General features: G+C 43.4%; 4 protein-coding genes across 8 annotated transcripts in view; 2 read left to right on the top strand and 2 right to left on the bottom strand.

Annotated features, from left to right (window-relative positions):
* Positions 1-10,561: 10,561 nt before the first annotated feature.
* STX12 (syntaxin 12) lies at positions 10,562-42,640 on the bottom strand. The gene is made up of 9 exons (XM_043996287.1): positions 42,335-42,640; positions 31,808-31,877; positions 24,887-24,986; positions 19,030-19,167; positions 18,461-18,504; positions 17,089-17,194; positions 15,994-16,066; positions 15,156-15,238; positions 10,562-12,137 (listed from the first exon to the last, which is right to left on the bottom strand). Exons 1-9 carry the CDS (start codon positions 42,459-42,461, stop codon positions 12,045-12,047), a joined length of 834 nt encoding a protein of 277 aa, XP_043852222.1. The 5' UTR covers positions 42,462-42,640; the 3' UTR covers positions 10,562-12,044.
* An 8,955-nt stretch (positions 42,641-51,595) lies between these two features.
* FAM76A (family with sequence similarity 76 member A) lies at positions 51,596-73,779 on the bottom strand. 3 transcript variants are annotated; one of them, XM_043996715.1, is made up of 10 exons: positions 73,634-73,779; positions 71,650-71,714; positions 67,956-68,010; positions 66,616-66,768; positions 64,530-64,687; positions 61,773-61,859; positions 61,101-61,232; positions 56,688-56,823; positions 54,702-54,803; positions 51,596-54,012 (listed from the first exon to the last, which is right to left on the bottom strand). In XM_043996715.1, the coding sequence occupies exons 1-10, from the start codon at positions 73,712-73,714 to the stop codon at positions 53,926-53,928; spliced, it is 1,056 nt and encodes a 351-aa protein (XP_043852650.1). In that variant the 5' UTR covers positions 73,715-73,779; the 3' UTR covers positions 51,596-53,925. The 3 variants fall into 3 exon arrangements, with proteins under 3 accessions (XP_043852650.1, XP_043852647.1, XP_043852651.1); XM_043996712.1 differs by having other exon boundaries at positions 56,688-56,826; XM_043996716.1 differs by lacking the exon at positions 61,101-61,232.
* Positions 73,780-85,182: 11,403 nt separating this feature from the next.
* Positions 85,183-96,459, top strand: IFI6 (interferon alpha inducible protein 6). Its single transcript, XM_043995533.1, has 5 exons — positions 85,183-85,400; positions 86,738-86,829; positions 91,606-91,683; positions 95,687-95,836; positions 96,246-96,459. Exons 2-5 carry the CDS (start codon positions 86,763-86,765, stop codon positions 96,344-96,346), a joined length of 396 nt encoding a protein of 131 aa, XP_043851468.1. The 5' UTR covers positions 85,183-85,400; positions 86,738-86,762; the 3' UTR covers positions 96,347-96,459.
* Positions 96,460-136,024: 39,565 nt separating this feature from the next.
* FGR (FGR proto-oncogene, Src family tyrosine kinase) overlaps positions 136,025-144,179 on the top strand; it is a 21,266-nt gene continuing 13,111 nt past the window's right edge. The window contains exons 1-2 of one of the 3 annotated variants that reach the window (XM_043998256.1): positions 136,026-136,057; positions 142,742-142,806. The gene's annotated coding sequence lies outside the window, so the exon portion shown is untranslated. Of the gene's footprint in view, positions 136,058-141,118; positions 141,166-142,741; positions 142,807-144,179 lie in introns of those variants that run through there. The other 2 variants (XM_043998257.1, XM_043998258.1) reach the window with 2 other exon arrangements.

The raw sequence follows: 144,179 nt of genomic DNA on the forward strand, positions 1-144,179 counted from the left end.
GGGTGGTGTGCTCCAGCCTCACGTGCCTCAGCACAGGCTATCCAGGATCTTTCGGATAGCTCTGCTCAGGTCGGAGGGAGCTGGGGGCTTTGTTTCCCCCAGCTGTCTGACCTGGCATCTTGTACAGCCCACGGGGCTTTCTGGCTCAGCTGAAGCAGAGGGGGAGGGGCACCAGCCCCTCCCACACAGAAGAGACCCTGAGGGCCTAAGGCTTTCCCATCTCAGCCCAAAGGTAGGGTCCCCAAATCAAAATAAATTTCCATATGGAGAAGGAAATGGCAAACCACTCCAGTATCTTTTCCAAGAAAACCCAAAATGGGGTCACGAAGGTTCGCTATGACTGAACAAGAACAACAGCAAAACTTTGATAGTAAGTTCTAAGGTACCTCCCAGCTCTAACATTATATATGCAGTGTTCTAGAGGTCTATGTATTAAGACTCTTCCCAAGTCTGACATTGTGTTTTATGGTCCAGCTCAGTTGTTGACATTCTATATTTTACAGTTGCTCCCGGCCCTGATAGTCTGTGTTCTAAGTTCTCATCTACCTCTCACATTCTGTATTCTAAGGGTCCTCCCAGAACAGATTATTCTGTGATCTAATATTCAAAGGGATTATGATGTCCCAAGTTCCCCTCTTGCTCTGGAGCCTATGATTCATATACTTACCACCTTCATTCCTTTCCCCAAGCTCAGAACAGGGAATCCTGTTAACTAAATTGTAACTGAAAAGCATGTAGGATAGTCCCATGACTGATTTCTACCTCATCCCATTCCCGTAGCTTTGTCTCTTTTGTGATAAAAATTACCAGAAATTTCTACCTTACAGAACTTTCACATAAACCTTCCTTCAAGAGACCTCATCTCCCACTGATTTCTGCAATGAACTTTAATTGTATTGTACAGGGTGGGCCAAAAGTCATGAAGGGGTTTCAATATTTAATAACTCCTGTATTTTTTTGTTTTTAATTTATAATAACATAGCACCATATACAGTATATGTAGGAAATGAATTTATATTATGTGTGAAAAAACAAAGCTTGCAAAAATGGCAAAAAATAAAGAAAAAGAATTTTCAAAAAGCTATATTAAGGGGCGGCTAGGTGGCTCAGTGGATAAAGCATTGGCCCTGGATTCAGGAGTACCTGAGTTCAAATCTGGCCTCAGACACTTGACACTTACTAGCTGTGTGACCCTGGGCAAGTCACTTAACCCCCATTGCCCCGCAAAAAAAAAAAAAAAAAAAAAGCTATATTAAAACCATGATTTTTGGCCTACCCTGTAGTATTTTGCATTCAAACTAACTGAAAAAAGGGACTAGGTAGAGGTTTAAGAGGGTTATAACATATTATCAGACATGAGCTGTGATGAATGATATATATATATGTGTGTGTGTGTGTGTGTGTGCATATATACACATATGGTAAAATTATTAGAATTGGCTGACTCATTTGGGAGGGGCCATATCTGGCCCACCCTGAAGTTACGTATGCTACTGAGGTCAGAAGGAGAAACCTCTTTCCACAGGCAGTTTTTGAAGGACCTCCCCTTTTGGGGGAGGAAAATTAGATGCTCACTGAGGGGAGTCTGAGTCTCTTCCTGAGCACTCTCTCTCTCTCTCTTCCCTCTTCCTCCCTTCCAGTGGCACGAGCAGGAGGAACAGCAGCAGTCATTCAAGCCTGATTGTAAATTGTGCTTTACATTGAAGCTACAAGCTCCAGGTGGTAAGGTACTCTGTTCTTTGTTTAGAGCTAGGAGGATTATCCGTATTTCTTTTTCCCTATTTCCTTGTCTTTGATTTTATTAATGTCACCTTTGCTGTTTATTCTCCCTAATAAAACATCTGTGGAACAGAGGCTGTAAGGCTCCTTTCTTATTGGCCTGGGAGAAATATCTAAAAAAGCAGTTTCTGAGGGGAGGGAGCTTTAAACCTAGAGGTCCCTATTATCTCTGGGACCCCAATATTTAGGTGAGCCACCCAATTAACTCTTCATATATTAAATTTGGCCCCCCCATATGTCTGTGTATATATGTATATGTGTGTATGTATATGTATATGTGTGTGTATATATATATACACACACACACAGAGAAATGGGTTTTGGAACCAGCTGAGGGAATTGATTGGATTAAGATTGATTGAATTGATTGACTTCGCTGATTAACTCACTTAAAGTTAATTCAATTAAAACCACACCTACCTGCCTGGCCCTCAAGAGGGTATGAACTCTGATTTAAACATGGGACCACCCTCAAGTCCAGTGAACCAATGGATTTCGGTGATGCTAACCAATTAGCTTGAAGCAGTATGTAAGGACCACCTCTCCTCCAGACCCATACAAAGCTTTCATACTCAGTTATTGGGGAGTTAGACTCTCTTGGATGTGCTCTTGGTGGCAGAGGACTTGGAAGAAGAAGCAGGCCAGGCTGAGATCTATTTTTCCTCTAGGCTAGAAGGCCAGGCTGAGCTCTATTCTCTCCTCTAGGCTAGATAGGCCTTTTCTTAACTTTCAGAGACATGTGCGCTCTCTTTACTAATATTAATATACTTTATTAAATGCTTAATGGCCCCAAACTGGTGCTAAAACTTCTAATTTATAAGTAACAAATATATTTAGAAACCCCAGCTAATCTTCCTCAAACTTGGGACAGAAATAAGGCGACCACATGTAATTTTACTTGCCTATATTGTGTGTGTGTGTGTGTATACACACACACACATACATATATATATATATATATATATAATGCAGGAAAAAAGTAGACTAAGCACATAACAAACAAATGATGACTTACAAGTCCAAAATTTTAGACTGATATCCATGAAATATGTAAAAGGTCCAGAGAAAGGCCTCTAGTACCTAAGTTAAATAGGAGTTATGGAATGACATGGATAAGATGTATATAGGATGAAAAAGCAAGGATTCTGAAGATGCGTCACATTGCATCAGTGAGATCCCAGAAGCACTGATGCATCAATAGTATTCCTGAAATGGAAAACAGAGAAAAGCTTTTTCTGGAGTGGCTCAATGAAGGGACAGAGGAAAGGAGACTGGAAGTCTATTCTTTTTCCACTACTGATGATTCTCAAGGAAACCTACTCTGTCTATCCTTTCCCAAAGCTATGCCATACTAGAAGGTGCTGGACTTAAGACACATTCCTCAAAACCCCGATTGGTTCTGGGAAAGGCAGCAGCTACAGAGAGAGAGGAAGAATTAAGGAATAGCCTTACACAAAATAGCCAAAATAAACCAAAATAAAAGTCCAGGGCTCCTAATTAGTCAATGTAATTTGTGAGAACCTGATAAACTTACATAGTGTCTTATAACAAAGTTGAAATGGTAGCAAAAGAGGTGGTCCTTTCTCCCTAGTTTGACCATTGGCCAAAGTATCCAGTTGTGTTGGCCAAAGACAAGTCCATCAGCAAGGCCTCCAGTTGTGCCTGTTATCTTTGCTCTCATGTTGTGTTCTCTTCCTTTTCTTTTTATTGGATGGGGGGTAGAGAGTGTTAGGGAGTACAGCCCCCCCCCCCCCAGAATCTTTTCCCCAAAGAAAAATTCTTGGATCCAGAAACAAGCATTTATTAAGTACCTACTATGTGCCAGGCTTTACAAATATTATTGCATTTGATCCTTTTAGCAACCCTGGGACACAGGTACTATCATCACCACCCACTTTGTACAGTTGAGGAAACTGAAATAGAGATTATGTGACTTGCCTCGGTTCACACAGATACTAAGTGTCTGAGGCTGGAATTTGAACTCAGGTTTTCCTGATTCCAAGCCCAGAATTCTTATCTACTGAGCCACCTAGCTGCCTCTAGGCAGAGATAAAATGACCTCAGCAAAAGAACCACACACTCCAATACAAATCAAGGTAATTGATGGTTCCCCACAAGGTTCAAGAGCCCTTACCATAAGTTGCATACTTGTAAACCACAGAGGTGAAAGAAACCTCCAGAGGTCTGTAAATTGTATCCCAACACGGATACAAGCCCAAATTGTATCCCAACACGGTTCCCCCTCTATAGCATCCCTGGACAAGTGGCCATCCAGCGGCCAAATGAAGACTGAGAGTACTGGGAACCACTCCCCAAAACATCCCATTCAATTTTTGGACTGCTCAAATTCTTCTGGGTAGAATCTGTATTCTACCAGAAATACCTCAGCCAGCCCAGAAGACTGGGCAAAGAGCAGATCCCCTTTGTGTATTTCAGTGAGATCTGACATCTCAAACCAGCTGAGCAAACAGCTGGTGAGAAGCTCACAGCCCAACATAGGAAATTTAGTTTGGATTTAAGAAATCCTGGATTCTTGGAGAAGAGGTTAGCTCAGGACATTTGGAGGATCACCCCTTCCCAGACCTATTTCCTGTCTAGAAAGAGGTTGCACTTTTGTCTAGCTCCAAGAGCATCATGCTAAGGAGACAGAAATGGGCTAGAACGCTGTTCTTCAGTTATTACCTTGACATTGTGAAAGTGTATAAAATAGGTTCTAGACAGGAACGCTGGATCCCACCCTGCATTCTTTCTTTCCGGTCAGTTTTGTGACTTCTGGCTTAGGAAGACGGGAATTATCTACACACCTTTTCGGGGAGTGATCTTTGAGAAACAACTCTATGTTTTTAAAATGTTTTAAGCAACAAATGAGACCAAGGTTCGCTCACTAATTTCCAGGGGTTATGGGGACCTTTAAAACTTTTCTGTCCTTCTGATCCACACTTAAGTAGTGGTAACTTTTGGTCAATAGTAGGTCTGGTGTAGTGGGAAAAGCTCTGCACTTAGAGGCACAGGACCCGGGCTGAAAACCCAACTCTGCTTCTTACTCCCTTGTGGGACCAGGAGCAAATGAATGAATCTTTCTGGGCCTCAGTTTCCTTATCTATCAAAAAAAAGAGTTAAACAAGATGGCCTCTAAGCTCTTGTTGGCCACTCTGTCATGACCCCAGATGAAGCCTTTTTGGCCTATCCATTTCTTAGCATTTAATACACTCAGGTGTACTTTCCCCCCAAATCTAATAGTATCTATAGTCCAAGAAGCCTCAAATGCCTTTCTTACCCCTATAATCCTTTCTGTTCTAGCCATGTTCCCTCTGTTTCCAGCACAGTGGATGCAAACACAGCCCTTTTGGTACCGAGGAGGGGGGGCAGCTTACACTACCTAACCCTCTTATAATGCAAAAAAACCCTCTTTGTTTGAATACCTGCATCATCAGTGATGTCAGGACAGGCTTGCAGACTGGGAGGCAGCCATCTAAGTCCTCAACATTGTGATCTGGAGAGCATGGGAAGTTATCTTTGGCTTTTGATGGATCCCCCTGGGACTGGTAGAAAAGGAGAATTGACCTAAAGCCTGAAAATGAGTTCCTAGATGAGAAAGCAGAAGATATCAGAGGCACATTTGGAATCTGAAAATTCACTTGGATTACCAGTTGGATTACAGTAGTTGAAGGCAGCATGGCAATACAAGAGCCAAGGGGACCTGCATTCAAACCCTCTCACACTCATTTGCTAGTGTGATTTAAAAAATCTAATGTGTATCCTTACCTGCCCCCTCCTCAGTTTTGGGGGGAAACTAGCTAGGATTTACTGATAAATTCAGCAAGAGTTTAGGCTTAAATATTTATTTTTTATTTTATTTTTTATTTTTTGCAGGGCAAAGGGGGTTAAGGGACTTGCCCAGCTAGTAAGTGTCAAGTGTCTGAGTCCGGAATTGAACTCAGGCACTCCTGAATCCAGGGCCGGTGCTTTATCCACTGCGCCACCTAGCTGCCCCTTAAGTATTTATTAAAGAGTAAAGACAACACATGGAGTACAGTAATGCAAGAAAATCCTATCTACTTTCCTCTCTCTCTCTCTCTCTCTCTCTCTCTCTCTCTCTCTCTCTCTGTCTCCACCACCACCAACCTGAAGTCCCGGCACAAAAAGGGCTAATCCAGGGTGCCAGCATCACCTTCCTACTTCCTGTCTCCCTCCCCAGAAGGGGAGGTCCTTCAAGCTGATTAGTTGAGAGTGGTCTGTTGATGTGTAGTCCACAGCCTCTGAGAACAACACCCCACTCAGGGCCAGTCAGGTGTGGTCTCAATTTAATCAATATTAAGTAGGTTCTCAGTCTCTCAATCTCACCCAATTCAATCAATTCCAAATCAGTTGTCAGATGGGGGCCGGCCCCTATACATCTGCCAAATCCCATTATTTTATCACACTAGGATTGTGGTAAGTCCCTTGATTTTTCTTAATCTAGAAAATGGAGATGAAAGTCTACTACATTGCTTTGTAGAGCTTAAGGTTCCATATAAAGGTGTTATTCCCCTATCAGAGTGTCTAATAACAAAAAAGGAAAATGTTGGAATGTTGGAGACTATGTGAGAAAGCTCAGATGCTAATCCACTGTTCGTGTTGTGAACAGATCCAACCATTCTGGAGAGCAATTGGGAACTATGCCCAAAGGGCTATAAAACAGTGCATACCCTTTGATCCAGCAATACCACTGCTAGGTTTATATTCCAAAGACATCCCAAAAAAGAGGAGAACTATTTGTACCAAAATATTTATAGTAGCTCTTTTTGTGATGGCTAAGAATTGGAAATCAAGGGAATGCCCATCAATTGGAGAATGGCTAAACAAGCAGAGGTATATGATGGTGATGGAATACTATTGTGCTATAAGAAATGACAAGCAGGATGATTTCAGAAAGGCCTGGAAAGACTTATATAAACTGATGTATAGTGAGGTGAGCAGAACCAAGAGAACATTGTACACAGTGATAACAACATTATTCCATGAAGAATTGTGAATGACAAAAGAAAAAAAATTGTGAATGACTTAACTATTCTCAGCAATACAATGATCCAAGACAATGCCAAAGGACTAATGATGAAGCAAACTATCCACCTCCAAAGAAAAAACTGATATAGATTAAACATAGACTGAAGCCTGCTATTTTAAATTACTAATATGGTAATGTTTTACATAATTGCACATGTATAGTCTGTATCTGTTTATTGCCTCTGGGAGGGAGATGAGGAGGGAGGGAAGGGGGGATAGAACTCAAAATTTTAAATAAAAATGTTTATTTTATTTTATTAAAATAATTTTTAACTTTTTTTTTTTTGCAGGGTAGTAAGGATTAAGTGATTTGCCCAGGGTCACACAGCTAGTAAGTGTCAAGTGTCTGAGGCTGGATTTGAACTCAGGTTCTCCTGAATCCATGGCTGGTGCTTTATCCACTGCCCCACCTAGCTGCCCCTATTTTTTTAAAAAAAATATATTTCCATGATTGGAATGTATAGCCTATATCAAATTGCTTACTGGCTTAGGGAGTGGGGAGGGAAGGGAAGGTGGGAGAAAAATTTGGAACTCAAAAAATATTTTTACATGCAATTGAGAAAAATCAAAATAAATAAATAAATGTATTTTTAAAAGGTGTTATTTCTAGTCAAATTTCACTTTGGGGAAAAGTATAGCAGTTCTCCCCCCCACCACACAAATTGATAAAGCAATCTGAAGCAAAACCTGGATTAGGATTTAAAGCCCACCTAAGATGGAACCTCTCATTCAGTAGCTTTCTAGTGAGGTATCAAGGCAGAATGGCTAAAGCCCCAGACTTTGAATCAGGAAGAGCTGGGTTCTGGCCCTGCCTCGGATCTTCATTGACCCTGGGCCAATCCCTTCATCTCTCTAATCCTGTTTCATCTCTAAAATGGTGGCACCCACTTCATAGGTGTAAATCACTTTACAAACCTTAAAGTATCATAGATGATAGTGTCAAGATGAAGAACAGGCTCATGAGACATCCATCTGGCATTCCTTTGGACAGATAAACCAAATCTCCTGGAGCATTAGTACAGAGTGAGAATCCTAGGATTTTAGGAAACCTTTTCTAGAATCATCTTCCAGGCCAACACAGATCTAGCCCCAGGAAGGCTGCGCTAGAGAAAGAGACCTCTAGAGCTGTTGAATCAGCTGTAGCACCAGCATCTTTTGGAACTAAGCTCATGGTCTGGTGAGAGGGCTGAGCAGTTGGCTGGGGGGAGATTACAGGGGGTTTTGCTGGCACTGAGGCAGAACTCAGTTGTTTTACCCATGCTGGGAACCAGGAAGCAGCCTTGAGTGGCAGCCATCCAGGTGGGGGAGGGGTGCAGGCTCACCAGAACTATCAACCTAGCAAAAAAATTTTTTTTTGCTTTCTGGTTGAAGAGCAAGTAGTCTTGGTGCTATTTACAGACCAGAGAACAGGCCAGGCAGGTGAAGAAGTTGACACTGCTTAAATCATACCACCTTGAACCCCCTGAAGCTTGGGACAGTGCAGCCAGGAAGCAGTGCCCCACTTTAAGGAGTTAAAAGTTAAGAAATAGGCAGACAAAATGAGCAGATAAAGAAAGATGTGGACCATAGAAAGTTTCTTTGGTGACAAGGAAAATCAAAATACACCCTCAGAAGAGGATAGCAACATCAGAGTTCCTATATCCAAAGCTTCCAAAAATAATATGAATTGATCTCAGGCCATAGAAGTGCTCAAAAAGGACTTTGAAGATGAAGTAAGAGAGATAGAGGGAAAAAATGAGAGTGATTCAGGAAAGTCATGAAAAAAAAGTCAACAGCTTGAAAAGCCAAATGGAAAAGCTCTCCAATGAAAATAATTGCCTGAAGGGGCAGCTAGGTGGCGCAGTGGATAGAGCACCAGCCCTGGAGTCAGGAGTACATGAGTTCAAATCTGGCCTCAGACACTTAAACACTTACTAGCTCTGTGACCCTGGGCAAGTCACTTAACCCCAATTGCCTCACTGAAAAAAAAAATTGCCTGAGAATTAGGATTGAACAAATGAAAGCTAATGACTTTATGAGAAACCAAGACACAATAAAGCAAATCCAAATGAATAAAAAATAGAGGGCAATGTGGATTATCTCCTCGGAAAAACAGTTGACCTGGAAAACAGATCCAGGAGAGATAATTTGAAAATTATTGGACTACCTGAAAACCATGATGAAGGAAAGAGCTTAGATATCATCTTCCAAGAGATTGTCAGGGAAAATTGCCCTCATGTTCTAGAAGCAGAAGGTAAAATAGAAATTGAAAGAATCCACCAATAATGTCCTGAAAGAGATCTCCAAATGAAAACTTCCAGGAATATTACAGCCAAATTGCAGAGCTCCAAGATCAAGGAGAAAATATTACAAGAAGCCAAAAAGAAACAATTCAAGTACTGTGGAGCCACAGTCAGGCTTAGCAGCTTCTACATTAAAGGATTGGAGGGTTTGGAATATGATAATCTGGAGAGCAAAGGAATTGGAATTACAACCAAGAATCACCTACTCAACAAAACTGAATATAATCTTTCAGGGGGAAAAAATGGGACTTCTATGAAAAGGCGGACTTTCAGGTATTCAGGATGAAAAGACCTAAACTAAATAGAAAATTTGACTTTCAAATACAAGACCCTGGAGAAGCATAAAAAGGTAAATAGGAAAAAGAAATCAAGAGGGATGTTAAAAGGTTAAACTATTTACATTCCTACATGGGACGATGATACTTCTAACTCATAAGAACCATCTCAATATTAGGACAGATGATAGGAATAAATTTAGACAGAAGACACAGTGAATTGATTATGAAGGGATGATATCTGTAAAGCATTTATTTTTTTGTTTATCTTTTTTTTTTGTGGGATGGTCAGGGTTGGGTGGCATACCCAGGGTTGCGCAGTGGGTGTCTTGGGTCCTCCTGGGTCCAGGGTGGGTGCTTTGTCCATTGTGCACCTAGCTGCCCCATGATGACATCTTTAGGGTAAAATTGAGGGGTGAGAGGATTGTACTGGGGAAGGGGAAAAGGGAGAGTTAGATTAGGGTGAAATCCCACATGAAAGAAGCAGAACAGGGTTTATGGAGTGGGAGGAGAGATGGGGGAGGACCAGGGCATTGAACAAGCCTTACACTCATCAGAATTGGCTCAAAGATCTTAATGTCATCAGAGTTGGCTCAAGGAGGGAATAACATGCACACTCAATTGGATGGAGTAATCTATCTAACCCTGAAGGAAAGGTAGGAGGGGAAGGGGATAGGGAGGGAGGGGTGAAAGAAAGGAGGGCACATTGGGGGAGGGGGTAGTCAGAAGCAAAACACTTTTGAGGAGGGATAAGGTGAAAGAAGACAGAATCATCCTCCAGCCAAGGCATGGTGGTAATCCCAAAGGTAGTCCCAGTAGATCACAAACTGTGGCCAGTCCTCCAAAGCTAGAAAGGCGCCAAGTACAGACATGGCGACAGACTGACACTGTATGTCTGCTCCCTAGGGATCAGTGGAGCTGAGCTCAAAGATGCTCATTACTATGTCTTGTATTTTCTCAGTCAGACCAATCTTATGGGACAGACTATTTTCCAAGTCACAGAGGGGCTTGCCTGGTATCTGTGCCCATACTATCCCCAGAAGTATTAAAGAAAGAAGGGATCTATTAAGTACATGACCTTACCCCTAGAACTTGCCAGGTACCACCACCCTTGTTCCTGGGGGGCAGCTGAGTGTAGATTCCTCACTCATTATATCAGGACAATGATCCACATAAATGTACTCAAAAAGCTTTTAAAAATGTTTATTGATATTCATTGGATGGAATGGTGATGCGATAGTGCAAAGAAATGGGTGCAATTCTGGGGCCTTGTTTTTCCTAATTTTCACAGTTGGATGAGTCAAAGAGGAGTAAACGAACACCAAGGGAGGCTGAGGGAGGGTGGATGACATTGATCTGCTTGGACTGGCCACGCTAGCTAGCTTATCCCCAGGTGGCTTGGTTCACATTGAGCTCACTCCATTTGCTTCAGGCTGACAGGTGGGGGACGTAGGCCACATCTTAGTGGCATGAGGGCGGGTTTATTTCAAACATTTTCAGTCAGTCTAAACTATGCGCACAGAGCTGAGTCTCCTATTCATAAATTAGTTTCAAGGGTTAGCATTACTGTTCCAAACTAGCATTATTTACAAAATGATCCTTTTACCCACCCTAGCCTCAGGTCCATGGGACAAGTTATTAAAGAAAACTTCTGGCTAATTTTTAAAAGTTCTCTTCCATTCAACACCCCCGAGACTTTTGAGGGGCAAGGGCTGGGGGGTTCAGTTTTGTGACAGCAACAATCGCCATTCACCAGGAACTCATAATCACAAACTAAATGAAAGTAAATTGAAGTCACTGCAAATTGTCTGCTCTCATTTAGCCTGTTATAAGAACGCCACTTTTAAACGGGAGTGGTTGCTCAATCATCCTCTTTCTACAGACATATGAGAGAAGGGCCCCAGTGAGTGCTAATAAATATATAGGTTAACAATAACAAGCTCCTTTGAAAACCAAAAAAAGTGCCGCCAGAACACAACTGAAATGGGGCGAGGCCACCATGGACTGACTGACCTCAGTGGTGGTGGCGGAAAACTAAAGGATGAAACATGAAGTCAGATGAGAGGTGTGCCCTGAATTAAGACTGACCAGTTCGCACTTCCAGCTGAAAACACAGGCTGAAATCTTCCAACGCAGATGGAGAATATTTTTCTTGGAAATCTCAAATCAAAATGGCAAGTAAGAAAAATTGCTGGCTTATAAAAAGGTTCCTGATGGCCTCCATTCCTCTGGCTGCCAGAAAATCCTTCTGTTCCAGTTGCTGGTAAAAGGCTGTTCCAGCACACACACAGAAAAAGACAATAGCACAAGAATGTAGTGTGTTACCTGTCAAACAAGAACTTCAAGAACGGAATCTCCAAGGACTCACTCATCCGCGGACATTCAGGACAGAGAGCAATCAGAATACGAGAGAAAGCAAAAACCCACATAAATTAATTCCTAATTTGCAAAACTGATACAATTTGTACATAAACTGATAAAGACTGTCTCCGCGGTTCACCAATCCCAAGTTCTAGTCACCAGCGGTTAGTTTCTACCTAGATTGCTAACAGGGAGCTTGGGGATGCTCTCTTAAGGGGACCAGTTTTCTCTGGAGACGCCAACACACTCTTGCTTGGAAGAAGCTGTTCAGCAGGAGCGGACTCTGAGGGAAGTGGCTGCTTCATTTGGATAACCACACGATAATGAATATCAAGATTCCTATAGCCACAGCTAGCACAAGCACCAGGATGCAGATCTTCTTCCGGGATTTTTTCTAAGGAGAAGAACAGTTAAAAAAAACACTGTTAAGAAAACAGCTTCCCAGGGGCAGCTAGGTGGCACAGTGAATAAAGCACTGGCCTTGGATTCAGGAGGACCTGAGTTCAAATCCAGCCTTGGATACTTGACACTTACTAGCTGTGTGACCCTGGGCAAGTCACTTAACCCTCATTGCCCTGCCAAAAAATCCCCACAACAAACAAACAAAAAAGCCAAAACTCAGAAAACAGCTTCCTGGGCTTTACAATTCAAGATGCCCAAATCCACCTTCAAAAGGCTTTACACATCTGCTTTCTCCTAGTACTTCTGAATAACAACCACTGTCATAGAAAGGGATTCATGGCCACCTGCTCACAGTAGCCAACTTTGCTGGAACAGACGACACTAAACTTATGACCCGATTCCAACTGGCCTAGTTTAAGTACTGGCTAATGGAATTAAAATTAAATTCAGTTGCAGGCCCCCAAACCTAATAATGAGAAGAAAAAGAATTTGGAGGTAGTGGCACAAGTTGGAGGTGGGGGTGATAGGGGACCTCTGATACTGGCCAGTGCTCCCAATAGTGTGCCTCAAGCCCAATCAGGTGGTTCAGTGTGAGTTCCCAGGAGGCTCTACCTGCATCTTTCCCGTCCGCTCTTCCTCCTGACTCTGTTCTTTTGGTCAGTCATGTCTCCATTCACTCTTGCCAACATGCAGAACATGGGTTGTTATAGCAGATTCTCCCTTCTCCTTCTCTGCTCATGTCCAGTGAATTGTCAGGTGCATCAGTTTCCCCCGGGGAAGCACCTCTTGCCTTTGTGCTGTGCTCTCTGTTCCCGTATCACCGTGAGAATCCAGGGATTTACTAACATCTATTGGGACAACTGCACTTGCCTCTTGAGGTCTCTAAGAACTGACTACATGACTTAGGAGATGCTGGCAAAGGGCCGTCCATCATGGCATGCCCAAATCAGAGAAGGCACTGTGTTCTATGAGCAAAGCAGAAGTGCAGTAGCTCAAAAGAAAGGGGAGATGGGCAGATTTAGAGAATCTACCCCAAAGGTTCACATGGACTGTCTGTGCCCGCAGGAACCTCTTGAGCTCGTACTAGTCTGATCAGCCACAGTCAGACACACCTCGCCTGGCTCCAGACACAGCAGTGTCATTTGGGTCCTCTTTGAGAGCAGAGGACAACAGCTTCTCAACAGTTGTTCTTCCACTTCAGCCTCTCAGTGGCTCTACAGTCCTACCAGACTCATTTTCCTCATCTGGAGTTTTGGTCATGTCACTTGCTCTGCCCCAAAACCTTTCGTGCCCGTGCCATCCTAACAAGGGCAGCAATCGATCATTAAGGCTCCTTCCGGCTTTGCCATTTTATGATTTAAATCCCCTTCAAGCTTTGAAATAAGTGCCAGCCCTGACCCTGGAAGATGAGTCTTCCTGAGTTCAAATCTGGCCTCATTCACACTTAGCTGTGTGACCCTGGACAAGTCAATTCACCCTGTTTATCTCAGTTTCCTCATCTGTAAAATGAGCTGGAGAAGAAAATGGCAAACCATTCTAAGATCTCCGTCAAGAAAACCCCAAATGGGGTCACAAAGAGTGGGACACGACTGAATTGACTGCACAAGTCAGCCTAACAAGCAACCTCAAATCCCCGTGGTGGCATTCGAGGCCCACCTTTCCAGCTTCATCTCATCCTACTCACATTGCAAGAGAGAATTCTATATTCAAGCCATGCTGGACAAGGAGATGCGTCTCCCCCCCCCCCCCCCCCCCCCCGCAGCTTCCATGCTTTTGCTCAAGTCTTTTCTTCTCCCTAGAAAGTCCTTTTTCTTCTTTGCATATTGAACTCCTATCCACAGTTTATGTCTTAATTCAATACTGTTCTCCTTTCCATAGTTTCCACTTATCTCTGCCCCAGCTAGTAACAAATTTTTCAAGTTTCCCATAAGAGGCTAGGGGAAGTAAGAGATAGAGACCTGCCCTCTGAGGCAGGAAGACCTAAGTTCAAGTCTTGCCTTTGACACATCCTGGTTGTATTACCCCTCTGAGCAAGTCAGCTCTTGGTGCCACCAGGCAACTGAGACCCTAACCTGCAGAGAAGATGCTAGTTTGAATGGATGGAGAATTAATTCCTAGGAGCTCCCTACACCAATGAAATCACAGATCCCGGAAAAAAAGTTATCCATGTATGTGTCATGCCCCTCACAAAGACTAAGCTCTACTACTCGCAGGGTCTCTGATCCTTGGTTTCCTCGTCTCATCTAAAAATGGGGAGAATCTAACTTCTGTTATATACCTGACAGATGTGCTGTGGACATCCAAGTGAGATTAGATACTTGAGGACAACTCCACAGCACAACATCCCATCTAAACTTTTGTACTGCCTCCAGTGGGCATGGCCAGAAGGCACTTGAGGGGAACAAAGCAGCCAGAGAATGTTGCTGCTCCAGTCTCTGGGGGAACAAAGAAGCAGCCTAACCTTGGGAAGCCCGGACTGACCAAGGCTGGGTGTGACCCTCCATCAGACCTGCCTGCAAGAGCTAGAATGGGCTGGCCCACTCCCCAGGCCTCGAAGAAGCCCTCTCACACTGACCTCCATCTTTTGTTTGCAGAGCTTGATTCAGCCAAAGGCTGATTCTGCACAGAGCCCCTCAATCCTGCTTTCTCTCACTCTAGTCAACATAGACACAAAAGCTCTTTTTTTTTCAGCATCGTGCATGACTCTAGGACACAAAGTGGCCGAAGAGCAAGAGGCCTTGGCTTTGCCCCCTTCCTTTCCTGAGCCTCCCTCTCTCCTCTGTAAGCTGGAGATCATGGGTAGGGAGCACGTTTCACCACCTACTGGAGAGTTCTCTTGTTTCTAACTATAAAGTATGATATAAATAGAGACTGTTGTTATTCACCCAAATTTCCAACACTGCCTACAGAAGTGAGCGAGCAAGACCCAAGGCCGAGCACAGCTGCTTGTTTCCAGCATAAGCTCAAAAACTGTGGTTGTCCTCTGGCACAGACTGCCCTCGACAGTTACCTGATAGTAGGCAGCTCGCTGCAGCTGGTCTGTGGCTCTTTCAACGTGCACTTCAGAGCTCTCCACATTGGCCTCTATGCTATCTGGAAAAGCAAGAGATGTTGGCAGTTAATAGACAGAGACATACGCAGATGCAGTCTCACACACACACACACACACACACACACACACACACACACACACACACACACACACACACACACACACACACACCTCTTACCCCTGCTCCCAAAGGAATGAACTTGGAGCCCTCCCTGCAGTCCCTCTGCTCTCTCTGCTGCCTGGGGCTGCTGTCATCATCGTCTCAGTGCTTGTACATACTGACAGTGCAGAGGAGTTAGGACACACTGATGCTACATTTGTGTGGTTTGGGGAGCTGAACACTAGGCACAACAACCTTGGCAAAAACAGCCTGGCAGACACTTAGGTGACAAAGTTAAGACAGAAATAAGCACACGGAGTTTGGAATGTGTGAAAGTGCACTATGATTCTTTTAAAAAGAGAGGCTATTCACTATGGGAATCTTTTTCAATATGGCCAACAATACACTCAAGTCTCCTACACACTGTCTAACTTTATTCTTTTTTTTTTTCCCCAGGGCAATGAGGGTTAAGCAACTTGCCCAGGGTCACACAGCTAGTAAGTGTCAAGTGTCTGAGGCCAGATTTGAACTCAGGTACTCCTGAATCCAGGGCCGGTGCTTTATCCACTGCGCCACCTAGCTACCCCCTGTATTCTTTTTCAACACAAATGAAAACACACAGTGAGGCATTATCAGCCCTCCCTCCCTCCCTTCCCCCACCCCCACCTTTTTGGCTAAATCAACAACAGTACATACCAATCAAATCTCCCTGATCATGGATCATCATGGCCAAATCTTTAAATATCTGATTGACGTCCAAAATGTCAGCCTGTAGAACATAATGATCGTAAGCAATGTTTTGATTCATTTTCTCTGTTTCTTCCTCAGGCTTGCCCCATGCTTCAATCGTTAACATGAGAGGAATGTATATGTTTGCTAAGGTTTATAAACTTAACCTTAGGTGCTCAGGACTATGTCCCCACAAATTCTGAGTAAAGAGGATGACATTATTTAATGATGGTCAAACAGTTGAATGATAAGGTCTGAAAGGCAGAGGTTTAGAAGGAAGTGAGAGGACAGGAAGTAAAAGACCCGGTAGATGGCTTTCTCAAGGGGTTTAGACATGAAAGAGAGATGTAGGATGATAGCAAGGACAGTCTGGTTGGGTCAAATGATTATTTTTTTAAAGGAAAGAGGAGATGTACATCTGTAGTCAGCAGGGAAGCAGCTAGCATGAGAGTAGGGATGACAGAGGCAGCACTATGATGGAGAAGACAGGATGCAATGGGACCAAGAGGGTTTTGTTCTTATAGAGGACAGCTGCTCCTTGCCACAATTCCCCCAAACACACACTTATAGAGGACAATCAATTCTGCTAAAAAGCGCAGTGAATTTGTGCCATCCAGACTGATGGATTAGGGAACAATATGAATGTGCAACTTCACCTGCAAGAAACAGTGAGACTAAAGAAACCCCAACCTAGCTGAACCAAGTCATTGAAGAATACACAAAATGCAACCACTTCAAACAAGTCCCAGCTACCTCAGTTCACACATACATTATCATATATGGCTGTGTTTTGCTACTCTTCTGCATGTGTGAACTTTTCTATATAAAAAACATTCATTCAACATCTTAAGTTGAATGAGGCTCGGACTTAGTCCACTCAGGCCACCCCTTCACCTGTATCCACTGACTTGGCCAGCCTGGGCCCCATGGGAACTGGGTGGCGGGCTGAGGATCTAGGGCTCTATTTCATAAAATCATGTGTTTTCTGAGAGCTACTCCTGAAGGAGTCCATGACAGTGTCATGGACAGTGCAAAATGCAAAGGGAGGGATCCTCCTCTTACCTCCAGCTGCCTGATCGCAGTTTCTCGTTCCTTAATGAGTTCGAGGTCTTGCTCTGTAATGGCCAGCTCATCTTCCTGTGACTGCATCTGATTCCACTCTTCATTGCTAAGGGAGTAACAGATGGGGCCACTGAAGGTCCAGAGCTTCAGAGCAGAAGCAGCATACAACATACAATGTGCATGGATATCTGGATTACCAGACAACCAAGGCTGGCTACCAGGCCTTCTCTGGGGAATTATTGTTATCAAGAGGAAAACAAGTATGGCATTTCGATGGGATTGCAAAGTTGAGAATGGAGTAGGAAATGAGAAATTAGAGAGGAATTTTCTTGAGAAAGTTCTAGTCTCAAATTCTTCTATAAAAAATAACAGCACAGTACAGAGACTATTGGATTTGTGGTTGGAGAACCACAAAAAAGCTGGAATCCTGGTTCTGCTCCATATTATCTGTAGGCTATGGAGTAAGTCATTCAGCTCTCCTGACCTCAATTTTCTTTAGCTATAAATGGAAGGGCTGGATGAGATCAGAGGTCATCTCTAAGATTCCTCTTGGCTCTAAATCTATGATGTGCATAACCTGCTTAGAGTCTGGGCTTGCTCTTCCTTTCTCTCTTCAAATACAGTGTCCCAAAAGTCTTTGTGCTGTTTTATGCTTAAATAGCTTAATGTACGCTTAAACTTTAATATAATAGCTTTAATAGCTTCAAACTGCACTTGAACTTTTGGGACACTCTGTATCTAACAAAAGATCTCTCTCAAGCAAGCCCATCTTTCAACAGACATTTCCTATTAACCTAATACTAACAGAGAAAAGTTGGTGCAAAATCAAAGGACACAGTGGATTTATTTTTAGATGTCAAAGGTGAGAAAGAAAGAGGCACATTCTATTTTCCACTAGATAGGTTACATTAAAAACCTAGCCATGGGGGAAAAAAAAAAGAAAAAAACCCTAGCCCTGGCCATTTTCTGTTTCAAGCATTGCTCTTCATTTAGTTCATATTATTCTGAATGTTTCTTGGAAGAGGAGTTGCATACATCTTAGAGATGAGATGACACTGGTAAAACCAACCAACCAACAAACAAAAGCTCAGGGAAAGGGCTGCCACCTGGTATAAAAACAAGCACATAGAAATTCCTGATGGCTAAACCTGATGACTGTTGTTGGCTCCAGTGCATCAGGGTGACAGCTGCAAAGATGCAGCTTCCTTTTGGAAATGTCTACCTTCCCTGAACTTGGTTCCTCCATAAGACAATAATCTTGATTCTGCCCTTCACTGCTGTATTTTGCATAGATCTGTATTTTTTTAAAGATTAAAACACAGTTAAATTCCATTTCCAAACAAGTAACAAGATGGGAAGATAATTACTTTACCTGTCAAATGAGACAAGCTGCTCCTCTCTCTGCCTCTCCTCTGCCTAGGAAAGAGGAGGGATTATTGCTGCTGGTATCCAGAAACACACCAGAGACACACAGCACACTTGATAGCACATGCTTAACTAAGAAAGGAAGAGACATCTCAGCCATGACAGCGTCTGGAGAGGAATATAGGGCTCTGGCAAGAGTGAGGGGCTGGGTGTAAAGTGGTCAAAGAGAAATTTATACTATGGTCTAGGCCTTAGGAAGGAACACTGATTGAATGGTACCAAAGAGAAAGTGGATGTGATTGTAGAAACTTGATTCTAAAGAGCCACAGTCTGCCAGGCTAGAGGGGAAAGGCTCGAGACTTACAGGAACACAAAATGTCAGTGAGACAAGTTTTAGAAGGATGGATATCAATACTACTTGAGGAATTGGGTTTGCACAAGACAGAGCAACTTCAAAACCATCCCGACATTTTCAGAGGACTCTGTGTGTGCTTAAGAGCAAGGAAAACAAAAGTTAAAAAGCCTAGAGGGGAAAGTAGTTAAATTGAAAAACTTTCCTCTTGGGAGCAAACTTACAGAGAGCCGGGATCCCGCCCGTGCTCGGGCAACAGACTCCTTCTCCTTCTCCGACACTTTTCTCTGAACAGCCTGAAAGCTATTTAAGGCTACAGAGAAGTCATTCATCAAACGCTCCTTCTGAAGTTTCTGCTGGCGCTAAAGAGATAAAATGGAATATCAAATTAGAATTTGAACTTGTTTTAGTATTCGATTCCCACTAAGGCCAAAACTACATGCACACCTGGGTAGCTGAAAACAAAAAAAGTGACTAGAAAGTAGATTATTCCTCTTTTCATAGCCCATAGTCCTTGGGAAGCCCAATCTGGTCACTTTCTCTAGGCCAAATTGGCTGGTTCCTTCTTTTCAGCTAACCAACCTCATCATTTCGCACTGATTATTCAGAGACTCAAAAGGGAATTCCAAGTCTTTATTACTCACAAAAGAATGTGATAAGGAAAAAATGCTTCTAAACATAGATGTTTTTCTTCAAAAAAAAAAAAAAAACAAACCACTAGTATTTATAAACCTAGACCAGGGCTTCTTAAAACTTTTTCCACTCACAACCCCTTTTTGCCAGAGAAATTTTTACATGACCTTGGATATACAGGTACATAAAATAGTTATATCCTTAACCTTTTACTGTTGCCAAATTTTTTTCAACCCTTGTTAGTGACCCACAGTTTAAGACACTTTGACCTAGACCACACCTACGGCTACCTCCAAACTCCTAGAAGCACCTTCATTGTAACATTCAAGTGCTGGATCCTGGTGACATTAAAAGCCATTGTCCAGCTTTGGCACTTGTCATACGCTACTGCCCTCATCAACAACCATTTACTTCCTCCTGAATTAGAATGTGACCTTGTTTAAATCAAGGCAATTTCCACTCTAAGCAAAATTACACTCTTGGGTTGTTGGAAACAACAAGAAAGTGACTACAAAATAGTCTCCTCATTCCATAGACCTAATCCTTGGGAACCCAAATCTCTTTATTTTCTGGGCCATGTATTATGTGCCTGCCATATGTCAAATATTGTACAAGGTGTTGAGGGCTTGGTACCAAAGGGAAAGAGACAGGTACTAGAGACGTTATAGAGTGACATAAAATGTAACATATTGTGCATCTACTATGTGCAAAGCCCGGCCTTTGAGAAGTTTGCAACCTAATCAGAGACATCAAGTGCTATATGCTAAGCACCAAATGACAATAAGAAAGTGCAGGACAGTGCAGAGAAGGTACACAAAGGTCTGCAGGGGGCTTCAGGATCCCTGAGTGTGGGGAAAAGATAACAGCTGGGGTCCTGAAAATTGTAGGAAGAGATGAATGAGGTCACATTTGATCAATCAAAAATGATATACACACTTTCTCCCTTCTTTCTCTCTCACACGCACACGAAATGAACACAACACATTCATTCATTCATTCATTCATTTTGCAGGGAAGATCCCAGCAGCTATGGGAGATGGGGAAAGGCTCTAGGTGTCCCATAAGCAGTGTCCCAAAGGAAACAGGATTCTAGGAGATGATGGCGAAGCAGAAGTGCATTCCAGACATAAGGGTAGTCAGTGAAAAGGTGTGGAGTTGGGAAATGGAATGTCTTGGGTGAGGAAGAAGGCAGGCCAGTGTGGCTGTACCACAGAGCGAGGGAAAGGGGAGTAGAAAGGTTGGAAAGGCAGGTTGGTGCCATGCTCTGAAGGGATTAAAAAATTGAACAGGGGGCAGCTAGGTGGTGCAGTGGATAAAGCACTGGCCCTGGATTCAGGAGGACCTGAGTTCAATTCCGGCCTCGGAAACTTAACACTTACTAACTGTGCGACCCTGGGCAAGTCACTTAACCCCAATTGCCTCACAAAACAAACAAACAAACAAACAAAAGGGGCAGCTAGGTGGCACAGTGGATAGAGCACTGGCCCTGGAGTCAGGAATACCTGAGTTCAAGTCCGGCCTCAGACACTTAACACTTACTAGCTGTGTGACCCTGGGCAAGTCACTTAACCCCAACTGCCTCACCAAAAAAAAAAACTGAACAAAGGAGGTACTTCTGTGATCATAGACCTCTACTGTTTGTTCTCTATAGCTGATCTGCAACTATTCCAGCTAAGAGGGATAGCAAAACACAATGAAAAGGCCATGGGATGTGGAATAAGAACACTTGAGCTTGTATTCCACCACTCTCAGTTTGTATGACCCTGAGCAAGTCACTTAACTTGGCTCCCTCAGTTTCCTCATCTGTAAAAACACGATTAATAACAGTACCTTCCTCCCAACATTTTTTATGAGAATCAAATGAGATGATAAATGTCAAGCACTTTGTAAACCTTAAAATGTTTTATTAAAGTTAGCTATTATTCCCTCATCTGTAAAATGAGGGGGCTGGACTCGTGATCCCTTTTCAGACCCTTTCGGCTCTAAGTCTGTGAGCCTGTGAGAGGAAAATGATGGCACAGATAATCCAAAAGTAATTGTTATTTGGCTTAGGAACATATTACATGACTATTGTGGGTAACAAATGTAACAGATTCTATTTTGCTTAGGCTTTTAAAGTTAGTTTGTAATCCCTGACCACATACTAATTGGGCAACAAGTGTAGACAAGCTAGAAATGTATTTGTGTGGTATGGGGAAGTTGGTCTAGGAGTAAAAATTTTATGATGAATGATCCCAAAAGCTGATAACCTATACATAAATATAGTCAACTCTTGATTATAGAGAAAAAACTTTCTTTTATCATCACTATCGTGGAGGAAGATGAAGACTTCAGACTGTTAGGCCCCTCATGACTCACAGAATTTAGCTGCTAAAGGGGATGGTACAACTATAGTTAGTGAAAAATGTGCTTCAGTTTGGCCCTTCCTGCAGGTAAATGAGACAACCCTGAGAAAGACTGGCTGCCTCCAATGCTGAACCTCTACCCAAATATTGACAACATACCTGTCTATAAAGTAACTATCATGTGGGCAACAAAAGAATTTGTCTTGATTGATTATGCTTGAATATGTGATAAAGGTTTTGTTTTTCTTTTTTTCAAAAGGTGGTAGAGATGGGAAGGAAAGGAAGGATTTTTCTTAGTTGAAAAAAACCATTTTAATTAAAAAATAGTTTCTTGAGCTAACCCCCTTCAACTCTTTGCTGACAGCTACAATCTTTCCTACAGAACTATCTTGACAAATAAGCTGACAATTTATTTTCTCTTTTTTTTTTCTTTTTAAGCTGACAGTTTAATAAAAGATATCCTTCAGTGTCTGCTTGCAGCCTATAGGATAAAGATTCACAGTTCCCTGGAACATTTTATTTGTTTTGTTTTGTTTTGGTTTGATTTTTTTGGTTGGGCAATGAGGGTTAAGTGACTTGCCCAAGGTCACACAGCTAGTAAATGTCAAGTGGCCGAGGCCGGATTTGAACTCAGGGCCTCCTGACTCCAGGGCCGGTGCTCTATCCACTGCACCACCTAGCTGCCCCCCGGAACATTTTGCATGGAATTTTATTAATAAATAATAATTAATTTATATTTATTTTTAAAAATTAAAAATAAAGTAAACAATGTCACTAGATTTCTCCACAGCTCAGCTTTTCTATGAAGCCTTCCCTAATCAATCCCTGAAGTGGGAAGTAATTGCTCTCTCAATCTCAGAGGGCATTCTCTCACAATCATAGTGCATATTCATAGTTGATCTTAGAATATAGTTACATTTTTATACTTTGTATAAGACTCACAAGGGCAGAGGCTGGCATTTAAACACCTCCAAACCTGAATCCCCTCAACCTTTCTGGTTACACAATTTATGTATGAATCCTATGTAGCAACTAAACTATTCTGTTCACTGTCTCCCTTCTAGTTCTTCCCTCTCCCATCTCTTTACTTCCACTGCTCCTTGGCATGGATTTACCTTCCTCATCTCTTCTATTGAAATATCTTCCCTTCAAGCCCCAACTTAAATGCCATCTTCTCCTTGAATGTCTTCCCTTATCTCTTCAATAGAAAGCAAACCTTGTCAGAAAACTTCTCAAAACACTCTGTCTGGACTTATGTAATTATGTTTGTGCACTTCTTATCTCCACTACTTGATGGTAAACTATTTGACAACAGGGGAGGGTATGTAATCTGATCCTTAGATTTTTCTTCTTTTTTTTTTGAGGGACATTGAGGGTTAAGTGACTAGCCCAGGGTCACATAGCTAGTAAGTGTCAAGTGTCTGAGGCCAGATTTGAACTCAGGTCTTCCTGAATTCAGGGCTGGTGCTTTATCCACTGCACCACCTAGCTGCCCGATCCTTAGATTTCTAGAATCTAGCATCATGTTTTTATACATATAGGTGCTTAATCACTGAATTATAGTTTGAGAGCTAGGAGAGGCCTTAGAGATCACCTAGTCCAACCTTCTCATTTTATTGAGGAGGAAAGTGAGTTGTGCAAGGGATCACCCAGGTGAATGGCAGACCCAAGAATCATTTGCTAAATTAATCACCTTTGTATCCTGTGTGTGCAATACTTATTGGACTAAGTTTTTCTATTTAAGATAGATGGAAACTGATCTGTTGGAAAATAATTATTAATAATTGATTTCTTGGAGGACCCAGAGATCACTTTCTCAAGTCCACCCCCCACCCCACCCCCTGCCGAAAGTCCAGTTCTCTTTGAGAAACTTCATCAAATCTCATCTGGGATAAACCCAAGGGAACAAAAGGAATGGTCTAGATGGGTGAAGGACTGTTGGGATTAAACCACACCTGGATAATGGACTTTACCTTGAGCAACTTCAGTGAGGGTCTTTTGCATTCTTTTCCTTGATGCCATCAGAAAAGTTTCATTTTAATGTAGACCACCTTCATGTCATGTCAACCAATAGAGTTGAATGATGCCAACCAATTACATTTGTTTGATGTATAATGACCCAATTAGCTTTTACCGATGTATAATGAATGACCCACCTCTATCAAAAAAGTATAAAAACCCTTGGTAAACACCATGCCAGGGCTTCTGGGGCATCTTCTGAGCTTCTCTCTTGGTTCTCTGGGAGACAGCATGGGCCTTCTGGGGCTTTTCTACTGCTCATACTAACTGACATGCGGAAGCTCTCTCCCTGCCTTCTCTACCACATGGCCTGAGATCATGAGAAGTTAGGGAGGCACGTGGTCAATCCTTTTCTGGTATAATATCAATAAACTAATATATGCTTACTCCAAGCAGGTGTCTATAGAAATTATTTTCAAAAACACATATTCCGATTCAATCACAGTATCAACAAACATTTAATGAACACCTATTACTTCTTGACTCCAAGGAGTCTATGCTCTTTTCAAAAAAAAAAATATATATATATATACACATTCTAAAATAATAATGATGATGATTCAATGGAAGATATGGTTAAATGTCATATGAGAAGTACACAAGAGGGCTTGTGGGTCATGGGCATTAAAGAAGACTTGGTGGACAAGGTAGAGTTTAAGCTGGGCCTTGAAGAGCAAAGCAGGATTTTAAGTGGGATGAATGAGCAAATCCAGGACAGGTGAATATTGTGAACCAAGGCACAAAAGCAGAAAAGCACACAGTCCATGTGCCAGGCAATAAGCCTCAATAAGCTATTTTGTGGAAAGTCTTAAAAGACCTCAAAAAAAAAAAGGTATATCTGAAAGAGTAATCCCCTTTCCTTATTTACCGTCGTCCACTGGGCTGTCCAGAGAACAATGACTCCTTCGGGGTAGGGAAGGAAGGAGAAGGGGGATACTATGTAAAGAATGCTATCTTGGAGAATAAATCTGACCTTGCTCTGCAAATAGACAACCGTTAAACATTCACCAGAGGATTTAGCAAGATTTTCTTCCATCTAAAATCCTTCAGAATAATCTTTCCTCTAAATGGGGAAAACACCAACCTGTTCAGAAGCAGACAGAGGGAGCGGCAATGATCCCAGCTCTTTCAAGCATTCATTTGTCTCCTTAGCAAGCTGATTTGTGGAATGTTGCAGTTGTTGTCTAAGAGAGAAAGGACACTTTTAAAAATGTCATTATTTCCCAGAGGGCTTTTAGAGACTGGATCATTTTATTCCACAACTGAGGGAAAGGACACTTGAAGGGCAAGGATGAGAATGAGCTTCTGGTCTTCGACAGAATGGAAGCAATGTTGCCAAGGTAATTTTCCTTCCAAGTACACGGCAAAGCAGCATCTGAAGAGTAGTAGGGACCTAATTCGATGAGGCTTTCGGGAGAGACTACAAACTAAAATGTTAACTATTTTAGCAGAAAGATACACAAAAACATGAGTGAATACTGAACAGAGAACAGCTATTCTTTGTCATTCTAGAATGTGGCTGTCTGTTTTGACAGGTGCGGGAGAAGAGCAATTTATGCTCCTTCTAAAATCTGATCAGCTGAGCTATTCTCAAAGCTTTTGAGTAGGACATACACAAAGTTCTGCATGCCTGGTATTGGTCACAGTCCGCTGACTACAGGCAGAATCTCAGGCAGATACTTGAATAAAATGTGAAATAGATAGCACAGTTCTCTTACCCTTAAAGACCTCTTTCTAGAATCATGCCTTGCCCTTTTTTGCGTATTTCTGGCTTCGGCCTTGGCTCCATACTTGCTTCTGGTTCTGGGTTGGTTCAACCTGAGGCTCCATATCCATTTCTACTTCCAATCCTGCCTAGCTCTTCTTCCCTCCTAACTAACACAAGATATCCCATGTAGTTGGGGTGGGGAGGGGCAGAACTTTCAAGGGGGTGGGGAATGGAATGAACGAAAGAGTAAAGGAAAGGTGATCTGTGAGATGAGATTGGACCAACTATGGTAGGGGAGGAAGAGGAAACAGGAGATAAATTCCTTTTCTTTATGGTCTCCTTTCTGCCCTCTTTTTAGAGATTTCTACAAGAATGGTAGGCCCATGTATTTCCTTTTATGTTTTAGTTTTAACTTAATTATTTTTTCAATTAACAAGCATTTATTTTTTTCTCCCTCCCCCTTCACCACAACTGAACAACAACAACAAAAAAAAGAAGAAAATCCTTGTAGCAAATATGTAGAGTCAAGTAAAGCTAATTCCCATATTGGCCCATGTGATTCCAATTTATTACATGTTGTCACTAAAAGGAGGCTTCCAGACCAGAGGAATTAACTGAAAGGGAACTGACAAGTCCCAGTTTCCTAAAAGTGGTCCATCACATAGCTATTTAGTGACTTCTGCAAGGAAGTTCAAATACATCAAAAGCATTTTCTCATGTTCTGAATAAAATGAGAGGAAGTATGAAAAATATTTTAGAGATGGGAAAATTGCGGTTCCAAAAGCAGAAATGGAGTCAAAACAAAGTGATTAAAAGAACCCAGGAATTCACCATGCCAAACCACTGTTCTTTCTTTTGTCTGTTTTTTTCTTTTAGAAATTGATGCCTTTTGTTTTTGTTTTACACCGCAGTTATTTCCCAATATAATTCTTTACTCCCCACTGATCTTTCCTTCAAAGAAACAAAGAAATACAGTTAGGCATAACCCAGTAATCATCAAACAAAGCAACTAAGTCTGTTTTTGTTTTTGTTTTTTTGAGAGGCAATAGGGCTTATGTGACTTGCCCAGGGTCACACAGCTAATAAGTGTTAAGTGTCTGAGGCCGGCTTTGAACTCAGGTACTCCTGAATCCAGGGCCGGTGCTTTCCCCACTGCGCCACCAAGCTGCCCCCTTGTTTTTTTTTTTGTTTTTTCAAAGCAACTGTGAAGGGCTAAAATTCTAGCTAGTCTGTCTAAAATGTCTAATGAGTGGTCGCCAATAAATTATAAGCTTTAGCAAGAGTTAGGCTTTTAAGCATTTATTAAGGAGAATAAGAATTTGGTAAAGAGAGAGAGAAAGGCCTAGATTCCTATCTATTAAAGGGAGAGCACATTTCTAGCTCCCTTCTCCACCAGAGTCCAGAGGAAAGAGCCCGAGAGCGAGTGCCAGTCTCTTCCTTCCTCCTCCCACTAGCCTGCGTCACTTCCTGACGCCAAAGAAAAGACTCCTGGTCTTGCCCTCAAAGACCTTCGCTTCATGGGCGGAACTCTTCTACAGTAAGTCTCCAGCAGGTGGTGTCATTCCAATCGTTACACAACTAAGTCTGACAACATATGCTATATGGTATTCTCTCTACCAAGAAAAGGGGAATGGGTATATTACATACTCTGTTCTCTGGAATACAATTTGTTTACTGAAATTGAACTACAGTCAACTGTCTTTTAGTGATGTACTCTGTATTACTGTGGTCATTCCACTTTTGTTTCCCACTACATCTATTCTAGTACCTTTATATCATTTCAGTTATTTTGATGGATTGTGATCTCATTGATGTGGCTTTTGATTACAAGACAGATGGTCATCCATCCACACTTTCTCACCCTGATCAACTCACACCCTCATCTTCCTAGAAATCCTCCACGTAGCGTACAGGAGGACTTTGTATCCTATATACCTTTCAGTCAACTAACTCCATGCCAGTAAAGATGTGGTCTGCTACAGACTATCATTTGTGAAAGACACCCTGTTCCTTTAAAAAAAATAAATAAATAAAAACAGGGGGCAGCTAAGTGGTGAAGTGGATAAAGCACCGGCCCTGAATTCAAATCCAGCCTCAGACACTTGACACTTACTAGCTGTGTGACCCTGGGCAAGTCACTTATTGCCCTGCAAATAAACAAATAAATAAATGGATGAATGAATGAAAAGTAAATAAATGAAAAATAAAAACAGCACTTGATGTGTGTGTATATTACTCCAAGATTTTGTAGAGATTGGAAAGTAGGCACACAGATCAGCAATTAGCAATGACTTATCGGTTGCCTCTTTTTGGTAATGTCAGATATTTTTCCTAATCCTTTGGTATCTTCCTTCTTTCAACTATCTCAAGACTCAATCCTTCAAACTTGTATCACTTCCAGCATGGACCTCCTCTGTGCAGACTTGATCCCTTCAATTTTAGTGCTAGTTCATGTTTAACATGATTCTAATGTATAACCTATATCAAACTGCTTACTGGCTTTGGGAGTAGGGAGTGAAAGGAACGTGGGAGAAAAATTTGGAACTCAAAAAACATCTTTTCATGTAATTGAGAAAAATCAAAATAAATTCAAAACTATTTTAGTGCTATTTCTACTTCAATCAATCACTCGACTTACATGATTAAGCACCATACCGGGGATATCCCCCCCAAAAACAAAGAAAAAGCAGTCCTCATGGGGCACATCAAGGACTGTCATGTTTCAAGTCCAAAAGCGGTGGTTCTATTACCACTTATGGAAAAAAAAAAAGGATTTCTGATAGAATTGTTGACACTCCCGCACCCCCTTTTTTCAACTGATCACTGTCTTCCTTCCAGTTCCATCCTTAAATGCTCTTGGAATGATATGGCTTGGTTTGGTTCTTTACCAAGCTTTCTGTAAGCTTGTTTGTCCCTCCACTGCTTCACAAGGAAATACTGCTTGGGATTTTCCATCCTCCTCTAATGTAAGATGTTGAAAACAAGTTTACATTCAGTTTTGCCCTTGACTGCCATATCTCTTCTTTTGGCAAAGAGATCAAATGTTTGCTGGCTGAGAGGCTATTTCTAGGTTCTTGGTTCCTCTATTGTGACAGATTTATACTGGTTACACTATACCAACTAGTCTGTCCATTTTCCATGTTCAGAGCTGACACCTTGTTTAAATAAGAAGGAATGGTCTCAATTGTGTGTTATAACTACTTTTTTTTCTTTCTCCTAATTTAAGGGATTGATTTTGATCTTTGTTCTAATAAATTGACGACCTAACTGTACACAAGCGACTCCCACAAAGGTAAACTGGTGATTTGTCAACCATTAAAATATAAGCCATTTTGTTCTCTGTGATTTGGCATTCATCATTCCACTTCCCAACTGCAGTTTCAATTCCAAAGAACAAAGAGGCCCCCTCTCTGCTAAAACCACTTCTAATCTCATCACCAGGCTGTGCTTCCCTCAGCTTCCTCTCCCCTTGGGTTGCGCTTCTGGAGGGTGAAGGACCAGATTCATCTCAAAGCCTTCCTTTATAGAGGGCAGAAATTGGAATTCTAGCTCCTTCCATTTCCCATCTATAGCTGTGCCTGGTTTCAACTCTGTGGAATAAGAAGCTGAATGCCAATGCCCCTTCCCCTTGTTTCCTACAGGGAACGCCTGGTGTCCTGACCTGCCTTGATCTTTCCAGCTTCCTTTGGTGCATTATCTTCCCCCACTGGAAGACCCTTGAAGGCAGGGACTATCTTTCTTTTTCTTATTTACATCCCCAGGGCTTAGCACAGTGCTTGGCACAAAGTGGGTACATAATAAATGTTTATTGAATCAAAAATTGAATTGAATTGCATCCTGACTCTTCTAGAAGAAGGTATTCACAGTATAGAGGTGAGAAGCTTCTACAAGGCAATCCAAATGTCTTAATGCAAATTCTTTTTTTTTTTTTTAAGGTAGTCGGGGTTAAGTGACTTGCCCAGGGTCACACAGCTAGTAGTAAGTATCAAGTGTGTGAGACTGGATTTGAACTCAGGTCCTCCTGAATCCAGGGCTGGTGCTTTATCCACTGTGCCACCTAGCTGTCCCCCAGTTTTAAGTTCTTAAGATTTTTGGGACACCCTGTATATAATTTGGCCTCTCCCTTTCTAGTTCTTGTACCATGTTTTCCAACATGTTTTTTCTTCCTTATGCTCACCTCCACATGGAAGGCAGTGAGTTGTTTTTTGTTTTGTTTTGTTTTGTTTTGCAGGGCAATGGGGGTTAAGTGACTTGCCCAGGGTCACATAGCTAGTAAGTGTAAAGTGTCTGAGGCCAGATTTGAACTCAGGTCCTCCTGAATCCAGGGCTGGTGCTTTATCCACTGTGCCACCTAGCTGCCCCTAGGCAGCAAGTTTTAAAGTATACGAAGATTTAATCAATATGGTCTCATTGAGTTCTTCATAGATATCTTTCTATCTCTTTGTTCTCTGAAGCTGATGCTGAAGCATTGTTGTTGTTCAGTGATTTCAGTCATATCCTACTCTTTGTGACCCTATTGGGGGTTTTCTTGGCAAAGATCCTGGAGTGGTTTGTCATTTCTTCTTCCAGCTCATTTTACAGATGAGAAAACTGAGGTAAACAGGGTGAAGTGATTTGCCTAGGGTCACACAGCTATGACGTGTCTGAAGCCAGATTTGAATTCAGGAAGATGTGTCTTCCAGAGTCCAGGCGCACTGCTCCCTTTATTACTGTACAACCTAACTGCCCCACATTGCAGCATAAACTATTCTATTGATGGTCCTTTTGCAAATTCTATACAAGATGACCAAATGTCTCATGAAATATTTCCACAATGACAATTCTCTCTCTCTCTCTCTCTCTTTTTTTTTTTGGTGGAGCAATGAGGGTTAAATGTCTTGCCCAGGGTCACACAGATAGTAAGTGTCAAGTGTCTGAGACCGCATTTGAACTCAGGTCCTCCTGAATCCAGGGCTTTATCCACTGTGCCACCTAGCTGCCCCAACAATTATCTCTTACAGCAATCATGTACTCTTAACCCTCAACAACTCTTGCATAAGCTGTTACAACTAAGGCCAGCCTTGTCTCCCTGTTTTGAGTTTCACCCCTCTCTGATCCATCCTCCACGTAGCTACCACCAAACAGATAGTCCTAAAACAGTGCTAAATAATCCCATTCCTTATCTTTGCAAAAATCTTCTGTGACTCTAGTCTAACTAGCAAAATTCTCAGTTTGGCCTTTAGAATCCTTCACAATCTACCTTTCCAGGATGATTTCATATTACTCCCCTTCATATTTAGAGATCCTGCAGCTACATTAAGTTTTACAGATGGCCTAGAAAATGTGGCCCTTACTTAAAAGAAATAAATATTGTGATAATATTAGGAAATAGATTGTTTGGAATTGGTTTCCCATTATAGACTTTCATGAACGCTAACTACCAGTGAGATTCATTTCAATAAAGATCCTAACCTAATTACAATTTTGGGAGGGATGAGGCAATGGGAATTAAGTGACCTGCCCACAGTCACCCAACCAGTAAATATCTGAGCTCTATTCACTAAACCTAATTACCATTTGGGAATGCTAGGAAATCCCTTTCTGGCTTCCCCTAAAAGCTATGCTCAAGTGCTTCAAGAAGAAGGCAAGCTGGGGCAGCTAGGTGGCGCAGTGGATAGAGCACCGTCCCTGGAGTCAGGAGGACCTGAGTTCGAATTTGGCCTCAGACACTTAACACTTACTAGCTGTGTGACCCTGGGCAAGTCACTTAACCCCAATTGCCTCACTTAAAAAAAAAAAAGAAGAAGAAGAAGAAGAAGGCAAGCCAGATACTTGGGATTTTAGCCTTAGGGAAAGTTTATGACCTTCCACTGAAGTCCTACTCTATCACCATGGAAGTGACTTAAGATTCTTGAAGGCTGCTGGGGGATGATGAGAGAAGAGAAACTATAGCAAGTGCTATCAAGTTGGAAAGGCTTCAGTTTGGAGCCTATTGATGTATGTCTTGGACTAGGTACAAAGAGACCTGGCTATTAGGTGACTCGTCGGGGCAATTCACAAAGACAGTATTTATATAGTACTGAAGGTTTCTGGGTCTCCATCAATGGGATAAGTACCCACTACAGTGAAAATCACAGATCCTTGAAGTATAAAGCTCATGATAAACTAGCTTTAAGTTCTGCTGTTTTCTATACCAGATCCAGCTGTGAACTTAACCTTCCACAAGCTTTAATCCTGACCTCAAGAGCCTTGAGTTTCAATAAGCCCTGAAGGACCAAGGGGCCTCAGAAGCCTTAGTCTTCTTCTATAGCTACTCACATATTTTCCTGCAGTTTGCTGGAATCTTGCTTAGTTCCCAGTTGGCTCATCAAATTCTTGATCTGAACAGCTGGGAAAAAAGAAAAAGAGAAATATTTTTAATGAGATGATGGGTAAAGGAAGAAACTGCATTCATCACAGATGCCCTATACTTCTCTTACTTATCTCTTCATACCTTCCCAATACTTACCTATGAGGAAGCATGTTGGGATCAAAACCTGGGAAAATCTATTCTATCCCAAAGTAACGACAAGGTAGCATATATTGTTGGACTATTTTTTTTCTGGAGTCCAACAGCACAAAACTGGTGGAACCCTTCCACGCTTCATCGTGGTGTCATGGTGTTTTTGCATTCTCCAAGGTTCTGTAAGTGAAGGATAAACCATGGCAGGCCCCACTCAAACTAAAATGGCTTTTTGGCTTTCCACTACAGGCCCATTTGACAGGCTGCTTGTCTGTCATCCAAGGACCAGTGCAGCTAACTTCAGGAGAGGCTCATCACTCAGTTGGCAACAGGATAATGAAATTTTTGCCACAGTAACTCTCAAAGACAATTTCCTGAGTTGTAGAGAGGTTGTAATCTGACAGATGGTACGGGAGTATCCATACCAACAAAAGCACGGATTCTGAAAAATGGCAGCATCTTAAAGTATAATATAGTGACGGCTGGCCAAGATATGAGAACAGTTGGAAAGAAAAATTTCTGCTCAGATCAATCACATTTATCTTCATGCTACGATACAACTCTAGATCATTGTTAAAAATTTGACTCAACTCCAGGTGGCTTAAAGGGCGATTTGTGGGAGTGGTTGGAGGAAAGCAGAATTGAATGCAACAAATTGAGCTATGTAGCACAATGGATAGTGCTGGTGGACCTAGAGTCAGGAAGGTTCAAATCCTGCCTCTGACACTTATTACCTATGTGACCCTGGGAAAGTCACTTATTCTGTCTGCCTTAATTTCCTCATTTGTAAAATTGGGATACTGATAGCATCTACCTACTAGAGCTGTTGTGAAGATCAAATAAGATAATACTTTAAAGTGCTTTGCTAACCTTAAATATAAATGCCATGAATATAAATATATGTATATATAAATGTATGAATTAAATTCAAAATGCTGCTGTTACAAATTCATTTTATAGTTCAATACCCTTCAAATTTATAGAATTTGGGGTCACCGTGCCACTGATTATGCCTGATGCTGTCATTGAGCTGAAGTGCCCAGATCCCTTCTGCCACCAAAACCAGGCTAATAAATATATATTAACAAACTATACTTTTCTATGGTCAAAGAAAATGTTACTTAGAAGAGTAACAACAGCTCCCTCTACAAAGTTCTACTTTGGAGGCCATGCTAGTAGTGCATGCAAGCTCTGACAGTTTCTATAATAAGCTGAAAAGTCTTTGAAGATGATCCCGTGGCCCAAGACCAAGACAGGCAAAAACAAGAACGATCATCACCACCAGCAGGCTAACCACCACCGATGAATTATTTGGCCGTTGTAACTCATGAAATAGGCAAAGGATAAAAAATGACTCTTGGTTCTGTGTGGCTTTTTTCCATTTCTGCAGTCAAGATGACAGAAAAGAACCAGTTGTTTTAAAGAGTCCATGATATTTCACTGCTGATGCTCAATGTTGAAATGTTTGTCCAATGACTGATTCCTTACTGGAGGAGTTCCCATGATCACATTGCCATCCTTGCTCTCAATGAAAGAATAAGGCTTACAGAAGCAAAGAGCAAGGACAGGGGCCAGAAAAAGGAGCTGATGAGATTGCTTTCATTGTGCTCCCAAAGGCATGAAGAACCAGACTTTCACAGGTCATTTGTTCATCACAGGTAGTACCCAGGATGAAGGAGAGAAACTAATAGAAGTTTGACAAGATATAAAGCAACATATACTTTGGTACTTGGTAAATTCAACTGAAGGAAGTAGTGGAAAATACTGTTCAAAATTAAGAAATGAAAGTGGTTTAGTAACTGATAATGCTACCTAAATGCAAATATAAACAAAACGGTACAGAAGATTCTTTATATAACCCTCTTTCCTTCCTTACCCAGTGAGCCATCCCTTGTAATAAAGATTAAAAGAGAAAGAAAAAAAAAATCAGTTTAGCAAAACTAGCCAACCTCAACCACAGCTTCCAGTAGATGCAAATTCTACCCATAGCCCCCCACTTCCACAACAAAAAGAGAGAGATACATTTTCTTAACTCTGGAGCCACACTGAGTTATCATAATCTCATTTGTTTCTTTTTGTTCTTTCCATCTACATTGTTGTAGAAATTGTGTATAGTTTTTTTTGGGGGGGGGCAATGGGGGTTAAGTGACTTGCCCAGGGTCACACAGCTACTAAGTGTCAAGTGTCTGAGGCCACATTTGAACTCAGGTCTTCCTGAATCCAGGGCTGGTGCTTTATCCACTGCGCCACCTAGCTTTCCCCATGTGTATACAGTTTCTTGGGTTCTGTTTGTTTCTTGAAAAATCAGTAATACGTCTTTTATGGCTTCTCTGAATTCTCCCTATTTATTATGTGGAGCAATTTTTCATATTGTTGATAGTTAACAATTCTTTTTTTTTTTTTTTTTAGTGAGGCAATTGGGGTTAAGTGACTTGCCCAGGGTCACATAGCTAGTAAGTGTTAAGTGTCTGAGGCCGGATTTGAACTCAGGAACTCCTGACTCCAGGTCCTGTGTTCTATCCACTGCGCCACCTAGCTGCCCCCACAATTCTTTTTAAAGTTGTTCGTATCCCAGGGGCTAGCTGTGTGACCCTGGGCAAGTCACTTAACCCCAATTGCCTCACCCCCCCAAAAAAAAGTTGTTCGTATCCCTTCACTAATTACATATTGGGAAATGGTTCGTAAGATTTTATTGAAATGAGACAGAGTAGACATACAGGTTGGTAGTTGTGAACATCTTTCTCAATCAACTTTTTTTTGGTAACAGTATCACCCATGATCACTAATAATATCTCCAATGACCCATTTAAGAGGGAATCTTCTCTTTGAGATATATTGAAAATTAATATATGAATAGGAATTAATTATAAATTAATAATAGGAGCAGTTGAACAAATGTGATAAAAATGTAATGAAATATTACTTTATCATAAGAAACAATGAATATGAAAGAGATTGGAAGATTTGTACAAACTGATAAACAGTGAAGTAAGGAGAACAAAGAAAATAATGCATATAATGACTACAATAAAGTCAATGAGATGAAGACAAAATTGAATACTATGTAATTGTATTGACTAATACTAGTCCCATGGAATGGATGAGGAAATGCACCTTTCTTCTTCTTCCAACCCTGCCTATAGGCAGCACCTGACCTGGAGTCAGGAAGACCTGAGTTCAATGGGACTTCAGATACTTATTAGCTGTGTAATTCTGGAAAAGCCACTTCACCTCTATGTGCCTCGTTTCCTCAACTATAAAATGGGAATAATAACAGTATTTACCTTCTAGGGCTGTTGGGAGGACTGAACGAGATACTATTTGTAAAACACTAGGCAAATTGCCAGGTACAGAGTAGAGCTTAACAAATGAATGTTTCCTTCCCTTCGCTAAAGAGTTGAAAGACTATGGGTCTGGTCACTGCTGTTTGTTGGTTTGGCTTAACTGCTTTTCTTTGCTACAAGGGAAGACTCCTAATTGGGGGTGTGAAGGGATACAGAGAGGAAGGAGTATACTTGGAAATGAATAGGATTAAAAATGTTTTTTTTAAAAAAGAGAAATAAATGACTGATTACACGTGACCAAAAACCAAAATCTCAAACTATGAGAATGGTCTATCCAGTGTAACGGTATCCTTGATGAAATCATAAGAAAGGTAAAATCATTTTTACCACAGAACACACCTTCAAAATCTCAGGTGATAGAGAAGTACAGAAAACATGATACCTAATGCTTTTTATTATTTGTTGGTTATGAAAAAGCAATGGACTTAAACAAAAAGCAGTCTCAAAGGCTCTCTTCCTCTAAGTGTCTTCTGTGACAGGTACAACCATGAAAATATAGAGGTCAATAAAGTGACCATTGAATGAGACATAAAATAGGACAGAGGCTCATCAAAGGGGTTCACTAGTACAATGGAGAATAATCTGGTCAGAATCCAAATAGGAGGGGGGTTTCTATAGATGGCAAGATTCTCTTGGTGTTCTTGTTTGACAACAACATTGTGCTGACTGACGGAAACCCTTTTCCATATCATGGGGCTTCTTCAATGAGGTCTATGGTCACTTTAAGGAGATCAGCCTAGCAATTTACACAGGAAAAAACCAAGTGAATGATGAATATAAATTGCCCAGATTATGATACCAAGTGGATAGGAAGCTCATTAGTACATAGAGCCTGGGCAGGCACTAGTGGAAAACAATTAGCCCCAAAATTGAATAGGAAAACCAGAATCAGCGGGAGCCCATATGAGAAACCGTGTAGTGCTTACAGTGAAACTGATATATGGCTTCAAGTTATTGAACACAACATGATTTTAGAAGAATCAAAATTACAGGTGTCGTAAAATGGTAATGGAAAGATTCATGGTGGGTGTATCATCAGCAATGACCTATATGCCAGAAGTGGCAAAAAGCATGTCAAGAACATTTTGTTTTGTTGTTCTGTCGTTTCAATCGTTTACACCTCTCCATGATCTCATTTGGGGTTTTCTTGGCAGAGATACTGGACTAGTTTGCCATTTCCTTCCCCAGCTCATTTTACAGATGAAGAAACTGAGGCAACCAGAGTTAAAGGACTTGCCCAGAGTCATATAGCTAGCGTCTGACTCTGAATCTAAACTTGGATCTTCCAGGCTCCAGACCCAATGTTCTATCCACTGTACCACCTAGCTGCCCACATTAAGAACATACATAACTCTAAAAAAGGAGGCATGTGCTCAATATAGCAAGGGATTTCAGACCAACAGCCCAAGTGCGGCTCTGATATCTGCAAAGTATTAAAGAAACAAAAGAGGGCTTCCAAAACACTGGACAAGAAAATCTGTTTAGTACTGATGGAAAGGTACAATCATCTCTAGAGTATGGAAAAGTGAAGAATGGTTACAAGCAGCACAGACAAGGGAGAAGTTATTCCACCCAGAGATAGCCACTGCTGCAGTCAAGCAAAGAGTGGCTGACCTTTCAATCAAAATCTTGAGATTTACAAAGTGCTTTCCTTGCAATTTCCCTCTGAGGTGTGTGAGGTTGTCCCCATTTTATAGATGGGGAGACTGGCAGTAGACTGAAGTCTGGACTTGGCATCAGGAAGATTAGGTTCAAATTCCACCCCTGACATATTCACTCCATTTGTCTGAACCACAGCTTCCTCATCAATAATAATGAGTAGGAGTTACACTTCACATGGTTGAATCTTCCCATCAAGAAAGCAGGCTTTCTTCAGAGACCAAGGAAGACATGTGACTAGGTCCACATGGTTTATAATAACTTAACATGTTGAGTACACTGGGATGCATGACTTTATTGTTTGGAGATTCTATAGAACTGGGAGAAGATGAAAACAATATTTAGCAACTCTGCATGTTCTCAGTAAGAACATCTGGGTATAGAGTTCTTTTTCATCTTGGGTTTTTCTAGATTCCTTTCTTGAAACTAGGGTAGGTTTAGATGATTTTGCTGTTCATTCAACGTTTTTAAATGCCTATCTGTACAAAGGATAATGCTAGGGTCTTTATGTAGAGAAGAATGCAGAGGATCCCTAACTAGTTGGGATGAAAGAACTCATCCTCCTTTGACATACATCATCCATCCATCCAACATTTATTAAGTGCCTACTATGTGCCAGAAGAGCAGAAAAGGAAGAGGTAGCTAGGTCAGGAAGGGTTTGAATGCCAGAGTATTTTGTATTTGCTCCTGAAGACAACAGGGACTCACTGCTATTTACTGAGTAGGGAGTTGACACAATCAGACTCTTGAGAAATAGCTAGAGTAAATACTTGCCCATATTAAGCCCCAAGAATGGACAAGACTTGATCAGAACCCAACTACTTAGAACCTTCAGTTGAGCGTGTCTCTTGCTATCTTTTCAGTTCTGACACATCTATGGTCCAGGCTTAACTGCTGTTTCTCACCCATGGAGCTCCATCTACCCTCTGCCATTCACAATGCCAGTAATGCTCTCCCATCTCACTTCTGCCTCTTAGAATCTCCGGCTCAGCTCAAGGGGTCCTCTTCTGTGAGAGGCCTTTCCTGTGTCCCCAGAAGCTAGTGACTCCCCTTCTAATGTGCATACATCTTGTAAACACCTATATATGTAGATGTTGCCTTGCCCATCAGAATGCAAGCTCTTTTAGGGAAAGAGTTGTTTCTGCTATTTTTAAAAATTTGCTAATTTTTTACGCTTTAATTTTTTTATTTAATTTTAATTTTGCTTTGGTACAGTGCTTAGCTTATAGTAAGCCCTAATAAAATGCTTGTTGATTGATTAATCTGCAGTAAATCAGAAAATTTTAAAAGTTACAAATATTCTCCACCCAACTGAAAGCCTTGGGCAGGATGTTTTACACTGGATTTACTTATTACAAGCTAATGGTCAGGACTTCCTGTTTAAAAAAAAAAAAAAGACAAACCTCCGATTATCAGAAATCAGATGATCCCAAACAATCCTGTGACAGGATTTCCTATTTTAAAAAAGCCCTGATAATCAGAAACCAGATGGTCCAAACCAAGTTCCTCAGTTGTGCTGCATTCCTTTTAGAGACATTTATGTGTATTTTGGGGATGAGGACATCTTAACTTCCTCTATCACCAACATCTCATTCAAAGCAAGAACTGGCTAAAATTTTTTGAAAGACTATAAGAATAAAATCACTAGGCAGTCTAACAACAGATTGATATATCAGTTTCATCATCTGTAAAATGAGATTAGATGATCTCTGAGAACATTTTCAGTTCTAACACCCTATGATTCCAACGAGGAGCTGTTCTAAAATGAATATATTTCCTATAATTCAACATCAGGGCTTCAGAGGATAACAGTCTCCAAATGAACTCTGATCCTTCCAAAACACAAAGTTCATTGATATGAAAGATAATGACATCAGGAGAGGAAAAACAGCTCTCCAGCATCTGAACCACCAGATGACTCAGTATCTTAAGAAAAAATTGAAGTACATTAGTCAGACTATGGAGACAAGAACATATGCGGTAATTATGACCCTGCAATTTCCCAAATATATGAGCATGGAAATTAAAATTGCATTTTCAGCTTCAAAAAACCTGCAATTAAAATTACTAGAAATAAAATTACCAGAAAAAAAAAAGATTTAACAATGTTACAACAACTGTAAACACCTTAAATGTGGATGTTGTCTGGCTTAAACGAAACTAGAAATGGGCAACATAGGCACAACGCTTCTGTTGATCCCGTTAAATGCAAAGGACAAGAAAAGAAATTTTGAGCATCATGGTTCGCAGAAGCATAATGCAGCGAGGGTTGTGGGACAGGGAAGCTTGGAAAGGTTTGGGATGTGTGAACTTAGCCGGGTGACAAATGAGCAAACAGCTATGGTATTCTTCATCTCCTAAGACATCTTACATTCTCTACAAGCTGCAAGAGAGGACAGGCACTTCAGCTAGAACTGCTGAAGGTGAAAAGTCAGAACAAGAGAAAAGTTGTTGTTGTTGTTTGTCCTTCATTCTCAAAGAAGGTCATGATATCAGGGTGATGTCATGACTTGCAATGAAATGGATTCAAGTGAGGGAGGGCTGTGCAAAGTTACCAGCCTCATTCTCCTCAGATCCATCTGGGTCCAGTGGCAAGATATATCACGACAACTGGAGATGGCCCCGGATATTTTAAGGCAATTGGAGGTAAGTGACTTGGCCAGGGTCACCCAGTCAATAATTGTCTTAGGTGAGATTTTAATCAGATCCTCCCAACTTCAGAGCCAGTGCTCTATGCATTGTGCCACCTAGCTGTCCCTCACAAGAGAAAAGTAGAAGGATCCTGGGATGGTAGTTGGTAAGATGCTGGGGGGAAAAAAGAGTTCCCCATCCTCAAGTTTGTCTTAAGTGAGGAAAAATAAGTTCCACTCATTTGTCTGATTATTATAATATTAATAACAATACTGTTATTACTATAACATTTCTAGGCCTCTAATAGTGCTCATTAAGAAATGATAATGTTACTATCTGCCCACCTTCCCCAGTGAAAAGTAACTCTGGGTAATGTTTAAAATGGACTTTAGTCTAATAATTATACCTGCACAACTTGGTTTTACTATACTTTTAACCAAATACTGCCACTCTCAAGAAATTAAATATATAGTATCCAAATGAGCAAGGGATTTAAAAGTCAGAAGACCTAAGTTTGAGCCCCAGGTCTTTCACTTATTAGCTCTCTGATGTTGGCCAGTCCCTTAACCAAGCTGGGCCTCAATGTCAACATCTGTAAAATGGGGATATTTGTAATATACACTTCACACTGTAAAGCACTATATAAATAAGAGTTAGTAGTAGTTTATCATAACATCCTGTCCCTAAAGTCATCTTCCAGTGTCTCTCATCATGGGAAGGAGGTAATCCTGAGTTTTAAAATGCTAGGCTAGTAGAATACAAGCTCGGGGAAGTCTCTCTCTCTCTCTCTCTCTCTCTCTCTCTCTTTTTTTTTGGCAGGGCCACACAGCTAGTACGTGTCAAGTGTCTGAGGCCGTATTTGAACTCAGGTCCTCCTGAATCCAGGGCTGGTGTTTTATTCAATGTGCCACCTAGCTGCCCCAGGAAGTCTCTTAAATAAAAAAGTTTCAAGCAGAAACCCAAAAGTCATATGTTTGTTGTCCAAGGACCACTCCAAAGTTGTTTGGAGAGGTTTATTGCCCATGAACATGGATTTTTCTGTTACAGTAACTCCTGAGGACTATCTACTGAGTTGGGAGAGAGCTGTACTTCAATACTTTGTATTGAAATATACAAATCCCACAACAGGGCTGGGAAGTTAACTTGTATTAATTACAGCCATCTCTAAATACAAGTGCGAAAATCAACTACTGAGTTTAGCTGCTTTAGTCTTATTTGATTCACATAATTTCTATCCACCACATATTGCTTCTCGTTGTCTAAACATTAATTAAATGCAAAGCCAAGTTTGACACAGTTCTTTAAGCCTCAGCATGAGGTAGTAGAAACGGCACTGATCTCAGGATCAGAAGACTCAGGTTTGAGTCCAGGTTCCAGCATATACAAAGTGGAGATAATGCTCTATTTCCTCATGAGATTGTTGTGAGGAAAGTATGTTGCAAATCTTAAAGCATTATAAACATGTTGTTAATATTAAGATCAATTACTACTAACAAGGAATGAGGAATATAGCTCCAATCACTAAAACACATAAAAGTAATGAACCAACCTTTATGTACACAGATGATGCTACTTGACCTGGTGTCAGTAAGGTGTGTACTTTTAAGCTGTTTTGGTTTGGTTTTTTTGGTGGTTTTTCCCCCCACAAAGGGGGATAGGTTACATAATGAGGAAGTAAGACAGGCCACAAACAGGACACCTCTAGCATGACATATGATTTGGAGTTATTCACTAAACTTCTCTGTAAATGAAATTCATTTCAGCTAGTAAGACTGATCAAAATCAAATACTAACTGCTGCTGTCTAAAAGCTAGATTGATTAAGAAGAAATCTCTGAATCTTAAGCCAACAAGGCAGATTAATAAGGCAAGCTGTGCTCCTTGAATCTTAGGCTGCCAAGGGAAATTAATGAGACATGTTCAGCACCCTTCAGAAATAAACGAAAAACAAATCCATCACCTCCATAGGCTACCAGTTCTATGACTGTGAAATTCACTGAGTATTTGAAGTCATACAACCTTCACTTCACCTTAATTGACATGTAAGTTGGATTCCAACTGGTTCAGTACCATAGAGAATACAGAATTTAAAGCTAAACTATAACACTGAATCTGAACCGAACAGACCGTGAAGCAGAAGTAGGGTGGCTGTAGGGACAAAAACTAGGTGACGGATAACAGTAGGCAGCCCCCAGGACCAGACTCCAAGTCATGGCATCTAGGGACCCAGGAAAACAGCTTGTGGTGGCCAGAACCCTGGATTCGGAGTGGGAAAACCTGTCCTCCAAGTCCTGGCTGCTTCTGACACTGGGGGGGGGGGGGAGAAACTTTGGCCTCGCCCCTTCCCTGCTCCTGGGCCTCAGTTTCCCCACCTGTTAAATGAGGAGCTTGACCTGCCGATCAGTGAGGGGCGGTCGGCTCTAAAGGTAGAGAGATCAATCATTTAGTCCAGCCGGGAGGGAAAGCCTCCTCCAGGATTTCCTCAAGGGGGTACTCGGGGAAGGGGGGAGGGAGAAGGTAGAGAAGAAGGGGGCTTGGGGCGGCGCCTCCCCTGCAGGCAGGCTGGGCCCGGAGCTGATCACCCGGGCTCGGCCTTCAGCCCTTTCACGGCCACACCCATCGTAGTGGGGGCGCGGACAGGGGCCCAGGCCCGCCCCCATCCCCGGCCGCCCTCGGGGACCCGGCCTGGCAGCCTTCGGCCCCTACTCACTGGCGTGGCTGATTCTCTGGATATGGCCGCAGCAGGTATGGAAGATGCTGTCAAAGTCCCGGGGCTGGGGGCCCTGCGGGCCTGAGGGCCCCGCCGCCCGGTACATATCTAGGGGCCCGTACGACATGGCGAGGGCTGCCTGGCCGGGCCGGGGACGATCTGCACCGATCTCCAGCCGGATGGGGTCCCGCCGACCAGTGACAGAGAGGAGGAGGAGTAGGAGAAGGAGGGTAGATCTGGAGGGGACAGAGGGGGGAAGAGGAGGAGGAGGAGGAGGGCACTGTTGCGTGCGCACCCGAGCCTTGCGCTGCGCGCATGCGCCTACTGCGCTCCGCCCTCTCCGCCAGCCCACATGACGTGACGTAAGAACGTGTGTTGGGAGTGGATGCTGGGAGAGGTTTAGATTCTTCGTCTGTGGGGTTGTTGGGGACCCCGATTTTACTTTGCATCAGACAGAATTCCACAGAAAGGGTCCGTAGCATCCATCCAATCCTGTACCCCCTATCCCAGAGAGCCCCGTGTGGGTAGCACCCGCCCGATCCCCTCCCAGATGTAAACATCTGGTTTCCACTCCAGAAGTGATGACCTCATGTCCTCGGGGAGGGGCCCGGCATTCCTGTGGCACTGGGCGGGGAGGAAGCCCGGGGCTGAAGCGGCCAAGGGCGGCATTGTGAGTGGGAAGGAGCCGAATGGCTGAGGACCAGTCATCCCCTTGGCACTACAGTCAGGCAGGCGGAAATCCCTCCTCGGATGCCTGCTCAGTGTGTGACAGCGGGGCAGAGCACACTCCACCCCCACCTCAAGTTGTTCAGTCGTGGCCGACTCTCCGTGACCCCATTTGGGGTTTTCTCGGCAAAGATATTGGAGTGGTTTGCCATCTCCTCCAGCTCATTTCACAGATGAAGAAACTGAGGCAAATAGGGTGAAGTGACTTGGCCAGGGCCACACTAGCTGCTCCATAGACCCAGAATTGGACTCAGGAAGATGTCTTCTTGACTTCAGGCCCAGGATTCTGGGGACTCTACCACCTTGCTGCCCCCATAAACATACCTTATTAAATGATGGCCTCAGACGTATTGGCAGCCAAAGCAGCAGGCTTTGGCTAGCAGTTATAGATATGCTGTTCTTGATTATCATACGGTTTTCTTTCCTTCAACCAAGACCAAGCCATTCACATTATGGATAAAAAAGGCAACCACCTTGGTAGCCAAGGACTCGAATTCTACACGTGGATTAGGGATGGCATTGTTCCTTGGTGCTGCAACATGGGGAATGGGGAGGTCAGGTCCTGCAGCTTTAGCAAACAGGACTAAAGTCAGCATAGTCTAGCAGAAAGTGCTAGATTTGAAATCACAAGTCACCAACCTCTCTGAGCCTGTTTTCACGTATGTAAAATGGAGAGGTTGGATTAAGTGACCTTTAAGATTCCTTCAGTTCCAAATCTGTATTCAATGTACAGACTTACAGACCTTTGATGCTAGTGGGGAAGTTTGCTTCCCCGCCTTTGTTTGCCCTGTTCCAGATGCCTCAGATACACTAGCAAATTTGGATTTCAAAACTGGAAAGAAACTTAGAGGTCATCTAATCCCAGCAATTTTATCAAAAAATTTAGAGTATTTTTTTCTATTTTAAAGGAGTACATTTAACTCACAAGAGTAGAAATGACTTGCCCAAGGTCACAAAGTGCATTAATACCAAAGCTAGGACTAAAACCCAGATCACTTAATTCATTTATTATTCTGCCATGTTAATGGAACCAAGTATGCACTTTGAAAGAACCTGATATTAGAACAGGTTAACTATGAATATTGCAGGCCTCCCTGCCTTAAAATATATTCAAATGTATGCAAATGAGCTTACATAAGGTGATTTAGGAATGTTAATTAAGTTCACATTAAACTAGAAGTCCAAAGCCACAATGCCCATTTTACTCTGATATAATAATAGCTAGCATCTTTATACTTCATTTTAACATTTAAATTTTGTATTCCATAAAGCACCAGCCCTGGATTCAGGAGGACTTGTGTTCAAATGTGACCTCAGACACTTGACACTTACTAACTGTGCGACCCTGGGCAAGTCACTTAATTGCCTCACCACTCCTCCCCCAAAATTTGAGTTCCAAATTCCCTCCTTCCAGCCTTCCTCCACCCATTGAGAAGGCAAGTAATATGACATCAATTATACACATTAAGTCTTGCAAAACATTTCCACATTGCCAAGGTGCAAAAAACAAGAAGAAAAAGTAAGTGAAAAAATATGCATCAATCTGCACTCAGTTCACTTCTCTCACTAGAGGTGGATAGCATCTTTCATCATGAATCCTTTGGCATTCTCTCGGATCATTGGCTTGATTAGAGTAGCTAAGTCATTCATGGTTGATCATTGTTACAATATCCCTGTTATGGTGTACAGTGTTTTCCTGGTTCTTCTCACTTCACTTTAATAGCCAGCATTTACATGGCACTTTAGCGAAACACTTTATAGGTTTGTGAAATACTTTATAAGTATTCAATTATTTTATCCTTACAATGACCCTGGGAGGCAGGTGCTATTATTATCCTCATTTTACAGATGAGAAAATATCAGCGGCTGGATCTGAATTCAAGACTTCCTGATTCCAAGTACAACGCTATCTAATTTGGCACCCAACTAGATATAAGGAGAGAGGAGTAGGTATTAAGTCTCTCCCAGGGAAGGCCTCTCTCTTGTTTCTTCCCCTATTCACATTCTGTGTCTGGGCTCTCTGAATGCCTAAGAATCTTTGCAGAGCAGAAATAGTGATCCCAGTTTGCTGAGGTCTCATCTTCTACCCCAGGCCCAAGCAAACTCCATTCAACATTTACTAAGCTACTACAGTCCTATGAACTGTGCACTATGTAGAGCTAAGAAATAATCTAAAATCATGTGCATTCTGGACTATATTAAAGATAGGACCAATTTAAAGGTAAAGAAGACTGTCCTACATCCCCCAAAAGAGAAAAAAGACCTATTTGTACAAAAAAAAATATTTATAGGAGTGCTTTTTGTGGTTGCTAAGAATTGGAAATCAAAGGAATAGAATGGTATATGATAGTGATGGAATATTATTGTGCTATAAGAAATGACAAGTAGGATGATTTCAGGAAGGCCTGGAAAGACTTGTATGAACTGATGTATAGTGAAGTGAGCAGAACCAAGAGAACATTGTGCAGAGACAACAATACTGTTTGATGAACAACTGTGAATAACTTAACTATTCTCAGCAATACAATGATCCAAGACAATCCCAAAGGACTAATGATGAAGCAAGCATACTATCTACCTCCAAAGAAAGAACTGATATTGATTAAACACCAACTGAAGCACACTATTTTTCACTTTCACTTTTTTCTTTTATTTGTTTTCTTTATTTTAATTGACATTTTCTCAAACAAAATGGCTAATATGGTAATATTTTACATAATTGCATATGTATAACCCACATCTGATTGCTTACCACCTCAAGGAAGGGGAGGGGAGATAAGGAAGGAGGGATAAAATTTGGAACTCAAAACTATAAATAAAAATGTTTATTATTTAAAAACAAATAAATGAAAGGGAAAGCAAGAGTAGTAAAAAAAAAAGGATCATCAATATTCCAATGGAGGAAAAAAAGAAGACTGTCCTAATGGCAAGATAAAAGAGCATATTAGGAAAGATTTTTTTACAGTCTCACCAATGTATAACAATCTTTTTACTCATTTCTGATTGTTCCTCACAATGGTTTTTTCAAACCTCTCTCCTCTTATCAAATGGCATGGTCTCCTACTTTACTGAAGAGATTGAGGTCATTCATCCTAAGGTCTTACATTTCTCTCCTCCAAACCTAGAAGTATGGAGGAAAAATTCTTGTCTTCAAATCTGCTCCAGTATGACATAATTAAACAGTCCTTCATGCCAACACTAATTAATATGATCATATAGTCAGTGCAGAAAGAGACCTTAGAAGATGATCGAGGCCCACCCCCTCATTTTATAAATGAGTAAACTGAGGCTGAGGTTAAATGACTTATCTAGGGTCATATAACTATGATCTGAGGCAGGATTCAAACTCAGATCTTCCTGATTCCAGGTCTGTGCTACCCAGCTTCCTTAATTCACTCTTGTTAATAACTCTCAGCTCTCAGAGCCTTGCCCCACTGATCATCCCTCTTCTCATCTTCATTCTCTCCGTCTATTGGCAACCTCCCCACTACCTTAAAAAACAAACAAAACACCTTCTCTTGACCCTGCCAACCCATCAAGCTATCATCTTGTCTTTTCCCTTTCATGTTAAACTCCTAGAAAGTAGATTGCACGACATCTCTTAACCCCTTACAATCTGGCTTATAACCCATTAGTCTAATGTAATGGCTTTTTTTTTTTTTTTTGGCAGTGCAACGAGGGTTAAGTGACTTGCCCAGGGTCACACAGCTAGTGTCAAGTGTCTGAGGTTGGATTTGAACTCAAGTCCTCCTGAATCTAGGGCCAGTGCTCTATCCACTTCGCCACTTAGCTGCCCCCTGTAATGGCTCTTTAAAAAGTAAAAAATGACCTCTTAATATTCAGACATTTCAAACCGGATGTCCAGTAGACATCTTAAACTCAGTATGTCCAATACCAAATTCATTGTCTTTCCCTCTAAACTGTCTCCCCTTCCTGATTTCCCTATTACTATTATGTCAAGATAATTGTCATGGGGATAATGGGGTAGGGGGTTTGGGGTAGGGGCTGGGGTCCTTAGGAAATCCTCTTTAAAGAATTACATCCTCTTGCCCACAAAAGCAGTTAGAATAAAATGGTAGTTTATTTAGGGGCAAGGGAAGGGAGGGGAAGGGAAACCATGAAAGAAATCCCCAGACTTTTCATGGGGAGAGAGGCATGGCACAAAGCATGTGGCTTTGAGATACCAATCTCCTCGAGCAGGAGACTGGCAGGTACTTTTATAGGGAACTGATGGGGGTGACCATCTCACCACAGTGGAAAGTTCCTTTAGTGAGGGAGGGCCATCCCCCACTGGTGGTGGCTGGAGGAGTTGGGTGAGGGGTGGCTGCTGATCTCTCATGCCATCTCCTCAGAACACAAAAGAAGTAGCCGCACCTAATCTTATCGCCCCAGGGTTGAGGGAGACTAGAATGAAGGGTGGGGGTCCCCGAGCTAGCTCAGTTTGAACTGGTTCTGCTTATCTCTCTAGGTGTATCTGTCCTCTGGTTTAGTTTCTCAAGGAGAAGATTCTTTGATGTGCCCCAGAGAACTTCTGGGGTACTCTGGGCCCCATAACATAATGGAATGTGATAGATGAGATTTAGCAGATACTCAGGGGCCCACCTGGAGATTAATTTAAACTGATTGGATTGCATAAGGCGACTGACTTGAATGGATTACTGGCTGACTTCTAGTTAAGCACATCTGGCTGGTACTTAAGGGTACTTAAGAAAGCAAGGTTCTCAGAAGCTGAAAAAACTTTGAACTTTGAATTTGAATGACACTAGCCAATCAGCTTGAAGAACCTCCCATTTCTGGGAGGGGAACATGAAGCAGGAAGAAGACACTGGCCAGGCTGTTCACTCTCCTTTGGCTGGGAGACTTCCGTGTCGTGCCGGGGAATTTGAGAAGTGGGAGATTAGGAAGGCTAGGATTGCCAGGTTATAGGAAAACTGTTCTCAATCTTTCTCTTTCTTTTACTATTTTTCAATAAACCCTTAAAAAAACTAAACTCGTTTATCAGTGATTTTAGTCAGTTTTCCCCCAAAACTGGGGGGGGGGCAGATTAGAACCCACATTTAGAAATTTAAATTGTACACTATAGAGGGCAACACCATCCTCCTGTCCCAGAGGCTCACAACCTAAGAGTCATTGCCTTTACCCTCTCTCACCATCCCCCATATCCAAACTACTACCAAGTCCTTTTGATTTCATTTCTCCAATGAACCCCTTTCTTTCCTCTGACACTGCCCCCCCATCCCCCTCCCCCCAACTCGGGTGCAGACCTTTGTCACCTCATGCCTGGACTACTGAGATAACCTGCTGGTGGGTCTGCCTCCCTCCTTTCTCCCTACTCCAATCCATCCTCTGTTCAGCCACCAAAATTTTTATAAAGTAATAATATATAAGTATTTATGTACAATATAAATAATAACATCTAAGTAATTCTTATAAAGCACAGGTCTGATCATGTCACCTCCCCACTCGATAAACTGTAGAGGCTCCCTCTTGCCTCCAGGACCAAATACAAAACCCTGTTTGGCATTCAAAGCCCTTCCTAGCTTGGCCTCCTCCTACCTTACATCACATACACACCACACTCACATACACTATTTACTCTTTACTGCAGTTAACATGGACCTTCTGACTGTTCCACAATTAAGCCACTACATCTCTTGGCTCCAGACATTTTCTCCAGCTGTCCCACAGGCCTGCATTGTTCCTTCATCCCTGTGCACTGGCTTCTCTAGCTTCCTCTAAGTTATGATTTTTCCTCTTCTTCTGCTATAAATACAGGATTATGAGGGGCAGCTAGGTGGTGCAGTGGATAGAGTACTGGCCCTGGAGTCAGGAGTACCTGAGTTCAAATCCGGCCTTAGACACTTAACACTTACTAGCTGTGTGACGCTGGGCAAGTCACTTAACACCAACTGCCTCACTAAAAAACAAAAACAAAAACAAATACAGCCTCAGACACTTGACACATACTAGCTGTGTGACCCTGGGCAAGTTACTTAACCCCAATTGCCTCAACAAAAACAAACGAATGAATGAATGAATGAATGAATGAATAAATAAAGGCAGGATTATGTTCTTTAAATTCTTTTCATCTTTTTAAAAAGGTGGCTCAGGTGGGGCAGCTAGGTGGCACAGTGGATAGAGCACTGGCCCTGGATTCAGGAGGACCTGAGTTCAAATCTGGCCTCAGACACTTGACACTTAACTAGCTGTGTGATCTTGGGCAAGTCACTTAACCCCAACTGCCTCACCAAAAAACAAAAACAAAAACAAAACAAAAAAGGTGGCTCAGGGGCAGCTAGGTGGCACAGTGGATAGAGCACTGGCCCTGGATTCAGGAGGACCTGAGTTCAAATCCGACCTCAGACACTTAACACTTACTAGCTGTGTGACCCTGGGCAAGTCACTTAACCCCAATTGCACCTCACCAAAAAAAAAAAGAGTGTAAAAAGGTGGCTCTATTCCCACAACTCTCTTCCCCATGCCCAATTCCCTCTTCTCGTCTGTTACTGTCTCTTTGGGGTTTTGTTTATTTGTTCCACTTTTTTCTGATTTTACCCAGTTATGATTATGTATTTCTTCCCTCTCTTTTCTCCTCTCAGTTAATCAAGTTATCATCCTGTGGTCTCCTCCCCTTCAGCTAGTCCACTTCATTAGGTTTTGTTGTTGTTTTTTCATTTTTTGTGTGCCCTTTTCCAGAAAGGATTTCTCTCACTTCATTATCCAGCTCCACTTTCTGTTTAGTCTAGACCCTCATTACCTAATTCATGACCCCTGTAATCAAACTACTCTCTCTTTTCTTTGTATTCTTCATACAATCAAAGCTTCCCAGGTATCCATTCTAGGCTTAGATCTCTAGGCACTTTCTGCTTCTGCCAGGTTCCCTTTTCCCATTGCACCTCACTTTCAGAATGACAGTTATTGCAGGTGTCAGAGAAGACACTGCCTCATAGTAGTGTTCCTCCCCATTCCCAACTAATCTATACCCTTCTCTTGTTGACCTTCTCTCTCTCTCTCTCTCTCACACACACACACACACACACACACACACACACACACACACACACTTGCCTGAAAATCTCATCCTGTGTCCATGCTCTTCCATTCTTACAGGTGCTCCCAGGGATTCAAACCCTGCCCCCCCCCATAGGACAAGTAGACTTTTCAGGCACCAAATCCCCCAAACCTTTTTGATCCTCATTTTCCTTCACCGAGAGAAGCATCATGGAACTCCCTCATACTTCCAAAGCCCTCCTTCATCCCCCCCCTGCCCCCCCCCTCGACTTACAGTCTTTCCCTCCTCCTGCAGGCTCCTCTGAGACCACAGAGGTCACGTTCCCCTCTTTACTGGTCCTTGTTTTGACTCTGGCAACATGCATTCCTCCCTATCTTCCTGCTTCCTTTGCCCTCCCCCTTTTGTGTACCCTCCTATATTGTAATGTAGTCATACTAAAGAAGCATTCTCCTGTTACCAGGTTCTGTTCATGTCCCTTCTGCCTCTTCACTGTCACCATTACCAGATTTCTACCTTCACTTTATTCCATGTGGAAAGAAGTCATTTAGTGGTTTTTCTGTTGTCACTCTGTTGCTGTTGCTATCTGCATTTCCTGAATTCTGTTGTTGGGGTATTCAAGAAGCAAATAATCTCTTCAATTCTGGTTTTCTTTCTAAAAAATGTTTCACATTTGACACTTACTAGCTGTGTGACCTTGGGCACGTCACTTAACCCTCATTGCCCGCCCCCCAAAAAAGGTAGAGGAAACAAGGGGAATTTCTAAAAAATGTTTCAAACTCTTCTTTATGATTGAATGCCCATATTTTGTCCTGTATAGTTAAGCTCTTATATGTAGGGCAGGTCCCTCTGGGCTGGATCCTGAGCACCAGCATTCTTCAGAACACATTATTCCATTCCCTCCTACTTTTTCTGGTGGATGAGGAATAGTCTTGCATTCTTCAAACACCCTTTTGATTGTATGTGAAGATCTGTCTCCTCATGGGTTGCAGAACTTGTTTTTCAATTGAATTAATACATTTAACCAAAATGGGGATAATGATAGCTCTTACCCTCCAAGGTTGTTGTGAAAACCTTAAAGTAATATAAAATGCTACCTTCTAGCTACTACTACTACTAGGATTGCTCCCCATGTCTAGCACTCATTCCCTTCATCTTCACCTATCCATACCCTTCCCTTCTAGGCTCAGCTCAGGCATCACTACTTCTACAAAGCCTTCCTTTATCCCTCATCTGAACATTATCACTCCACCCTTATCACATTCTACTTCACCTTGTACTTATTCATGTTTTAATCCCACCAGCGGGCTATAGGATGGGGAATGTCATTTTTCTTCTGTATATCTCCAGCACAGTGCTTTGCATACATAGCAGGTATTTTATAAAACATCTGTTTAAAAAACTGGTTCTCCAGGATGGTTGCAGGCAGTCTTGCATGAATGCAGGGGAGGAATAAAGTAGATAACCTTTTAAAGAAAGTACCTTTTCCTTAGGACTATATATTCATATAATGACCAAACAAGAAATGAATAGAAAAAAACAACAATTGTATTTCAGTTGATATGAATTTTTTACACTCTTACATCTGTCAAAGTCTGTACAAACCAAACATTCCTGCATTTTAAAATTTCCATTATTACAAATATACAAAGAAACAATGGTGTTACTAAAAGTCACCTATCCAATTGCATGATAAAACAGCATTGTGATTTTAAAAACCAAAATTTCCAATCCAGTGGCCCCCTCCCTCCCTATTGAAATCTAAGGAAAGTTAGAAAATGTGTGAATTTATTTCATATTAAATGTCAAGACTTTTAAAAAAAGATTTAGTACAAAACTAAGTTTGTAATTTTATGGTTTCACACTTGATGTGACAATTTTGCAATCTTTAAGGTTTAAAAAACAGTATCTACCCCATTTTTTCCAACCTTTTCTTCAAACTCTGAGTAAATGTGTCTGAAAAGTATTGTCTCATCTTTATTTAAATGCTTTGATTCGAAAATGTACAAAACTAACAGTACTGCTGGTCCCCTTATTTGGAAGGGAACCTGGCATTTCAAATGACAGCAATGCATGGACAACACCCATAGTTTATTTATACCCCTTCTAAATAAGGCAAAGAGATCCACTCCCAGATCTGTTTTTACTAATTTTGTTAATTTGTGAAACTTTTGAGATGTCAACAGACCTGGAAATAGCTATAATATTAAGCCACCAGTGTACTCCATTCTTAACTGTAATACTCTGCTTCTAAGAAATACATGGAAGTTGAACTTATACCTATAATTGTGGTAGCTTAGACTCTTTTCTCTCTTACACACACACACACAGACACACACACTGCTGCTTGTAGACCGATGGATTAATGAGGTCAAAGTAACAGGTAACCTATAGGGTTTACCTAGTGTGTTTCATGGCCCAGATGGCAAACTCTCATCCCAGGTGGCTTTCTTCCAAATGTATGCTGGGGTGACAAAGGTGGGGCCTATTAAGAGCCTGCAAACAGAACTGCAAATCTATCTCCACTATGGAACAAACAGTCCCAAAGTGCACTAACTACTGAAGGTAAGTCAGTGTGTCATCTTGGACAACACGAAAACAGTTATGGCCAAGGGTAGACTATATACAAGAAAAACATCTTTCCATCTTATTTCCATCAAAACTTGGGGATGGTGTCTCTCTCTCTCTCTCTCTCTCTCTCTCTCTCTCTCTCTCTCTCTCTCTCTCTCTCTCACACACACACACACACACACACACACAGAGCAGCACTTCTCTCAATCTTTCCTTCTAACTCAAATACCCCATCCTGAGATGCTCATCTCACTATAGTTTGCAGCTTTTCCAATCCAGAATGTTCCTTGGCAATGACTTGATCTGACAACTGGTGTTAGGAAGGAAAGAGATTTAAAAAGCAAATAAGTGGCAGTGTGAAAGAATTCAAAATTAATTACATAAAATGATTAGGAAAGTGAAACTATCCAGTACAACCTGGACAAAACTTTCTGCCCTCATCTAAAGAGACAGACTTTTGAAATCACCATTCCCTTCTAAAATGTCTCCTCAGGTGCCCTTTTTTCAAGGGTCCTTAAAAAACAGTAACACACACACACACACACACACACACACACACACACACAAACACCGCCTAATGTAACACTTCTGAATCCAACTGTTTCACTCATCTTAACCATCAAAATTATGAAACAACAAGGCATGAAACCCGATGAAATCGACAGCCTTTTCTGTAGCCTAAATGGAGATCGGGTGGTTATTCCAATAATTATCATAGCTCTATCACAAAGAGAACTAGCTGGTCTGAGTATTCCCCTTTCTCAAGAAAAAGAGTTTTTGTTTTTTAAATAAATAAACCTCTGTCTTTATATAGTACAAAGTTCATAGTATACCTGGAAAAAAAAAGTATCCCCTGAAGCAGCAATTGTAATGGAGAGTGGAAACCTCCATTGTGTTAAGTCCTATTAGGGTGGCAGCTTCTGAGTTGGAAAGATGGCAGTGACAATATTTACCCAAACGCCAAACTATTTGCTCATGGGAATTAAAGGATGCAGGGATGGGGAAAAGAATTCTTTCTGCACAAAACACTGAGCAGTTACCACTATAGAAAACAAAAAGCAGTACAAAAAATAGTGCTATCCATTTAACCCTGACACCCTCCAGCATTCGATCCTAACACAACATACCAGGTGTTTCCACCTTGCCCACAGCCACAGTATAAAGAGGGACGACTGTCACAAAAAGGAGATTCCCAGGGAAGCTGACAGCTCCCAACACAGCCATGCCTCCAGCACCAGCCCAAGACTCCACCTTGCTGCTGCTCAAGAAGCTCCCGGGATATTTTTCATGGAGAAGTCATTGCTCCCGACTTCTCGGACTTTTTGCCTTTGGACAAAGCTGCTGCTTGCTTCAACAGCTCTCGGTTTTTGGCCTGGAAATACAGTGCAAGGACGAGGTTTTAACAGATGGAGACATATGACTTACATAGGACAGGAAAAGCTGCAAAGGTAGAGACACATGTAGGAAGAATAAGGAGGGGGGAGGGAGAACAGAGAGAGCAAAGAGGTGAAAAGCCACCAAAGAGCATGTGTGGCCCCTGAAGGGAATGAAGTCACCCTTGAGCCTCGTGACCACAAGGAATGCCATCATCCTGCTGCTCAAGGGGTTCTACATCCATGAACCATGGAGATTCTTCTGGTGAATACTTTATAATCGTGATATCTGAAATTATATTCAGCCCTAATGTGGCCAAAAAAGGTCCAAAGTTTTGAATATCATTATATTTCCTGAATGAATTAAATCTGAAAAGGTATAAGGGTAAAAGATACTTATAGATCTATATATGATTTAAGAAAACCACGAGAGAATAGTCTTCCAAGCACTTAATCCTTTAAAATATAGCCAGCTCAGGGGCAGCTAAGTGGTGCAGTGGATAAAGCATTGGCCCTGAATTCAGGAGGACCTGAGTTCAAATGCTGCCTCAGACACTTGACACTTACTAGCTGTGTGACCCTGGGCAAGTCACTTAACCCTAATTGCCTCACAAAAAAAGAAAAAGAAAACAAAAATATAGCCAGCTCTATATACATATTTCACCACATTAAAAAAACCCTGCATCACCTGTAACTGCTCTGTGACTTCTTTGTGGGTCTTCTCCATCTGATTCATCTTGGCTCTCATCTGAGACTCCTGGTACTGTAGATCAGCTTTCAGTTCAGTAATCTGAAAATAGACAGGGAATTTCTTTGCATTAAGGACCTGGATGACCTCTCAAAAAGATCATCTTTGAATCCAAGGGATCCCTCCACCTCAAGGTCCACCAACTAAATCATCTAAAAACCAATGAACTGGTTTTCCTTTTCTTAAAGATCTCTAGGAGATTACATCCATTCCCTAAGTAATATGTTCCTAACATAACAACCATCAGAAAATGTTCTGTGCCATATGGTTAGTACACAAAATCTAATCCATTCTTTAGTTTCCTTCAGACCAAATAATTCCAACTTCAACCTTTCCTCATGGAAGTAATTTTTCTACACTGCATTTCAGAACTATTCGATAAAACCTCTTCAATTGCTCCAAATTCTTCCCAGTGAGTGGTACTGACACAAAATGGAGGGCATAATTCACATAAATAATAGTGGGAAGAATACTTTGCTAGTACTTGCATTTAAAAGCCCTCTTACTTAGATTAAACTCTTTTATCACCCCTTTTAGCTCTTAAATCACTGATCCTAAGGTTCCTGACATTTTTTTCTGTTGGGTTCAGACATTTTCTATCTTCTATTTCAATAGTATTCTTCTGCTCTTTAAATATATTAACTTATACTTGTCCCTACTGATTTTCTGCTTTTTGCCCGTTTCTCTGATTTATGAGTCATTTTAAATTTTATTCCTAACTAGAAGCAGTGTTGGGCCTATGAAAAGTTGATGTTATTGACAAGCTAGTAACCAACAACCCCAGCAAGTTCATCTAGATAATAAAGACAAAATAGCTGAACCAGCCTCTTTCTCTTGAAAATATATATACTTTGGTTTAAAATAGTTGTGAATATGTAGGCATAAAGAAGAACTAGATGAGTTAAAATTTCATGAAGTGAGAACCACTTTCTCCTATAACCTTCCAAATTGAGAAGCTGATTCCAAGACTTATATAAACTGATGCAAAGTGAAATGAGCAGAACAAGAACATTGTACACAGTAACAACAGCATTGTTTGATGATCAGCTGTGATAAATTTAGCTCTTCTCAGCAATACAATGATCCAAGACAATTATAAAGGACTCATGATGGAAAATGCTCTCCACATCCAGAGAAAGAACTTATGGACTCTGAGTGCAGATAGAAGCAGACTATTTTCACTCTGTTTCTTTTTCTTCTGTTTCTTCTTTCACAGCTATGACTGACATGGAAATGTTTTATGTAATTGCACATATATAACCTATATCAAATTGCTTACCATTTTAGGAAAAGTGGAGGGGAGGGATGGACAGAAATTTGGAACTCAAAATTTTGTAAAAGTGAATGCTGGGGCAGCTAGGTGGCGCAGTGGATAGAGCACCGGCCCTGGAATCAGGAGTACCTGAGTTCAAATCCGGCCTCAGATGCTTGATACTTACTTACTAGCTGTGTGACCCTGGGCAAGTCACTTAACCCCAATTGCCTCACCAAAAAAAAAAAAAAAAAAAAATCCAAAAAAGTGAATGCTAGGGGGCAGCTAGGTGGGGCAGTGGAGTCAGGAGGACCTGAGTTCAAATCCAGCCTCAGACACTTAACACTTACTAGCTGTGTGACCCTGGGCAAGTCACTTAATCCCAATTGCCTCACTTAAAAAAAAAAGTGAATGCTAGAAAATTATCTATACATGTAATTGGGAAAAATACTATTACGAAAAGAAGCTGATTCTAAATATCACACAAGAGTGAATTATCAGGAAAACGATGGAACAAAAGAGAGAGCAGAATTTTTACAGGACTAAAATATGGACACCTTTCACATGATGCCTATCTAAAGAATAACCTTCCTATCCTCCAAGGTATCTTATATCACATATACATATTACACACACACACACACACACACACACGTCTGAACCAAAAATTATACCTTCTTCTCTTTCTCTAATATCATCTGATCCTTCTGATGAAGCATCTTCTTAAGTGTGGCCACTTCTTCCTTTAGTTGGGCGATGATGACAAAGTGATCAGTGCCTGGGGAGTCCAGAGCTAAGTCTGGTGAAAAGCTGCTTTTAAAAAAGAGGGAGAGCAAGAGATTAGATGAATTTTCTGTCTACTCTGTTTGTGGTCCCTGGAGCCAGGCTCTGGTTAAGGTCATTGAATAACTACATCTGAACCATTCCAACAACGCACCTGCAATAACTCAGTCTTTTCATTCACATTTAGTACTCACATAATGCCTCAGTGGCACTAAGAAGATTTTATCTTTGAGCTATTTTAAAGATCTTGCCGGCTTAACATGTTAAAATTTTATTATTTTATTCTGAATGGAATATCAGACTCGTTCCCTGAACAAATTACAATTTGGAGGACTTTGCATTCACTTCTCAGAGTCTCCCTTCAGATGAAATCTTTCTGCACTTTAGAATAGAAAGTTATGATTTGGTAGAACTGTTGAGCAGCTGCATTCCAACCCAGAGGCAATCCCATCTTACAGCCATAAATGAAGAGAGACTTGATTAGGAGAGAAGCCAGGTTTCCCCAAACCTAAGGAATTTAAGTAATTTAGCATTAAAGAGCTTTAACCATCTGGCTACTGTTTGATTCTCTCAGTAAGAAATTTCCATGACTGTCAGACGCAAGAGAAAAAACGGGGAGCAGTGATAAAACCCTAGGACCCCCTGCTGGTGTTTCTCCCTGGGTTCCAGAAGAACGCCATTTTAACAAAGTGGCAGTGAACTAAGTGTGTTGGACTCCTGACCTTGCTAATACTACCTGTGTGCCCTGAAGCTCCCTGGGTTTTAGTGTAAGATACTGGGGGAGGGGGGAGGTTAGACTAAATCCCCTTAATGTCCTTTCCAGGTCTATATCTATGAAGAGAGGGATCTATTTCCCGAATTCTCTCCATATAGAGAATTCCCAAACAAAACTCTGACTTCTCCTAATTAGCCTTGAACTGGGATTAGTAAATTCAGTGACATGAACTCAGTGACATTAAAGCACATGCTCGAATGCAGGTGGTTTCTACCCATGCAAAAAAACAAAACCAAACCTGGAGACAGAGGTAGCTAAGATTCAAGAAGGGGTGAGCAGAAGCAGAACAGTCACTCCTTGTTACAAACACATGGTGAGGCAAAGGGAAAAGACCGAGGGGGCCAAAGAGTAGTCCTTGATGCTTATGGGGAAGTACAGCTGGGACCCAGTGGCTAACCTGCAATACCTCCTCCCAAGGATGCAGAGCTAAGAGAGTGTGGTGCAATATGGGAGGATCCGGCCCAGCCACTTGGCCTTGTACCCTCAGGAGTAGCCTTGCTTTTAGGAGAGAAGGCCCTCCCCTCTAAGGAGAGCTTACAAAAAGAATCTACAGCTGAAGAAGACAAAACAAGTAAAAGCGATGAAATAGTTCAAAATTATGTTGGTGACCTGGGCTAGGGGAACTGCAGGACCTAGGACTATCCTAGACATCGAGCAAGAGGACACTGTGTCTGAAGAGAATACCTTCAGGTTAGAGTACTTCTACCCTTTGCTGCTAAATAGGGCATGCCCACCAGCCCTTCAAGCCAGTCCAATCTTATCATGGCTCAATCAATGGCAATCCTAGCAGCACTAAACACCAACCATCCTGCCGAATGAACAGGTATACTCAGCACAGAAGCTTCTCAGGGAGGCCCCCAGTATCAACATGCACATATGTGGCATACACAGAAGAGAATTAAGTGGAAGCTTCTTACTAGAGTTTAGTCAAGCTCCATAATCCCATAGAAGGGCTGAGCACCAGGGAGCTGAAGGTCAGTCCTGATTGCAAAACTCGCTCGCACTGAACAAGAAACTCAACCTCCCGACCATGATGAGCATAGCTAACATTTGTAAGAGTACTTTAAGGTTTTACAAAGTGCATTAAACAAAGCTGCTAGCTCTCTGTGTAAACAGATCATAAGCCATTCATAGCTTCTCATCACATTCAAGTTTATCAACAGCCCCATTGTAGATGAGGAAAGAAGCCACAAAAAAGTGGTTCAATGATCAGCCTTCAACTGATAATCAATCAACAAAGACTTATTAAGCACCTAGTCTATGTCCACCACTGTGCCAGGCATGGAATTGAATCCAGGTCTTCTGGTTCCAAGTCCAGACTCTTTACACTAACCCAGATGAATAGAGAGACAGAAGGAAAAAAGAAGAATCAAATGAAAGGAAGGTTGAATTCATCAAAACCTCAGCCATGTTTCAGAGGAAAGATTCAAAGTAAGTTGCAGAGGCTAGAAGAGGGTGAGGAGGAGAAATTATGGGGATAAGTGGTCTTTTTATTTTATTTTATAAAGTCAGCCCCAAGGCTGGCTACCAAACACTGACAGAATGCTATCCGTTGAGACTGTTCTGACTTAAGAAAGTTAGATAAATGTGATTAAAAACAACTGCTGTTGGGGCGGCTAGGTGGCGCAGTGGATAAAGCACCGGCCCTGGATTCAGGAGTTCCTGAGTTCAAATCTGGCCTCAGACACTTGACACTTACTGGCTGTGTGACCTTGGGCAAGTCACTTAACCCCCATTGCCCCACCAAAAAAAAAAAAAAAAGAAAAAGAAAAACAACTGCTGTATTTGTTTCCTAGAGAAAATAGTAGTAAGGAAATATGAGGGTTTTCCCCTCCAAATTTGATACTTTTTGTTACAATTTCAACAAGGCAAAATCTGCAAGGAGGAGTGAAAGGAGGCAGTAAAGGAGGAAATCTGATAGGAGGTTGGAAAAGCAAAATGAAAGGCCAAGAAATCCTGAGAATGTGAAATTTCTGGTTAATTTAATTAAACAAATAATGTGGGTTACACAAAGTCAAGCTATTAGATAAGGGAAATGTAAAGTTTGGAGAAATTCATGAAAAAGAAGAGACAGAAAGTGGGAAGTTTAAGAAACTTGCAGAAGACAAATGAATACCAAAAATCAAAGGAATGAAATATAAGGATAGGGGTGTGTGAATTTTTAAAAAGTCAGAACAGCCAAGGAGGGAATGTGTTATCAATGCACTGAAAATTAAGGAATTGTAGGGTGGTTGTAACAGTTGTTTAGAAATGATAGTGACTAGAATAGTTAGTTATCTATAGCAGAAGAGCTCAATAAATGCATTGATTTGACTGTCATTGTTAAAGAATAGTCAGAGAGAGTACTTTTTTAAAAAAAAGAAAATGGGAAGCAGAAAGTAGTCCAAAGGGACTGAAGAGGAATGCATAAGAAAAACTGATTTTCACTTATGTTTAAGCTTTAAAATTTTCTGCTAAAAAGAAAAAAATTAGTTAGCTAGAAAAGAAATGCATAAAGAATTATAATAGAGAAATATCAGAATCTGTATGTTTTAAAAAACAATGTATATGTCTATGCATTTCCAAAATCTATTTTTAATAAAAACTATGAGAATGTGAATAGCTCTTTAGAAAAAAAGCTTCTATGTAAAATCTAAAATAGTTACTACTTATCCCTTAGTTCAGAGTGGACCTGTTATTGTGCAGGACATTCTGAAATTTGAGGTTTCCAAGATTAAGTCATACTGCTCACTAGGCAGGACAGTGTCCCACTATAGAAAAGCAGCCACCTTCGGTAATTCTTTTATAACATGAACAGTAGCCAGACTAGAAAGGCAATATTTCAGCCCTAGCTGTGAGCAGATTCCAAAGTAAGGCAAAAAAAAAAAAAAAAAAGGAATCCAAGAAACCCAAATGACAGAGAATCAATCACTTTACAGTAAGCTGGACTTTTTTTTTTACCAGGTAATTTAGCCTTATGCCAGGGTGAGTAATGATCTAACCTAAGTGGCAGATAAGTTCTTCAGAAGGCCCTGGCCTTGGCCTCACTGCCTGCCTTTAGCAGCCTTCTCTTTAAATCCTGTAGTCATCGATGCTCACACCTTCAAATCTTTCCTTGAAGGCCCGACCACGCAAGCTGGAGGTGATGGGAAACAACCTGCACTAGCCCAGGGTCTTTGGGGCTTCTCAGGAACACTGAATCTGACTGGAAAGAAGAAATTCCTTACAACTCATTCCCCCACTCAATTTGCACATTTAAATTAGGCTTTTTTCAACAAGTAGATTCAAGAAGTCCAGAATCAACAGGACCAGCTATCAGAAGAGCCGCTATGAGGGACTTGAAATAAGTTGAAATGATGACTAATGAATGATAAGTGAATTAAAAAGACCTTCTATCCCACTAAAATCAATAAAAGCCAGCCCTGGAGAGCCTGCACGATGATCTGCTCCCGATTTCAGTCTACTCTGGAGGGAGATCCTTCAGGGGGACACTTTCCAGAACGGAGATAATTCCAAGGATTTAGGGGAAGAGCATGTCAGGTGATCTCACTTCAGGATGCCAGTGCCTGGAGGAACAGGATAATGGTTGGCACCAAGACTCTGTTGGGAAGCAGCCCACTGCACCAACACGGACGGGGCACTCTGGATATTAGGACAAAGCAGCTCGTAAGAGGAAGGAACGCTGAGAAGGAGAGAGGAAAGCGAGGAATAAAAATATGCATTTATACAAGTTTAAAATTAAATATATAGCTATATATCTATATCCATCTCATGCTTTCCTTATACAGCTTCTGAATTGGTCACAGAAAGGTCTCACCTTTTCTTTCTGAACAGAAGGAAGACAACATGGACTGAACCAGCCTTCATATCTAAAATCTATTTTCACTCTAACTTGCCTGCTCTGACTATGAGACTAACAAAATACATATACCAGGGTGTGCTCCCAGTATAGTCCACAATGACAAAGTGGCCCACAGTTGTTGTCAACTTAGAACTATTACTGCTACTGTGAAAGGCTATGCCTGATGGACTACAGGATTGTTAAAATTGCTAGAAATCCACTGAGGAGAACAGAACCATAGACAAATATCAACAAATGTAAGCAGTGATACAAGCACCTGTGTCTAGCAGCAAAACATTATGAAACATGCTCCTCTTATAGAAACTGCATATGCATCTCATGTCACACACACACACACACAAACACACAAAGCTAGCTCACCTGTCTCCATTAGCTGTGATAGCATCAAACTTAGATTTCTTCTTTGGAATTTCATTCTGAATTGAAGATGTGGACAGTGTTTTTTGGCTTTTAAACAACAACAACAAAAATGGAATACATTAGAAACAGATCAACAAAATGTTAAATGAAGTTTTATTACCAAATGTGACTACCACAAAAGGCCCAGGTTATAGCTATGTAATGTGATAACTCATTTTCATATTATTTAAGTGAATCATGCAAACAAATTACTTTTCAATTACGGATCCTGGTTCCTAGGTGGCTGAACAGCTAAAACAGCACCTTACATTTACATGGTTCTTTATAGTTTAAAATAACAATAACTCACATTCCTACTTTAGCTCTAACAAAGCACTTTACCTGAAATGACCTGTGAAATAGGTAGTGTAGGTACTGTTATCTCCATTTTGCATATAAAGAAGAGAGACTGAGAAGGATCAAGTGACTTGGCCAGAATCATCCTGACCAGCAAAACAGCAGAACCAGAACCCAGACCTAGTTCTTTAGTCTCCAAGGTCAGTGTTCTTTACAGCACATCATGCTGTCCCCGAACAAACAACCTCAACATCAAGCTTCTGAGTTGCATTCACAGCCATAAAACCCAGGTCAATAGAAACTTGATCTTACTTTAACCTACTAGACGCTGAGGCCCATGGAAGTGTTAAAAACTGCTGCCCTGAGACCTGTGGGGTTCACCCCTACTCTGTTTCTGAAAGCATCAAAAGCTGAAATACAGCTCAAACCTATCTCTGGCTTCCACTTCGTTTAATCATATCCATATATTAAGACAATCAAAACTGCCAGAGTGTAAAGGAGCAAACTTTGGACCAAAAAGCAGAAATGAAGCCCAGTCCTATTTCTAGCTCCACATATTATCCCTGGGAATTAAAAGCTAGCTAGAGGGTATAGTCTCACATAACCCTAAATCATGGCATAAAGCAGTGGTGTGTGGTGGTGATGGAATAGTATTGCGCTCTAAGAAATAACAAGCAGGATGATTTCAGAAACGCCTGGAAAGGCTTGTATGAACTGATATATAGTGAAGTGAGCAGAACCGGGAGAACGTTGTGCACAGAGGCAGCAATACTGTTTGATGAAGAACCGTGAACAACTTAACTATTCTCAGCAATACAATGATCCAAAACAATCCCAAAGAACTAATGATGAAGCATACTATCCACATCCAAAGAAAGAACTGATATTGATTGAACACAGATGAAAAGCATGCAATTTTTCACTTTATTTTTTTCATTCCCCCCCCTTTTATTAGAGTTTTCTTGTACAATATGACTGATATGGTAATGTTTTACATAATTGCACATATATAGCCTTTTTTTAAAAGTGAGACAATTGGGGTTAAGTGACTTGCCCAGGGTCACACAGCTAGTGTTATGTGTCTGAGGCTGGATTTGAACTCAGGTCCTCCTGACTCCAGGGCCAGTGCTCTATCCACTGCGCCACCTAGCTGCCCCATCATATATAACCTTTAACTAACTGCTTACTGCCTCAGAGATGGGGGGAGAGGAGGGAGGGAAGGAGGGATAGAATTTGGAACTCAAAACTTTAAACAAAAATGTTTATTATAAAAAAAATAGTCTCAGCCTAACTTCTTGTCTGCTATCTTCCATGGCCTCACTACAGTTAATTCCAACAATTCATTTTCTTAGACTGCTTTAGATGCCAGGAGATGGTGTGGAACAGTGGGAAGAATACTGCATCAAGGGACCTGGTGAGTTCCAAGCCCAGCTCAGCCACTGACTGTGTGACCAAGCCATTACCTACTTCACTTGGCCCCTATTTCTTTGTTCATGAAAGGCTTTTATTTATTATCTGAGAACCTTGCCTAACAGAACTCCTTACTCAGTCCTTCCCATAACATGCTAGATATTCTGAAAAGGAGTCTGTGATCACAGTTACAACAGGACCTCTGACTGGTTTTCCAAGTGAAAAGTCTGGAATGTGGTTTAGACATTTACCTAAATGAGGAGTAAAATCAAGCATTTGCACTCATGCATGCGCTCTCTCTTTTTGCAGGACGATAATGGTTAAGTGACTTGCCCAGGGTCACACAGCTAGTAAGTGTCAAATGTCTGAGGTTGGATTTGAACTCAGGTCCTCCTGAATCCAGGGCTGGTGCTTTATCCACTGAGCCACCTAGCTGCCCTGAAAACCAAGCTCTCTTGCCCCAAAAAACAAAATAAAAATTCCCCCATAAAGAGTGATTGGCTTGGGGGGCGGCTAGCTGGCGCAGTGGATAAAGCACCGGCCCTGGATTCAGGAGTACCTGAGTTCAAATCCGGCCTCAGACACTTGACACTTAACTGGCTGTGTGACCCTGGGCAAGTCACTTAACGCCCATTGCCCCGCAAAAACAAAACAAAACAAAAAAAAAAGAGTGATTGGCTTGGCTACAACCAGGAGATAACCCTATTCATTCAGGGGTCTTAAAAATATTCCATGTGATGATCATGGAAACTTCATAAACACTTCCTTAAAGCATCACACAAAATATGGCAGTAAAACCTGACCTCATGTGGAACGTACTCTTGTTCCTCTGAAATGTATTGCCTGCATTAGGCAATCTGATAAATGAGCTTCTTCTATGAGAAAACTACAGAGGCAAAAATACAAAGAATTATGCAAAACAGCAACTCTATACATCTAAGGTGCTGAGCGTGCAGTCTGAGTCTCCAGTGAGAAAGCTGGTGGCGGTGACCACAGGCCTCTCTGCCTTACCTGTTAAAATGACTCCCGGAGCTCAGCCGGCTGTACTGCTCCTTCTCTTGGTGGCCTGCTCGGGACGAGCTACTCAGGTGCTTTCGCTGCTCTCTGGCTTTCTGTAGGACTCGCTTGTATGATAATGTACACAGCCAACACAGTAACTTCCCATCCACCTGTAAGACCGAGACAAATGAAAATGGAGATGCTTGCGTCCCTTTTTCTCCCCAACTCAGAATTCACAGGCCAGTGCCAAAATCTTCCAAAAGACACGGGGCGTGGGGGCTGGGGGGTGGAGAAGAGCATGAATTCAGTGACCAGCACCTTCAAAACAGAGGGCTTAGTATGAAGAAACAGGACGAGAGTGATGCTGCTTCGCCCCAGATGGCAAACAGAACAAGGAGCAATGGGACTAAGCTGTGAAGAGACAAATTTCTCTTGATTTAAGGAAAAGCTTCTTAACATTCTGAGCTATCCAAATATGGAATGGGCAGCCTTCACAGTGAATGAATTCCCTACCACAGGGGTCTCCTAACCAATGCTGGACAATCAATTGTTAAACATGACAGAGGGGGATTTTTATTCCAAGTACACTTAGACTAGGTTAGGAAGTCCATGGATAAATTTCAGGGAGGGGTCATAAACTTGGGCACTAATCTTTGGTTTCCTCTTGTTTTGCACATTTAAAAACATTTTTCTAAGAAGGGATCTCTAGGTTTCATCAGACTGCCAAAAAGGATCAGTGACACAAAACAGGCTAATTCTAGACTGGATGGGTCCTGAGGTCCCTCCGAAATTCTGTGAAATTCTGTGATGCTAATAAGGAAGTCAAAGAAGGGAGTGGGGAGGAGAAAAGACGAAGGGGTGAAATGTAGTCCATTCAGCTCTTTCAATATCTTTGATGCGTCACAGTGGTAAATGGGCTAAGTTTACAAAATGAAAACTGTCCCATGAGCAAAGTATAAAAGAGAGGAATCATCCCATAGTAAGAAATCTAACGCCTTCCCTCCTATATGAAGGGGAAAGGGGAGCATGATCATAAGAAATGTCTAAACTTCAGAACAGCACCAAAAAAACAATGCTCAACAAAGCCTTAAAAAGATGAATCCTTAAATGCAGCATAAGTGTAGGAAACACATACCATTAGACTTGTACCAAAATGAAAACCAAAGATCAGCTTTTCATTTTATATCTAGTCTAGATCTCATTAAGTACTTTTCTTATGCTCCATCTAAAAACCTATGTGACGCAGTGGAAAGAGCCCAGGCCATAAGTCATGATGCTAGGGGTTCAGTTCTTTAATTCTGCCACTTACTAGCTATGTCACTGTAGGTGAGTCATTTGACTTTTTCTCATCATCTGCCCTACCTCAAGGGATTATGAGAGCAAAATGAGATAATGAAAGTGAAAGGGCTTTGCACACAATAAAATTATATATAAAAATAATAGCTAGTATTTGATGGCATTTTAAGCTATCGTTGGGATTGTCCCATCAGTCCATTAAGTATACCTATATTATACTTTTAGCAATGGAAAAAAAAAAGATCTGATTTCTCAAAATGTTAGCCTGAAGGTGTGATTTTTAAATTTATAATTATAATGACCAAGCTTGGCCATAAGAAGAGCTTGGTCATTATAATTATACAGCTTCTTTGTTCTTTCCATTTCCACTGTTATCGTGTATATTCTCTTCCTGGATCTGCTTACTTTCCTCAGCATCAGTTCAGCATGTTTGTTGAATTACATTGTGCTACTGTAAAGGTGAAGTTTCCCAGAGAAAGCCTCATTTTTTTAAAATAAATCTACTGAAAGAATGAAATATTTTTTAAAAATCTATCTTCCCTTCCAATTTATTAATAAAGAGAGCCTACACTCCACTAAAGTAGTACCTAGTAAATTTCCAATTACCCATCAAGGAAAAACAAGACAGATGATCCTATGCGTGAACTTGAAAAAACCCCATGTCATCAAATTTAACTACGGTCTCAGAAAATTGGCAAAAATATTAAATGATATATCCTATAAAACTTGATAATTCTGGATAATGATTATTATTCTTGAGTTATTTTCTTTAACAAAAGCATATTGGGGGAAAAAAACTCACCTTCTTTCTGTCATCTTTCCTGTCAAAGGCACACTGTTGTTTGCACTGTTCACAAGAGTATGGTGGTCCATACTTCTTCTCTGAGTTTGTACAGCGCTGACATTTATTGCCAATAAACGCTGCAATAATGTTGCAATACTGACAAGGCTTGGGCTTAAAGAGAAGAGCAAAGGGTTAGATAAAAGCTTAGTCTGACAGCCACAATAAAAATAAACATGTGTTGCTTTTTACACAGGAATGGTGGGTTTCAGTTTGGCCTGCTCTCATCCACTTTTAGGCTGTTGTGGATGCCCCCACCAAGGCTGGCCAATCCTCCACCTAATGAAGTCTTTCTCTTATTTCAGAGTCCAGTTCAGTTATCACCACTTCCATATCTTGGTCCTTCATCTACAAGTGATCCCTCAGTTTCTTGAATTTCTCAGGCTACTCTGACCTCTTCTACACATGTAAATTGTTTTTAATGTTTGTTTGACTGACTGTCTCACTTCACTAGGAGATCATAAGTGTCTGAAAAGCACAGACTGTTATTTTCCATCTTTATATCACCAACACTTTAGCAGTATCTTTGCATGTAATAAGCACTTATGATATTTGTCCAATTGAAAAAAAAATATGTCCACTTTTCTGTTCAATGATGTACTTCAAAGTGCTAAAAAGAAATCAACAGAACCAGTCCTTTGTAGAAAGCAACAAATCCTTCCACATTTCTGAAAAAACATCTTTTGTTTTGAGGTGCCCCCAAATCCTGTGTGTTTATAGTTCAAAATTGAACTAAAGCTCGTAAGATGAAATAAATTTAACCATCTAATACACAAGGCAGTTGATTCCCCTGGTTCCTACTTTTCAAAGAGCTGTTCTGGATAGGCTTAAAGTTTGTAGCATGCAAATTGTAAAGTAGCTCACAAACACAGAGAAGCATGGGAAGACTTCTAAGAACTTAGGCAAAATGAGGTCGGTCAAGCAAAGCCAGGAAAAAGAGATTCTGTACACAATGACTAAAACAATAAAAATGTAAAGAATAATAACAACAAAACCATGCAAACACTGTATGATTATAATAACCACATGTGGCCCTGAAGAAGAGCTGAGGAAATGTACCTCTCTCCCTTCTTGGCAGAGGCCACTGACATGGGTAGTGGAAAACTGTAGCCCCTGGCCGACTCAGGTGGCAAGCTGGCCAGCCTGACTGAACTGATCTCTTCCCTCTCTCTTTTTTTTTTTTTTAAATTCTTTTTTTTACATGAGATGGCCTTCCTAGGGGAAGATCTATTTGGGAATATAAAAAAAAGATATCACTAAAGCACTTTGTAAAAGTTAATTCTTGAGGGAAGTCCACTTACCGTTCCATACAACTTTACATTCTGAGCACATTTCTTGCATATTGTATTGGTTTTACTGTCAAGGAAAAACACATAATGGTCTTCATAAAGAAAAACTGTTTTGCCTAGAAAAATGATCAATCCATAAAGACTAGGAAATTGCCTTTTAAGAAGTATTTTAGTGATAATAATATTCACATCAACTCAAAATATTACTGTCTGGTCAGTGACTCTGTCAATGCTATGCCACCTACAGATTATAGGGATGTGAAAATAAATCATTTAATAAAATTATTTCAGGTAGAGGCTACCCTTTCATTTTTGTCAAGTAGGGATAATGGGGGGGGGGCAGGGGAAAAGATGTCAATCAGGAATTTGGCAGATAAGGTGACTTTGTTATTTAGTTGTTGCTGATATTCCCAAAGTACCAGAAGTATAACTGGTAACTTCTGTTATAAACTGGATCAATAAAAAATATGAAATCAGAACTGGAAGGTCTACAAGTGAATTCACTTGTAGTGAATTACTGGAAGGGAGAAAAATCCTCAATAAACAACAACGAATTTTGAGATCTGAAATTAAGATATATTAGGAGAAGTATGTGGGACAAATTTAGGAGGCTTTATTCAGTGCTGTTTCATGTTTTCCTTCATGAGCAAAGGCAAAAAAAATCACAAATGTGAAAATTAGTGAAGCTATAACTTAATATTTGTCTATAATTTGTGCATTAGTTTGTTTTCCATAAAAATATAACCTCATGAAAAAAGTAAGTGTTCCCTCATTCTCTTTTTGAAATTCTAAGGGCCATAATACAAATCAAATAAATGTGCCTATGAGCTAATGATCCAGGTTTGCAAAAATGATCAGCTCCCCTCCTAGGCCCATTCACTTTAGGGAAGTTTCTGCCTAATGTGACATTCAGTTGGAAATGATATTCAGAACAATCCCATGGCTCTAAGAGAATATAAAAATATTAACACTTCAATATATTTTAAAATTTTATGACTAAGTATTTTCCTAGGCTAACTGCAAAAAGAAATACCATAGAGCTTTAGAGTGATTTGAAGGAAGGAAGGAGGGAGGGAGGAAAGGAAGGAAGGAAGGGAAGAAAAGAAAAGGAAGAAAGGGAAACCTAAACAAAAGTGAAAAAATTACTAGTATAAAATATCTTCCAGAGCAATTATCATCTATTTCTGGAGTAAAAATTAACCTATAAGAATCCAAATGAGAGTCTTGCACTGCTATACTACCAATGCCTCTTCTTTGTATGTTGCTTTGAGGTTTATCAGGAGTTTTGCTAACATCTGTACCAGATAGGTAGTGAAAATCATTGATCATCCTCATTTTATAGATAAGGAAACAAAGGAAGAGCTGAAGGGACCCAAGGTCACACATTTAGTAAGTGTGGGTGTTAGGTATCTTCTGACACCTAAATTATCACTATTCCCCTGTAAGGAATTGTGATTTGGGGTTTCTATGACCCCATCTTTGCTTCATTATGGTCAGACTGAAAAGATGTAATCTTGAAAAGCCTAAGAGAAGATAGGTGTGTACTTGAAGAGATTATAGAACAAACAAAAGGAACTCTGATCATATTTGTCATGTATATTAGGTGGGACTGAATAACACAAAGAACATTTATTGAGTCAAAGTATCCAACTAAGTACCTAAGCCCCACCTAGGAGTTCCCCCACATAGGCCTGACCAAATTACAATGGGGACAGTCCAGGGGCTATGTTGAACCAATTGGAGACTCAGCATGGCTAAGAACCTCCCTTCCTGTGGGAGAGGCAGGAAGGGGGAGAGGAGAGAGAGCTCTGGGAGGAACGGGGAAGAAAGGGAGAGGGAGAGAGGGAGAGAGGGAGAGAGGGAGAGGGAGAGAGAGAGAGGGAGACAGAGAGAGAGGGGGGGGGGAGAGGGGGAGAGGGGGAGAGGGGGAGAGGGGGAGAGGGAGAGAGGGAGAGAGGGAGAGAGGGAGAGAGGGAGAGAGAGAGGAGCTAGTGGTGGTGGTTGACCTTCGGACCAGGAGACACTGCACAGCTGATTCTCCTTGGAAATACAGATTCCAGGTGGTGGTGAGCTGGAAGCAAGTTTAGGGTTTGAGTCAGTTTTTGTTCCAGGGAAGCTGTTCTGAGTAGCTGAGGAAGCAGAGCTTATTCAAGGTACCTGGAGGCCTTTTTACTCTAGAGATTTAGATTTTAACCATCTGGGAAGTGGGTCATATTTTTCCCTTTCTCATTGTCCCTAGCTCTATTAACTTCACTTGTGTTGTAAATTTTGTTCCCATTAATAAAACCTGATTTGTTTGTGGAAAAGAGGCTGTTAATCTCCTTTCTTATCAGTCTGAGAGAAATAACTAAAGAAAAGGCAGTTTGGAAGAAACTCTGAACCTAGAGGTCTCCCATTATTTCCTGAACCCCAATATTATGTCGAGCTGCCCAATTAACTCTCCCCATACTGAATTTGACCCATACAGATGGGGAGCCAGCCAGGAGTTAACGAACCCAGTGGATCTCTTTAACCCCTCCCACTGCCTCTCTCATTTAGCCAATCTCCCTTACTTTTAAAACCTCTGGGGAAAAAAAAACCCTCTGAAAGCCTTACCTCAAGTACTAGCACTTATCTTGCTGGTCAGAGAAAAGCCAGTCCATTTTAAACTGTACCATGATTGAATATTTTTCTTATCTCATGCCTTTTCTCATTGGAGTATTTTGGGGCTACATTATATCCTGGTTCAAATGGATGACCTACTCAGTATTTCTTCATAGTCTTACGTGTTTTCTCCTCATCTATATAGTATGAAACCTTTGGAATAATAGAGTGGGAGAGCCTGTCCCCCTCACCAAGCACATGTTTAATATTACTGGAAGCACTATAACTAAATTTGAACCTTACTACGGTAGTATAATCATAGCTCTAGTGACTGTAAATTTTATTCTCTCTGTTATCAATATTGTAACATGGCATTTTCTCATAAAAAGCTGGAAAGAGAGAAAAGAGTCTGATCATAATGAAGCAAAGATGGGGTCATAGAAACCCCAAATCACAATTAATTCCTTATACCCCATTACTTCTTGCTGGCAAAGGTAAATCTGTTCATTCAAACGGCTTTTTAATTACACATAAGTCTATCACCAAAACTCTGTTTATTCCCATTATGTTCAAAATTATTAGTTTGCACGTGTTGACATTTGGAAAACATGGGGGGGAGGAGAAGGACCCTCTGCTAAGTGCAACAAGAATCCTGACCCAAAGGCTGAATGCTGAGCTTCTGTGTGAATTAGTCAATGGGCCTCACTGGGAAGGCTCATTTGCATGGGAGGGCAATCTAGACTGTCAGTGTTGCTTCCAGTAAATTGTCAGATTATATACATTTATGGCTTCTTCCACATATTTCTTAATGAGGTGATGTAAGTGAAGTAGGAATACAAGTTTCACATGTGGTCAGAGACAATAATTCTGTATTTAGAACAAGACTACCATGTTTCCAAAAGTATATGAGTTTCTGCTATGTAATACTGAGGTACAGAAAGGGCTCAATTGAATATTATTTTAAAAAGCTAAGTTATAATAATGAAGTGGGCAGGGGCTAAAACAAAATAAGCAGCATGAGTAAGAAATTAAGCATTTTTCAGAAGAGCACAGTGGTTTCTTGTAGGGGGAAATGTGTTTATGAAAAAGATAAGAGAAAAACCACTATCAATGGAAACTTTACCTTTCCTGCTGGAATTCAGTCCGACAATAGGTGCATTTAACAATAGGATGTGCAATCCGACACTCCTGTAACAAAATACAATTGTTAAAGTTGGGTGTTAAAAATACTTATTAACGGAGGCCACACAATATGCTGGAAAGAATCCTAGACACTATTTGTGTAACTGGCAAGTCATTTGCTCTTCCCCTCAGTCTGATCGCCTACAAAATGAAGAGGACAACCTGTGAGATTCCTTTCCATTTTCAAGAGATCATACAGGATAAAAAGAGAAGAGCACAGGATTTGGAGCCGGGGAATCTCTAAGGGCAATAATCCAAAATGCATACATACACCTATTTCTTGGGACCCAAATAAATATTATGAGACCACACATGACACTCAAGTATCAAAGTTCTCCAGATAGCTAATAAACAGTGGCAGTAGGAAGATACCCTAATTTCATCAGTAATATGTAAAAAACTCACTGCCAACATAGGAAAGACAGATTATTATTTACTTTAGAATATTTAATGAGTTACGGCTCCAGAAATAGTCACCCAGATACATGGTGACTTGTAAATATGATGTCACTTCTCTATGCCCAATTCACCTGAAAACTGTGGACAATGCCACTTGATAGGAAATCAGATATCTTGGTATTAAGATTAAAAGAGATGAAGCAATTTACTAAGTACTACAGGATTTAGCGCTGGAAGGGACATTATAGATTATTTAGGCCATGCCAGTCTCTTCATTTAACAGTTAAGGAAACTGAGGTACTAAAGGGTTAATAAGTAGCCAAACTGGGGCAGCTAGATGGCGCAGTGGATAGAGCACCGGCCCTGGATTCAGGAGTACCTGAGTTCAAATCTGACCTCAGACACTTAACACTTACTAGCTGTGTGACCCTGGGCAAGTCACTTAACCCCAATTGCCTCACTAAAAAAACAAAACAAAACAAGTAGCCAAACTCACCTAGGTATTAAGCAGTAAAGATTCAAATCTAATTCCTCGGCTCCCAAATTCAGTGTTTTCCCCACTACACCACTTATGCCAGAAAGCAGCCATGAAATAGGACAGAATGCTAATTTTGAGGCTGAAAACCTTTTGACTTCTTTTTTGGCCAAAAACCTATTTACGTTGCCTCTAGGACGAACACTACTGGGGATGCTTTTTTGAATTCCTATTAACAGCAGCTTTGATAATAATAAATAGCTGATAGGGATACAAGTGCTTTAAGGTTTACCAAGCACTTTATTCATCTTTCTGGGGTGAGGCAGAAGCTATTTTTATTCCCGAATTATAGGGAAGAAAACAAAGGTTCGGTGTCCCGCAGCTTGGAAAGCTTTTCTCGACTCCAAGTCGGCTATCTATTTAAACCTGGCTGAAGCTCTTAGGCATCATCCAACTCTTCCCACTGGACCACGACCCCTTCCCCTCAGAAAAAGGGTGATTCCTGCCCCTCCCTTGGGCAGCAGAGGGGTGAGAGATGAGCGCGCAGAACTTGCGATCAGGAAGACCACTTCCTAGCTGGGTGAGCCCCGACAAGTCCCTCCACCTGTCTGGGTCTCAGTTTCCCCATGGGTACAGTGAGGGAGTTGGCCTCCACCCCTTCCAGCTCTATCCACGCAGACGGTCCTCGGACGCCAGCTGTTGGGCCCCGGGGAAGAGGTCGAGGTGGGCGGGTGCCCCTTTTCCCTGACCCTGGCGTGGAACCAGCCCCGGGCCGTTGCTAAGCACCGGAGGAAGCCTCGGGCAGGCGGGCCTTCTGGGCCCTCCAGGCAGCCCCGCGGGAGCTCGGCCAGGCGGAAGCTGGGCCGGGGTGTCCCCACCCTTTGTTTCCGCCCCTCTCCCCGCTCCCCTCGGCGCCGGGCGCGACTGGCAGCTCCGCAGGCCCCCGCCGCTACCCCTAACGCGGGCTGCTAACGGCCACCGCCCCCTTGCGGCCGTCCCGCCCCGGCCCGGCCCGGCCATCCCGCCGCCCGCCGCCGCCGCTGCTAGTCACCTTGCACAGCTGCTGCCCCTGGGACAGCGCCTCGAAGGGGAAGCGCTGGTGGCATTTAGTGCAGGCGTAGAGTGCCGCCATGTCCTCCTCCGGGTCTCAACCCCCGGCCGCTCTCGGAGCTTGCCCCGCCTCAGGCTTCGCTTCTCCCCCTGACAGATTCAACCCCAACCTGTAGCCACCGGAGGAGGCGGTGGCACCAGCGGGGAGGGGCAGGGCGGGGCGGTGGCGCTTCCCGCTCACTCATTGGCCGGACCCGACGTCTATCTCAAGAGGAGAGGCGGAGCCCGGAAGCTTGGGACGTTCCGATTGAGTGGACCAGACAGACGCCATGGGTGACGCAACGAAACCGCGGTTATGTAAAAGCCAGGGTCACGCGGGCGGGCAGTCTAGAGAGGCGGGGTCCACCGTGGAGGGTTTCGCTTTTCTCCTAGAGCTTTTGGTGTCTGGGTCGCGCCTACACCCTTTTCATTGCCTTCTTTTCTGCCCGCCCACTCCTCGCAGTTGTCACCCACCCCTTACGGTGGGGGTGGAGGGAAAACAAACAAACAACAACAACAACAACAACAACAACAACAAAAAAACCCAACCCGCAAGTCTCGCGAGAGACTTCTGCCCTGGCTCCCAGGGATGTTGAGATGCACTCCGCGAGTGCCGAATCTCCTTTAAGGAAAGGGGAGGGGCCTGATGGGAGGAGTAAAGATGAGAGCGACAGGGTGGGGCCTGGGAAGGAGCGGGGAGGGGTGCAGCAGCACGGTGGGGGGGGGTGGGTGGAGGTAGCTAGAGGGCGGGGTGACTTGTGGGGCGGAGCCAGAGTCCAGACAGGTGAGAGGAGGAGCAGCCGCAGCATCCTTACTAGCGAATCTGTGGCCTGATTCTGGAGACAGGTGGCAGATAGCTCGGGGTTTGAAATTTGTGGGGTAGGTGAAGGGTATTTGAGGAAAGGTAAGCCCCCAACTCAGTGGGACTGGAATTAGAAGGGAACGAAAGGAAAGGAAGAGAATGAAAATGATGCCATCTTGTTCTACTCCATATGAGGGAGAGGGTCCTCAACAGAGAGGAGAGTTCTGAGAGGGAGACACCCCCCCCCAGAAATGGGAAAAGGAGGAATCATGAATAAAGGCTATCTTAGAGGGAGCCCTCCCATAAGGAAAAAGAACTCTTAAGAATGATCCCGGTGGGGCAGCTAGGTGGTGCAGTGGACAGAGCACCAGCCCTGGAGTCAGCAGTACCTGAGTTCAAATCCGGCCTCAGACACTTAACTCAGACACACTAGCTGTGTGACCCTGGGCAAGTCACTTAACCCCAATTGCCTCACTTAAAAAAAAAAAAGAAGAGTGATCCCGGGAAGCTAGGTGGCACAGTGGATAAAGCACCGACCTTGGATTCAGGAGGACCTGAGTACAAATATGACCTCAGACACTTGACACTTACTAGCTGTGTGACCCTGGGCAAGTCACTTAACCCTCATTGTCCCTCAAAAATTAAAAAAAAAAAAAGTGATCCCATTCCATCCAGACTCCTCCAACAGATTGCCCCTTCTGTCATTATTCCCAGGCTATCACTTATTTTCAATCTCTCCCTATTGATTCACTCTCTATTGCCCACATCTCTCCTCCATCCTCAAAAAATGTTCGCCCTTTATAGCTAAACCCCAATAGGTGTCTCCACTTTTTCTCCTCTCACTCTCTTCTTAACCCCTTGCAGTCTGGCTTCTGACCTTATCATTCCACTGATATGCCAAAGTTACCAGTGATCTCTTATTTGCCAAATTCAATGGCCTTTTCTCAGTCCTCATTCTCCTTGACCTCTCTGCTGTCCCTGACCCTATTGATCACTCTCTCCTCCTTGAGACTCTTCTCTCTAGGTTTTTGGGACACCACTCTCTTTTGGTTTTCCTCCTACCTCTCTGACTACTCCTTAGTCTCCTTTGCTGGATCCTCTTCCAGATTATTCCCTCCAGCCATAGGTGTTCCTCAAGGATGTGTCCTAGACTCTCTTCTCCTCCTATATTTCTTGATGATCTCATCAGCTCCCATGGATTTAATTACCATATTTATACTGATGATTCTCAAATCTACCTTTCCTTTCCTAATCTCTCTCTCTTGACTTCCAATCTCACATATGTAACTACCTTTCAAATATCTCCATGTCCATGTCCAGTACACATCTGAAACCAAAACAGAACTCATTATCTTTCTTCCTAAACTCCTCCCCTGACCCCAACCTTCTGTATTACAATAAAGGGCAACTAACTGTATTACTAATAAAGGACTGGCATCCTCCCAGTTCTTCAGGTTTGAAACCTGAGTCATCCTGGATTCCTCACTATCTCTCACCCCTCATTTCCATTTATTTATTTTTTGTGTGCAGGGCAGTGAGGGTTAAGTGACTTGCCCAGTGTCACACAGCTAGTAAGTGTCAAGTGTCTGAGGTTGGATTTGAACTCAGGTCTTCCTGAATCCAGGGCTGGTGCTTTATCCACTGTGCCACCTAGGTGCTCTCACCCCTCATTTCCAAGCTATTGCCAAGACCTGTCAATTTCTTTTTTGCAATTTCTTGAATATATCCCCTTCTCTCTGGACACTGCCACCACTCTAGCACAGGTCTTATCACCTCATGCCTTGATTACTATAATAGGTTGCTTTTGGGTCTGCCTGCCTCAAGTCTCTCCTCGCTGCAATCTAGTCTCCATTCTGCCACTAAAGTAATTTTCCTAAAACACAAGTCTGATCATGTCACCCCTCCCCCAAATAAACTCCAGTGGCTCCCTATCGCCTCTAGAGGCAAATAAGAAATGCTCTGTTTGTCACTCAAAGCCCCTTCATAACCTCATCTCCTACCTTGCCAGTCTTCTTACACCTTACTCCCTAACACATACTCTTCGATACAATGACACTGGCTTCCTGGCTGTTCATGAACAAGACAATCTATCTCTAGGCTCCAGGCTGTCTCTCATGCCTGGAATGCTCTCCCTCTTCCACTCAGACTACTGACCTCCCTGGCTTCCTGTTAAGTTCCAACTAAAATCTCACTTTCTATAGAAAGTCTTCCCTATTCCTTTTTTTTTTTTTTTTTTGCGGGGCAATGAGGGTTACATGACTTGCCCAGGGTTACACAGCTAGTAAGTGTCAAGTGTTTGAGGCCTGATTTGAACTCAGGTCCTCCTGAATCCAAGGCTGGTGCTTTATCCACTGCGCCACCTAGCTGCCCCTCCCTATTCCCTCTTAATTCCAGTGACTTCCCTCTATTAATTATTTCTTATTTATCCTGTATATAGCTTGCTTTGTATGTGTATGTATATACATATACATATTTGTGCCTATGTATGTATGCATGCTATAGAAATGTAACCAAGAAAAGTGTTAAGAAGTGTAGATTCCTGAGGAATTCCACCAAAGACTTTCCAAGTTGACATCAGATCATTGATGACTACTCGATGGGTCTGGTGAATTAACCAGTTTTGAATCCACCTAATTGTGCAAATGTCTAGGCCACATCTCTCCATTTTATCCACAAGAATTGTCTGACAGATTTTTGTCAAGCACCTTACTTACTAAAAGGTAGGTAAACATCTTCTGGAGAATTCCCATAATCTAACAATATGGTAACCCTCTTAAAAAATAAAAAGCATGAGGTTGACTCTGGTTAGATGCAGTCACTCTCCTGCTCAAGAAGTTGATGCAACACAAAATATACACTTCTCTATTTGACATTCTTCACAATTTGGCTCCAATCTGTTTTTGTGGAATAATTTTATGTGACTGCCCCTTGTGTACTCTACATTCCAACCCAACTGGCCTTCATGATGTTTCCCATACATGACATCTCATCAGTACCCTCCATGATATTGCACAAGCTGCCCTCAAGTATGGAATTCTCTCCCTCCTTACATCTTCCCCTCAGAATCCCTTGTTGTTGTTCTTCAATCAGTCATGTCCTACTCTCCAAGACCCCATTTGGGGTTTTCCTGGCAAAGAGACCAGAGTGGTTTATCATTTCCTTCTCTTTTTACAGATGAGGAAACTGAGGCAAACGACTTGCCCAGGTTCATACAACTAGTAAGTATCTGAGGCCAGATTTGAATTCAGGAAGATGAGTCTACTCGATTCCAAGTTCAGAGCTCTATCCACTGTGTCACCTAGCTGCTGAGTTAGAATCCCTAGCTTCCTTCAAAGTTCACCTCATGTACCACTTTCCACACAAGACCTTTACTGATCCCCCCCCAGTTTTTAGTGTTCCTCCACCCCCAAAATTACTTTTCAATTTTTCTTTATATTTCCAGGATGCAGCACAGCACTAGAATCATAGTAAACCTTTAATAAATGCCTGTCGGCTTGAAATTAATTGAATTTACCACGTCCTGTTGTTGAGGAAACTGTGTTAGTTCTTTATGATCCCTGCCTTTTTTTTTTGTTTTGTTTTGTGGAGCAATGAGGGTTAAGTGACTTGCCCAGGGTCACAAAGCTCGTAAGTGTCAAGTGTCTGAAGCCGGATTTGAACTCAGGTCCTCTTGAATCCAGGTACAGTGCTTTATCCACTGTGCCATCTAGCTGCCCAATTTTTTTTTTTTAGCATATTCATTAAGTATCCCTTTCCTTATACATTCAAAATGTTTTCTAAGAATGGAAGTCAAGCTTAATGGCTTGGGGTTTGCAGAAGTCATTCCTTCCCCTCCCCCCTTTTAAATGAAGAACTAAGATATTTGCTCTTCAGTTTTCAAGCACCTTTCTCATTCTCTGTGAACTTTCTGAGATCATTAACAGAAGCTTAGCAACCATATCCAACATTGCATTCAGGATGATGATGTGAAGTAGTTTATGAGGTAATTTGACCTTAACAAAAGTCTGTTAAATAATTGAATTGAGCTGCAAATCTGCTATGCAGAGTTGTAAGGAACCTGCTTGGTAAGCTTTTAAGTTATGTCAGTGAAGCACCTAGGTATCTCTGTCCCCCACACATGGGCTCCCAGAAACCCCCAGGTTGGAGGCTCTTTTTGGCTCAGCATCAAACCACAGCTCTGCCCCCTCCATGTGTTTATTTTTTACCAGGCCAACCAGAGAGCCCATTAGTTCAAAAGAAAAGGCATTTAATATAATAGAATGGCATGACAAATGACAAGAAATATCTGCCCCCCCCTTTCTCTTCTCCCTCAACTTGAAATCCACATATATCATTAGTGGACAAGGGCCACACTCTCGAACAGATTTACCACATCATCACAGGGCAAGGAAAACATGGAACCAGATACACATCTGGGAGGTAACTTCCCAACTTGGCATTCATAGTTTTACAAATTGGGTTGCTAAGGGGTTGACTACAGTCACAAGATTCAAAGGTATTCTGTGGGTCCATAAAATTATAGTTCAGGAGCCCCTACCAGTGTGTTTCCCTGTCACAGTCGGCCAATAGACACAATTAGCTCAAAGTAAAATCTAATATAGCATAGAGAGAACAGTAGCTATAAAACACTGCTCTCCATAAACCTGGGAGCACTCTCCCCAGATGCAACTCCTACAGAAAGAGTGGGCATTTACTTACTCTGGTAGTGAAATGCTTGTAGGGGACACATAGCCAAGGTAATTCATGCCTCCAGGAATACCAGGCCCCAGTGTCCCTCCTCTTCTGGTGCACTCTTGCTGCTTTACCCTGGACACAGCATCTTTGTTGGATGGATCAGTTCAGCTGGACTCCCTGGACTAGCTCCTCTCAGCTCAGATCTTTACTATCAGCATTAGTCTTAACTTGAATCCTGCCATAGTCAGCCAGAAGTCATGCTTCTTGAAGTTGCTTCCTACCCCGACTCTGACTATAATCCCTGCCAAGTGCACTGGGCACATCCCACTGGGGTGAGCATCTCTGCTGCAAGGTGCCATGGTCAAGGATGAAAACAATTCCCGCTCTCCAACCCCCAAATGCTGTCTGGTAAAGGCTTAGGGCTCTCACTTAACACATCTGCTCCTGTCCTTGAACACACCTTGAACTACTTCTAGGGCTGGCAGGATTAGCTTTTAAAATTTTTTTTATTTTGGGGGGGCAGGGCAATGAGGATTAAGTGACTTGCCCAGGGTCACATAGCTAGTAAGTGTCAAGTGCCTGAGGTCAGATTTGAACTCAGGTCCTCCTGAATCCAGGGCCGGTGCTTTTATCCACTTTACCACCTAGCTGTCCCCAGGTTTAGCTTTTTCAACCCCATCTGGGACACCTACAATCTTCAGCCAGCTACAGTTCAATCAGAGATGCCTTTTCAAACTTTGTAAGGGATAACAGTGTGGCTGCCCTTAACTGGCATGTTCACACTTTATCATCTGTTCCTTTCAGTCCTTTCACTAGTCCTACCTGTGAGAAAATAATTATTAATAATGGATTTCTTGGGGGACCCAGAGATCACTTTCTCTGTCCCCCATTCCATTCCAGAAAGTCCAGTTCTCCTTGAGAAACTTCATCAAATCTCATCTGGGACAAACCCAAGGGAACAAAAGGAATGGAGATAAATTCTTTTGTCTAGATGGGTGAAGGACTGTGGGGATTAAACCACACCTAGATAATGGACTTTGGCTTGAGGAACTTCAGTGAGGGTCTTTTTAATTCTTTTCCCTCACATCATCTGCAGAGTTCATTTTAATGTAGACCACTTGCAAGTCATGTCAACTAATAGAGTTGAATGAACCTAACCAATTTGATGCATAATGACCCAATTAGCTTTGACCAATGTATAATGACCCAACTCTATCAAAAGAGGATAATACCTCAAGGGCTTCTGGGGCATCTTCTGAGCTTCTCTCTTGGTTCTTGGGGACCACACAGTCTCTCTCTCACTATCTCTCTTGGGTTTCCTTGAGACCACATGTGGAGATGCATGGGTCTTTTGGGGATTTTCTACTGCTCATACTAACTGCTATGTTGAAGCTTTCTCCCTGCCTTCTCTACCACACAGCCTGAGACCATGAGAAGTTAGGGAGATTGGAATATAATATTAATAAATAATAAAATGCTTACCCCAAGCTGGTGTCTATAGTTATTATTATTATTATTATTATTATTATTATTATTATTATTATTATTATTATTATTATTATTATTTGCAGGGCAATGAGGGTTAAGTGACTTGCCCAGGGTCACACAGCTAGTAAGTGTCAAGTGTCTGAGGTCATATTTGAACTCAGGTCCTCCTGAATCCAGGGCCTGTGCTTTATCCATTGCACCACCTAGCTGCCCAATTAATTATTTTTAAAAAACACATACCCCATGCTGTTGGGTTTTTTTTTTCTTTCTATTTTGAGGTTTTGCATCACTGCTCTGATTCTTTCTCTTGTAACAGGATTAATGCAGAAATAGGATTAATGTTATTATGTGTATATATATGTGTGTGTGTATATATATATATCTATATGTATATGCATAGAGATATATAGATATAACCTATATCAGATTACCTGCTGTCTAGGGGAGGGGGGAGGGAGGGGTGGGAGGGAGAAAAATCTGAAATTGTAAAGCATGTATAAACAAAAGTTGAGAACTATCTTTACATGTAATGGAAAAAATAAAATACCTCATACATTAAAAACAAACAAACAAAAAACACATACCCCAACATACTTATGGATCGATTGACTGATATGTTGGGAGAATCAAATATGATTGTAAGGTACTTTGAAAATTTTAAAGTGCTATGGCACTTTGGGTGGGCCAAAAGTCATGATGTTTTAGTAATTTTTTGAAAATTTTTTTTCTTTATTTTTCTCCATTTTCTTTTTCACACATAATGTAAACTCATCTCCTACACATACTGTATATGATGCTATGGTGTTGTGAATTAAAAACAAAAAATGAAGGCATGATTAGATATCGAAACCCCTTTGTGACTTTTGGCTCATCCTGTAGGCATCATGTAATGCATATCGATCATAAACATTTTGTTTGTTTTTGGTTTTTTGTTTGTTTTTTTTTTTAGTGAGGCAATTGGGGTTAAATGACTTGCCCAGGGTCACACAGCTAGTAAGTGTTAAGTATCTGAGGCCAGATTTGAACTCAGGTACTCCTGACTCCAGGGCTGGTGCTCTATCTACTGCACCATCTAGCTTCCCCGATCATAAACGTTTAATAAGATTCTACTATGTGCCAGACACTGTGCAAGGTGCTGGGGATAGAAGACTGCAAGGGAGGGAGGGGGTAGACTGGGAAGAAGGGTCAGGGCACAGCCGAGCTGCAAATGTCAGGGACTGGGTCTCTGGAGTTGTGGCTGTTCTCTGCTGCCATCTGCTGGTTTTCACCTTTAATGCAGCTTCTTTACTAAGCTGCTGCTGCCATCTGCTGGTTGTCAGTTGTGATATGGCTTCTACTGGGCAGAGGCAATCCTTGGGTTATTTCATTCTTTTTTTTTTTTTTTTAAGTGAGGCAATTGGGGTTAAGTGACTTGCCCAGGGTCACACAGCTAATAAATGTTAAGTGTCTGAGGCCGGATTTGAACCCAGGTACTCCTGACTCCAGGGCCGGTGCTCTATCCACTGTGCCACGTAGCTGCCCCCGGGTTATTTCATTCTTTCTGGGATATAGACCTCCCAGCTAGCCAAGGAAGCTAGTTAGCTCCCACCCCACCCCTCTGCAGAAGTGGGAGACCCACACATTGCACATATTTTCGGGCTTTTAAAATTTATTGATCAGTTATGCTGATTTTTTCCTCTTGTTTTTCTTTTCATCCTTTAAAAAAAATGTTAAATGGGATAGATCTCTGGGAGGGGAAGGAGGGATACCAGGGAAAACAGTGGTGATGTAAAAAAAAATCAGTAAAAGTTAATTTCTTACAAAGTTTCTTCTGGACTGTACTTTACTCTGTTACTGCTCAGATTCAGTCCAAAATCTTTATTGAGTTTTTGTTTTGTTTTTGCAGGGCAATGAGGGTTAAGTGACTTGTCCAGAGTCACACAGCTAGTAAGCATCAAGTGTCTGAGGCTGGATTTGAACTCAGGTCCTCCTGAATCCAGGGCCGGTGCTTTATCCACTGTACCACCTAGCTACCCCAGGCCATGTCATCTTTTTTTGTTTTGTTTTGTTTGTGGGGTAATGGGGGTTAAGTGACTTGCCCAGGGTCACACAGCTAGTAAGTGTCAAGTGTCTGAGGCTGGATTTGAACTCAGGTCCTCCTGAATCCAGGGCCGGTGCTTTATCCACTTTGCCACCTAGCTGCCCCCTCCAGGCCATGTCATCTTAATCAGAAATTGGCCTGGTTCCTTGGGCAAAGCTTCTTTTGGGGGGGGGCAATGGGGTTTAAGTGACTTGCCCAGGGTCATACAGCTAGTAAGTGCCAAGTGTCTGAGGCCGGATTTGAACTCAGGTCTTCCTGAATCCAGGGCTGGTGCTTTATCCACTGTGCCACCTAGCTGCCCCCAGGCAAAGCTTCTTAAACTGTGGGTTGTGACCCCATATGGGGTCAAGGAATTGAATGTGGGGGTCTTGAAAAATTTGGCAGCAGTAAAAGCCTATGTACACTTGTATACGAGAGAAATTTCTTGGCCAAAACTTTCTCTGTTGAAAAGGGTCAAGGGTAGAGAAAGTTTTTAAGAAGTCCTGACCTACGGTACTATACCCTCTAAGCCTGGGAAAACCCTACTGCTAAGAAGACCAGAAAGATAGGAGGGGACCAGGTTTTCAATGCCACACTGAGCATTTTTTCTTTGCTCCTGGAGGTAATAGGAAGCCACTGGAGTTTATTGAGTGGTGTGGGGAGGGTGGGGAGAGGAAAGGAGAGGAGAGACATTTTAGCCAAACTGGTCTTTCCCGTGGGTCCCCATCACCAATCAAGGCCCCAGAACATGTGAATGGGTGTTCCTGCCTGGAACAATACCCTCTATGGTAATTTCTGAAAATGATAAAGAGTGGGGACCTTTACCGACCAGCTACTTTGTTTGACCTTCACTTATAGGGAGCTCACCACCTCCCTAAATAGACTGTTCAATTTGATGGCCAGCTTGAGTTATTGGGAAGTTTCCCCACATTTTGAGTGAAAATCCACCTCCCTGAAACATCTGCCTGTTAGTTCTGTTTCATGGAATCACAGAATTTTAGGATTGGAAGAGAGCTCAGAAAATTTCTATTAAAACTCTCCCTAAATCAGGGAATTACATCTATAACATTCTCTATCGATGGTCATTCAGCCTCTCCTTGAAGCACTCTAGAGATGGGGAATTCCTTTCTTCATGAGACAGCCCAATTCCAACTTTCAACAGCTCAAACCATTGGATCAGATGCTGTCTAAGGTTATTTCTAGGTCAAAAATCCTCTGATCCCATTTTTTTCACCCTTATATTAACCTCACATCTGATTTTCTGGAACTTTTACCATTTGCTTCCTTCTCCTTTTCTCTCAATAGCTCAGTTTCCTAAGGACTCTCCTCTTGGAGCAGGAAGGAGAGATAGCCCCCAGGAATCCAGATACCCTCTCCTTCCCCTGCACAGCCAGCTCTTAAAAATTGATCAGCTCTCCACTGAATGTTGACAAGATAGAACATGTCTAGTGGAGGGTGAGCGAAGGCCACCTCTGTCAGCAGCCACCACCCCCAGCCCCATCCAGGCCACATGTCTCCTGGACTTCTCCACCATGCCCCAGAAACCTCTTCATGCTGGAATTCCTACCTTGGAAGAGGGCTCTGTTCCTGCAGCACGTCTCTCCTTCATCATGGTTTCCCCCAAAGACTTCCACTGAAGAAGATGCCCAGGCCAGCTGTGTCTTCATTTCTCTCCATTTCTGCATTCTAGAATTCTCTACCACGTTCCCACCACTAGGTACCTCAACCTGCCCCATCTTAAGCCATGGTCTTCCCAGGACAAGAGTGTAAGCTCTTCCCCCCCCCTTTTTTTTTTGAGGGGGGTAGGTTAGGCAATTGGGGTTAAGTGACTTGCCCAGGGTCACACAGCTAGTAAGTGTTAAGTGTCTGAAGCCGGATTTGAACTCAGGTAGTCCTGACTCCAGGGCCGGTGCTTTATCCACTGTGCCACCCAGCTGCACCAGAGTGTAAGCTCTTTAAAGGCAGGAATTGTCTGTCTTTTTTCTGATCTCTGTATTTCAAACACTTAGCACAATGCCTGGCACTACTAAGTTTTTGTTGTTGTTGTCGTTGTTTGTTTTGTTTTGCGGGGCAATGAGGGTTAAGTGACTTGCCCAGGGTCACACAGATAGACCATATCAAGTGTTTGAGGCTGGATTTGAACTCAGGTACTGCTTTATCCACTGCGCCACCTAGCTGCCCCTGGCTCTAGTTTTCTATTTTCATAGAATCAAAGATTTTTACAGCTGCGAGGAGCCCTTAGAAGCCCTCATTTTACAGATGAAGTAACTGAGGCACAGAGAAATGAGACTTGCTATGCAGAAAGCGGCAAAGTTCAAATGGGGGCGCCCGGGGCGTCGCATTCCGCAGCCGACAGTCTTCCCACCAAAGCGCACCCCGCCCCGACTCTTAGATTTCTGTCCCTAAGCAGCCACTGGGGCCTTCCGAGCTGCTTGCTGAAAATAGCCCCTGCCCGCGCCCCCCTCCCAGCGGGACGCAGCTGTATTTTTCTTTTCCAAAAAATGCTTCCTGTATCCACTCTGTTCTCTGCTGCAGAAAATGAAAACCGAAACTTAACAGGGAAAAAGAAACTGATGCGAGCGTCAGAGGAGTCCGGGGGAGGGATTGATTATAAAAGGAGGGGACCAGCAGCCACATAGAGGGCTTCTGTAGGTGGCATCCTGCCTAACCATCCAAGGCTCTTTCAGGAAAGCTCCGGACGCCAAGGTAAAAGGAAAATACCCTTTTCCCCCTTTGAATTCTTCACTCTAAAGAATTTAGAATTTAGTGTTTGGGGTTTTTTTGGTGGGGGGTGTTGTTGTTGTTGTTTTAAAATTCTTTTGGAATGAGCGTTGCGAGTGACTAGATGCTTATCAGCCAGGGATGTTGCAGGAGGGAATGAATCACGCAGGGAATCCCAGGAGGTGAGGGCAGCAACTGAGGCTGGACTCCTCAAAGTTCATTGCAGCTCTTCAGATTCTGGGATAGTCGTGGGCGTTGGCTTGGGCGTGAGTGTGGACAGGGTGGGGTTTGGGAAGGGAACAGAGCGATTTAAAGCAAGCGTTCTACCCTTCTCTAGGCATCCGTTTCTCCTCTAAAAATGGGTTGGACTCTTTGGGGAGGTTGGATTCAATGACCTCCAAAAGCTCCTTCTAGTTCGAATCCTCTCTAATCAGAAGGCGGGGCTGGGGGAAGGGGCGGGGGAGGGGAGCGGCTCCCCAGCAACTCCGAGACAACTTGCAAGGGATCTGCTTTAGAGATATGGTCCAACCTCCTTGCTTCGCACGTGAGGAAATAGAGGCCCAGGCAGGGAAAGGTACTTGCTGGGAGTCACACAGCGAGTTTCAGATCTCTAAGGATCTTTCCAACACTTGGAATTGTAATTAGACCACAAGGAACTACCTCCATGTAGCTAGGAATTCTTGCGTTTGGCGGTAAATTCAGTTGCGAGAGGGAGGAAGGAGGATGTTGGCATGTGCCTTCCGCCCCCGGTCCCCACCCCCCACCCCAGCCGTGGGGAAAGGAGCCACTTTGATAGGATCATGGGAATGGCTGTGCCACATGTCACATGTCACTGCAAGGTTAGCTATGGGGAGCAAACATGCCTTGCCCATGCTACCATCCTAGGTCCAAGTCCCAGAAGCCTCACACTAGAAGGGCAGCAGCTATTACTAATGAAGGGACGATCTGGAGTCACATATGGAACCTGAAAAGACCTGACCTTGTCTAGGCAGCGCTTGTCCCCAACACCTAGGGCAGTGCTTGGCACATTATTGTTGTTGTTTGGTCCTTTGAGTCAGGTCTGACTCTTTGTGAGCCTATTTGGGGTTTTCTTGGCAAAGAAACTGGAGTGGTTTGCCATTTTTTTCCCAGCTCATTTTAGGGTGAATGACTTGGCCAGGATCACACAGCTAGGAAGTGTCTGAAGCTGCATTTGAACTCAGGTCTTCCTGACTCCAGACCTGGCGCTCTAGCCATTGCCCCACCTAGCTGCCCTACCTTGGCACAGAGAAGGCACTTAATAAAAATTGATTAATTGTAAGCAATTTGACCTTTTCCCACAGGCATCCAGATCTACCTAGAATCACCATGTGGAAGAAGTCAGTGACACTCCTTCTAGGTTATCTGCTGCTGTTTAACTGCTGTGTGGATGCTGGTAAGAACAGCTTGGGGGTAGGGGCAGCTAGGTGGCGCAATGGATAGAGCACCGGCCCTGGATTCAGGAGGACCTGAGTTCAAATCTGGCCTCAGACACTTAACACTTATTAGCTTGTGTGACCCTGGGCAAGTCACTTAACCCCAATTGCCCCTCAAAAAACCAAAAAAACAACAAGAACAACAAGAACAGCTTGGGGGTAAGATCATCCACTATGACTAGGTGGCATTTATACCAAGATTGTAGGGCTGGTTCAATATTAGGAAAACTATCAGCATAATTGACCATATCAGTAATAAGACCAATGGAAATCATGATTATCCTCAACAAAACTTTTGACAAAATGCAGCATGGATTCCTATTAAAAAACATTGGAGGGGACAGCTAGGTGGCGCGGTGGATAAAGCCCTGGCCCTCGATTCAGAAGGATCTGAGTTCAAATCAGGCCTCATAGTCTTGACACTTATTAGCTGTGTGACCCTGGGCAAGTCACTTAACTTTCATTGCCCAGATCCCCCCCCAAAAGATACTGGAGAGCATAGGAATAAATGGAGCTTACCTTAAAATGATAAGAATTATTTAACTAAAATAATCAGCAAACATCTATAATGGAGATGAGCTGTAAGTCTTCCCAGTACAATCAGGGGTGAAGCTAGAGTGCCCATTATCACCTCTATTATTAAGTATTGTACTGGAACTGTTAGCTATAGCAATGAGAGAAGTAAAAGAAATGGAAGAAATTAGAATAGGCAATGAGGAAACAAAACTATCACTCTCTGCAGATAATTCAAATGGTATACTTAGAAAATCCTAGAGAATCAGCTAAAAAACGAGTGGAAATATTAACTTTAGCAAAATTGCAGGATACAAAATAAACCCACAAAAATCATCAGTATGTATGTATATTACCAACAAAGTCCAACAGCAAGAGATAAAAGGAGAAATTCCATTTAAAATAACCTTAGACAATATAAAATACTGGGGAGTCTTCCTGACAAGACAAGGAACCTGACCTGACAAGGAACTAAATGAACACAATTACAAAACACTTTTCATACAAATAAAGTCAGATCTAAACAATTGGAAAAATATCAATTGTTCATGGCTAGGCCAAGCCAATATAACAAAAATGACAACTCTACCTGAATTTATGTAGTGCCATACCACTCAAACAACCAAAAAATTATTTTATAGAGCTAGAAAAAAAATAACAAAATTCATTTAGAAGAACAAAAAGTCAAGATTATTTAGGGAATCAATAAAAAAAAAGTGAAAGAAGGTGATCTAGCCATACCAGGTTTCAAACTGTATTATAAAGTGATAATTATAAAAACAATTTGGTATTGACTAAGAAATAGAGTGGTGGATCAGTGGAATAGATTAGGTATACAATACAGTATAGTAAATGACCATCTAGTATATGATCAACCTAAAGATCCAAGCTTTGGGGACAAGAACTCATTATTTGACAAAAACTGCCCAGTAAAGGTAGAAGACAGTATGGCAGAAACTAGGTAAAGACCAACATCTCAAATATATAGAGAACTGAGTCAAATCTGTAAGAATAGAAGTCATTCCCCAATTGATAAGTGGTCAAAGGATATGAACAGGCAGTTTTCAGACAATCAAACCTATCTATAGTCATGTGAAAAAAATGCTCTAAATCACTATTGATTAGAGAAATGCAAATTAAAACAACTCTGAGGTACCACCTCACACCTATCAGATTAGCTAACATGACTGAAAAGGAAAATAATAAATGTTGGAGGGGATGCGGCAAAAGTAGGGACACTAATGTACTGTTGGTGGAGTTGTGAACTGATCCAACCATTCTCGAGAACAATTTGGAACTATGCCCAGAGGGCTATAAAACTGTGCATAGCCTTCAATCCAACAATACCACTTCTAGGTCTGTATCCCAAAGAGATTAAAGAAAAAGGAAAAGAACCTATATGTACAAACATATATATTTATAGCAGCTCTTTTTGTGGTGGCAAAGAATTGGAAACTGAATGGATGCCCATCAGGTGGGGGAATGGGTGAACAAAGTTGTGGTATATGATTGTGATGGAATATTGTGCCATAAGAAATGACAAGGAGGATGATTTCAGAAAAACCTGGAAAGACTTACATGAACAGATGCAAAGTGAAATGATAAGAAACAATAACAGCAATATTGTCTGATGAAGAACTATGAATTACTTAACTATTCTCAGCAATACAATGTTCCAAGTCATGCTATCCACCTCTAGAGAAAGAACTGATATTATCTGAATACAGACTGAAGCATCCTATTTTTCACTTTCTTTTTCTCTCTCTTTCATTCGTTTTTTTGTTTGAATCTTCTTGTACAAAATGACTAATATGGAAATATTTTACATGATTGCACATGTATAACCTATATTGGATTGCTTACCGTCTCAGTGAAGGAGGACGGGAGGGAGGAAAAGAGAAATAGAATATAATTGAAAAAAATAAAATATTATTTAAAAAGAATGGCCTAGGATGGGAGGGAAGCAGGCAGAGCCATGACCGGTCATGTTTGTACTAGGGAAATTGACATGAAATGGGTCCCTAAGTTCAATGGAAGGCCAGGACACCAACCCATAGGAAAAGACTCATGCTGCAGAACACTAGGATGGTGGTGGTAGGGGGTGGGGTCGGGAAGAGGAGAGTGGACTATGGATGGAATCACCCTCCTTGCACAATGACATCTGTTTCCCACTTCAACTAATTATTCCTGCTAACCAGGTGCCAAACTCTATTGTTTCTCCACTGCTGAAGCAGGGTAAGTGCTGCTGTCATTGCCTTCCAAATTCTGCACCCTCAGAAAAGCTGTGAGCACCCCACCCTAATTATTATTGATCTGAAGGTTGGGGTAGTGAATAGGAATTGTGTTTCCTGGGCCCAGTACCTTTGGAGCTGAAAGACAAGAAGTGGTCAAGATAGGCTTCTGCAAACCAGCTGCAGAGCGATGCCCCTGGGAAGCATTGGGATAATAACTTGCATCTCCAGGGAGCAGCAAGGTTCAACAAGCACTTTCCCCACAACAACCTTGTGAGGCAAATAGGATCAGCTCCATTATGCAGAAAAGGAAACTGAAGCACGCAGAGGTTGCATCCCATGGCTAGCTCATGGGTATTAGTTTTTGTTTGTTTGTTTGTTTTTGTGGGGCAATAGGGGTTAAGTGACTTCCACCATGGCCAGTCCAGACACTATGCCCCACCACACCAGCAATGAATCCCATCTCTCTCTCTCTCTCTCTCTCTGCTCCTCCTCCTTTTCCTCCTTATTTATATATTTTATTTATATCTTTATTAAGTATTATTTTAATATTTTATTATCTATATTCACTTAGGGAGGATGCTATAGGTGGAAGAGTTGATGTCTTTTACTTTTTGCAACACTATTTGTAATACTAAAAAAAAAAGACAAATGCAAGGGCTTATTATTTGGGGATGGCTTAACAAACTGGGGCATGTGAATAAATAATGGGCTATCGTTGCTTCTTAAGAAATAAGGTATATGGGGGCAGCTAGATGGCACAGTGGATAGAGCACTGGCCTTGTATTCAGGAGTACCTGAGTTCAAATCCAGCCTCAGACACTTGACATTTACTAGCTGTGTGACCTTGGGCAAGTCCCTTAACCCTCATTGCCCAATGGAAAAAAAAAAACCAAAAATAAATAAAAAATAAACAAAAGAAATAAGGCGTATGGAAAGATTCAGGAAAAGAAAGGAAAACACATGTGTAGCACTTGAGGGTCCCCTTACCTCCACTTGGCAGCTTCGTATTTCAGGTACTCTGTGGGTCTGAATCCATTCAAAACCATAGCTTCTGAAAATGTAAGCCAGGATTTGAGCCCAGGTCTCTGCTCGATTCCAGCCCTCTATCTACTATACCAGGTTTTATTTTCCTCATATGCACAACGAAGGGGGTGAAATAGATAATCTCTGAGTTCAAATTTTGCACACATTTATTAAGAGCCTAGGAGGGGCCTGGTCTGGAAATCCTGAGAAGCCAGGGTGCTTGTGACTTGGAAGTGGAAGCATGTTCTAGACTCCAAGCTAAGCTGTAAACCTAGTGCAATGGGCAGCTAGGTGGCGCAGTGGATAAAGAACCAGCCCTGGATTCAGGAGGACCTGAGTTCAAATGTGGCCTCAGACACTTGACACTTACTAGCAGTGTGACCCTGGGCAAGTCACTTAACCCTCATTGCCTCGACAAAACAAACAAAAAAACCCCAAAATACCTACTGCCCTTTTTCTCCCTAGGGACTGAGGGCATACAAAGAAGAAGGGGGATTAGGCCTTCATATATTGGGGGAATAAGTTTTGTCTATTTGTGATTATGCCTTCTGAAGTAAATATTTCTGTGTAAAACCTTTAAAAAAAAAGAGCCTTTAGCAGGAAGAACAAAGAGGGAGGGGAAGCAATATTTAAATAAGGTACAAGTCTCTGTCCCTAAAGAGCTCACAGTAAATCTAGGTGGGGGATAAAATAAATATTCCTAACTGTAATCAGAAAGGAGAAGCATTAAGGGGCAGCAGGGTGGTGCAGTGAATAGTGTACTGACCCCAGAGTCAGGAGGACCTGAGTTCAAATGCAGCCTCAGACATTTAGTAGCTGTGTGACCCTGGGGTAGTCAACCCCAATTGCAAACAAAGAAAGAAAAACAAAGAAAGAAATAGAAAGTAGAAGTGTTTGTTGGATGTTGAAGGGATTCCAGGGCCTGGTTCCTGTCCTTACCTCTGCTATTGTGTCCTTTTCCAACAGACTCAAGGAGATCCTCTGATGATTCCCAAGATGGCTGTGGGATCTGGGATGCCCTTCCCTACATGGTGGTAGGAGGAGGTAGGTCTGTGTGACTAGGGGTATCCCTGGGGATACCGGAGTGGGCTGGTTCCTGGGGAGAACACTTAGGGCGGATACCACAGATGGCAGGCTCTGTGTCCTCTCCCTTTTTCAAAAGCTGTGATGGTGTCAGCAGCCTTTAAAAGGGTTGCCAAGAGAATTCCTTCATTTGGTGCGGTGTGAGTGCTGGCTTCCCGTTTAAAGTGGAAAGTGGAGGAGGGATGACCAGGGTTAGGTATGTAGCCAGGAGCCCAAAACAACATGCACACGTGATCATATTAGTTCTTATGAAAGTAGTTATTAATTCAATAATAAATTAAAAGTAAGTATTAATTAGACATGAATGCACATAGACTGTAGTTTATGTATGATGTAGCTTATAGATCACAAATCATAACAAATAAATAAATCATAAATAAATCACAATAAATAAATTTTGGACGTAGAATTATAAAATCATAAATTATAATCTATAATCTCATAAGGAAAGCTGTCGTAGGGGATAATCTAAGGTAGGAATCAGGATGAGTTAAATTAAAATCCTGCCTCTGACACTTACTAGCTGTGGTATCCTGGCCAAGTGACTCAACCTTTTTGTGCCTCAGGCAACTGCTTAGGATTTACCTACTAATTTACTATAGCTAAAACTTGCTAACAGTTCTGTAGCATCGACTATGTTCCAGGCACTGTGCTGAGCCCTTTACAATTATGCTCTCATTTGATCCTCACAAAAGCCCTGGCAGGTTGGTGGTGTTATTATCACCCCCATTTTACAGATGAGGAAATTGAGGCAAACAAGCTAAGTGACTTGCCCAGGGTCACACAGCTAGTGAGCAAGGCTGTATTTGAACTCAGGTCTTCCTGACTTCAGGTCCAGCACTATGGTGCCCCCTAGCTGCCCCTAAGTCAAGATGTGCTCCCACTTAGGACTCCTTATGCTGCCAAAATCACAGATGATCAATCTACATCTCTCTATCTACCTATAATATACACACACACACACACACACACACACACACACACACAGAGGAGGTGGCACCAACCCCTCCATTCCCACCCCACCCCACAGTGTATAATATAGGTATCAGGTATAAGACAACTGTTTATTTCTTCCACCATAGAAAATTCTTAAGATGAAAAAATATGCACAATGAATCAGAAGATGTAACCTCCCTACTCATCATTCTCTCCCAGTTGGTAAGATGGAAGAAATCTTTTACTTTGCCCTCAGCCTCTCACTGTCCATATGGTGGCTTCTTTAGTCCCTCAGCTTTCAGGATGGTCTTGCCCACAGTCCTCCTCTGCAGTGAGAAATGGGCTATTACAGGAAGCTCCTCTCACCCGGCAGCTGGCCTCTGCCTTGGGCATCCAGGAATCCTTGCCCTCACGAGGTAGTCTCCACAACTGGAAAGATCCATTTGTCAGAGTTGCTTTTTGCTGACCTGTCTGCAATGAAGAACAGATAGAGCAGAGGAAGATAGCTATGGAGTCGGTTCACCAAGGGAAGCACACATTACTGGTGCCATATGCCTGGCCACTGTGGCTGCTGGGGGTAAGACGTGAGGCAGGGAAAGGAGAGGAATTTAGAAGCCCCCTCCCTTCCCCGACACTGAAAGGCTGGGGAGAGAAAGCGCTGGATGCTTCCATCCCAAAAGAGAAGGGCCCAAACAAGGACCCTGTGAGAAATTAGCTCCTCTTATAATACACAAAGAAATCATCTTTAACACACACACACACACACACACACACACACACACACACACACACACAGAGGGGAACTGCTAATAATGAGTAGCTATGTCATCTCAATAGGGTGCATGTCCTTTAGCAAGGGGCCAGACTGCATGTACAGCTCTATGGGAGGTGCCTCAGCCCATCAAACTGGGGTGTGTGTTAGTGTATAAATGAGCTGGAGTTGGAGATCTGGACCAAATCCCATCTCTGCCCCTTATTATCCCAGCCTTTCTGGGCCTCAGTTTGCTCATCTATAAAATGAGAGGGTGACCCTGGAGGAGGGGCAAGCCCTCACACCAGAGGTGCTAGTCCTCCCTGAGTACCCCATATACCCTCAACTCTCATCGGTGGATACAAGAAGCTATAGCATGGGCAGTGGCCGCACCCCAGGAGAGCTGTCTTATCAGATGGCTAACCCAGGTTGAGGGTATCCAAGGGGCCTTAAACTGGTTGGTGAGTTAGGGGGATGTATACCCCAAACATGTGAAGACTTCCCCCAGTGGAATGGGCCACAAAGGCGGCTGAACCAGGTTCTTCGGAGTACTTAGAGCTTGGGCAGCCATCAGAGAAGCCAAGGTCACCCACTGCATTCTGGGTCATCACCAGTCATCCTGACCTTTGTCCTGCCACTGGACTTCAATGACTCTGGAAAAGAGAGTGAGACTGTTGACTTTGTGTAACTCTACATCACTGAAATCCAGTTCGCTCAGGAGTCAGACCATCACCCTGCGATGTCATTGATCCTTTTGGAAAACTAAGGGCAAACAAGAATAATATGTATGTAGGTCGTCGTTTAGTCATTTTTCAGCCATGTCCCACTCTTCCTGACCCCATTTAGGGTTTTCTTGGCAGAGATACTGGAGTGGTCGGCCATTTCCTTCTCCAGCTCAATTTACAGATGAGGAAACTGAGGCAAACAGGGTGAAGTGACTTCCTCAGGGTCACCCCACTAGTAAGTGTCTGAGGCAGGATTTGAACTCAGGAAGCTGAGTCTTCCTGACTCCAGGCCCTGGACTCTATCCACTGTGTCACCTGGCCCATATGTATGTATATGCATATTTAAAAAAATAAATACACATGTATCATATACATATATAATAACATTATATACACAATAGCCCACATTTTAAATAATACTTTAAGGTTTGCAAAGCTTTAAATACTATGTTATATTTTATTTTGTTATGTTCTATATCTTATTTGGTCTTCACAACAACCCTGTGAGGTATATGCCTTTTTTTTTTTTTTTGGTGAGGCAACTGGGGTTAAGTGGCTTGCCCAGGGTCACACAGCTAGTAAGTATCAAGTGTCTGAGGCCAGATTTGAACTCAGGTCCTCCTGACTCCAAGGTCGGTGCTCTATCCACTGTGCCACCTAGCTGCCCCTAGATGCTTTTTTAAATCCTCATTTGACAGCTGAGGACACTGAGTGTGAAGTAAATGACTTGCCCAGGATCATACAACCAGTAACAAAGAGGGTATCTTTTGATGGTTGATGACTAATGAAGCTATTTATGCCTAAGATGCTGAGTGCCAGGAGACAGTGGGGTCTAGAGAGCAGAAGGAGTGCTGGTCTTGAAGATCCAGCCTCTCTAGCTCACCTACAGCAGTTTCAGCAGTTTCTCTCTAAACCTCAGTTTCTTCATGAGGTTCAGAATGATAACTCAGATGAATTTTTTGGGTCTAGGCCAGTAATTTGATTGATGTGGGGAACTTCTGGTGTGTCTGCTTCCTCCACTTCTCTAGCTCTGCAGGTCACTTGAAATGTAGGGTCCCAGAAAATCACTGACTGCAATGATGAGTTGAGGGACTTGCCCAGGGTCACACAGCCAGGATGGGTCAGAGGCAGGAGGTATGAACTTGCTTTTCATCTGACTTGAAAACTGTACCATCTTGTTTCTCACACTTGGATAGCACTTCATAGGATCATTGGGGGAAATCAGATGAGGAACAGAACAGAATACTGGATAATGTGCTTGATTTGAATTCAGGAAGACCTGGGTTCAAATTCTGGCTCAAATACTTAGCTAGCTGTGTGATCCTGAACAAGTCACTTAATTGTTCTCTGTAAAATGAGAGGGTCAGATTTAATGGCTTTGCATTTCCAACTGGAAGCTGACTTGGGTCCTGTATCTCTAGTTGTTTGTTGCTTCCACCCTGGCTTACCTCTGTGCTGAGCGACAATCTGTACTGAGAATGGAGGCAATGACTACTCTGATTAGGCCTCTAGCGATGGACCCCACACCTGATTCAGCTCCTTTTTGTTGCAGGGTTGTTGGCTTTTGGCCTGCCGGCTCTGGGCTTCACAGGTGTAGGTATTGCTGCCAATTCTTTGGCCTCGACCCTGATGAGCTGGTCAGCCGTGATGAATGGTGGTGGTGTGCCTGCCGGTGGGATTGTGGCCACCCTACAGAGCCTCGGTAAGTGGGGCCCTGTAGGCCCATGAATGGGTTTACATCCATTGTTGTCCATAAAGGGGGAGTAAATTGCTTGAGGTCAAATGGCCAGTTTGTAGAGACCTGTGCCTGAGAACTCAAGTCTATGGCTCTCCACTTCACCTCTCTATCAGAATGAGCTGTGTGGGATCCAAAGCTTTGTTTCTCTCCACGGTATCATCTTAGAACTGTAGAACCCCAGGTTGAAGGGCTTCAGCTGCCTTCTGTTCTACTAGAGTGAGAAGGAATAAGCATTCTTTCACTGTGCAATAAAAGACTTTTCTTACTAACATTGTTCTTTGAGTTCTCCATGGGTGGGCCTTCCTCCCCCTAGAAATGGATCCCCCATCTCTGAGTTCCTCAACTCATGGGGACCTCTGGGTTTGTTTTCCAGGAGCTGGAGCGGGCACCACTGCCCTGGCTGGCGTGGGAGCCAAGGCTGGCTATGAGATCCATCAGAATCTTGTGTGCCAAAAGAAGAAGTGTGATGATTAAGGGGTGAGTGGGAGCAGATATCTACCAGTAATTCTGACCAGCCAATCAGCCTAGATGAACCTTGCAGACTAGCCGGTCTTAGCATTCTGGATGAATAAACGTGCTCAGAAAAATGTTCATTGTCTGTTTCTGACTTGTCCCTATTGAGGAACCTCAGGCCACTGAAGTGTCAGTGGGTATGACCGACTGCTCCTCCACATATCTCATCTCTGGTCTTCCCATCCTCCCTTTTCTCTGACCATTCAGCCCGTCACGACTGCAGAGCCTGTGCTCTATCTTCCCAGGAAGGTCTAGGGCCTAGAAGCACATAAGGCCTAGAAGGGATCATGGCCAGGCTGCTGGACTTGGTGGCAGCAGCTGGATTGGAATCTCACTGTTGCCACTTACACACGATATGACAATGGGAAGGTCACCAAACCTCTCTGAGAATCCATTTTCTCACCTAAAAATGGGGAAGAGGATATGTATACTGCCTATCACACAGCACTGGGAGGATACAATGAGGTGCTGTATGTTCTGCAGGCCTTTGTAAGCCTTGCAAAGTACATTTAAATGTCAACCAAAGAAAATAAGAACTGAGAGCGACCTCAGAACTTTGAATTTTACAGCTGGGAGGAACCTCAGAACATCAGAGCTGGGAGGACCCTTAGAACACAGAAATGTTAGAGCTGGGAGGGCCCTTAGAACACAGGATGTCAGAGCTGGTGGTGGTAGTGGGGGGCTTAGAACACAGAATGGCAGAGTTGGAGGGGGTGCTTAGAATAGAGAATGTCAGAGGTGGGAGGACCCTTAGGACACCAAATATCAGAGCTGGGAGGACCTTTTTCTCAGAGCTGCGAGGGGCATTTAGGGATCATTTTTCTTTATCTTCCTTCCTCCCTCCCTCTTTCTTTCTTTCTTTCCCTTCCTTCCTTCCTTCCTTCCTTCCTTCCTTCCTTCCTTCCTTCCTTCCTTCCTTCCTTCCTTCCTTCCTTCCTTCCTTCCTTCCTTCCTTCCTTCCTTTCTTTCTTTCTTTCTTTCTTTCTTTCTTTCTTTCTTTCTTTTTTCAGGGCAATGAGGGTTAATTGACTTGTCCAGGGTCACACAGCTAGTAAGTGTCAAGTGTCTGAGTCCAGATTTGAACTCAGGTCCTCTTGAATCCACAGCTGGTTCTTTATCCACTGGGCCACCTAGCTGCCCCCAGGGATCATCTTTTCTAACCTCATTTTACAGAAGAAAAGAGAGCCCAGAGAGAGGGCAGTGTCTTCCTCTAATACAGCTGTTAGTGGCAGAGTCAGGACTAAAATCTAGGTGTCTTTAGTTCTGTGCTTCCCCCCCTCCCCTCACTCCAGTAGACTGCCTAAAAAGCAGAATTTCAACCCTACAATACAGATTGTCTCCCTCAAAGTGGTCCCCTTGGAAGTCTCTTCACTTATTCCAAACATGCTACCATCATTCTAAGCCTTTCTCTTTGGCCTCACCTGGTGCCTGCTCCATATAGGGCCCCAGTTGGAGGTCCTCTTCCTGCCTCCCTCCCTCCAGTTACTCAGGAGGTGGCCCACTTTAGGTGCCCTAAGAATGTTTCTGAGACCTCATTGCTATCATCTCAGTTGAGACCACATCTCCTCATGTATTCCATGGCACTTAACATGAGGACGGGTACCTGCTCACTCTATATCACCCAGAGTCCTCTCTGCATCACTCTACCTTGATCAGCGCCTGAGAAAAATGATGCTTTATACTTTCTTGCCCAGCCAACTCCCTTTCAAATAGATGCCCCACCAGACCCTTTAAGGGCCAGTCAGGATATCAGGTAATCTGATAAATTAATAACCCCCTTAGTTTCAATGGCTATAAATGTTTAATAATTATCCTTCCAGGTAACATTTACATTCTTTTTTCTTTTTTTTTTTGGTGGGGCAATGAGGGTTAAGTGACTTGCCCAGGGTCACACAGCTACTAAGTATCTGAGGCTGGATTTGAACTCAGGTCTTCCTGAATCCAGGGCTGGTGCTTTAACCACTGCACCACCTAGCTGCCCAACATTTGCATTCTAACAGCTGTGCTGTTTGGATCCAGAGAGTGTATTGGGTAGGCTCACAAGGAATTCCAAACACCACTCCTCACTTGCTATGTAGCACCTTTAGGCTTCTCCAACTGAACCATGCAGATGACCTCCATCCAGCCTGCCCTGGAGTAATTTACAGTCTGTGTATAGAGGGAGGGATATTTAGGCATGGCAAACTTCCATTATCAGACTGATAAGAAATACACAATTTTATGGATGTCTCATCTTCATGAACAAGAATGAATTAATTTTTAAGAATTGAAAAAAAAAAGAATGAATTAATTAAATATTCATTAAGCACTTACTAGGTTGATCATTGTCCTTCTCAAAGAGGACCATGACATGGGAGAGGTGATGCCATGACTTGCAGTGAATTGGATTTAAATGAGGGAGGGCTGTGCAAGATCACCAGCCTCACTCTCTCCTCTGTCTGGTCCAGTGGCAAGATATAGATCAGCACGACTGAACATGGTCTGGTATACAGTAGGAGACCTTGGCCTTTTTAAGTTAGGCCTTTCACAGGTCTGTTTGCCTGAAACAATGCCCATTCAGTGATTAAAGCTGGGTAAGAAATGAGGCAAAGAATGGCCTCTCTTACCTAGTAAAAAGAAAAGCAAAGGAAGGAAGGAAGGAAGGAAGGAAGGAAGGAAGGAAGGAAGGAAGGAAGGAAGGAAGGAAGGAAGGAAGGAAGGAAGGAAGGAAAGAAGGAAGAAAGAAAGAAAGAAAGAAAGAAAGAAAGAAAGAAAGAAAGAAAGAAAGAAAGAAAGAAAGAAAGAAAGAAAGAAAGAAAGAAAGAAAGAAAGAAAGAAAAGAAAGAAGAAAAAAGAAACGGGCAGGGGAACTATGTGCAAAGCACTGCTAGGGACACAAATAGAAAAGCAAGACAAGTCTCCACTCTCAAGAAGCTCACTACCCTCTAATTGAGGGGATGGCACAATATGGAAGATTTTAGCTACAAGTCAGATGGAAAAGTCACATGATCCTTAGGCTGCAGAGACTAAGCAGGTGGTGAAGCTTCCTCCTTAATGTCATTTGCACTGATAAAATCAAATCAGTTTCTAACATTGAGCCACTAGACCCTGGGGTGTAAGCATGGCTATTCCTGAGGTTCTTGGATCCTGGCTTGTCTCCATCAAGAGGAGAGAGAAGTCAATGTGGTGGTGGTGGTCATTTGACTTGCCAGGTACAGGTTGCCTCCTGTCTCCCCCGGGGGGCCTTGCTACTTTAGCTGGGCTCGCTTGCCTGTGCTGTGAGTGATAGTTGTGGCCTCTAGGGGCAGCTAGGTGTCGCAGTGGATAAAGCACCAGCCCTGGGGACCTGAGTTCAAATCCACCCTAAAACACTTGACACTTACTAGCTGTGTGACCCTGGGCAAGTCACTTAACTCTCACTGCCCTGCAAAAAAAAAAAAAAGATAGTTGTGGCCTCTTCCCCAAGATGATGTTTGTGAGGGATAAAGGCAGGATCAGTGGGCTGGGAGAGGGTGCTGCCACTCTCAGACCTCTTGTGCCTACCTGACTATTGGTAGCAGTGAGTGACCCATTATTGCCTATAGTGATCAAGAAAGGGGGGCCTTTTCCACAATAATTTCTCCCCTTGTGGCTATTGGGGCTGGGCTGGCAGCACATCTGGTGGTTTGGAGGCACTGATATTCCCAAGCCTCTTGGTTCAAGGTTCTGGGTGTCTCCATAAGGGTCTTGAGGAGAGATGCTGGTCAAAATGAGGGTGATGGTTCTACTTGCCTGGAATATATTGCTTTCTATTGCCACCTCAGATGCAGGGTACCAAATGTTCCAGATGCTGTGTATGTGATCCCAGGATGGGGAAGAAAGGGAGGAGGAAAAAAAGAGGAATACAATGAGGAAAGGACCGGGACTAAGGGGAAGAGAGGATTGAAGTGTTGAGAATTTGTAGACAGATGAAGCATATTATCCACCCCCATAGAAAGAACTGCTAAAAAGAGCATTTTGGGATTGTACATATATAACCTGGTTGATGTCCTGTGGAGGGGGGAGGAAAGGGAGGGAGGGAGAAAAATTTGGAACTCTAAATCTTATGAAAATGAATGTTGAAAACTACCCTTACATGTAACTGGAAAAAATAAAATAAACGTTTGTTGCAGAGAATTTGTAGACAGAGGAGCCAGGAAAGCTTTAGGGAGGACAAGGACAAAGATTAAGGAACTTCTAGGCATACCAAAATTTGTCGGATGCAACCAAAGCAGTACTTAGGGGGAAAATTATATCTCTAAACGCTTCCATCAATAAAAGAGAAAGAGGAGATCAATGATTTGGGCATGCAACTAAAAAAACTAGAAAAAGAACAAATTAAAAATCCCCAATTAAACACCACACTAGAAATCCTGAAAATCAAAGGAGAGATTAATAAAATTGAAAGCAAAAACATCCCCAAAACATTAAACTAATAACTAAAACCAGAAGCTGGATTTATGGGGAACAATAAAATAGATAAGCCATTAGTTAATTTAATTTAAAGATGGAAGGAGAAAACCAAATTACCAGTATCAAAAATAAAAAGGGTGAATGCACAAACAATGAAGATGAAATTAAAGCAATTATTAAGAGCCATTTTGCCCAATTACATGCCAATAAAACTGACAATCTAAGTGAAATGGATGAATATTGACAAAAATATAAATTGCCCAGATTAGCAGAAGAGGAAGTAGAATACTTAAATAACCCTATTTTAGAAAAAGAAATTGAATAGGCCCTAAATGAGCTCCTTAAGAAAAAATAACCCCAGAACAGATGGATTTATAAGTGAATTCTATTAAACAATGAATTCCAATAATAAATCAATAAACCACTTTTTTTAATTGATAAAGTATTTTATTTCTTTTCCCGTTACATATAAAGATAGTTCTCAATTTTTGTTTATACAAGCTTTCCTGATTTCAGATCTTTCTCCCTCCCTCCCTCCCTCCCCTCCCCCCTCCCCTAGACAGCAGGTAATCTGATATAGGTGTTTTATATATATATATACATACACACACATACACACAATAACATTAAACATATTTCTGCATTAGTCATGTTACAAGAGAAAAATCAGAGCAATGACGAAACACCTCAAAATAGAAAAACATCAGCACCAAAAACAAAAGAAATAGTATGGTTCATTCAGCATCTATACTCCACAGTTCTTTTTTTTTTGGATTTGGAGATCCTCTTCTATCATGAGTTCCCTGGAACTCTTCTGTACCATTGCATCGGTGAGAAGAATATAGTCCATCACAGTAGATCAACACTCAATGTTGATGATACTGTGTACAATGTTCTTCTGGTTCTGCTCATCTCACTCATCATCAGCCCATGCAAGACCCTTCAGGTTTCTCTGAACTCCTCCTGCTCATCGTTTCTTACAGCACAATGGTATTCCATTGTATTCATATACCACAACTTGTCCAGCCATTCCCCAATTGATGGGCATCCCCTCAACTTCCAATTCCTTGCCACCACATAAAGAGCAGCTATAAATATTTTTGTACATGTGGGTCCCTTTCCCCTTTCCATGATTTCTTTGGGCAAAAGACCCAAAAGTGGTATTGCTAGGTCAAAGGGTATGGACAGCTTTATCGCCCTTTGGGCATAATTCCAAATTGCTCTCCAGAATGGTTGGATCAGTTCACAGCTCCACCAACAATGCATTAGTGGTCCAATTTTCCCACAGCTTCTCCAACATTTATTATTTTCCTTTTTTGTCATTTTAGCCAATCTGATAGGTGTCAGGTGGTACCTCAGAGTGGAATAAACCACTTTTAAAAACAGGTAAAGGGGGGGCAGCTAGGTGGCACAGTGGATAGAGCACCGGCCCTGGAGTCAGGAGTACCTGAGTTCAAATCCGGCCTCAGAACATTGACACTTACTAGCTGTGTGACCCTGGGCAAGTCACTTAACCCCAATTGCCTCACAAAAAAACCCAAAACAAAACAGGTAAAGGAATCCTACCAAATTCCTTGGAAGATATAAATATGGTTTTGATATGTAAACCAGGAAAAGTAAATATAGAGAAAGAAAACTATACACCAATTTCCCAAATAAATGTCGATGCAAAAATTTTAAATAAAATACCATCAAGGAGATTACAGCATGGCAAAGAATTGGAAATTAAGGAGATGCCCATCAATTGGGGAATGGCTGAACAAGTTGTGGTATATGAATATAATGGAATACTATTGTGCTATAAGAAATGATGAGCAGGCAGATTTCAGAAAAACCTGGAAAGTCTTAAGTGGACTGATGCTGAGTGAAGTGAGCAGAACCAGGAGAACGTTGTACACAATACCAGCAACATTGTGTGATGATCAGCTATGATAGACTTGGCTTTTCTCAGCAGTGCAATGACCCAAGACAATCCCAAAGAACTCATGATGGAAAATGTTCTCCACATCCAGAAAAAAGAACTGGATTCCAAATGCAGATTGAACTATACTGTTTCTACTTTTTGTTTTTGTTTTTTAAGTTTTTTCCTTTGTGTTCTGATTCTTCTTTCACAACATGACTAATGCAGAACTATGTTTAATGTGATTGTACATATACAATCTATATCAGATGGCTTTCTGTCTTGGGGAGGGGTGAGGGAAAGGAAGGTGGGAGAAAAATTTGGAACTAAAAATCTTATGAAAAAATGTTGAAAATTATCTTTACATGTAACTGGAAAATAACAAAATACTTTTATGATTAAAAAAAGGACATCACCCTCCTGATGTCATTGGTCCTCTTAGAATGAAGGACAAACAACAACAATCCCCTTCAACCCTTAAGTAAGCCATATTTTGTCTGAGAAGGTTTGGCCACTTCCTAGAGATCAGGCAGTGGAGCCAGGAGAGAGAAGTCTAGCAAAGCTCTTTGGGGGAGAAACCACTAACAAGGAGGGGAGAGAGAAGAGAGTCTCATACCCTGGGGCCTTGACTTGGCAGTGGGAATAGGAGTTGTCCCAGTAATGGCAGAACACCTGGTCTAGTAAAATGAGGGGGTTGGATGAAGACCCAGGGCTTGCTGGAGGAAGAACTAAGGTTTCTCTGGGGGGCATTCTGAAGTTGAGAAACAGCTTGGAGCTGTGTGTAGGGTGTAGGCCTCTATATTAGAGCCTGGGTTCAAGTCCCATCTCTGGTATAGCCTAGCTATTTTATCTTGGCAAAATCACTTAACCTCTTAGTGTCTCGGGCAGCTTTCTAAATTGCTGATCTGCATATCCCAGAGGGTGTTTGCTTCATTGGTGCTTCATTCTTGCTCATCCCCCACATCCCCCCAACTTCTGAAACCCCTATGGAGGCTCCCTGAGAGTTAAGGGAAATCGTGACTCTACCACTGAATCCCCCCCAAAAATCACCTGACTACAGCAGGGTGCCTCAACCTGTAGTCAGCCTCTGCCCCAAAGCTTGGTCCTTGCTGTTCCTTCTCCCTCAGCTCAGATGGGACCATATGGTTCATGGGAGCCAGGCAGGGCCCAGGTGTTCTCTGAGCTAATGACCCCAATCTGGCTATGATGGAGTACCCAGAATCCTTTGTGAGTGATCGTCCTTCACCACAGCCAAGGCTGATGCAATAGTCCTTGCAGAATTTTCTTCAGCTGAGCACTCTCTCTGCCCAAGGACTTGCTCATAATAGCTAACAGTTAGATAGTGATTTAAGATTTACAAAGCACTTTACATATGCTATCTCATTCGATCCTACCTTGACCCCTAAATACCTCTCCCCAATCTCAAAGGGAACTCAGACTGTAAAGAAATGGCCTTCTAGAATAGGATAAGCAAAGGAAGCTAAAACTGGAAAAGATTTTTGGACACAGAAAGTCAAAGTGAAAGGGGAGCTTAGAACATAGAATATCGGAATAGGAGGGAACCTTAGAACAACAGATTTCAGAGTTGGAAAGGGCCTTAGAACACAGAAAGAGGGAATTGAAGTGGCTTTAAAATACAGAATATCGGAGCTTGGACAAAGTAGTAGAAAGGGAGAACTGGATTGGGAGGCAGAGCTGGGTTCAAATTCAGTTCCATTCCCTTACTACCTGTGTGACCCTGGGCAAGTCACCTCCCTTTTCTGGGCCTCAGTCTCTTTAACTGTAAAATGAGTAGGTTGTTTTGTTTTTAATTAAAAAAAATTTTTTTCAGGGCAATGAGGGTTAAGTGACTTGCCCGGGGTCACACAGCCAGTAAGTATCAAGTGTCTGAGCCTGGATTTGAACTCAGGTCCTCCTGAATTCAGGGCTGGTTCTTTATCTACTCTGCCACCTAGTTGCCCCAGTAGGTTGGTTTTTAAAGCTTTTTTTTAGCTCGGAATCCTCTGACATTAAACTATTAGAACTGGAAGGGCTGAGGGATCACTTAGGTCTCTCTGTTTTACTGAGGAAATTAAAGCCCATAGGGATTAATTTATTTGCCATTTTGTTCTCTCCCCCCACACACAATCTTAATTTTATTTTTTTCCAGTTACAGTAAAGATAGTTTTCATCATTCATGTTTATAAGATTGTGAGTTCCAAATTTTTCTCCCTCCCTCCTCCCTCCCTTCCTCCTTCCCCAAGACAGAAAGCAATCTGATATAGGTTATATATGTACAATCACATCAAAGATATTTCCACATCAGTCATGTTATGAATCAGGATAAAAGAGAAAAGGGGGCAGCTAGGTGGCACGGTGGACAAAGCACTAGCCCTGGATTCAGGAGGATCTGAGTTCAAATCTGGCCTCAGACACTTGACACTTACTAGCTGTATGACCCTGGGCAAGTCACTTAAACCCCATTGCCCCACCAAAAAAAAAAAGGGTAAAAGAGAAAAAACCTCAACCCCCAAAAAAACACACACCAAAAAAGGGTAAAACTAACATTTTCCATTTTATTCTACAGCATCCCCCAAAAAACAATTATCAGGAGAAGAAATGGGATATCTGGATAGAGTGTGAGATTTAGAGTCCAGAAGAGCTGTGTTCAAATCATGCCTCTGATGCTCATAAGTTGGCTGATTCTGGGCAAGTTATTTAATTTCTTTGTATCTTAATTCCCTCATCTATAAAATGACATTAAGGGTTTTCTCATTTGGCCATTGGCCTTTGATGTCTCTTTCAATTCTATGAGCCTACTATTAGCCAGACTTGTTTTCCAGGGAGGAATTAATTCATCAATAATACAATAAAATACCTTAACCTGACATTCAAGGCCCTCTATAGTCTGGCTCCACTTTGATTCTCCAGCTTTATTTCATATGATTTCTTTCTCTACATTCTTGCCAAACTAGATTACTTTGGTTCTTTTCCCTACTAAATTCAGTCTAGCATCTCTCGCCTCTTGGATTTGAGCAGACCCTCCTGCATGCCCAAGAAGCACTCTCCTCATTTCTGCCTTTCAGAATCTTTCTCTTCATCTCCCTGGGGCCATCTTTGATTCTCCCCATCTAAAAGTAGTCTCTTTTTTTCCAGAGTACTTTGTCTTTTTCCATATGTTGCCCAGTAGACACCTCACCTTGTTTTATATGTATTTATGCTTGTGTTCCAAAGGTACAGAAAAGTGCCTCTACCACCACTGCCACCCCATAGTATAAATAAAACATCTTTATATCAGATACTGTGTCATTTTAGTTTTAGTATTCCAAACACCTAGAACAATGCTTTATGCAGCAAAGTATATAGAACACTGGAGTGAGAAATGCCTGAGTGCAAATCCTACTTCAGACACTTACTAGCTGTGTGACCCTGGGAAAGTCCCTTAATCTCTGCCTGCCTCAATACTCTTATCTGTAAAATGGGGATAATAATAGCTCCTAACTCCCTAAATAATATTTGTAAAGACCTTTGCAAGCCTTAAAATGCACTATAACTGCAAGCTATTATTACTATGCATAGTAGTGATTAAATGTTTCTTCAATGGAATCTAATTGGTTCATTGACATGAAGGTGTAAATGGCGTACTTATCAAATCTGAGAAGCTAAAAACACTAGCTAATAATAGAATCAGACCTAAAAGGACCCCAAGAGGCTGGAATCATGGACCAAAAAGTTAATATGATAAAGTTTAATGAGGATAAATGTAAAGACCTATTCTTGGATAAAAAAAAAATCAATGACACAAGTTCAGGCCAGGAATGACAAAGGTAAACAGTTTGTATAAACAAGATCTGGGAATTTTAATACACTGAAAGCTTAATGGGAGTCAATTGCTTGACACTGATTGACTGGTTGATGGACATGACAGCAAGAAAAACTAATGAGGGGTAGCTAGGTGGTGCAGTGGATAGAGCACCGGCCCTGGAGTCAGGAGTACCTGAGTTCAAATCCGGCCTCAGACACTTAACACACACTTACTAGCTGTGTGACCCTGGGCAAGTCACTTAACCCCCATTGCCTCACTAAAAAAAAAAAAAAAAAAAGGAAAAACTGACGAAATCTCAGGCATTGTAGTTGGAACAAAGGAAATGCTGGTCCCATTGTGCCCTGCTGCAGTCACGCCTCAGCTAGAGAATTGTGTTCAGTTCTGGGTAGCCCATTGATAGACTGGAAAACATTCACAAGAGGGCAAGTAGGATGATGATAGCGATGGTGGTAATGATGATGGTGATAGCCTCAAGAACAGTTGTTGTTTTTTTAAAGAATCAGCTGAAAGAATCCATTTTGCACAAATAGATCTTTCCAAAGGTAGAGTGTCACTAGGTTTATATCACAAAGAGGTCATAAAAAAGGGGAAAAGACCTAATGTACAAAAATATATATAATAGCTTTTTGTGGGGGCAAAAATTGGAAATTGAGGGAATGCCCATTAATTAGGGAATGGCTGAATAAATTGTGGGATATGAATATAATGGAATATTATTATGCTTTAAGAAATGCTAAGCAGGATGCTCTTAGAAAAACCTGGGAAATCTTACACTAACTGATGCAAAGTGATGTGAGCCGAACCAGGAGAACATTGCACACAGTAACAGCAAAGTTGGGTGATGATTGACTATGAATAACTTAGCTCTTCTCAGCAAGACAATGATCAAGGACAGTTCCAAAGAGACTCTCAATGGAAAATACTATACACATTCAGAGAAAGAACTGATGGAATCTGAATGCAAATTGAAGCACAATTTTTCTTTGTTTTATTTTTCTTGGGTTTTTTTCTGAGTTTTCTTTTACAACATGACTAATTTGGAAATTTGTTTTGCATGACTGCACATGGATAACCTATACGAAATTGCTTACCACTGTAGGTAGGGGGGGGGAAGAGAAGGAGGGAGGAAGAAAAAATTGGAACTCAATTTTTTAAAAAGAATGTTAAGGGGGGCATTTAGGTGGTGCAGTGGATAAAGCACCGGCCCTGGATTCAGGAGGACCTGAGTTCAAATTCAGCCTCAGACACTTGACACTTACTAGCTGTGTGACCCTGGGCAAGTCACTTAATCCTCATTGCCCTGCAAAAACAAACAAACAAACAAAAATTCAATGTAAAAAGAATGTTAAAAATTGTCTTTACCCATGACTGGAAAAATAAAATACTATTTAGAAACAAAGGTGGAGTGGTTTAGCTTGATAGGTAGTAGGTTCTTCCTTATCTCAGACAAAGCAAAGGCAAAAATAGATCTAATTAAAAGAGATAAGGAAGGAAACTACATCTTGCTAAAAGGTACTATAGATAATGAAGTAATATCAATATTAAATATGTATGTGCCAAGTGGTATAGCATCCAAATTCTTAGAGGAGAAGTTAAATGAGTTACAAGAGGAAGTAGACAGTAATACTATACTAGTGGGGGATCTGAATCTTCCCCTCTCAGAATTAGATAAATCTAGCCACAAAATAAATAAGTGAAAGAGGTGAATAGAATACTAGAAACGTTAGACATGATAGATGTCTAGAGAAAATTGAATGGGGATAGAAAGGATTATACCTTTTTCTCAGCAGTACATAGCACATTTTCAAAAATTTATCATGTATTAGGGCACAAAAACATCATAGTCAAATGTAGAAAGGCAGAAATAGTAAATGCATCCTTCTCAGATCATGATGCAATAAAAATTACATGTAATAAAGAGCCATGGAAAGGTAGACTGAAAATCAATTGGAAACTAAATAATTTCATTCTAATGGATGAATGGGTCAAACAACAAATCATAGAAACAGTCAATAACTTTATCCAAGAGAATGACAATAATGAGACAACATACCAAAATCTATGGGATGCAGCCAAAGCAGTGCTTAGAGGAAATTTTATAGCTCTAACTGCTTACATGAATAAAAGGGAGAAAGAGGAGATCAATGAATTGGGCATGCAACTTAAAAAGCTAGAAAAAGAACAAATTAGAAATCCCCAATTAAATACTAAATTAGAAATCCTGAAAATTAAAAGAGAAATTAATAAAATTGAAAGCAAGAAAAGTATAGAATTAATCAATAAAATTATCAATAAAACCAATAAAATAGATAAACCATTGGTTAATTTGATTTTAAGAAAGAAAGAAGAAAACCAAATTACCAGTATCAAAAATGAAGGGGTGATTTTACCACCAATGAAGTGGAAATTAAAGCAATAATTAGGAACTATTTTGCCCAACTGTATGCCAATAAATTTGACAATCTAAATGAAATGGATAAATATTTACAAAAATACAAACTGCCCAGGTTAACTGAAGAGGAAATAAAATCCTTAAATAAGCCCATATTAGAAAAAAAAATTGAACAAGCCATTAATGAACTCCCTAAGAAAAAATCCCCAGGGCCAGATGGGTTTACAGGTGAATTCTACCAAACATTTAAAGATAGATAGTCAGTTCTTCATCTTCAAATAGAAGATACATGATATTTTGTTAGGATGTAGTAGAAGAGATTCTTTTTGAGAAATGATTTATGCAAGATATCCTTTGACATCCCTTCCAACTCTGACAGTTTGTGATTTTACACTCTGTCTATTCCAAAGCTGAACATTCATAAACTTTTAAGGTCCTTTCCAGTTTTAACATTCTATATTTTTAAAGTTCCTTCTACCCATAACCTTATTGTTTTTGGTTTTTTTGGTTTTTGCAGGGCAATGGGGGTTAAGTGACTTGCCCAGGGTCACACAGCTAGTAAGTGTCAAGTGTCTGAGGCCGGATTTGAACTCAGGTACTCCCAAATCCAGGGCCAGTGCTTTATCCACTGCGCCACCTAGCCACCCCTACCCATAACCTTATAAACGAACTGATGAGGAAGCTAGGTGGTACAGTGGATAGAATACATGGCTTGAGTCAGGAGAGACCTGGATTCGAATACTGCCTCAGACACTTAACTGTGTAACTCTGGGCAAGTCACTTAACCTCTCTATGCCTCATCTGTAAAATGAGATTAACAACAGCAACTACCCTATAGGGTTGCAAGGAACAAATGAGTTAGCCTATCTGAAGTGTTTGGCAAACCTTAAAGGACTCCATAAATGATAGTTATTATTTTTAGTAGATGACTTCTTGACCACCAGCCACAAGCCAGAATATATTTCCAGGGCTATGGGCTTGTAACCCTTTAAAAATTCTCCTTATTTTTTACCTAAAGGATAATCTTGTTCCTTCAAGTCCCCACTGCCCTATAGTCAGGCTCCCAATATTCCCTTGGTACTTTATGCAATGTGTTATTGCCACCACCAGGTGGCAGCAGTGGCTCTGCCTTGCACGCATCCCAATCAAGCAAAGGACAAACCAGAGCAGGCTGGGAAGAAAAACATTAATTTTAAATTCATAAGAGTTTAAGCTGGAAAGAGTCTTTTAGAGATGATCTGGTCCCACCCTCTTGCGTCTGGCTGGCTTCATCCCCCTGACACTGATTGTTTGTGTATATTATGTCCTCAAACCCACCTTCCCTTTCTCTGTCTTCTAGCCCTACGTCCTCTCCCCTCCTCTACCCAAGTTCTCAGCCTCCCCATCAGGGGCCTGAAAAAGGATATTCCACAGCTCTCAGAAGCAGACAGCAGAATGGAGTGTCAAGTACATTTGTGTACTTAGGATAAGACTTGAACTTCGAGTCAAAACTTTGTTGTTTTTTTAGGTGTTTTTTAGTCATGTTTGATTCTTTTTTTTTTAGTGAGGCAATGGGGGTTAAGTGACTTGCCCAGGGTCACACAGCTAGTAAGTGTTAAGTGTCTGAGGATAGATTTGAACTCAGGTCCTCCTGACTCTAGACTCTATCCACTGCACCATCTAGCTGCCCCCATGTTTGATTCTTTATGACCCTGTTTGGGGTTTTCTTGGCAAAGATACTGGACTGGTTTGCCATTTCCTTCTCCAGCTCATTTGACAGATGAGGAAACTGAGGCAAGCAGGATGAAATAACTTGCCCAGGGTCATACAGCTAGTAAGTGTCCGAGGCTGGATTTGAACTCAGGAAGGTGAGTCTTCCTGATTCCAGGCTTGGCACTCCATGCACTATGGTACCACCTAGCTGCCTGAAGTCATAAGATCCACGTTTAAATCCCACCACTGATGCTACCTGCATGACCTTGGGCAAGTCCCTCAACCTTCCTGTGCATTGGGTCTCTCATCTGTACAATGAAGGGCTTAGACTAGATGATCTCTAAGGTTCCTTCCAGATAGAAGAGCCTAATGTGAGTCACCTTGGGAGGCCTCTAATGGAGGATTCCAAAGATACTGTTTAAAATGTTCTCAGTGTCTGAATGCAGATTGAAGCAGATTATTTTCTCTTTTGTTGTTGCTTTTTTGTTATTGTTATTGTTTATTCTTTTTTTAATGAGGGGCAATGAGGGTTAAGTGACATGCCCAGGGTCACACAGCTAGTAAGTGTCAAGTGTCTGAGGCTGGATTTGAACTCAGGTCCTCCTGGATCCAGAGCTGCTGCTTTATCCACTGTACTACCTAGCTGCCCCCAGTTCTTCGCCATCTTTTTTTTTTTTTTGCGGGGCAATGGGGGTTAAGTGACATGCCCAGGGTCACACAGCTGGTAAGTGTCAAGTGTCTGAGGCCGGATTTCAACTCAGGTACTCCTGAATCCAGGGCCAGTGCTTTATCCACTGCGCCACCTAGCTGCCCCCAGTTCTTCTCCATCTTAAAGAAGGAAGTTATCCAGACAAATCAAGAAATATGAACTGCTCTGTTCCAAGCAGAAAGAGTTCCAGCAGATGCTGAGATGATCAAGGTTATACCATCGCTTCTATGTCATGCCTCTGTGCCAGGCTTGGGCTGTTTCTCAAATGCCTCATCTCTTTCTCATTTCTCTCTAGGTGGTCTGTCACACAGTCCAATGACAGTTGTGTTTCTGTTGCCGATGATCCTCACGTGATTGTTTTTCACCATGCTTCCCCATTCTGGTTCTTGTATTTCCTCTCATTAACATATCTTCTTAGTTTATTCTAGTATTTGCTCATGAATGTGCATAAGCGTGTGCATGTGCGCACGCACACACACACACACACACATCATACAGGTCTTTTTTTTTTTTTTTTACCAGTTCTGTACTTTTTGAATAATCATGGCTTTCATCCCACCAAGTCTCAGTGATATCTATGAGGTTAAATTTCCCTCTTTGCAAATCTATTGTTTACCTTGCTGGTAACCTGTATTCTGAGCCTTTGGGCATGGCAGTGATTCTGAAATTTTTTGATTTGAAGACCTCTTTACATCCTTAACAATTATTCAGGACCCTCCCTACCCAACTTTTCTTCATGTGGACTCTATCTATCAATATTTATCATATTAGAAATTAAAATGTCTTAGAATTATTATGAAATTAGTTTTGACCTTGCAGACCCCCTGAAAGGATTTTGGGGACTCCCAGACCCCATTTTGAGAACCACTGGCAAATATAAACAGACACCAACTCATTAGTAAAATGGGGATAATAATTCACTAACCTCACAGGGTTGTTGTGAGGAAATGAGGTAACATATGTAGAGTAAACTTTAAAAACACTATATATGTATGTGTGTGTGCATGTTGTTGTTAAGTCGGTTTTGAGTCAGATATGACTCTTTGGTTTTTTTTGTTTTGTTTTGGGTTTGTTTTTTGCAGGGCAATGAGGATTAAGTGACTTGTCCAGGGTCACACAGCTAATAAGTGTTAAGTGTCTAAGGCTGGATTTGAACTCAGGTACTCCTGAATCCAGGGCTGGTGCTTTATCCACTGTGTCACCTAGCTGTACCCATGTCTGACTCTTTGTGACCCCATTTGGGGTTTTCTTGGTAAAGATAATGGAATGTTTTGCCACTTCCTTCTTCAGCTCATTTGACAGATGAGGAAACTGAGGCAAGCAGGGTCACACAGGTAGTAAGTGTCTGAGGCCAGATTTGAACTTAGGAAGAAGAGTCTTCCTGACTGCAGATCCAGCACTCTATGCCCTGTGCCACCTAGCAGTTATATACACACATCATATATACATATATTCTGGTTATTATTGATGAAGATGGTGGCTTGTACTTCCAGCTACAGAGGCAGAATCAACTTCCCTTTATTTATACTCCTTCCCTTTTTCAGGAGAAAGGGGAGATAAAACTGGGATGAGTAGAAAAGTGAGAAGTTGCTTTCTCATCTGGGAGGGTGGGGCTGAATAGAGGAAGGAACTGTCCAAGGTTTGGTTCATACATTGTTTCAACAGTAGTCACTCTCAGCTCTAGCAAATTCTTTTGTTTGGTTTGGTTTTGGTTTTTTGCCGGGCAATGGGGGTTAAATGACTTGCCCAGGGTCATACAGCTAGTAAGTGTCAAGTGTCTGAGGCCAGATTTGAACTCAGGTCCTCCTGAATCCAGGGCCAGTTCTTTATCCACTGGGCCACCTAGCTGCCCCCATCTTGCTAATTCTGTGTGTGTGTGTGTGTGTGTGTGTGTGTGGCAATTGGGGTTAAGTGACTTGCCCAGGGTCACACAGCTAGTAAGTGTTAAGTGTCTGAGGCCAAAGGCCAGATTTGAACTCAGGTCCTCCTGAATCCAGGGCCGGTGTTCTAACCACTGTACCACCTAGCTGCTCCATCTTGCTAATTCTTTTGGTATCTCACAACACAGAGGTCCACAAGGGCCTCAGTGTGTCTAAGGCCACTGGATATAGGGAAGGCTACCCTGTGCCAGGATGTGCCCCTCTCACTCCCACAACTTGGCCTCAAGCTTCCTAGTGTGAGAGTTGGAATGACACCCCCTGTTGGGAGGAACATTGTGAGCTCTGGTCTGAGGGGAGACCAGGTGGCTTTGCATCAGGAAGTGATGTTTGTTCATGGGTTCTGTCAATCAAAGTTGCCAGTCAATTAGCTTGTGTGTGTGTGTGTGTGTGTGTGTGTGTGTGTGTTTAGGGCCCTGTTTCCAGTTTTGAGGGAGGCTGGAAGCCCAGGAGGAGAGCTCTCAATCTTTTGCCAGGACCTCGTGTGAAGTGGAGCAGAGATACTGGCTCCCTTAGATATAGATGAAGGCATCTTGGCCTCTTTCTCTATCTTCACCAAATTCTTATGCTCCTTAAAGTATTCTTTAAATCTTTAAATATCCTTTAAAGTATTCTTAAGAAATACTTTAAAGTCTAAACTCTTGCTAAAGCTTATAATTTATGGCGACCACTCATTAGATTTTTAGGCAGTCTAGCTAGAATTTTAGCCCCATACAGATGGCAATATTACAGATAGCAACTATTCACTAGTGACTCTCAAGATGGAGGGTAACCTCTTTTCTGACTTCCTCCTTCCAGAAGCCTGCAAAGCCAAGTTCAAAGAGACTGCCAAAATGGTGAATTCTGGGATAGCATCTGCTTCACTCTCCTGTCTCCATATCAGCACTGACACCCCAGGCATTACATTCGATTTCATGCACTGTCTCAGTTGAAAATCCACTTGGTAAAATCATTCCGGCATTCTTAGCTGAACTTTGATGATCCCCTTGTGCTGGAGGCCCCTGCCAAATGACCTTCTTGGTGAGCCTCTGAATGGCCCTGCTCAGCTCTGCTGTTAAGCCACTGGGGACCTTAGACAGCTGGCCTCAGTTTCCTAATTTATAAAATGAGGGAGATGGACTAAAGCAATGGGGTCAAGCTCATATAGAAACAGATCCCTGGGGCACCTAGGTGGTGCAGTGGATAAAATGCCAGCCCTGGATTCGAGAGGACCTGAGTTCAAATCTGGCCTCAGACACTTAACACTTACTAGCTGTGTGACCCTGGGCAAGTCACTTAACCCTCATTGCCCCACAAAACAAAACAAAACAAAACCCAGATTCCTGCAGTAACACTGGCTTAGAAAGCCACAAATTAACATTATGCTATTTTTTTTTTTGGTTAAACATTTCACAATTACATTGAGATAGGGTTTGAGCCACACTCTGGAGTTTGGAGGGTTACTTTCACTCTCACCCCAACAAGTTTGACTCCTCTAGAATATAAGGTCTCTCCTAGGTCTGCCATTCTATGATCCAAGACTCCTTTCTCCCTGTCATTCTATGTTCTAAGGCTCCTTTCTCCCCCACATTCCATGTTCTAAGGCTCTTTCCTCCCTGCCATTCTGTGTTCTAAGGTTCTTTCTCCCTGCTATTCTGTGTTCTAAGGTTCCTTCTCCCTCCCACTTTATACTCTAAGGCTCCTTTCTCCCTGCAAATCTATGCTCTAATACTCCTTTGTCCCTGCCATTCTGTGTTCTAAGGTTCTTTCTCCCTGACATTCTATGCTCTAATTCTCCTTTCTCCCTGCCAATCTATGTTCTAAGGCTCCTTTCTCCCTCACATTCCATGTTCTGAGGTTCTTTGTTCCTGCCATTCTGTGTTCTAAGGCTCCTTTCCTCCTCACATTCCACGTTCTAAGGCTGTTTTCTCCCTGCCATTCTGTGTTCTAAGGTTCTTTCTCCCTGACATTCTATGCTCTAAGACTCCTTTTCCCCTACCATTCTGTTCTAAGGTTCTTTCTCTCTGCCACTCTATACTCTAAGGCTCCTTTCTCCCTGCCATTCTATGTTCTAAGGCTGTTATCTCCAACCTTTTTGGGTCAGCCTCCCCCCATCAGTACATTTTTTTTCTTTCTGGCAGGTATGGCATAATTTTCCCAATGGCCCTTGAGCAGCTGCTGCTGTGGGCGCCCAGATCAGGGCTAGGTTCCAACAGTCCTATCCTAAAGCTCAGCTAAGAGGAGGAAAAATCCAGGGCTGTGTTGAGAGGGAGGGTGTGCAGTGAGGGAGTGTTGAGCTACAATGGTGAAGGGTATTTGGGGCTGTGTTGTAGACAAGTCCTATGACTGACCATCACTGAATGAGAGTGGAATGAGTCATCTTGCCACTTGCCAATTGGTTCATTACAAACTCCTTCAGGTCATGTCATTGGCCCCCCGGAAAAATGCAATGCCAGGGCCCCCTCTGATCCTGGCATTGCCTATTTTAAGGCCACTTCCTGCCCTGGCATTCAGTGTTCTTCTGTAGCTATGACTGATATGATATAACCATGTCTATAACCTTTTTATAATCCCTGAAGCCCTGTAGTGTGTCCTTAGCACAGTCTAGTCAGATGCTCAGTGAATGGATGAATGTAATCAATGGGGATTTGGGGGTAGGTATAGAACTTTCCCTTATATCTGGGAGTTCCTTGGTTGAAAGAACTATTTCAGGCTCGAGGTCCGGGGTAGAGCCAAGATGGCGGAGGAAAGGCAGTGAACTCTCAAACTCATGACACGATCACTCCAGAAAACATCCAAATAATGCCATAGGAAAATGCCTGGAGCAGCAAAACTCACAGAAGAATGTGCTTCAATCATCTTCTAACCAAGAATGGCTTGGAAGGTCAGAAGGAGGGAGCTGCTGTGCTGATATAGGAGTCGAGCCCAACCCCACAGTCACTCTGACACAGATCCAGTCCCAGGAAGGCCTCACCAGAGAAGGAGACTCCCAGAGCCTCTGAATCAGCTGAAGTACCAGTGTCATCTAGAACTAAGCTCACAGTCTGGTGAGAAGGCTGAGCCCTGGACAGGGGGGAGACTACAGGGGTCTATGCTGGTGCTAAGGCAGAACTTGGATTTTACACCCCTGCTGAGAACCAGGAGATAGGCTTGAATAGCAGTGGCCCAGGTGGGAGAGGGCCACAGGCCCGTTGGAGCTAACAACTACAACATACAAAGCTGGTTGATTAGCAAGCTGGTCTGGGGTCATCTACAGGGAACAGGTTGGGTGAGTGAAGAACCTGATCCTCCTTAAATCATACCACCTGGGACTTCTGAAGCTTGGGATACAGCAGCCTGGAAACAGTGCCCCACTTTAAGGAGCTAAAAGTCAAGTAAAAGAAAGGCAAGATGAGCAGACAGAGAAAGGTAAGGGCCATAGAAAGTTTCTTCAGTAAAAAGGAAGACTGAGGTGCACCCTCAAAGGAAAATGTCAACATCGGGGCCCCTATATCTAAAGCTTCCAAGAAAAATATGAATTGGTCTTAGGCCATAGAGGTGCTCAAAAAGGACTTTGAAAAAAAATTTAAAAAAAAAGGACTTTGAAGATAAAGTTAGAGAGGTAGAGGAAAAAATGGAAAGAGAAATGAGGGTGATGCAGGAAAGACATGAGAAAAAAAGTCAACAGCTTGAAAAGCCAAATGGAAAAGCTCTCTGATGAAAATAATTGCCTAAGAATTAGGATTGAACAAATGGAAGCCAGTGACTTTATGAGAAACCAAGACACAATAAAGCAAATCCAAATGAATAAAAAAAATAGAGGGCAATGTGAAATATCTTCTGGGAAAAACTGCTGACCTGGAAAATAGGTCCAGGAGGGATAATTTGAAAATTATTGGTCCACCTGAAAACCATGATCAAGGAAAGAGCTTAGACATCATCTTCCAAGATATTCTCAGGGAAAATTGCCCTGAAATTCTAGAAGAAGAAGCTAAAATAGAAATTGAAAGAATCCACCAATCACCTCTAGAAAGAGATCTCAAAAGGAAAACTCCTAGCAATACTATAGCCAAATTCCAGAGCTCTCAGGTCAAGGAGAAAATATTGCAAGCTGCCAAAAAGAAAGAATTCAAGTACTGTGGAGCCCCAGTCAGGATAGCACAAGATCTAGCAGCTTCTACATTAAAGGACCGGAGGGCATGGAATATGATATTCCAGAGGGTAAAGGAATTGGGATTACAACCAAGAATCACCTACCCAAGAAAACTCAGCATAAAAAAGAAAAGGAAAGAAAGAACTATTTCAGGGGGGCAGCTGGGTGGTGCAGTGGATAAATCATCAGTCCTGGATTCAGGAGGACCTGGGTTCAAATCCATCCTCAGACACTTGACACTTACTAGCTGTGTGACTCTGGGCAAGTCACTTAACTCTCATTGCCCCCCCAAAATAAAAACAAACAAACAAACAAAAAACAAGAAAGAAAGAACTATTTCGTTTTTGTTTCTGCATTCCCAGAACCAAGCAACATACCTGGTTGTTGTTTAGTTGTTTCAGTCATGTCCGGCTCTTTGTGACCCCATTTGGGGTTTTCTGGGTAAAGATACTGGAGTAGTTTGTCATTTCCTTCTCCAGCTCATTTGACAGATGAGGAAACGGAGGCACACAGGGTTAAATGACTTGCCCAGGGTCATATAGCTAGTAAGTGTCTGAGGATGGATTTGAACTGAGGAAAAGGAGTACTGCTACCTCCAGGACCAGCACTCTGTCCATGACACCGACTAGCACATAGTAGGGACTTAATACTTTGAAGGCAAGGTTAGGAAATTTCTGATATATGGGAAAGTTCTATTTATGAAAGATAAGCAAAAAGAAAAAAGAGGGAAAGCAAGCCGGTTGTCTCTTCACTTTCAGATACCTAGCCTATTTACTCAGCTCCACATAGGAGCCCAAAGTTCTGCCAGGCATGGTAATAAGTCTACTATGGTTTATAGGAGTAAAGAATGCCACAGCACGGATGAAATCACTGGTTCTCCCTGAGCAGGTTAAACATTGCCCCTGAACTCTTCTTTGTTCAAATACTTCTTTATAGATATGACAAAAGGGAAATTTCTTCCCACCCTAGTCACTACCTCTCTTTGTGACCTTGGATACAAGGAATGAGAGTTTGGAACTAAATGTTTTCCAGAATCACTTCCTCATCTGAAAAATGGAAAGATTGGCTTGCCTCCCAGGGCCCCTGTGAGGAAGAATGCCTGGGAGAGAAAGCTGAGGACTTGTTCTCATTCTTGTGTTCTCTCTCATTTATTCTCTCTCTCTCTCTCATTTATTCTCTCTCTCTCTCTCTCTCTCTCTCTCTCTCTCTCTCTCTCTCTCTCTCTCTCTCTCTCTCTCTCTCTCTCTCTCTCTCTCTCTCTCTCCCTCTCCCTCTCCCTCTCCTTCTCTCTCTCATGTGTGTACAGGAAGGAGTGGGTCTGTGCCACAGGGTCACAATCCCGGACATGCTCACAGTCACTGCAGGATAGGAAAGCAGGCAGCTGTGATTATGCCACAGGTGTTCCTCATGGAGGTGAGGCTGTAGTCGCTGGTGCCTCACAATGAGCACTAGGAGTTCTTAAGCCAGTGAGGCTCTCTGCCCAGCCTTCAGTAGCTCACCAGTAGGACTTTGTGGTTCGGGTTCTCAGCCTACAGGATAGCCCAAGGCTCGCATCAGTTTTCTTCCCAAGAGGGAGGAGCAGAGCCAGGTGCAGGGCGTAGAATGGGGTCCTCGACCCCAAGGGAAGAGCCAAGCACGAGGTGTGAGCCCTATGTGTGGCTAGGCGGTGGTTACAGATAGGGAAGGCGCTAGGAACAAAAGCACGCTCAGGACCTGGGACTAGATCTGGGTTGGGAATGGGACTGAAACTGGGGGATGGGGGGAGGGAGGGGGAGGGGCGGGAATACTTCGGTTGGGGACGAGAAACTAACCTGAGGTCGAGAGAGGGAAGGGTGGAACGGGACCTGGCTCGGGTTGGGGAGCAGGCCTTTTACTGGGGACGGGAACTGGTCTAAACCGGAGGAGAACAGGACTAGGGACTCTCCTGGGGAGGGACTTGTCCTGCGGCCAGGGCTGATCTTGGAGCTGGGCGCTGCGATTAAGGAACTGGGCCAGGTGTTGAGGGCGGGGTCTGGGGCAGCACTAGAGGCGGGGTTTCTCGGGTGCGGAGAGGGTGGTGCGGCTCTGGGGTGGGAAGGCGCTAGAGGCTGGGAGTTGAGCAGATTCTGGTCGTGGAGGTGCTAGAATCTAGGGGCCAGCCGCGGTCAGGATCTGAGCCTGTACTCGCCGTACTGAGGGTCCGAGCGGACCCCGTGGGTGGAGAAGGCAAAGGCCCCGGGCGAGGCGTCCACGTAAACGGCTCGGGGGTGTACGTCCGGGGAGTGGGCTGGGAGGGCGGACCCACTGGCATAACACACAGGGTCCTGGGGGCCTGGATCTTAGTGTCTGCCCCGCGGTCTCTCCCCGAACCCCAACCGTCCTTGCTGGCTCCCTTTTCCTCTGGTCACAGGAAATAGTTCAAAGGAAGCCGCATGTCAAACCACCCCGGCCACGATGGCTTAAGCCAGCCCTCGGCGAGGTGCATGCTTGGAGGTCACTTTTCTCGGGTTGAAAAGTCCCCTCTGAACGCCTCCAGAAACATCCTGTCCCTTCCCCCAGTCCTAACTTGCCCTCGGCCTCTGGAAAGGAGACTAGGAGACTGGCTTTCCCCAATGCCCTTCCCAAATCTCGGACAGCTCCTAGGAAACAGTTGACAAAGCACTTTACACAGACTCATTTGTGCGTGTCCCTTCTAGGGTTCTCGGGAGAACCTGATGAAATAACACATGTTAAGAGCTTTGCAAACCTTAAAATGATTTGCAACTGGGAGATGTTATCGCCCAAACACGGTGGTGTTTCGTGGTGTTGTAGCATGCACAGGAAGTCAGGATTTCAAGTCCAGCCTCAGATATCTAATAGCTGTGTAAGCCTAGCCAAAGACCCTAGATGGTGCAATAGATAGAGCACTGGCCCTGAAGTTGGGAGGATCTGAGTTCAAATCTCACCTCGGAGATTTACTAGCTGTGTGACCTGGGCAAGTCACTTAACCCTGTTTGCCTCAGTTTCCTGCTATCTGTCAAATGATTTGGAGAAGAAAATGGGAAACCACTCCACTGTCTGTGCAAAAAACAAAACAAAACAAAACACCCCAAAGCCCAAATGGGGTTACCAAGAGCCAATACAACTGAAAAAATGACTGAACCTAAATATTTCCACCATACCAGGGCCAGGTCACTACAGGTGACTTCATGGTTTAATTAACAGAGCACTGAACTTGGAGGTACAAAGACCTTGGTACAAATTCTGCTTCAGTCACTTACTCCTTTTGTGCATTTGCTCCCTCATTCCTCATCTGTATGAAGGTAGATAAGGCAGCTAGGTGGCTCAGTAGATAGAGTGCTGGAGTCAGGAGGACTTATCTTTATGAGTTCAAATCTGACCTGAGACACTTGCTAAACTGTGTGACCCTGGGCAAGTAATTTAATCATTTAATCCTGGTTGCCTCAGTTTCCTCATCAGTAAAATGAGCAAGGAAATGGCAAACCACTTCAGTCTCTTTGCCCAGAAAACCCCAAGTGGGGTCATGAGGAGTCGGGCATGACTGAACCAACTAAATAACAACAAAAGTTACTTTGTAGGTGCTAAGGATGGAAACAAAAAGCAAACAGACTCTACTCACAAGGATCTTATATTCTAATGGAGAAACATCTACATATATATATATATATATGTAAATACATAATTCGCACAATGTAAATACGAAGTAATTTCATAGGGGGCATGAGCTCCTCCAGAGAGCAGGAAATCCTTGGGCACCAGGTGACACATGATCTGAGCTTGGAAGGAAGCTCTCTCTGGATTCTAAAAGTCAGAGATGGGGAGAGAACATTCCACATCTGAGGGTGGGGTCAGGTGGAAGATAGGAAATTTGTGTGTAGGGAAGCAACAAGCAGGCCAGTCTGACTGCTGTGTGGACTATGTGAAGGCCTGGAAAGGCAAGTTGGTGTCGTACTGAAGAGCTAGGAGACTGTGGGGAGGATAGATTGGAGAGGACAGACACCAGCTACAGGGAGGCCAATTACTGCTACTATGGTAATTTGGGCAAAAGGTACAAAGGGTCTGGTCTAGGGTGGTTATAGTGGAAGTAGAGAGAAGTGGACAGATAGGAAAGATGTCCGGGCAGCTAGGTGGTACAGTAGATAGAGCACTCACCCTGAAGTTGGGAGGATCTGAGTTAAAATCTCACCTGACACTAGCTATGTGACCCTGGGCAAGTCACTTAACCCCAGTTGCCTTAAACATTGGAGGCCATCTCTAGTTGTCCTGATATCTGTCTTGCCACTGGACCTAGGTGGCTCTGGAGGAAAGAGTGAGGCTGGTGACCTTGCACAGCTCTCCCTCACTTAAATCGAATTCACTGCAAGTCATGACATCATCCCAATGTCATGGTCCTCTTGGGGAACGAAGGACAAGCACCAATGTGGGAAAGATGGTGAAAATGTAGAATGGACAAGACTTGACTATTTTTTATAGTGAAGGGTGAAGAGTCAAGAATAGCTTCAAGGTTTCGGGCTTGAGTGACTGGAAGGATAGCAGCATCTTCGGTAGAACTAGGGAAGTTAGGGAGAAAGGGTATGTTTGGGAAGAAGACAATGAATTTTGTATTGGACATGTTGAATCTGAGACGCCTACAGGGCATCCAGTTGAACATGTGCAGAGGTGGCTGGTGATGTGGGCCTGGGGCTCAGAACAGCCAGAGCTAGATATACATTTTTGCAGAGAAAAGATATTGATCCCATAAGGAGGTGTGGAGATCACCAAGACAGAGTGCACAGAGAAGAGAAGAGGGCCTACATCAGAGGTATTAAAGGGTGGTGAGGATGGTGATGATACAGCAAAGAGGGCAGAGAAGATGCCCACACAGATAGGAGAAGATGGATTAGGGCAGCTAGGTGGCTCAGTGGATAGAGCACTGGCCCTGGAGTCAGGAGTACCTGAGTTCAAATCCGACCTCAGACACTTAACACTTACTAGCTATGTGCCCCTGAGCAAGTCACTTAACCCCAATTGCCTCACCAAAAAAAAAAAAAAAAAAAAAAAGGAGAATATAGACCAAGAAATCCATGCCAGGGAAGTTTGGAAAGGAGAGAAAGGATCTGGGAGGGGAGGAAGGCCAATGCTGTCCAAAGTTGTAGAGAGGCTGCTGTAGTTCCCTCTTCCCACCCCCTATCTCCAAGCTTGGGGCAGAAATGATCAAAGAGGCCATGGACCCAGTGGTCCCCTCTACCCATGAGATCCACCTTGGAATTCACCAACGTGTGGTGCTGCACCTTAGGGCTAAGGCTACTGCCTCAGGGAATCTCTGGGCCACCTTGAGCACGTGGGGGCCTCCCTTAGACCTGTAACTACATTGGGGCACCCAGAGCCAATCACTGCTACCCTTAGGGAACACAAGGTCTTGCACTACCCCTTATGCCTTGAGGTCCTTTGTCAGCTTGTAGCTATGTGCCAGAGCCTCACATCTCCAAAGCCTTGGCCAGATAGGAACAATCTCCTTCCTATCTGTCACACCCTAGGTCCTCTTTTCTTTCATTTGTAGCTTCTAACCCTCTCCCTCAGGAAACTGGGTTAATATAATCCCCAACCTTTGCTGTCCCTTTAAGATGCTGCTGTGGTTAGCTATTTTTGAGCTGTCTTCTCCACTGAGCAGAGAGCTCCCAAACCCAGAAGCCATTAGTTGAGGGGCTCTCCAGAGGTAGGGGCAGATGCTCCCTTCCCCCAGGGTGGACACCTGGCAAAAGCCAGGTCAGGCTGATGATTCATTCCCTGCTTCAGTATTTGATTATCTGTGTTGTCTAATCCCTGCACAATAAGAGACAAGAGGTCAGCTGAGTCCCCTGCCCTGTGCCCCATCCCACAACCCCTGTCCCTTTGATTCTCCTCCTGTCTTTCCCTTTATATAACTCGTTCGTGATGCTACAGGTAGTATCAGAACAGGGACTTGAACCCAGGACCTCTGGCTCCAAATCGGGAATACTTTTGACTCCCTCATATTGCTTTCCTCATATGACCTGTGGGGAGTGAAAAGAGCGTGAAATTGGAGTTAGGAGACCTAGATTTAAGGCCCAGCTCTGCCATCTTACTACCTGCGTGACTTTGAGTAAGTCACTTCACCTTCCTCACAGTCTCATTTGGAAGAGGCCATCTAATTAGGCCTGTTGTTCACCTTTCCTTTTCAGAGGATCAGTGATGGTTCAAGGGATGGCTTGACTTGCTCATGACATGGATTGGGGAGGCAGAGCTACACAAAGTCGTCAACCTGACTCTCTCTCTCTTCCTGAGTCACTGAAGTCCAGTGGCAAGACAAAAGTACAGAGAAGTGGTAATGGCCCAAGTTGCAGGGGATGACCTTGGCAACTTCAATGCCTCTCCAAGCTCTAAGGGCTCGGCAAGCCCTGACACCGGAGGTGCCAGTCTTCCCTGAACATCCCATCCACAAATAGGGAGGGAAGGGAGGAAGGAAGGAAGGAAGGAAGGAAGGAAGGAAGGAAGGAAGGAAGGAAGGAAGGAAGGAAGGAAGGAAGGAAGGAAGGAAGGAAGGAAGGAAGGAGGGAAGGGAAAGGAATGAAGGAAGAGAGGAAAGAAGGAAGGGAGGAAAGGAAGGAAGGAAGAAAAGGAAGGGAGGAAAGAAGGGAGGAAGGAAAGGAGGAAGGAAGAAAAGGAAGAAGGAAGGAAGAGAGGGAGGGAGGGAGGAAGGAAGGAAGGGAGGGAGGGGAGTTGGAAGGGAGAGAATAAGAAAGGGAGGGAGGGAAGTTGGGAGGGAAGGAAGGGAGGAAGTGAGGAAGAAGGAAGGAAACATGTATTTATTAAACACCTAGTATGTGCCAGGAACCTTACAAATATCTCATTTGACTCTCAGAACAACCCTGAGTTAAGTGGCATTGCTATTCCCATTTTAGAGTTGAGGACACTGAGGCAAACAGAGGTTAAGTGACTTGCCCAGGGTCACATAGCTAACAAGTGTCCAAGGCTGAATTTGAACCCAGTGCTCTATGCACTGAGCTACCTACTGAAAAACAAGATCACAGAATCTCAGAGCTGCCAGCCCCCTCATTGGCCATCTAGTCCAACTCATACCTGAACACGAATCTCTCCTACAATACAAGTAAGGAGTGTCGCCCAGCCTTTGGCTGAGGGGGAGGGAGCCCACCACTTCCTGAGGGTCTCCATTCTGCTTTGGGAGAGCTCTGTTAGGAAGTTCTTTTTGACACATACTTCTGCAACTTCCATCCTAGTTCTGCTGTTTGGAACCAGGCCTGAGAATCTGAACATCTCAGTTCCTCTAAGATGCTTTCCTAAACTGAACAGAGAAGAGACCCTAGCCATGGGCCTCTCCACTTCACCTCCTTCCCTTGGCCCTTGTCCAGGCCCTCATCGCCTTCCCCATTTGGTAAATGGAGACGTTCTGTTCTATTTTTGTCTGTCTGCACTCTGTCCAGTGGTCTGGCCTTGTGGGAAAGATGAGGGCTGGAAGAGAAGGCCCAGTACAAGTGAGAGGTCCCCCTCTTCTCTTTTGGGAGTCCCTTAGGGTGGGAAGCATAAGTAATCCCAACATGCACCCCGAAACAAGATACTCTGTTAAGAGTCAAGCCCCCAGGCTGAGGCTCAGAAGCCAGCATAGGTAGCCCATTTTCCTGGCTCCCCAGAAGCTCTGAGATGCCCAGCCTTTACTATCTCCTTTGAAAGGATCCATGGACCAGTACCAACCCTTCATCCCTGAGGGTAAGGTATTCCAGAGCACAGGCCAGGGGAGTGGAGAACGTGCCTCTCCTTAAATCATACCACCTGGGACCCCCTGAAGCTTGGGATGGTGCATCCTGGAAGCAAAGCTCCACTTTAAGAAGGAGTTAAGGGGCAGCTAGGTGGCACAGTGGATAGAGCACCAGCTCTGCAGTCAGGAGTACCTGAGTTCAAATCTGGCCTCAAACACTTAATACTTACTAGCTATGTGACCCTGGGCAAGTCACTTAACCCCAATTGTCTCAAAAAAAAAAAAAAGAAGGAGTTAAAAGTCAAGATATAGGCTAGCAATATGAATGGACAGAAAAAAAAAATATGGACCATTAAAGTCAAAGACCTAGGGCAGGGTGGAGGATCCCACTTCCCTTTCTCCCCTTTTGGCCAAAGAGGACCAGAGCCCAGTGAGAAAGAATGTCAATGAGGCAGGGGGCAGGGCTGAAAGGAGCCAGCTACTGGCATTAACCTAGAAACATACAGGACAATATGACCTCATGTCCTATGTCCCTTGCTCCTCTCTCAAGCTGAGACCTCTTAGGAAATCTGCTAACTTCTAGCCCTCCAGGTGTTGTGTCAGGGTGTGCTCTAGGCCTGGAGACCCAGGAAGCTCTGGGACAGGCTTGGTAGGTAACAGGAAAATGACCAGAGCTGTTTGGGTCTCCGCCTACCAAGGGAAGCAGTTTTAAGGCAGTGGCCTAGGTAATTTCTTTGCTTCCCTGACTTTCCTCTAGTCTATCTGTTCTTAGAAGATCCGATGATTTTTCATAGAATCGCACAGAGCTGAAAGGAACCCAAGAGGCCTTCTAACTCGACTCCGACTAAAAGCAGGAAGGACCTCCTCTACAAGCATCACCCAACCAGCAGTCACCTTGCATCTATCTGTGAACTGGCAGCAACCGGGAACTCACTATGTATCAGAACATGCTGTCCCATTGTGGGACAGCTCAAATTGTTAGGAAATTCTTCCATGTGTTGATTTTCCTCCAACCAAATTTTTATGTACTTGTCCCAGCTCTGCCAACTAGGTCCTAGAGAGGTCTTATGGACAAGAGCAAGTCAGGCCATTTGCTTTGATTCCTGAACTGGAAGGAGATGCTCTCTCCTGTACCAGTAGAACCTACGTCTCCAAGGTCAGGCTGATGCCCAGGGAATCAGACCACAGGTGGTCCCCACCCACCACCTCCACCCTCAGTAAGAACAAAGCACCTGACAAAGCAGGGTGTCCTTTCTCACAAGCACCCATAGACACAGTTCTACTGGAGATGACCAATTAGTTCTAATTGAGCATTTGCTGCATGTCCAATCATGTACTGGGGCCCTGTAGGAAGACAGGAGAGGTAGAAGCAACAGTCCTTACCTTTAGGGAGTCTAAACAAGACAGACACCCATAGATTGTCAGTGTTGGAAGAGGTCTTAGAACCTAGAATATTAGAACTTAGAAGGGGCCCTAGAACATACTGTAGTATGTCAAACTTGGGAAGGGCCTTAGAATAGAGAAAGAGCTAGGTAGTGCCCAAGAACATAGACTATGAGGGATGGGAAGTTCCACAGAACATAGAATGTCTCTAACCTTAGCAGGTTCTTTAGAACTTAGGAGGTCAGAACTGAGAAGGGCCTCGTTATAAGGCTAGAATGTCAGAGCTGGGAGGGCCCTTAGAACACAGACTGTCAGGGATGGGAGAGCCCTTAGAACACAGGATTTCAGAGCTGGGAGGGCCCTAAGAACACAGGATGTCAGAGTTGGAAGGGCCCTTAGAACACAGGATGTCAGGGATGGGAGGGCTCTTAGAACACAGGATGTCAGGGATGGGAGGGCCCTTAGAACATATAATGTCAGATAAGGCCCCTAGAGATCAAGTCTAATTCTCTCAAGGGTAAACTGAAGCCAAGGCTCGGAGAAAGGAAGGGACTAGCCCAAGGTCTCAAAATGAGTTAGCAACATAGCCAGGACTAAGTCTCCTGATTCCCAGTTTGGTGGTTGTACCACATGACCTTCAATCTCTTGGAACCAAAATTACTGCCCGGCAGGCAGGCAGTCCAGTGAGAGACACAGACAGTAAGCCTTGCTGCAGGCTTGCAAAGAAGGGAGAGACCCTGAAGCACGTGAGAAGGATTAACCAGCGAGGTGGAAGAAGGACACCGAATGCAGGGAGAGCCCTCTGAGGAAGGGTTTAGTGCCAGATGGGCAGAGGGGGCTCTGCAGCCTCTGAGGAGCCCAGTGAAGGAGTGAAGATCTACCCTGGGGATGAGTGTGAGGACAGGGAATCCTGGGACCACAAGACTAGAGCTGGGAGGCACCTTCAGGGCCATCCACTCCAACCCTCTCCTTTTACAGGTGAGGAAACTGAGGCCCAGGGAGGTTTAACAGACTTAGTCCAAGGTCACTGGAGTCTTAAGCACCTGAGAACAGACTTGAACCTGGGTCTTCTGTTTCAGATCAGGGAGTTTCTGCCCTATATCACAGATCAGGACAGGTGTTTCCTACCCTGTGTAATACTGAGCATTCTCTGACTACAGAGCCCTGAGTTGGAGCCAGGGGAGGATGGGGGGGTGATTCAAAGGGAAAAGAGACATGGCTCCTACTAAACGTAGGGGAGCCCCGGGCTGAGGGAAGGGGAGGGGGAGGGCGGATTCTCTGAAAGCCAGGCCTATTCCTCCCTTCCTGTCCCTTTGGGGTATCTCCCCTGGCCACTTCCCCTGTCTGGGTTTTACTTTTGGTTTTTGATCTAAGGAATTCAGAAAACCCCCCACCAGTGCACATCCGTTGGGGGAGGAGAGCTATAGTGCGTTGCTTTGAACTCTGGGAGAAAAACAACAGCCGAGGTCCAAATAACCTTCATGGACCTTGCAAACAGACCCTCAGTCACTGGCCCACGTGAGCATCGACCGGGCTTAGGGGAAGGGAGCAACAACACCAGTGGGGGATGGGAGGGCCAGCTCTCCCATAGCCAAGGCTCCATCTGACCTCCTTGGGCTCATCTGCCAATGCTGCTCAAGAGATGCCTGCAGCTCCTCTCTGTCCCAGCATCGCCTGCCCCTTCATTCCTTTGCCATCTCCCTGCTCCCTTCTTCCTATCGAAATATTCCCATGCTGCATCTCTGTCTCCTCTAGGCAGCCTGACCTAATCACCTTGGACCATGATGATCTCACTGTCCTCTGAATTCCCATGGCACTGTATGGTCAGTTAGCACTGTTCTGTTTCCTGTGCGTGTCAACCTCACCAGCCAGACTGAAACAGAAAATAAAGTCTGTGCTGTCTCATAGAACACAGGATGTCAGAGCTGGGAGGGCCTTAGAACATGAAATCTCAGAGCTGGGAGGGCCCTGAGAAAATGGAATGTCAGAGCTGGGAGGGGCCTTTGAACCCAGAATGACAGAGCTGGGAGGGCCCTTAGAACATGTAATGTCAGAACTGAGAGAGTCCTTAGAACATGAAATGTCAGGGCTGGGAGGGGCCTCAGGGCTAAGAATACTAGAGTTGGAAGGGGTCTTAGAGATTGCTCAGTCCAAAACTTTCATTTTCCAGAGCAAGAATCTGAGTCTGGGAGAAGGGAAATGACTTACCCAGGGTAAGTAGGAAAAGAAGACTTGTATGGGTGGCCCACCTGACTAACAGGCCTCAGAAGTGACAGCTCCTCAGCTGCACAGGTCCTACCCACATTTTCCACTGTTCTCTCCCAAGTTCTCCCATTTGCTCAAAATGCAAGTAGTGAGCAGTTCTGTCTAGCACTTTCTTTGTCCTCGCTCACCACTCCAACCATGAAAAACCCTTGGGAAATAACAAAGAACATGAAGAGGAGGAGGAGGAGGAGGAAGATGGGGAACACCCCTTTATGAAGTTCACCACCCGTTTTTCATTAGGCCCTTAGTGATTTTTGTTTATAGTTCCTGGGGGCCTGGTTTCCAATCATCACACTGCTACTAACTTGCCTAAATAGTCTTGGCCCTACAATCTATATAAGGCTGGACCCAGGTCTCAAAGACCTGAGTTCAAATCCAGCCTCAGACACTTACTGCCTGGGTGCCCCTGAGCAAGTTTCTTAACCTGTCTGCCACAGTTTCCTGAACAGTAAAATGGGAATAATAAAAGTACCTACTTCACAGAGTTGTTATGAGGATCCAATGAGATAATATTTGTAAAGTGCTCAGCACAGTGCCTGGCCCATTGTAGATGCTTAGCAAATGCCTTTTTCCTTCTTTCCCACCACAACTTATTTAGTTTTTCCCCAGTAAAGGGGCATTTACTTTTTTTTCCTCCAGTTTTTTGCTATATCCCTATCCATGTTCCATTCCTATCCCAAACACTCAAACACTTTTATAAGGACAGGGACCTAATTGTTTTCCCAGCCTCTAATCTATATCCCTCCATTCCAGATCGGTGCTTTAGGCGAATTGATCCTGGTTACTACCCTGCTCAAAAAGTTTCCATGGCTCCCTATTGTCTTATGGTATAAAGTCTAAATTTAATAGAGTCATCATCATAATAGCTTCTTATATTTCTATACTCCTTTAAGGTTTGCAAGCATTTTTCTTACAACATCCCCAGAAGATAGACAAGGCAAGTAGTATTATTCTCATTTTCCACTTGAGGAAAATGAGTCTCGGTAATATAGGAATTGACTTGCTCGAGATCACAAAACTAGCAAGAGGCAGAGAAAGGATACGAACCCAGGTTTTCTGCCTTGGAGTCCTTTCCACTATACAACCATTCCTTTCCTCTAGCCTGTCATTTAAAGTCTTCTACAGTGGGACTCCAGTCTGCCTTCCCAGCTTCCACTTCACAGCATGTACCTACATGTACAAATACACCAACATACCCACACACATATCCTCTACCATACAGAGAAGCCCATCCTTATACACGTACATTAAAAAAAACCAACCTAAACATACACCACAATACAGAACATTATATGTTCTATAATTTAGAATCTTAGTACACTAAGAAATTAAATGACTTATCCAGGGTCAAACAGTCAGGCTATATCAGAATCAGGATTTGAACTCAGATTTTCCTGGCTCTGAGGCTGGCTCTCTACTCGCTATAGCAAGTACCTCTCTGGCCCTGTGGATACAAATACAAAAACATAAGAGCAAGAGTCCCTGCCCTCAAGAAGCTGCTATTCTGCTTGGGGAGGGAAAAGAAAGTCCTATGTATTGTTATTCAGCCATGTCCAACTCATTATATCCCCATTTGGGGGGTTTCTGGGCAAAGATCCTGGAGTGGTTTGCCGTTTCTTTCTCCAACTCATTTTATAGATGAGGAAACTGAGGTAAACAGAGGTCAAATGGGGGGCAGCTAGGTGGTACAGTGGATAAAGCACTAGCCCTGGATTCAGGAGGACCTGAGTTCAAATCCGGCCTCAGACACTTGACACTTACTAGCTGTGTGACCCTGAGCAAGTCACTTAACCCTCATTGCCCACCCCCCCCAAAAAAAAAAGGAAAAGGAAAGGAGCCAGAGATTCCAAGAGGGGGAGGTGAGGATGATGAGGAAGGCAAAGGAAGTGAAGGGGAGCTTTCAGGCACAGGGGACAGGCTGTGCCAAACTAGAGCTGGGTGTATTGTTTTTTGGAGAACTGCAAGTAGGCCAGCTTGAATGATTGGATGGAATGGAGAGTGAATGGGGGTGGTGGTGGTGATGGGTAATCCTCTTGGAAAGGTAGGCTGGAGGCAGACTCAGAAAAGCTTTGGACGCCAAGCTAGAGAGGTTGAATTTTATCCTAAAAGCAAGAAGGACACACTGGAGCTTTTTGCAGAGGGAAACAGCATGGTCAGACTTGTGTTTTAGGAATACCAATTAGGCAGCTTTTTGGAAGCTGGATTGGAGAGAAGAGAGCCTGGATGCAGGGAGACTGACAAATCAGGAAGCTATTACAATGCTCCAGGTGAGACAGGATGAGGGAGTCAACTGTGTGAGTGCCTAATGGAGGACAGATGCGGGAGCTGTTGAAGAAAGAAAATAGATGAGATTTGACAATTGACCGGATTGGGGATGTTGTGAGGGAAAGCGAAGAAGTGATGATGACCCCCAGTTTATCAACCTGGGTGACCATAAGTATGGGGATGCCCCTGACCCAGAGTGATGTCACAGACACACACACCTGTATAGTCAGTCAGTCCATTGGCATTTATTCAGCAGTTAATATGTGCCAGGAACTGTGCTAAATGCTGGGGATGCCCCCCAAAAAAGACACCTCCCAAAAAAGTCTTTGCTCTTAAGAAACTCGCAGTCTAATGGAGGAGGTAATATACAAACAAGTTAGACAGGACAAATGGGGGTTAATCTCAGAGGGCAGTCTTCTTTTTAGTTTTAGTTTAGGTTTTTGTTTTGTTTTGTTTTGTTTTTTGCTGGGTAATGAGGGTTAAGTGATTTGCCCAGGGTCACACAGCTAGCAAGTGTCAAGTATCTGAGGCCGGATTTGAACTCAGGTCTTCCTGAATCCAGGGCTGGCAGTACTTTATCCACTGCTACTTGGCTGCCCCGAAGGCAGTCTTCTTGTTGTTTGGGGTTGATGTCATGACTTGCACAGAAATGGATTTAAGTGAGGGAGGGCTGTGCAAGGTCACCAACCTCACTCTCTCCTCCAGAGCCACCTGGGTCCAGTGGCAAGACATACATCAGGACGACTGAAGATGGCCCTGGATGTTTTGAGCCAATTAGGGTTAAATGACTTGCCCAGGGTTACACAGCCAGTGTCTGAGGTGAGATTTGAACTCAGATCCTCTTGATTCCAGGGCTAGGGCTCTGTCCACTGCACCACCTAGCTGCCCTAGAGGGAAGGCACTAAAATTAAGGAAGACCTTGCAGAAGATGAGGCTTGAAGAACAGCAGGAGGCAGAGGTGAGGAGAGACAGCTTGTTCTAGACACAGGAGGACAGCCAGTGAAAACACTAGGAGTCAAGAGATGAAGTGTCAGGCATGAAGGACAATAAGGAAGCCAGGGTCAAACTCTTATCCTAGGGAGTACTGGGAGATGAACTGGGGGACATACCTAGGAGGTGAAACAAGAGTGACCAATCAACCAGGGAGGATCTAGGGAAAAGGAAACATCCTTTTGGCTCCCTTTTTAGAATGGGGGGAGGAGGAAAGGAGAGGAGGCACTGGCCTTAGGTAAGCCCCTCCTCACCTCACATGATAATAGAAGCAGAGATCTAGATTTGGAAGGGACCTCAGTAGCCATCTAGTTCAATGGCCTCATTTGACAAATGTGGAAACTGAGGCTCAGAATGGCAAAGTTGGGGGTGGCTAGGTGGCACAGTGGATAAAGCACTGGCCCTGGATTCAGGAGTGCCTGAGTTCAAATCTGGCCTCAGACACTTGACACTTACTAGCTGTGTGACCCTGGGCAAGTCACTTAACCCCCATTGCCCAGCAAAAAAAAAAAAAAAAAAAGAATGGCAAAGTTACTTGTCCAAGATCACTTAGGGACCAAACTGTCTACACATAGATCTGAATAATTGGAATTGGAGCCCAGGTCTTCAGAGTCCAGATTCAACCCGATTCAATGCTCTTTCCACCTCACCACTCTTCCTCTCAATCCGTCTCTTGGGTTCTCCTCTCCACGTTCAAAGGCCCACTGGAGTAGTGTGGGACTTAGGTTGGGCTCTGTGGTTGGGGTAGAATGAGAAAGGTGGAGTCTGTTGGCTGGGAAGATGGGAAAGGTGGGAGTTGGGGGCAGAGATGTTCCCCTCCCCCTTCCCATGTTCCCCCTGCATTCTGGGGGCCCCAGGATGTGATGGGAAAAAGTCAGGTCTGCAACACCACCCCCGCTCCTCTCAGCCTCAAAAGCCTCTAGCCTGTCACCCCAAGTCTCCAGAGTTAAGGAGAGGAGTGATGGCAAGTTCCCCAGCCCCAACCTCTGGAGAAGGCGGCCTGCTTCCTCTCTTCTAGAGCCCAGGGGAGAAGGGGGATGGGAGCCAATTGAGGTCAGAACGGGCCCTCCTTCCTCTCTTGAGTCAGCCTAGGCTCCAGCGGGACCCAAGCAAAGGGACAAGGTACAGGCGTCGGTCGGGTGCACTTGGCAGTCTTGGAGAGGAACTCTGCCCACTTCCCTCAGGCTGAGCTCTGGGCTTGCCTGGGGAAGCAGAGACAGCTCCCAGAGACCAGGGGCTGAGCTGGAAGAGGAGAACTGGAGGGAGGGGATGGTGGGGGAGGAGGTCAAAAAAGAGAGTATCAGGGAGGGAGCCAGCAAAGGGAGCTGGGGAAGGGTGTCAGAGAAGAAAGGCTGGATTTGGGGCCCTGGGGAGGGGGACTGGTGAGGAAGAGAACTTGGGGGAGGGGCCTAAAGGAGAGAAACCTGATGGAAAGAAATGAGGGGAGCTCAGGGAGGAGTAGGGAAGAGAAGGAATGGAGTTTGGGGAGAGGGAGAAGGCTCCTCTTCCCACAAGAAGGGGCAGAATGGGGGAGGGGGAAGGAGGGACTATGTGCCGCCCACACCCCCTCGATAGGGGGCCCCCTCCCCCATTGAGGATTCCTCCAGAGCCCTGGGAAAGGGGAAGGTCTCTGCTTTCTAGGGAAGACCCTTCCTCCCCAATCTAAGACTAGTTGGCTGCCCCTACAGAAATCCTGCTTTTGACAGCGGGCTGAGGGGAGACCAGTGCTATCTCCATGGCGACCTGGGCACAGGGTGGGGCAAGGCCACAATGACCCCAGTGGGGTTCCCCCCACAATTCCTAGCCTTGAGACTGGATGTCTCTCCCACCAGCCTTCCTAGGATTAGTGCATCTGGACATCTAGGGTCTGGCCTATGTCCCTTGTGGGGGTAAAGGATGGCACAGATGCCCAGAGATGCCCAAAGACAAAATACAGGGTATCCATAGTAGAGTATTTAGAAGCCCTCAGAGAAGCAAGATATAGTTACAGGGTTGCAGGGAGTTCAGTGGTCAGGACTAATATTGAGAAGGAACTGAAGTGAGGGAAGGGTATCCTTGGCTTTCACCTCATTCCCACCCAATTCCTGCTCTTCACTGGTACCAAACCCAGCCACTGAGAGTCACTTCCTGCTGCAATAGGGGAATTGGGGAACAGAGGGAAGAGAGTTCACCCCATTCATTCTGCCACCTTAAACTCTGGGCAGTATCGTAACCAGGCCAGGTAGGTAGAAAAATCCGTAAGCAGAGTTGGCAACTCTTCTCCCTGTAGGTGGTGATTTCCACAGTGCCTCCATCCTCAGAATTTGGAGGTGGTATCTTGCTTCCCTTTCTGTTGCTGGGGGCTATCGGCACCCCTTTTCCTCTCCACCACCCCATGCCTTCATCTCTAGCTGTGCCAAGGCACAGAAGTTAGAAAAGGAACCGGAAAGTAGACGGGTAGTGGGGGTGGGGAGAAGTGGGGAGACCAGCTCTCAGCGGAAGGAGGGGAGATGGTGGTGCTGTGAGATGTGGGGATGGACAGAAAAGGGGATAAAAGAGGCAGAGTTGGGGGTGAAAGGAAAGGGAGAGATTATAATCAAAAGGCAACTGGGAGGGGGGATTATGGAACATAAAATTTTAAAGCTGGAAGAGACCTTAGGAAATAGAATGTCAGAACTAGTCAGTCTAACCCCCTCATTTAATAGTTGAGAAAACTGAGGTTTAGAGAGGGGGGGAAAGTGACTTTAAAAAAAAATTACTGGGGGCAGCTAGGGTGTAGTGGATAAAGCACTAGTTCTGGATTCAGGAGGACCTGAGTTCAAATTCAACCTCAGACACTTTGTGCTTACTAGCTGTGTGACTCTGGGCAAGTCACTTAACCCTCATTATCCTTAAAAAAAACAAAAACAAAACAACTCAAATCTGGCCTCAGACACTTGACACTTGCTAGCTGTGTGACCCTGGGCAAGTCACAACCTTGGTCTGTCTCAATTTCTACCACTGTAAAATGGGGATAACAACAGCACCTACCTTCCAGGGTGTTTGTGAGGATCAAATGAGACAATATTTGGAAAGCTCCCAGCAAATCGTTCCTGGTGTGTTTTTTGTCAAGTCGTTTTTCAGTTATGTCTGATTCTTTGTGACCCCACTTGGAGTTTTCTTGGCAAAGATACTGGAGGGGTTTGCCATTTCCTTCTCCAGCTCATCTTACAGGTGAAGAAACCGAAGCAAACAGGGTTAAGTGACTTGCCCAAGGTCACACAGCTGGGAAGTGCCTGAAGCCAGATTCAAATTCAGGAAGATGAATCTTCCTAACTGCGGGACCAATGCTTTATCCACTGCACCACCAAGGTGCCCCTCCTGGCATGTAGTAGGTGTTTAATAAATGTTTACAGGGCAGCTAGGTGGCGCAGTGGATAAAGCACTGGCCCTGGATTCAGGAGGACCTGAGTTCAAATCTAGCCTCAGACACTTGACACTTCCTAGCTGTGTGACCCTGGGCAAGTCACTTAACCCTCATTGCCCCGCAAAACAAACAAAACAAACAAACTTATTTCCTTCTTCCCCCTCGCCCTTCCTAGGTAACCATCCTTTGTAACAAAGAATAAAAAGGGGAAAACCCCCAATTCAGCAAGCTAACCAACATATCAGTGGAATCTGACATGGTGTGTGATGTTCCATACCCATAGTCAGTCCCTGCATCTGCAAAAAGTAAAATCATTTTCCACTATACACGAGTAGGAGTCCCCGATAGGAAGATGAGGAGAGAGGGGCTGATCCAGGAAAAAAGAGGAAAGACAGGAAGTAGAGGACTCTGAGGAGAGGAGGTGGGGAGACAGCTGAAAAAGTAGGCCAGAGAGGGAGAAAGGACATGGTGTGGGCTTCTGAAATTGGGTGGGAGACAAAGGGACCAGAGCTGGGCTGAGTGGGGGAGGGTGGAGAGGAAGTTGAGGCCATAAGGTTCACAAGCCCTGCTGCATTTGTCATATTTAAGTATGTTTGGGAGGAGAAGACAGGCTGGGGTTGTCTATATAGTGACCCATGTGGTGAAGGAAGTGGCCAGGGGGGGAAGGGGGAAACTGAAAAAGGCACTGTCTTTGTGGGGAGTTGACTCAGAGCTGGAGAAGAACCTCTGAGAGCTGGGGTGAGCACCTTGGGTTTGGGTCGGGAGGGGATGCCGTAGGGATGGAGCAGCCATCCCAATTGGGGGTGGGGATGGGGGGGGGGTGGACAGCTCCTCTCATTCATTGTGTGTGCCATGAAGCCAAAGGTCCCTTCATCCCCAAACCCTTTCCTCACCTCTTTCTGTCTGAGTGACCAGCCCTTAATTCCTATGCCTTGTGAACCCAAGAAGTCAGTCCTAGACCCATTTTCTTTCAAAGTAAGTTTCTAGATTGAGACAGAAATGCCCTTATCTGAAAACCTAGTACCTGCAGAGGGGGAAAAAGTCAGAAGACCTTGTGTTCTAGACTCTGAACCATCATTTCCTAGCTGTGTGAAACTGGGGAGTCACAGTCTTTCAGAATCCTAGCTTCCTCTTCTCTAAAATGGCCCTAACAATCCTTGTATTGCTTGCCTTAGGGGGTTGTTGTGAAGAAAGTGCTGGGTTAGTCCTTGTCTCATTCTTTAAAAAAAAAACACCTATAAGACCCATTTTAAGTTTGGCAAATTCTTGAATACTTCAAGGATCCGTGATTTCCTCTGTGCAGTGCTTTCTCCAGTTCCACAGATCGCAGTCCTTTGACAACCTTTCTCAGGTGGCCTTCAAGAAAGCTGCTGTGGCCCCCAAATTCATCACCCTGTGGCTGACCAGGTGATACTCAGCCAATCAATCACTATAAACCTTTAGGAAATCCTCGCTATTGTACCGGCTATAGGACTAAGCCCTGGGGAAACATAGAAGGGCCAAGCCAGCTGCGCAGTTCATCCCTGATCTATTCCGAGCTGGTGAGAGCTAAGATAGCTTGCAGCACACCAGGATGGAGCATCAGGGGACAGTTTTAGTAGAGGGAGCTTTACAAAGAACTCTATAAACATGAGCCATGATTGTCTCAGAGCTGGAAGGGCTTCATCCGTGGGCACAGTCTAGCTCCCTGAAGAGCTTTGCTAGTGGAAGGTTGGATACCCAGCAATGACTTTCCAGGCAGACTATGCACTAAAAACTGAAACTATGAGCTGCAGAAGGGATTTTCATGCCTGAGGAGTTAGAGGTTCTTGAAGCGTTCATTCCTAAGAGGAAGGAAGAATGTAGGCACAGTCACAGTTAGGGCCCTGATAAGGGAATAGTCGATGTGGTTGCCATCATATGCTGGGCTTAACCTTGGAGCATAGGGATTTTTTGTATGCTCTCTTCCCTTATTCTCTATTGGCATATTTATGGTTGTAACTATGCATTGGCTACAGTCAGGGACTTAGTGGGTTGATGGGGACTTGAGGATGGAGGTATGGACTCAGTGATAAGATGGGGGCTCAAGGATAGAGATGGGGGCTCGCTAAGGAGCTGGAGGCTCAAGGATAGAGATGGGGGTTCAGTGAGGAGATGGGGGCTCAAGGATAGGGATGGGAGCTCAAGGATAGAGATGGGGGCTCGATGAGGAGATGGGGGCTCAAGGATAGAGATGGGGGTTCAGTGAGGAGATGAGGGGCTCAAGGATAGAGATAGGGGTTCAGTGAGGAGTTGGGGATCAAGGATAGAGATGGGAGCCCAAGGAGAGAGATGGAGGCTCAGTGAGGAGATGGGGGCTCAAGGATAGAGATTCTGGCTCAGTAAGGAGTTGGGGGCTCAAGGATAGAGATGGGGGCTAAAGGATAGAGATAGGGGTTCAGTGAGGAGATGGGGGCTCAAGGATAGGGATGGGAGCTCAAGGATAGAGATGGGGACTCAAGGATAGAGATGGGGGTTCAGTGAGGAGATGGGGGCTCAAGAGTGGAGGTAGGGGTTCAGTGAGGAAATAAAGACTTAATTAGAAGATGAAGTTCAGTGAGGAGATGTGGTAGCTCATTGAAAGGATAGAAACTCAATGAGGGGGTAGGAGTTCAGGGAAGGGATGGGGAACTCCATGGAAGAGAAGTAGGATCAGCGATGGAAATGAAATCTCGAGTGAGGTCTGTGGGAACTTAGTGAGGGCAGAGGGGCTCTGTAATGAGGTGGGGGGAAATGTGTCAGGGCTGGAGGCTGTTTCTCCTGAGCATGGTCCTGGTGTCTTAGAGCTTTGCTCAGGAAGAAGAGCAGGTGGGCTGGGGTTCGGGTTGGAAGGGAGCCAGAAGAAATGGAGAAGGAGAAGATGAGGAGACTCACTTTTTCATCCTGACCTTTCCTCAGTGACCCACTGCCCAGATTAAGTGACTTTGGGTCCCTTGGGTGGGTGGCACAGAAAAGGATAATAACTCCTGCAATAAAGAAATGTTACCTTCATATCCCCTCTGTACTCCCTCTGCTGATTATTTACAGTTTGTCCTGTAAATCACTTGTTCTTATGTTGTTGTCTGCATGTCATCTCCCCCTTTAGACTGTGAGCTCCTGGAGGACAGGTGCTGTCTTTTGCCTCTCTTTGTATTCCCAGCTGTCAGGCATAGCTTTCGTTGTTTGTGGTTGTTTGTTCATTTTAGTTGTGTCCGACTCTTCGTGACCTCATTTGGTGTTTTCTCAGCAAAGATACTGAAGACATTTGCCATTTCCTTCTCCAGCCCAGCTCATTTGACAGATGAGGAAACTGAGGCAAACTGGGTAAAGTGACTTGCCCAGGGTCACACAGCTAGTAAGTGTCTGAGTCCAGATTTGAACTCAGAAGGATGAGTCTTCCTGACTCCAGAACTAATGCTTTATCCACCTCATCACCTAGCTGCCCCTCCTGGTGTATAGGAGATGTTTACAAATGTTTATTGACTGACTGACCCCAGACAGGGGTCTGATTTCTTGGCTGGGCCCAGGGTATACTCTGAAGGTATTTGGTTGGGTGAGGGGCTAAGCGGATAGTTTCCATGGTCAGCTTGAGGCATCAACAACTACTTTAAGGTTGGGGGGGGGGAGTGCGGGTTAATGTTGCAGTTCTGGGACTGGGGTTCAGGACTCCTGATTTGGGGGGTACATGTGCTCGTCTCCCAGAAGCCCAGGAGCCAGAGAAGAGAGGGAGCATGGGGTCTCCAGTGTTTCTTCGGGCCCCCTCCTCAGCACCTGTGAGGTACCTCCCCCACCCTTGGGGTAGATCTTTTAGGTGGGAAGCTGGGGAGCAGAGCCGGAAGCTTCTGATTGCTCCATTTCTCCCCACCCCAGACATGGTTCCTTTTTGGCCAGATTCTAAGAGCTCTGCCTGCCTCCTTCTCTCCTCCCAGCCAGCCTGGCTGGGCCTCGTTTTCTCTACCTCCCTTTAAGAACTTTCCTCGGCTCTTACCCCAGTCCTCCAGGTTGGCCTCCAGGTAGGGATGCTCCAGCTTTTTTAGAGGCACCTAAGCAGCAGGCTTTTCCACTTCCCAGAATCCCTAGGGACAGCCCATTCATCCTTCACCATCTCCCCTAAGGGGCAGCTGCAGAGGTGGGGGGAGAGGGGGGGATAGACAGATGATGGGGTAGGACAGGACAAGGTCAGGCCCCAGGTATCTGAGGGGACACCATGATGCTGAGTAGGTATGTGCGACACACGTACAGGCTCCAGGAAGTTTACACAGATACATTGTGTACGGTGTACGCTGGTACAGTGTAGACAGGCACATGGGGACATAGCTCGGCACAGGGCCAAGATGTGAGATATAGACAAGCATTGTGTGGCATCACTGAGGGTAGTGTGGACAGGTGGAGGATGGTGGCTCTGGGTACAGTGCAGAGGGGAGCAGCCTGGCTCCTGCTGGAGCCCAGAGTGAATGCAGATGAATTTGGGGAGCGGGAGCCCATTAAGGGCTGGCGCATCTGGATTCACCTGTTTCCCTGAGGCTTGCTTGGGCAACGGGAGGGGGAGACAGTAAGCCTGCAGTGATGAGCATCTCTCTGAGCCCCCAAGAACAGGTGCCTACAGGGAGACTCTGGCTTTCTGTTATGAGTTTGGGAATGCTTCCAAATGTGGGCTCTTCCCACAGCTATGTGGGCGAGGTTCACAGCAGGCCCTGTGGATGGTCTCTGAGGTTCTAACATTTTTAATGGCAGCATGCTGAAGTGGAGAGAATCCTGGGTCTGGGTTTAAATAAAGGCAGCTAGGTAATGAAGTAGATAGATGGCTGGACCTGGAATTGGGAAGACCTGAGTTCAAATTAAATCTCTGACACTTACTAGTTGTGTGACCCTGGGCAAGTCACTTAACCTCTGTTTTGCCTCAGTTGCTTCATTTGTCAAAGGCAGATAATAATAGTACCTGTTTCCCTTACAGGTAATAAACCTCAGACAGTTACTAGCTATATGACTATAAGCAACTCACTTAACTCTTTCTACCTCAGTTTCCTCATCTGTAAAATGGAGATAATGATAGCACTTACCTCTCAGAGTTATAGTAAGAAACAGATGAGATAATTTTTGCAAAGCTCTTTGTAAACTTTGAAGGATCAAACAAATATTATGATTATTATTGGCTAGGCACGGTGCTATAATAATTATACTCCATTTTATTAATTATTTATGTATTATATAATATTATGTTATTCTGTATATTATTCTATATATTTATTATCCTGGATGTACCACTTACCAGCTGTATGACCCTAGGCAAATCATTTCACTTTTCAGAGTCTCAATCTCCTCAACTATAAAATCGTAATACTGATAATGTTACATTTGTATAGCCATTCAAAGTCTGCAAAACACTTTATGTATCTCACTTAAGGCTCAAAAAAGGGACTACTGATAGATACTGTGGTTCCCACTTTACAGATGAGAACACCAAGGTTTAGAGTCTTGGCCATGATTACACACTTAGTAAATTTCAGAGGCAGAATTTGACCCCAGGTCTCCTAACTACAGTAGTAGCCAGGGTATAATATTAAGCTCAGGGGCCTTCAAAAAGTAGGGAGGAGTTTCAGGCAAACTATGAGGGAGCTATTTGTGTGCAGGTGGGGGCCTTGGCCTGCCTCCTAACTCACAGCCAAGCTGTCGCCGGCTCTTCCCACATACTTGGCTGGTCATGAATCAAGATAGAGATGTGCAGAAGGTGGGAATGAAGACCTCTTGAAAAGAGGGGAATGTGGAATAATCTGAGAAGACTTCAGGGAAGAAGATGACAGCTCAGGGATTGCTCAGAGTGAAGACTCTGAGCCTGCAAGGGCAGGAAGGTGGGCAAGAAAGCTGGGGTATGGGATATAGACCCAGCAGGCAGGAAGAAAGGGAGCTGAAAAGAGTCAGGTTCAAATCCCAACTTTGACCCCAACCAGCTGAATAACCTCAGGCAGATCTTGGAGTTTAGTCTGAGGTGGTGATAGCGCAGAAAGACAGTGGAAAGGACTGCTTTTCAATCCCAACATTCCTGTAAACAAATTAGTTTTGTTCATCTGTAAGATGTGCAACTACCAACTTCCTCATGAACACATATCCTCCTCCTCCTCCTCCCCCAACACATCTCCACCCCAGTGTCATTGTGAGGAAATCACTTTGTAAACCATAAAGGACTTTAGAGATGAGAGCCCTTATTATCGTCAGGGAAGCCTGGCTCAAGGGCACTCAGGGAGGAGGGAGATGGGAAGGACAATCTGTGCCTGCCAACCGTGGCCTGACCATCCATTGTCTTGGGTCTCTCTGGAATCGCTCAGCGTCCTCTAGAATCAACTGACCCTCTGACCAGTCCCATGATTCCCCAGGCCCAGGACCATCTCACTCTGCTTTTGAGCCATCCACGTCCCTGAGCTCGGCTTCCCCTCCTCCAATCCAACCCTGTTGCAATGAGTTTCCGGGTGAAGGATGCCTTGCTTAATTTACCACAAGGCTGAGGCCACTTTCTTAGCTTCAAGAAAAGCCTTGAGGGAGGTGGGGGGGGGTGTTAAGGGAACCCTAGGAACTCTGTACCTCATTCCTCCCCAATCTAAACCATTTCCTAGGGAAGGGTAAGAAGGGGTGGGGAGAAAGAGGTTATCTCTAGTTAAATAGTGGTCCAGGTGCGTACAATCTCATTGTGGTATGGCAGAAAAAGCATTGAATCTGGAGTCACAGGACTTGGCTTTGACCCCCGATTCTGCTGCTTACTACCCTGTGTAACCTTGGGCAAATCATTTCTATCTGGGTCTCACTCTTTTTGGTAAAATGAGGGAGATTGGAGCAGATGGATCTTTTAGGTACTTTCCAGCCCTGTATTTAGTTTATTAACATAAAATTGTAGAGTCTTAGGATAGGAAGGACCATAGATTTCACCCACCCACCCCGCCCATCGATGTCCCTAATCCCTTCCTTTCCCCACATTTGGCCCTGGCCAGAACAGTCCCCCAAAGGGCCTGGGCCATGGCTGGAGCTCTGGGGGTCACTGCCCAGCAGGATATGGGGAGGGTGGGGAGAGGGCCGTCCAGGACCAGGACGAAGGCCCCCTCAAAACCAATGTTTTGGCGCCTGAGGGTATGTGAAAATCTCGGTGTGTCTGCACATATCGGCCCACAGACTGTCAGAGCTCCATCCATGTGTGTGCGAGGGTGTGCCAGGTGCTGTGCATGGCTACACAAGAGGTATTAGCAGCAAGGAAATGGGAGGCAGATAGCTCTCTGACTGCAGGAGTTCTGAATTCTAGAATGTCAGGCTGAACTTCTCCCCTTCCAAAAGCCCCCAAGAAAGGAGGGAGAACAGGGCTAGATTGGAGGGGTCAGAGTGGCGGAGCCAGGGAGCTCCAGGCTATCCGCGTGCTCCATCTCCTGTTTGTCTGTCCCTCAGGGGTCTGGCCTTTCCGGTCAGACCATGCTGTTATTTCACTGACCTCAGTGGCTTGGGACCTAAAGGTAAGTATCTGTGTGGGTAAAGAGAGCAGGCGGGGGAAGGATCATGGGAGGGAACAGAGGACACAGCCTCAGGGGATGCTATCCCCCCAATACACACACTCCAGCCCCCTGCCAGTGTCTCAGGCCCTCCCTGCAACCCCCTTCCTCTCACACAGACTCTCGTTGCCTGGCAACCAATGGAAAGGGGGGGATAGAGAGTGGAAAAGAGCTAGTTTGACAGCCTAGAAGCAGGACAGACAGGGAAATGGCCTTGATCTTCCTCCCCCCTGGGACTCTCCCTCCTCCTCCACTCTATGGGCCCCCTCCTGCCCCCCCACCAAAGGCACACACACACACACACACACACACACACACAGAAACGGAGATACACACACATGGCTGAGAAGACCCACAGGCAAATAAACAAAGATATGGAAACACATGGCTGGAGGAGACCTTCCAGTCTTAATACAAGCCTTCTCATTTGACAAAGGGGAAAACCTGAGGTTCGGACAAGGGAAGCAACTTGTCCAAGGTTACACAGTGAACTAGCAGCAGAGCCTAGATTAGAACTCAGCTCTCTTGGCTCCTGGGTTTTTTTTTTTGTTTTTTTTTGCGGGGCATTGGGGATTAAGTGACTTTCCCAGGGTCACACAGCTAGTTAAGTTAAGTCTGAGGCTGGATTTGAACTCAGGCACTCCTGAATCCAGGGCCGGTGCTTTATCCACTGCATCACCTAGCTGCCCCCTTGCTCCTGGGTTCTCGAGTACACCGGCAGACCTACACAGAGGGAGACACACTCATATCTCCCAAAGATCTGAAGGTTATTATGTTTATCTTCCCCCCCACCAGAGGATCTGAGATCTAGAACTGAGTGGGACTTCAGAGACCATTTAGGCCAGTTCCCACCCCCCCCCCCATGCAATTTGACAGAGGAGAAAACCAAGGTGCATCCTCCTAGCCTGACACAGATTTTTCAGGAAGACCTACTGGTCTGGGATTGTCATCCACCCTGCTAAGTTCAGAGAAGTCACCATGGGCCATGCAACTCCCAGGCCATGTGCTAAAGCCTGAAAGGGAACGTTTCAGAGGAAGGATGAATGAGGGAGCCAACTCCAACGAGAACCATGTCTGAGTCTCTCAGTGATTGTGATTCTTCTTGTTGTTGTTGCTCTCCTCAAGTCTCCCTCAGATGCCTTGCCAGGGTGTGGTGGTCACCCTGAGGTCTTGGAGGCAGCAGCGGTGAGAGGGAACATAGGCTCTGGCAGGGCCTGCCCAGCTGGAAGTACTTAGGGTAGGAGTCCTGGAAAAGACCGTGTCTGGGGACCAGCCCAGCCAAGTTTGGACAGGGTCATCACAGGAAAGGCTGACCACTGGGGAAGGAACTTTTTCAA

This window comes from Dromiciops gliroides, chromosome 3, assembly GCF_019393635.1.
Source record: "Dromiciops gliroides isolate mDroGli1 chromosome 3, mDroGli1.pri, whole genome shotgun sequence".
In the NCBI taxonomy this organism is placed as follows: domain Eukaryota; kingdom Metazoa; phylum Chordata; class Mammalia; order Microbiotheria; family Microbiotheriidae; genus Dromiciops; species Dromiciops gliroides.

What these genes read in the sequence shown, in the direction of transcription:
- STX12 (XM_043996287.1), bottom strand. Translation starts at nt 42,461, where the DNA reads ATGTCGTACGGGCCCCTAGATATGTACCGGGCGGCGGGGCCCTCAGGC. An exon ending in AGCAAACTGCAGGAAAATAT is followed by an intron (nt 24,987 to 31,807) that starts GTGAGTAGCTAT and finishes TTTCTCTCTTAG; the next exon opens with ACAACAACTGCAACATTCCA. An exon ending in CTGCGATCAGGCAGCTGGAG is followed by an intron (nt 16,067 to 17,088) that starts GTAAGAGGAGGA and finishes TATGTTCTACAG; the next exon opens with GCTGACATTTTGGACGTCAA.
- FAM76A (XM_043996712.1), bottom strand. Translation starts at nt 73,714, where the DNA reads ATGGCGGCACTCTACGCCTGCACTAAATGCCACCAGCGCTTCCCCTTC. An exon ending in ATGTAAAGTTGTATGGAACG is followed by an intron (nt 66,769 to 67,955) that starts GTAAGTGGACTT and finishes CTTCTCTTTAAG; the next exon opens with CCCAAGCCTTGTCAGTATTG. An exon ending in GGAAAGATGACAGAAAGAAG is followed by an intron (nt 64,688 to 66,615) that starts GTGAGTTTTTTT and finishes TCGGTCTTACAG; the next exon opens with GTGGATGGGAAGTTACTGTG.
- IFI6 (XM_043995533.1), top strand. Translation starts at nt 86,763, where the DNA reads ATGTGGAAGAAGTCAGTGACACTCCTTCTAGGTTATCTGCTGCTGTTT. An exon ending in CTACATGGTGGTAGGAGGAG is followed by an intron (nt 91,684 to 95,686) that starts GTAGGTCTGTGT and finishes TTTTTGTTGCAG; the next exon opens with GGTTGTTGGCTTTTGGCCTG. An exon ending in GGCCACCCTACAGAGCCTCG is followed by an intron (nt 95,837 to 96,245) that starts GTAAGTGGGGCC and finishes TTTGTTTTCCAG; the next exon opens with GAGCTGGAGCGGGCACCACT.